The 121896-nt window shown below is 38.7% G+C and overlaps 1 protein-coding gene and 1 pseudogene across 14 annotated transcripts; one reads left to right on the top strand and one right to left on the bottom strand.

Moving 5' to 3' along the window:
- Nucleotides 1-253: 253 nt before the first annotated feature.
- ATOSA (atos homolog A) lies at nt 254-109115 on the bottom strand. Of its 14 annotated transcripts, XM_044764873.2 has the most exons (15): nt 89609-89746; nt 89167-89283; nt 38609-38731; nt 35038-35188; nt 27199-27383; nt 26015-26217; nt 25613-25738; nt 23052-24882; nt 21088-21207; nt 17805-17884; nt 16874-16982; nt 11460-11618; nt 6474-6542; nt 4004-4203; nt 254-1263 (listed from the first exon to the last, which is right to left on the bottom strand). In XM_044764873.2, the coding sequence occupies exons 6-15, from the start codon at nt 26152-26154 to the stop codon at nt 1110-1112; spliced, it is 2988 nt and encodes a 995-aa protein (XP_044620808.2). In that variant the 5' UTR covers nt 26155-26217; nt 27199-27383; nt 35038-35188; nt 38609-38731; nt 89167-89283; nt 89609-89746; the 3' UTR covers nt 254-1109. The 14 variants fall into 14 exon arrangements, 12 of the variants coding, with proteins under 12 accessions (XP_044620808.2, XP_070357519.1, XP_070357500.1 ...); XM_070501418.1 differs by lacking the exons at nt 38609-38731; nt 89609-89746 and adding an exon at nt 90695-90831; XM_070501399.1 differs by lacking the exon at nt 38609-38731 and having other exon boundaries at nt 89609-89880.
- Nucleotides 92919-93020, top strand: LOC123283675 (U2 spliceosomal RNA; annotated as a pseudogene).
- Nucleotides 109116-121896: the final 12781 nt, after the last annotated feature.

The raw sequence follows: 121896 nt of genomic DNA, 5'->3' as shown, positions 1-121896 counted from the left end.
TTCTTCTTTCCAAGGGGGTTGGAGACAAGGCTTTTGAAATGCTCCGTCAAGTTCCCTTGCTCGGTGGTTTTCCCAGTTGCCAAATGCCGTCTATTGTGACCTTGACAAAGAAAGCGATAAACTGGGACAAGTTTCAAGACATCTTCCCCCTCCTCTTGGCAACTGTAAAGCTAGAATAGAAACTGCCTGATGGATACCAGAAATTCACTCAATCACATAAATGTCTCGTCTAAAAATAAAAGCCAAATACACGTTTCTTAGTTTTTTGCATATATTTACAATATAAATACTAATTTGTTTTCAAATTACATATTCTTTTAACAATTTGCAAAAGTTATCTAGCATGGGACAGCAATTTAATGTAGAGCCTCTGTAGAAGTGATTAAGGAAAAATAGAACTGTTTGGGGGATAAGGGATTCTAGAAAGAAAATGAATGGGCATGATGATCTGAACGTGCCAAGGGAATATGAAGCAGCCTGGTCTGCACTGCACTGCCGACACAGCGTGTTAAAGGACAGCTATGTGAGACAGCAACCTAGATGGGGCAGTGTAAAAACTAAACTTGGGAAATATAAAAAGTATACATGCTTGCATAGTGCGTTAATCTTAAAGAAGCTCAACATTTCATTCTTATTTTCAATAACTTAAATGAATAGTACTTAAAACACATCACACAAAATTAAAGACTTGTGCATATATTTCAGAGTTCAACATTAATGTCAAAAATACATAGTATGATTTTACATAGGATTTGTGCTACATTAGAACACTAGAGACAAACATCACTTGAGTATTAAGGAAACATTAAATATTAAATAACTGAGAAATAAAATGTGTAAACACTAATCTAACTTGGGGCAGGGGGCGGTTTGCTATTGCAACATGTCCAATGAAGTGGTTTCAACAGTACAAAAAGGATTAGGACATGAGTGTTTCCAGTCTACTTGGAATATGTGGATCTCATTCCAGGAATCCTTTAATAAAAACTGGTCCAGGATAACAGGAGAGGGTCCACTCTCCTGGTTGTTAATTTGGTACACTCCATTCTATGATAATTTTTACTTTCAAATTTGGGTACTGAGCAAATACTTTAAATTGTCACTCCTTATCAACATCTTGGTGAAAACTGAGGGTTTGTTGGCGATTCAGTGTACGATTTGAGTTCATATGCAGCACCGCTATCAACTTCCATTGACTTTCTAGAGAACAGGAGCCGTACATCTCTGTGGAGGTAGATCTTTCCAGATTTAGAACTCTGGAACCTAAACAAACAAAAAGGTACATCGTTTCAGGGAATGAGTCTTTAAAACAAACAACCTGAGAAAGTAAATTATGAAAGCAGGAAGAATTAATCTTGCTACAATATTAACAGTAACTCATTAACAAGATATTTAAGGTCTTATACTGCCTATTTAAGTGCCTCTGCCTTACTATTCCCTAAACACTCCACACTCCCCTCCCTCTTACAGTGCCAGAGATGCTTCTTCCTGTGAACATGGGTTTCACATGCAATCCTACTTTTCATCCCTGACCCCACAGCATGCGCACCCTTCCTCATCTATACCGTCAAGTTTCAGTTCACATCAGCCAATTATACTACACTTGGGCTTTGCAGCCCTAGCATCTTCTAGCTGCACAGACTGACCCATTTCATGCAACTTGCACTCCCATAATTTTGAGTAGATTAGCATGGATTCCACACTTGAAAAGTGACCACAGAAAATAATTAAGTTTTGAGGACAATCATAGGATGAGAAAGGACTGCTATCATCAGTAGTGGCTAGCTAAATAAAATCATTAAAAATCAAGAGAAAAGTTAGCAGTGAAATGAAAAGTTATCAAAACTGAATATGGAACTGTTTCTGTCCCCTGCTAATATCTACAGCATAATACAGGGGGCTGGGGTCTTCAACTGTACAAACTTATCTGGCATAGAGTCAAACACACCTTGCAGTGCTAATTTCTCTGTTTTCCCCTCGGCATCGCAGAAATACTCTCTGGGTTTGTGGATTTTATTCCTAAATTAGCTGAAAGATCTGATGGTCAGTTGTATAAATGAAAGCAGACCTCTGACTGGCTCACTCTTCTGTTCTTGCTGAAGTTTTTCCCCTTCTCAATCTGAAGGGGAACAAGGTGAGCTTTGGGAAGCATACCGTGACTCCCAAAGAGGTTTCTTTACAGCACCTAAAGTATCTAATCATTATATGGGAATCATAAAAGCAGATTTTTACTTTGGTGAATCTTGGTTACACATGGTTAAGGGTCGTTAAACTTCAAGAAGAATGGTGCCAAACGGATGTTTAGAGGGTTGAATCTTCCTAGGTTGGGCTGGGAGCTATTCTTATAGTCTGCTGTTTCATACCATTTCTCTTTTAAAGTCTTCCAAGTCTGTTTTTGGTAGACTTTTCATTCCCACAATCTGTGTCACATTCCCCACGAGGTCATATCAGGCAGTGTAAAGTTGGGTTTAAATACATTGTGCTGGTTCAACATGTCCTTAGGATGCAGAACACCAGGCAGAAGACCCCAAGGTAACAGCACCCATTAGGCAGTGCTACGGGGGCATCTAATTAACTTAACAGACTTTTTCAATATGGGACTTGAGTGTACAGCTCACTCCTTATTCTCTCCAGACCACCACTGCAAGGCAGATCTATGGAAAGAGAGCTGGCGGTTACCATCAGTAACCAATTAAAGAGGTCCTCTGCCTGGGCCCTGGATGAAAGGTGCTTCCTCCTGATGAACAGGGCTCCTTGGAGTAAGGAGTTAGGCTAAGATGAATTACTATCACTGATGTGACTGAGGACTTGCTGTGAAAGGCACCAGAAAATTATTAGGAACAGAGTTACAGACAAAAGGCTATTGAGCGCTCTCTTACTCAAATGACTTGCTTGTTGATCCTGAGAGCTACAATAGGATTTCAGGGCTGAAACCTTACCCCAGGATGCTGGCAACTTGGACCTCAAGGGCAAACAAATGATTTCTCACAACCTAGAGCTGTGAGCTGGGTAGTAAAAGTTAGAGGAAAAGATAGTTCTGATGGAATCACTACACTACAAGCTCTCTGAGAACAGAGATTTTTTCACTGCTATTTCCCTAGTGCCTGGAAGCATGCCTGACACATAAATATTTGTTGAATGAATGAATGAACTTCCCTGTCCTACACAGCAGCCACTAGCCACACGTGGCTATCGAGAACTTGAAATGTGGCTAGTTCAAGTTCAGTTGTGCTGTTAGTGTAAAATACATACTTGAATTCAAGGATTTAGTACAACAAAACAATGTAAAATATCTCATTGATAATTTTTATATTGATTATATACTCAAATTATAACATTTGGATATATTGGGTTAAATAAAATGTATTGGTTTTTCCTGTTTCTTATTACTTTGTTATGTGTCTGCTAGAAAATATAGAACCACATATATGGCTCATATTACAATTCTATCGGACAGCATTGGTTTAGAAAATGTATTTCACTACCCCAGATATATCAGCATTTGTTTTGATATAAAACATTTTACATTACACAGCTATAAATTCTAGTAACAATGACTGCAGGAAGATGTGCCGTGTGTTTTCTGCCTCTTGGCACATCACCAAGAGTTTCCGAGCTAAGCAAAGTCCAAGGAGCACCGGTCTAGTTAGAGTGACAGTTTTTTAAAATTAGCTAAAACTTTTAGGATTGTTGTTCTTTTTCTTCCCGTAAGATTGGCACCTGAGCTAACATCTGTTGCTATTCTTCTATTTTTTTTTTCTTCTTCTCCCCAAAGCCCCCCGTACACAGTTGTATGTTCTAGTTGTGAGTGCCTCTGGTTGTGCTATGTGGGATGCCGCCTCCGCACAGCCTGATGAGCGGGACCACGTGCACCTGGGATCCGAACCGGTGAAACCCTGGGCCACCGAAGCAGAGTGTGCAAACTTAACCACTTGGCCATAGGGCTGGCCCCTAGAATTGTTCTTCTAAACTAATGTATTTTCACATTCATTCGAAACATTACCTCAGATGTATGAGGTAGCGTAATAACCGTTCTTCTGTATGTCGGATGTTCTCTTTATTAACACTTCTCTTCATTTCTTGTTTAACAGGTACAGAAAAAGTTCTTTGTCGTAGGAATGTCTGATGATTGGCTGGCATATCTCGTAAGTCATATATCACAACAAACATCTTCACCACAGTCTTATTAGGATTAAATAAGGTCTGAAGAAACAATACAGAAATGATTCTTTAAAAACAGTGATTTGTTGATTTGACTCAAAATGATTGTGCCAATATTAAAATAGGTTTTTTAATAATAAGGTAATCCCAGTGGATATGTCAGTTTTGGGACTAAAGTTAATAAAATTTCAGAAGTTTATGGAATAATATCCAATATTTTTAAAAACAGTTCAATTAAATTTTTTATTTCACAATAATCCTGTAACAAATCAAAATCTTTAGTCACAAATTTCATATTAATAATAGCCAATAAACCTTTATTCCTTGTTCAGATTTTAAGAAATAGTTCCACTACATTAAGCAAAATACACTTTCACTGGGTTAAAACATTCAGTTCAATTATTTCAAACATTAACTTCATTAAAGTGTATCAATTGCAAAGTTCTCAAAATAGAATTTTAATTTTCCTCACATTTTAATGATGAATAAAGAGAATTTTTTAAAAATAAAACCTTGGTAAAAGTAGACTTTTGGTATTTTAGGTACATATGGTTGTGTAAAATTAAAAATATTTTCTCAAAAAAGAGATCTTTTCCTACTTGGAATATTTTCCAAGTTTAGAAAATACAGTTCATTATTATTAGTTACAAAGATGGCTAAGTAAAATTTCAAAAACTGCAGTGACACTAGACTTTTTTTAATCATCAATATCATAATAGACCAAACTATGTATCCTTAGTGAAGGCTAAATTAAATTCAATTGATACTTGGCTATGAATAATCCAAGGAATATTATTTTTAAAAGTATTAATTTTTAAACAAAATCCCAAGCTGCTGATCTGACTTTAACCAAATTACCAACACATCAATAGGTAACTTGGTGCCCATGCTTTCAGAAGCTCATCCGTGGCACTGGACATCACTCACTGAATCAAAATGAGAAATATATCAATATTATGATCCACTTTTTGAAATCTAGTGAGTCTTAAAAGATTAAGGCTAATACATTCAACAACCGCAACAACTAGCAAGCCAGGAGTTCAAACCATGTTTACACATAATTAAACTATAGAAGGAATGAAAGACATACCCAAATCTCAGATTTAAAATTAACCATTAAAGTTGGCAGTCCTCAAACAAGAGGTGAATGTGCTGCCTCTGGGTTTACGCCTCATTATTATGACAAGTGACAGTTAGCTTTCCAGTGACCCACACTTACTCATGAGCTACACAGCCAGAGCCAAGAGAATACAAGATCATCACTCTTTTAGTTCAAGAAATCCATTCAACATAAAAATCTTACTTTAATATGTAGTTATTCTTCCTCAATAAAATTTATATAAATGTATATATGGCAACATACACACACATCGATATTGCATAGTACTGTGTTTCATTCCTGTGTGATGTGAAGTAAACAAACGTGCAGACTCCTTGCTGTACTGGACAATGGTGATGAGTCAAAGTGGTCTGGCCAAGCACTGATCACACTGAGGCCGAAGGTCATAAAACGGCTTGTTGAATTAGACTAGATACTGAGTGTATCTAGAACTCGGGTAGACTTTTTTTTTTAATTTCAGCTTTATTGAGGTATAATTGACAAATATCAGCTAAACTCTTTTCAGTCTGCAAGAGCCAACTCTGTAATAGACTTCTGGGCTTGCGGGATTATCCTGGGTCCGACTTGGAGATGAACTCAGTCACAAACTGGCCTTGATATCAAATTATTCTTCTGAGAACTCTAGACCAAGGATGACGAAGGATTGCTCTGGGCTAGAAGAATTCTCCTGAGCCTAAACTAGATCAACACCCAGACCAAAAGGAAAGACGTCTTCTCTACCCTGACACATGTCAGACTACATTTCTGATTTGTATAACTAACTCCTTAGATCAATTTTAGAAATTATTACACTAGGGGCGATATAATTTTGCTTCCCAAGTTTCCTGCCAAAGCAATACTAACATTTGGGGTCTCCTTTTAAATAGGTCAATCTAAACCTAGCTTATTAGATGAAATAGAAGGCACTGGTAATGCTAGGCTCTAATTACATTGAAAATAGCTCTATTTAAGTTATGTAAACTGTCATATACTATTTCTCTAAAGCATTCACCTTGATTAGCTTATTAATGCTTTCCTTTTATGGAGGTCCCCAAATGGTCATTCCTGGGGCAGAGCAGGGAAACTCCAAACAAAGCTGCAGCCCCACTGTTACTTACCAAAGTTGTTGCAGCAGCAGTAGCAGGAGAAAGGGCTAAGTTCTATATGTATGTGAGAGAATGATTATTGCAATTGTAGGCTATAAAACACATACCACTTGTATTGTTCCTGAAGGAGGTACTCGATAACCCCTTTTACCAAGGGACTCTAAAGTAATCACACCCTTGAAATAAAAGAAGACAAATTGAGTACAAACTGACATATATGTATATAAAGACTAAAATAAGAATAATAAATCATGTAATTACTAAGATTTCACAACGTATGAAAAAACATTCATTAATTCTATTGAATTAATAGGGAAACATTCTATGAGTATGAAATAGTGACAGGCCCACCCGTAAGGAAATAATTTGCTGTTCTTCCTGGAGATGCTGCAATAAATAATATAATATAATATAAAATAATATAATATAATAATATATAAGATCAATAGCCATACTGCTTGAAATTTCTACTATGATATAAGATACAGAAGGAAGAAGTTCCTTAACTAAAAAGGAAATAAAGGGAGATGATAGGATTATTCCCTTGTATCATGTGGGAGAAGGGAAATGAAGAGGTAAAACAATTTATTGGTTTTAAGTCAGTGAGTTAAGTTATATAAATGGATTTTGACTAGAGACAGACCAGCATCATCAGCATCACCTGTGAACTTGTTAGAAATGCAGAATTTCTGGTTTCTCCCCAGACCTAGCAAATTGAATCTGCATTTCAACAAGATTCGTACATTAAAGTTTGAGCAGCACTGCTGCACTATAAAAGTAGTTTCTGAGAAGGATGTTCCCATCACTGCAGAAGTCCAAACAATGGGAAACAAGTTTGGAAGGGAAGCTAAGATTGACTATGTGAGAGTTTCTCAATAACCAGGACGACCAAATGACTACAGGTGGTGACTGTAACACTTAATTCTTCAATAGCTTTAAGACACAAAGCCTGGTTCAGTTGTTTTAACTGGGCTAATAGTTTTCTTTTGAGTAGTTAGGTCGTTAAGTAGAGCGCTTGCATGCTCTACATTTTATATCCCATCATTTTATGCTGTACATGCCAAAACATGTCACACTTATGTAAAAGTAAATATAAAACAGGAGCATCCCATTAGGCAACATCTCTGTTGGGTCTGACAGACAGAGCAGGGTTGCAAATAAAAAGTAGTGGACAAAGGTAAAAGGGAGAACCAGACTCCGACATGGGAATACCCCAATTCCAAGTGAACAGCGCTTGACCCGACTATTAAATCAACAAATTAACATTGGGAAATGTTCATGGAAATGGGCCCTGAAAAGACATATGTGGTTCTTAACAAATCTGACTTATCACATGGGCATTTAAAGCATGAAAACAGCATATTAACAAACTGCATCCCTAACCAAAACAACAATGAAGTTTGAACAATTTCTCTCTTACAATCTGCTCTATATGAAGAATGCTATGGTATAGGATGCCCCTCTTCTTCCTAGTTCCAGAAAGAAAAAGTCAACTATATCCAAATAGTAGTTACCTTTATAGTCACATTGCTATAGGCAATACATCACTGTTTTTCCGTGCCACCCTTCCCTAAATATGTATAGGAAAAATGGTGAGGCAAAAACTACTACCAACCGTATACCTATTTCCTTTAATACATAACAGTTCTGATAGTTTTTAGAACATGATAAGAGTAACTAAATCAATTTATAAAGACAGAATATAGATTTTTTTAACTTTAAAGTTCAAGGCAACACTTTACAACAATTCCTAAGCAATGTCAGACCAGTAGCGGCATTGGCAAATGAGGAATTTTAGAAAGGGGTTGAGAATTACTTGGAATTTTATTCATATTATTAAATTTATTATTATTTATTATTGTAATTTCATTATTTTAGTGGGTCAGCATATTAATATTTCTACCTAGAAAAAGTTATTGCATTTAACATAAAGAATAAAAATACATTTTCTTCTCATATTTTAGGATGGAATAGAAAGGTTAAAATAAACTAAATTGGGTCAAAATCATATACAAAATCTCCTCAAAGTATTGTGGAATAGAGAGTATGCAAAGCTTAGTAAAACTAAAAGAAGTTTATCTTAATTTGGTTAATTATAAACAGAAGAAAATAATATATGGTTCTTTAATATGATGATAATGCAAGTCATACCACGAATTTGCCACTGGCACACCTGCTTTAAAACTTTCTGCCTGGTTCCAACCATGCAACAGTTCCTAAACAGTGAAATGTTGTCATATTATATAATGCTTAGAAAACATTTTTACCACTGACTCCCAATTGGAGAGAGAGATTATATGGCTTTGAGTTAATCTTTAAGGAATTATTTAATAAAAAGTCCAACACCACAAAGACACATTTTCTGTGCTAAGATATTCCTTTGTGAGTCATTTGGATAATCTGTGATAAGAAGTCCCAAGGTCATTATTAGAGTAACAAATAGGAGTTCTGGTGTCTCAGCTCTGCTGGTCTGTAATAGGTGTTAGCTTTTTTTTTTGTTTTGGAAGCTTAGCCCTGAGCTAACATCTGCCGCCAATCTTCCTCTTTTTGCTGAGGAAGACTGGCTCTGAGCTAAACATCTGTGCCCATCTTCCTCTACTTTATATGTGGGACACCTTCCACAGCATGGCTTGCCAAGTGGTCCTAGGTCCGCACCTGGGATCTGAACCAGCAAACCCCGAACGCCGAACCGGAATGTGCGAACTTAACCTAAGCTGCACTACTGGTCTGGCCCCAGGAATATGTATTATCTTACCAAAACATAATCAGCCCTTTGAAAACAGACTAAACTACCAAAATATAAGGCTCTCTGAAGAACAAGATTAATTTTATTAATTTACAGTAGGAAAGATTTGTGGTCTAAGGTTTGGACTGGGTCAGCTGCAAAGGAAACCCATTTTATTTAGTAAACCAACTTAGAAAAAAAATTACATAATGGAAAGTTTATTGAAGAATATTATCAGAGAAAAGTCAGAGATTCTTAAAGGATAGGCTAACTCAACTTAGTATCCTGATTTAATCTCTTTCCAACATCTACTTAAAATCTGTAATCAATTTCATGTACTTTCTGGAGACAAAGTGACAAAATCCTTTATCTCTCTTCTTTTTTTTTTGAGGAAGATTAGCCCTGAGCTAACATCTGCTGCCAATCCTCCTTTTGCTGAGGAAGACTGGCCCTGAGCTAACATCCGTGCCCATCTTCCTCTACTTTATATGTGGGATGCCTACCACAGTATGGCTTGACAAGCAGTGCCATGTCCGCAGCCAGGATCTAACCGGTGAACCCCAGGCCACCGAGAAGCAGAACATGCGATCTTAACCTCCATGCCACCGGGCCAGCCCAAAACCCTTTAATCTCTTAATCCTTCATTTTCTTAGATGTCAACCAAAGTCAAAGATTAATGCTGTTTTGCTCTTTTAAAGCACAGTTCAAATTACCTCTTACTCATGAATTTCACTCAAACATATTTATTTGAGCTGATTTTTAGCTAACTCACTGTTGTATCTTGTTTCTAAGCCATCCTAATGGTCCTCAGGGACTCTACACTAATGACAGATTACAGTACTTGAGACCTTATCTTTCCATTCTCGACTTCTATGTGCCAATGGTGTACGTGAAGCTGAGGAGACTTCCTGAGGTCCTGGTGAAGCATAACGGGCATCGTTACAGCTGTATTCCAATGTTGTGAGCATTCCAGTATGATACACATTGATTCTGATACTGAACTTATCTCACTGATACTTCCCATTTTATTAATTATCCAAAATTGGCAGTTATTTTTTCAAAATTATACTGGAAAAGTGGATATATCTTCTATGGTAAATGAAAAACAGGTGATTTATGTGATAACTGGGCAGGTTTGTGAAGGAGTGGGCCTCTGTTTTTGATAACAACCAATGTTGTACATCTTTATGATTATGACCCACAAGTATAAATATTATTGGGAAAAGAAAACTTTAAATAAATGAGCAGACACCCCTAGGCCTTTTTCTATCAAAGAATGAAACATTGATCAGGCTCTTGACTGAAGTTTTCACGCTTACAATGGAGTAAGGCTAAATAACCTTTCGTGAACAAACTGGACTAATAATGAATGGGCTATATTTAGGTCCCTAAAAAAGTATGACTTCCCTACCTCTGTTGTTTCTCAATTACATAGAATTCCCTTTCACAATTTTTACCAATAACAAAAGACACTGTTACTAATGTCCTTGAAAACCTAGAAAGTGGGAGAAAGGGATATTAGGAGAGAAAGCAATTGGGCCAGGTGGTAAGCTAGGAAATTCCAGGGAGACCAAAGCTGTCTATTTCTACACCTATTGCAATTTGTATTCCTCAAAGGAAGACCTAACATGAAAACTCAGATCTGACTCCATATTTGATACCATCACCGTAAAGTATAGACTTGCATTGCTAGCCACTTCCTCCCTCTTTGTCTTCTGGAAAAGGGCAGATACTAATCCTACACCAAAACTTGGTATCATTTTTGCAGTTGAAAGCTTATTTTATCCTCAATCCATTGGAATAAAAAGTGCTCAAAACTGTGCTCTAATTCCCCTTAGCTATCTTGTTCTCCACTGAAACATTAGCATGGAGTCAGAAATAGCCAGTATTCTAAAGAGTCATGGGATTAGGAAAAAAATGGTCCAAAGACAAACCAAACAGGAGAAAGGGGGTAAAAGGGCCTCACAGAAGGCTTAAGTCACCAAACTTTCACCTGTACTCTACTGAGATGAGGATCACATGTGAAGGGAACCCTTGTGGCACAGTGAACACTTGAGAATTTGTGTGAACTTAGCAAGATATGGAATTACAATGTTTTACCATTTTTTTCAAATCACAGAGAAAACACTAAATTTTCAGCACCATCTTCAAATGCAAAAGAAAATATCTATTGTTACAGCAAGCTCAGAAAGAAGGTGTAAGGTAACCTTTCAACTTTCAATTTCAACTTTCCTGCAATTTTCTCTTAGGAAATGCTTTGGATTTTCAAGCATTGTGTCAAAGCAGTCCTAAATCTCTTTAAACTTAAAGATACTTGTTAATAAGTTGGTTGATTTTAGCAGAAAAAGACAATTTAAAAAATACTTGCCATATAAGGAGAGGGAGCATTATCATCTGAAACACTGTAGAACGACACTTCAACTGGAAGAGTCAAATGCGTGGGGCAGAAAACACCACTTGCCCCTACCTCGGCAGTAAAACCATCAACAATGCCGAGAGGATCTAAACGATAGTTCAAGACAGATTCCTGGAAGACAAAATAATTTTTAAGAAATGAATTAAAAAGGTAACACATTCATTATGTTTTCTATTTAAAGAAATACATTACTATGCTTTCTGGCACTAGAGAAGTGGTTGCTACCATCGCCACGCCCTCATTTCGGGTGTCCATCTGACCTGAAATCAACCCCTCCCCCTTCAATCTACCATCCCATAAAGTTTGGCCTTCTCTCACTATTCCAACCCATGCTGAACTCTCCTTGAACTTCAACATTAGTTAGACCTAATTGTGTAATATGTTATTCTTATCTCTGTAAATAAAAATATGCTCTACCAGAGCAGGTATAACAGCAGAGATTTTCTTATCCCTCGCAGTGCTTATTCATGATGCTGGCCACAGAGAAAACAGTCGAAAACTTGCTAACACATCATATACAGAAGTTCCACCAAAAGATAAAGCCATTTCTAACTTGAACTGAGAAATAGTTGCTTCTTAAAAAAATACTGCTGGGGCCAGCCCAGTGACGTAGTGGTTAAGTTTGCTCACTCCGCTTCGGCAGCCTGGGGTTCGTGGGTTAGGATCCTAGGAGCAGACCTACACACTGCTCATCAGGCCATGCTGTGGTGGCCTCCCATGTACAAAATAGAGGAAGACTGGTACAGATGTTAGCTCAAGGCCAGTCTTCCTCAACAATAACAACAAAAATATTTCCAATAAAAATTTTCAAAAAAAAAAAAAAACCTGTTTTATGTGACATGTTTTATTGTTTAGTTTCACTTAAAAAACAGTAAATGTTCATTACAAAAAAAATTAAAAGTACAGAAGCGCAAACAGTAGAGAAGCTCTTTATTCATTTCTCCCAAGGTTCCTTGCTGGGATAACCACTTTAACAATTTAGTATTTACCTTTCCAGGTATAAAAAACATTTTAAACCTTTCGTAAGCTCTCTTTTTTAGACATATAGCAACACATATATGCATATTTCATGAAATGTGAGTAGCATTTCTTTGATTTGGTCATTCTTTGAAAAGAAAACACTGCAAGCCCTCATGAGTCTAGTGGTCTGTGTACTCTAAATTTGAAATAGTGACACAAGCAATTCTAAAGTCCCCTGGTCAAACAGATAAGACCAAGAGACCTATGTTACAACCAACCTTCTTTATTCTCCTCCTGCTCCTCAAGCAATCCAATCCATAGCCTGTTGATTTGACCTCTCAGTCTCATGGCCTTGGCTCTCTCCTCCACCATCACTAACTTAGCTCAGATCCTTACAACCTCTCCTCCGAACAAATGCAACATCTTCTAATAGTCATTCCATCTCTGGTGTATCCTCTGTATTACTGAGAGTTGTTTTTCTTTTCTTTTCTTTTCTTTTTAAAGTCTTATGTCACTCACCAGGTTAAAAACTTGGTTTCCTGCTGTCTATAGGATGAAGTCAAATCTTCACAGCATGGCATCTAAACCCCTTCCTACCTTTCTTGCCTCATCTCTCCCCACTTGCACACGAAGTCTCACGCTCCAGTTCCAATTGATGCTTTCCAACATCACCATGTTCTTTTACTACCTTTGCACATGTAGTTCCCTCTGTCTAGAATCCCTTGCCACTCCCTACACAAATTTACTTGGCAAATGCTACTCATCCTTTGTAACCAAGCTCAAGTGCCAGTTCCTCAGTAAAGCTTTCCCCAATTCCTTTAGCAGAGAGAGTGGATATATGAGGACTGAGGAAACTTCTGCCACAGTACTAATTACTTGCTTTTATAAATTATTTACATCTCCAGTAGATCGTAAATTTCTCTAAGGCAAAAAACGTAATCATTTAGCTTTGTATTCCTAGCATACAACATGACACATAGTAGGTACTCAATAAATGTTTCTTAAATAAGAAAAATATTCTAAAGATGTATAAAATTTACATAGTAAGAACACATACAAAAATGCTTATGGATAAGGCCAACGACCCATATTAGTTTCTCTCTTTATTCAGATTTTTGTGACTTTAATATACTAGGATGCATGCTAGGCCCTACTCAGTTCAAAACAACAAGAAAAGGAAATAAAAAGCATATAGATTACAAAGCAATAAAACTGTCCCTATTTGAAGATGATATGAGCGTCTATGTAAAAAATCCCAAAGAATCTAAAAAAAAAAAATCAATAAAATTAAGTTGAGCAAGGTCATAGGCAATTATATATATGTATATATACACACACATATATACACACATATAAAATCACTTAAATATACAGCAGTGAAGAATTGGGAATTAAAAACTCTTTAAGTATAATTTACAGTATCACCAGAAAATACAAAATAATTAAATATAAATCTACAAAAATATGTCTAAGACCTGTATGCTGGAAACTACGAAACACTGATGAAAGTAACCAAAGAACAGCTAAATAAATGTGGAGATATACTGTGTTCATCTATCAAAACATTTAATATTCTTAAGATGTTAATTTTCCATAAATTGATCTACATCAACCCAATCCAAACAAAATCTTAGCAGCTCTTTTGTAGAAATAGACAAGCTAATTCTAAAATTTATATGAAGAAGGACAGGAACTAGAATAGTTAAAGCAATTTTGAGAAAGAACACCACATTAGAGGACTCACATTACCTGATGTCAAGACTGGAACAATTGGACATTCATATTCATAAAAATGAACCTTGACCATACACTTCATGTCATATATATATAATAACTCAAAACAGGTCATAGATTTAAATATAAGAGCTAAAACAATAAAACTCCTAGTACAAAAGTTTTGTGACCTTGAGGTTAGGTCAATGGTTCTCAACCAGGGGACACATGTCCACGTTCAGGGACCTTTTTGGTTGCTATGACTAAGGGCAGGGTCTTACTAGAATCTAGTGGGTAAAGCCCAAAGATTCTGCTAAACATCCTACTATGTGTAAGATAGATTCCATAACAAAGAATTATCTGGCCCAAATATCAACAGTGCCAAGGTTGAGAGGCCTTGGGTTAGGAAAAGATTTTTTAGATACAACATCAAAATCAAGATCCCTAAAAGAAAATAATAAATTGGACATCAACAAAATTAAAATCTTTTGCTCTTCAAAAGACACTTACAAAAATGTAAGTCTAAGCCTCAGACTTGGGGAAAATATTTGGAAAACATATGTGCTTACTTGGGAAAGCAAAGCTAAATGGTAAAGCACAGAAAAGAGGTTCAACAGTATTAGTCATTAGAGAAATAGAAATTAAAACCACAGTACAATAGCACTATACACCCACTGGAATGGCCCAAATTAAAAAGACTGACCATTGCAAACCTTGGCAAGGATGTGGAGGAACTAGAACTCTCAAACACCGCTGGTAGGAATTAAAAATGGTATAACTACCAGTTATAACCCAGTTTGGCAGATTCTTAAGAAGTTAAACAGACATTTACCATATGCAGACATTCCATCTTTAGGTAGTTACTAAAGAAAAATGAAAGCATATCCACACAAAAACTCATACATGAATATTCATAGCAGCTTTACTTAGCCAAAAACTGGAAATGACCCAAATGTCTAAAATCAGGTGAATAAATAAACTATGGTATGTCCATATAACAACAATAACAAGGAATGAACTCTTGATACATAGCACAACATGGACATTCTCAAAATAATGATGGTGAATGAAAGAAGCCCTTGACCTCAAAAAAGGAGTAAATAGTGAACGACTCTACTTACATAAGATTCTAGAAAATGCAAGCTATTTTATAGTGATAGAAAGCACTGGGATTCCCTCAGGTGGGAAAAATAACCTACTTCTAATGGCTGTCAATATCATGCTAGACTAAAGTGATAGAAGAAGAGAATCACAGGATGGATGAGGACAAGGTTTTTGGAGAAAACATTAAATGGTAGCAAGAAAAAGTTAATAGCTAGCCACAGAAATCAGATGGAGAGCCTTCTACTTAGGTGTTACTCTGGGTCAATGTTTCTAGACTAGAGCCCCACAAATAATGTCAAAGTATCACAATTCTCCTCAACAACATTGCAGGGTAAGGTTTTGCCCTGTTTCAGGAAACAAGACCAATGTGTCAGTTTAGCAATTTAATTCTATTCTCTCCCCCATTTTTTAATTGCCATAGAGAGTCAAATTCACTAAGTAGAATAAATATCATCTATAATAAACTGGAGAGAGCATCAAAATCATTACAAATTAAGGAGGATCCATGGGTTGGACAGTCTCAGAACTTCCCCGTATTTCTCTACTCAAGTCATGTGAAAATGTGTGCATATCTGCACAAACAGAATCCCGTGAAAAGAACAAGGTACTGATATTTTAACGATCTTCTCTTTTCTAAAGTTTTCACATATCAGATGCTCTCTTTTTCCCCTTATAAATTTTCTTGTGATACAAAGGTTACAGAGTACCTGACCCTCACAATGGCCTTATGCAATTTTAAATTGATGACAAAGAATAGAGAGTTCAACATCTCTGAACTGGTACCTTGAAAGTAACATGGAAAAGAGATCAACTTATCATAAAATATCTTTTCTTTTTATTTCCACTAAAATTTTGAAAGATAGCCTCAAAATTAAAATATTGCTTTCAATAAAGCATACTGTTAATATATCAAACCACAACTCCAGTAATGCTATGTAAATTAAAAATACAAATTATAATTTTTGTAAAAAACTCACAAATTAAAATCACTTTTAAAATGTCATTTACAGGTTCACGTTTAAGGTTGTTTTCTAATTAAAGACAACTAAACCCATAATACTTGATCCCAAGTAGAAAAACGGATATTAAATAAAGTAGCACATGTATCAGAGACTCTTTACCGTTTGATTTTTTTAAAATAATCTTATTTTAGAATAGATTAAGTTTCACAGAGAAGTTGCAAATATAGTACAAAGAATCATTTGATTTTGAAACTCAACCTCCTTGATCATGAAGGGGCTGTTATCAGCCCACCATCATCCTTCCTGGGTCCCAGAGCCAATTTTACAGGGTAAGAAGGTATGATCAAGTCAATCCTCTGGCCAGAATAACCAATACCTCGAACCAACCTGATTTCACCTGAGTCCTCTCTCTCCTCTCCCAGCTACCCAATTCTAAGATGTCACTGCCAACCATTCTCCCAGCTTCACGTCTCATGGAAAGGAAAGGAAAGGAAAGAATGGGATTTCAAGGCTCGGGAAAAACATAATCCATTCATTTATTTCCCTTTCACAAACAAATGACGTAAATGACACACTGGATCTAGGTTAAGAAAGGTCAACTCTTAAAATAGTTTCAAAGAACATTACCTCAAAATTTCCCAAGAGACTAAGGCTTGTTATAGGTGGAGCACTAGAACTCAGAAATGGTCTTTCATGAATATTTGGATCATCTGCAATATTTAAACATGGTCGAGGACTAGTAAAAAAAAAAAAAAAAACAACAACAAATCAGCAAGTAGACACATTAGCCACAATATTTTCTAATTTAGCAAGAATCTGATCAATTTTACTTAAACTACCATAATAAAATTTAATCTAATCAAATTTTAAGATATGACATATCTTGTTTAAAATTCCTGATTAGATTTTATAAATTTTCTTATAATATTTGATAAAGAATATATATAACATCCTAGAAGTTTTCAAGGTGGAATTTATAACATATCACAGTGACATCTACTGAAAATACATAATAATGCAGTCTTCTATATCAACCTGCATTTTCAGTTAAAAATGAGAATACAAAGGCAAAATTATGTGACTAAAGACTATAACGAGAATGTTATTTGTTAACATGGAACAAGTTGCCAAAGCTTTTCTGCAAAGGAGTGTAAAGCAAAGGAGGAGGTGAATGACCAGAAATCTGCAAACCCACTCAAACGTTAAAACCAATGTTTTAACATTATTTATTATGACCAATGTATAGTGGCTATTCATTGTCTTACTTGCTCCCTTACCCATCCTTAGTAACTGTGTGTGTGAAATTATATTGAAAATATATATAAATAAATAAATTATATAAAAATATATATATAAAAAATATATATATAAATATATATAAGTAAATAAATATATAAATATAAATAAAATATATTGAAAATATATTGAAAATATAACCAACTGGAAAGGAAGATTCCTGTTAAAATTTTGATTTTTAGAGTCAATATTATTTATTGTGGAAGACCAGAATTTTGTGTAATACTGTTTCATATCCACAAGTGAATTTTATGATAAATACCTTCTAGATGACAAGCTTTTCAAATGCAGTAAAGAAGAATCCAGATCAAAGCAACCTGATTGTGTCTTTCTTTGAGGAACCTAAGGTCAAAATAATCATTTGTGATATTTAAAAAGACTGTAATTTTTTCTTGATAGCACACTTTTCAAAAGAAAGCTAAGCATTATCTTAAATATCATAAAATTCTCCCATAACAGCTTACTTAAAATCATGCTCTTTTATTACATATTATTCTTATGTTCTCATTTTATTAACTAGTATAGAAAAAACAGCTGATTAATAAAAGCACTTTTACTAGGTTTTGATTTTTTAAGAAGCAGTTTTTCTAAAACCAAGTCTTACGTGGAATCCCAATATATAATATAACCAGAATTTTCAACCACCATTGTATATCAGATTACATTTAAGACAAACCACCATCTAGCTCAAAATACAATAAGAATGAAAGACTCAAGTGTAAATTAAAGATAAAGTCATATACAACATGCAAGTTAGCTTTGTTTCTAGAATTAATAGTAAATATATATAAAGCATCTGAGTGATTAGTCTAATTCGGTGACTAAGAAAAAACAGATGATACTGAAAGTCTAAACAACCTCAATTTTTTTTTCTTTGGAGGAAGATTAGCCCTGAGCTAACATCTGCTGCCAATTCTCCTCTTTTTGCTGAGGAAGACTGGCCCTGAGCTAACATCCGTGCCCATCTTCCTCTACTTTATATGTGGGACCCCTACCACAGCATGGCTTGACAAGCCTTGCCATGTCAGCACCCGGGATCCGAACTGGTGAACCCTGGGCCGCTGAAGCAGAATGTGCACACTTAACCACTGTGCCACTAGGCTGGCCCCAAACCTCAATATTTTTGAGAGTTATACAAGTGCACAATTCTATTGTTTTTCAGTCAAACTTAATGTGAAATTTTCCATCTAAACTCTAACATCTTCAATTCTAGAAAGGTCTCTACCTTCATTTCTTCCATTATCTCATTTTCCTTATTCCATCTTCTCCTCCTTTTGGAATTTCTGCTAGACTTATATTGGACATCTCAGGTTATCCTCCATGACTCTTTCAGATTTTAACATCTCTGTTCTTTTCCCACTTCATTCTAGTTGCTTTAATATCTGTCTATCCATTCACTAAATCTCTATTCAACTGATTCTAGTCCACTGTTTAACCCATCTCTATATGTATGCACACTTGTATGTGTGTATATTTCAATTATAATATTTTTCATATTTAGAATTTCTATTTAGCTCTTTTTGAAATCCACATGTTCTTTCATCTCAATCTCCTGTTTTTGCTCTCTTTGACCTCTTGGAACATTTTAAAAACAGAATTATTTTTAAAGATTTTATTTTTCCTTTTTCTCCCCAAAGCCCCCTGGTACATAGTTGTGTATTTTTAGTTGTGGGTCCTTCTAGTTGTGGCATGTGGGATGCCGCTTCACATGGCTTGATGAGCAGAGCCATGCCCGCACCCAGGATTCGAACTGGTGAAACTCTGGGCCACTGAAGCCAAGAGCGCAAACTTAACTACTCGGCCACAGACCAGCCCCTAAAAACAGAATTATTTTTGACTTTCTTTCAGATTGCTCTGATAACACGATTTCTAAATGTGAATTTTCCCACTTCCTCCAGCTTATTTTTTTAAGATGCTTTCTAATTTATTTTCTCTGAGGTCATCTTCAGCAAAAGTTATCTTCCATGAAAATAAATCTTTGGTGCCACGGGTTATAAATGTGGGATAGTTTCATGTTTCCTTGGCTGGGACCCATTGGATTTCACAGATTTCAATTCAGTTTTATGGTTATTTCTTAGCTAGATGTTTCTGAACCTCATAGACAGTACAAATTCAGAACCCCTCGCACGGGTGGCTTAGACTTAGACTCAAATTCTTTTGGGGGCTTCTTTTCCCATCTACTTCACACCTCCCTGTTACACTCGAGTAAATAGGTGAATTTTATTCTCCTCTCTCATTTCTAGAAGGGTAGTCTTCCCCTGTTTTTAGTTTTATGGAGAGTTTGGTTTTAGGCCCCAGCTATGATTGGTACAGATTTGCAGCCTTGACTCCTGTCCCAGCAGGGCCCTTAACCCCTGGCACTATATTAGGTTCAGCTATCCTAGAGGGCCATAATTTATCTCAAATTAGTATTTGGAGATTTACCTCTCTTGCTCTTACACTATATTATGTATTTAGAAGTTCTATTGTATTTTACCCAGGATTTCTGTGTTTGGGAAGCAGGAGGGGTCTTCTTGTATCAACTCAGTCTACCATATTGAACAATAGTCTGTAGTGCTTTTTACATCAGCATGACACTGCCATTTTTTTCTCTGGTCACTTGGGCATTTTGAAAGCACCTTGCAGGTAGGTCAAACATTTGGGGTTATTTTAAATTTCTTGGAATTCAACTCTAAAATAAAAACCTAAATTCAAGTTATAAATTTAAATTATAGATCTCTCATTCACAAATTATTTTTGAAGATGCCAGATATTGTATCTTTTGAGTTTATTTAAAAAACCAGACATAAGACAACAAAATAATCTTATGTCAGTAGCAAAATTTATATGTTTCTAGTTCTGCTATAGTACTGGCCACTTATCTCAGGTTTAACTGAAATGGCAGCTATGGTAACTAACTACTGAATGCTTACTGTGTGTCAGGAATGATACTGAGCATCCTCAAAACACTAAGGTAAACATTATCACACCCTTTTTACAGATGAGGAAACTGAGACTCAAAGAGATTATATGACTCACTGCTCACCTAGTAACACAGCTAGGGTGAGGTCAGGGTGACTCCAAAGTGATGCTCTTAACCATCACACTCAGATCTATAAACCTATTTGTAGATGTAGAGTGGGGAAGTGTACACGTCTCAGAATAACATTATTTAGTGCCTGGGTTCCAAGTCAAAGACAGCCATGAATTTGATTCCCAGATGACCCAACTGGTGCTGTCAACCAGCTTCAGTACTGCGATACAAATCTATTTATAGGAAATCCACTTGACACTATTTTCTTTACATTTAGTAACAATTAAAATGCTAGACAAAAGAATTTCAGAGAAATTTTATAATCCCAATACAATAAATTTCATTTTTATTTATTTTTTCAGCCTTTTCCCATATTAATACCTAGCTGTTAAATGTAGCAAAAAATAAAATGTTTCCCAACTGGAAATTTATCTTAAAGGTATTTAAATCTTTTTCAATTACGGATAACGTGATTTACAAACATTTTAGATGTTTGCAAGTTCCAAACATGAGATAAGAGAAAAACACTTACGGGACTTGAAAGAAGAGGCAATCCAGTTCGAGGATGAAAGGCTCTGGTCGAGATTCCATCTAAGGAATGAAAATTATGTTTCTGCCAGACACTTGAATGTTTCAGTGGTATAGTCCTCTGCTAGGAAAAAAAATTAGATTTTAATCGTAATATTTAAATATTTTCTCATTTTAAACTTAGACTTATTCCTAATATGTACTGAGGTATTACATCCTTGGTGGTGAAGCTAATGATCTGTATAACTTTACCGGTACATACATGCATATATATACACACACACACACACACACACACACACATATATAGACACTTGAATCAGAAAACAGTGTCTAAGAGTTTTTTTCTAACATGCTGAATAGACTCAAATATTCTAAAGAATGTATGTCCAAATACAATTGCCTTATAAACATATGGTCATATTTATAAATACTTACAGTCTAGCATCTAATAAGCTAATATTTGATTCTTTTAATTTGTGGGAAAAACAACTACTCACAGGTAGAAAAAATAGCATAATATTCTAAAATACTAAACTATGTCAATATCAAGAGCCATTCTCACAGGATGTAATGTGGTGGGACATGATACAGAAATATAATAAAAATACATCTAATGCAGTCATAGTACTGTGTTTTTGAAGTGATACAGGAAACAGGCAAATTCTTAGGAATTTAGGCAAGTTTATACCCAAAGATCAGAAATTCACAAAAACACATGGATAAAAATCAGGAAGGACTAATTTGGGTCCTGGCTCTACCATTTACTAGCTTTATGACCTGGGGTAAGTTACTCAGCCTCTTCAGGCCTATGGTCCTCATCTGTAAACCAGAGTTAGTAACAGTGCCCAACCTCATAGTGTAGTGGAAGAATTAGGTAAGCCAACATGTGGGAAATATTCAGGAGAGTGCCTAGGCACATAAGTATGATTACATTTAAAACAAGTACAGGAGAAAAGGAATCTTAGTGGCTTGAAAAATACTATGGCCAAATTAAGCCTCCCCGTTAGGCACCAGAAAGGATCATGAAAAGCTAATATTCTTAAGGCCAGGCTAGGTTTTTGTGACAATTACAGTTTTAGGAAATTGGAAACTACTGTTTGATTAAACCTCCATGTTAGAGAGATGAGCTCTTCTGCTGAAAAATATAAATTGGAAACATGGCACAACTGTAAAACTCTAACGTCTGGCAGAGTAATCTGAGTGATAAAGAAGATGAACCAAGGTCATTCAGATTTGGATCAAAATAGTTAAGAAGTAGTTTTCCATATAATTGAGACATAAATTTGTCATACTACTTGGAGAAATAGAGGAGATTTGAGCCTAAACATTTTCTAAAGTTAAAAAGTGGTTTGGTGGAAAGTCAAATAAAATGGAAGTAACTTAAATATCTTTTATTTATATAGTGCATTAAAGTTTTACAAAATATTTTAAAATCTATTATTTGTCATCACAAAAGAGATTTATCATTTCTTATTTTAAAATTGAGGAGACTGAGGTTTTTAGAAGTTACATGACTTATTCAGTGCCACTCAAGGCCCAAATTGTGAAGTCAGGGCTGGAGCCCAAGTATTTTGACCAACAGCCTAGTGATTTCGCTATAGATACTCCTAAAATCTCCCAACAGTAACCCAACGAGCATACTGCTTATACTAGGCCAGAGCTGCTAACAAACAACATGTTAACCTAACGTGAGTTCCATTTCTGATTCTTATTTATTCTCCAGCAATTGTTCATAGTGTTGAAGTAAAAAAGGGCAACAGGAAGAATTTACCTAGCATTTGCTCTTAAGTGGGTGGGTTCTTTGCAAGAATGTCCATACTAGTTCTGTAGCAGGTTTATTATATCAGACTGTGTGTTCTATAGATAATAGCCACCCTAGGCCTTTAGAACTAGATCACCTACAAACAAAAGTCAAACCATAACAAATGTCTGAGAATTATGTTTGAAACATCAGCTATTACCTACCAACACCTCTGTATTTTTCAGTCGTTCACATGTAGACAAACAGTCTTTTATGCTCTTTCTCTGGGAACAGTTTTGAGATTTTTCATCAGTTGGATCTTGTTTTTTATCCTGTTCATTTTTCAATTGGTCTGGCTTTTTGCATTTGAAACTTTCATTATCTTTATTGAGATAATTTTCAATACTATTGAGTTGAGTATTAGGCCTTTTTGAGTCTTTATTTGAGCACTTGTTTTCATGTTTGTTCAAATATCCTGATATTTTCAACATAGTAACTTTCATTTTCAAGTCATTTTTTTTTGAATTATCAAATTGGTGATTGTTAAAAGATTCTGGATTACAATTTTCATTTATTATTATTTTTTCCTTACATTTATTTGCACAAATCTGTTTGTCAATACCGTTGCAATTTGAATACTGTTTATCAATTCCATTGCTTATTTCTTGCTCCTTAAATTGACACTCGGAAAGTGTATTTTCCAATCTGATTGTCAAATCTAAGTTATTTTCTTTGCAATGAGACATATTTGAGGGAGTCAGTAAACTAGTGGCTTTGCTCTGGGTCTCTTGACATGTACTTTGGATGATTTCACCAGGATTGTCCTGATACAGATGTCTTGTTTGAGGTTTCAAAGAGGACTTGGCTTTACTACTGCATTTAAAAGAACTAAAAGATTTATTAGGTATTAAGTTTTTCCCTTCACTGCTATCTTCTAACAAGGAAAATTTCGCATTAGAAATGGAAACAGAGGCATAATCCTTGTTCTTCTTCAACAAATTTTTGTCTTCATACGAACTCCTAAACACTTTAGAAGGAAGCGAACTGGAGTCATGCATTTTGAATGACTGCCGGGGCATGTGCGATGCCGCCGGATCAATATGCTCCAAGTGTTGAGCAATCCTTGCAATAACGTCTTGCCGCTCCTGGAATAACGAGTCTATCAAAGGATTAGTCTCACCAACAGGCTGACGAGAATAAAGACCATTAGAAATGCAACTCTCACTTCGAGGAGTTTCTGGTTTTACTCGAATTTTCCCTTCATTGGTGTCTTCTGAGGAGGTAAGCTCTGGACTACTAAAAGAAATGGAGAAAGCTTCTTTACATCTTCTCACATTTTCATTTTCTTGTGAAACCCGGAAAAACCTTGAATTAAGTGAACTAGATTCTTGTGCATTAAACGGATGTCCAGAAACATGTGAAGTACTTGGATCACAATGAATCAAATGCTGCGCAATTCTCGCAATAACTTCTTGTCGCTCCTGAATTAAAGAGCCTATTAGAGGATTAGTCTCACTGACTGACTGCCAGGAACTCTGGCGGCTAGAGACACTGGAATCAATCATTGAAAATGATTTTAAAGTTCTCACTGATGTTTCATGTGACTTTTTGTCTCCTACACCACTGAAGCCCAGAATACTGGCTTGAGACGTTCCATAGTCAGATTTACTGCCAGTGCCCGGATACAGTTTGACATTTTTGACAGCTGCAGTAAATTCTGGAGTTGTACCATTCTTTGCATGTAGTACACTTTCAGGTGCCAGGGTCCAAGTTTGTTTGCTACACAGATGCTGTGAACTGTTTGTACCACATTGTTCTGCTTCATTAGAACCACGGTGCTGATGGGTTTTAAGTTCATGGTCTTGAAATCTTTTCTCATAAAGGCCAATATTAGCGTGAATACTACAGGTCAAAACTGGGTAATTAGATTGTCTGGGCAAGGACTGAACGCTGACTTTCAAGGCCACGTTGTGAGAAACGTTGGGAACAGGAAACACATGCTCAATTGGAGTCTGTGAAAAATTCCACTGTAGGTCTACATCAGCAGCACTGATTCTAGAATCACACAGAAAAATACTGAATCAATGGATCATAAAATTTATATCATTACTGCATATTAAAAAATTTTTAAAGTCATATACTTATCTTTGTTTGCATTAATTACTATTGAGGTTTTACTTTTAGCTACTTTACCATGCATGTCATTCTGATAAAACCAATGTAAGTAGTGCAATAGATTATGCATAGAATAGAGATGATCTTCTCTTTAAGAACACTAGATCCCTTAAGCATTAAAGCTAAAGACTATGACTTAAAATTATTTGTCAAAACAGAAAAACAAGGACTTTGTATTTAGTACTAAATAAATGGACCCAGCTAATTCTATTGTGCAAGGTGCTTAAGAGATATTCTCTCTCATGGCCACCTGCCTAAAGAGACAACTAGTTGTTCAGTAGCCTGTTTATAGTTTTCAAGATGCCAAAAATTATGTCCACCATTGTGGAAGTTCAGCAGCCCAGAAAGTTTTTCCACTTTATTTATAATGGCAGCACTAGTCCATCGTTGGTTCTCTAAAGTAAGCTTAAAAGTTTTCTAAAAACTATTCTACACCCAAGAAGTAAAATTCGTACTGATTCACATCTAAATTGTTTTGAGAAAAACTTCAGTAAATTTTATCCACTTACACTTAGAAATAAAGGAAATAAACTACTTAAAAGGTAAAATATCATTCAGCAGCTAACCAATGCAGTTGAATACACACTCGTTTTTTTTGCCCTAGACATACCTGTAAAGAATATTTCGTGGAATAGCACCATGAGAAACACTCAGCCAAGCACTTAATTGAGAGAAAAACACAAATGAGCGGACAGCCAATAGAAGAGTCTTCTCCTCAATAAATCGATCGCCACTCCTAAGGGAAGTAAAAAAGCAACATCTAAACATCAGCAAATACAAAAGACAGAATTTTAGAAAGACAGAAGCTGAAATAAACATATCACTCGAGATGCGTGCTTTCAAAAGGATAGGAGTGCCTATACCGGTGTCAGGTGAAGTCACTTAAGTACTAAATTTCTAAATTTTACTACATAAATAGAAAGATTCAAAGATATATTGTTAAAATAATTTATAGAAAGTAACGGAAAACCAAATTTACCAAGAATAACTAGAACTCAATTCAACAACTTACTGTCGGGGAACTGGCTCCAGTCTCCATCTCTCTAACAGCAATGCATCTTGCTTAATCGCAGGATCATGCAGATCAATTCCTTCCGTGGTGGGCCCATCATCGCTGTAGCAGCAGTCTGGTAGGAGCATCACTTCCACCATGATGGGAAGGTTATTCTTCCACAACAATGTGACCTCAGACCTGGTTCGTCTGGCTTGGCGACACTTAGAGAAAATGAACATAACCAAAATGTCTCAATAACCCACCCAATTTTGTTTAAATTTGAAAATTATAAAGTCCCTACATCTGTATGAGAAATGAGTCATCTATTGGAGGGAGCTTTGCTCAGGCTTGTCTCTTTAGATTCCCTCATTAAACAATAGAGTACCACCCATGAGCTCCAGAGTGTTGGGATTAACTATTGAACAACAGTCATGATGCAAATCTTCTTGGGACGGATACCTTTGCTCTATCTGGTAGAGAAAGAGCTGCCATACACAATGTCTGGTAGGCCTCAAGGTGGCCCAGCCTTGCCTTGTTTGTTAACTGCATCATCACTACAGAGGAAAGGTTCACTCTAAGTGAAGGCCAAAATATTAAAAACTTATTTTAATTAAATGCTCAAAATAGACAAGATTTTAAAAGTTTAAAATTTTGTACTATATTTAAGAAACTAAATGGGAGAAAAATCCTTATAGCAAATTATACACTACCTACAAAATAATTACTTTTAACAGTATTATACAAAAACATTAATATGATAGCAAAAAGTATTCACCCACGGGGGAAGAAAAAAAGGAATATAAGAGGGAAATTGGTTAATGTGGGGAAAAATAACCATCAACATCAATCTAGTAGATAAATAAGAACATAAAGTGGATGAGCCAGGACTGAGACTCTAAAAATAAAGAAAGTTAAATCACAGTAGCAAAGATAACCTTAGATCTGGTGTGTGAGCAGGCAGGTATGAAATTGGCTGCCCACCTGCCTGCTGATCGGCAAAGCTACCTACTGTGCTATCAAAAGCTGCATTTAAGAGCCAAAGTTATTAGCTATCACCCAGGATTAGGCTTCTTTGTTTTATGGTTTTGGCCAATTTTATACTTAAATGTAAACATTATAATTGTGATGTAACAAAGGTAAGGACAGAATTTAAACTAGTTAATATAAGGAGAAATAAAAAGCATTCAACACACAGTTCTCACCTGGGCCAGCTTGTCACTACACTCATGTTTGGTAGTTACTGGGTAACAGGACTGTGCTGGAGGGCAATGGAAACTTTCCGTGCGACCTTTCACAGAACATTCAGGTGTTCGTCCTTCTGTTATTAACAAGGCCAAAGAGACCAAGAACTCTTCTGCATCATATTCAAAATATTCATCAAGAGTATCTGGTATTTAAAAAAAAAGAAAAAAGAACAACCCTTACTTTAACGTACTCTTGATAAGAATTCATCTTTTACACCTAAAATATCTCATGTCACATTCCATATTCAAGTATATTCACTAACAAAAAGTGAAAGAAGAGAATAAAAATGAGGAAATTAAAATACAGTAAATCTTAATTCACAAGAGTCAGGAGATGATGGATAATTCCAAATTCCAGTTAAGACAAAGCTAGTTCAAATTACGGCATAAAATTGTTCTTATGTAAACTTACAGCTAAAATATCTAAGATTCAAGCATACATTTATAATCCTATAGGTAATTATATTTTTGGATGTTAAGTGCGATAGTTTTCAGATGCAAAACTTCACCAATAGTCAAAAGGTTAAAAGGTCTTACGTCATGTATTTTTAGCTAAGATGTTTTATTACTATTATTAAATATTAGAAAAAGGTGCAGATCCAAATGCATGTTTCTCCCTTTCTCTCCCTTCTCCTTGAACTAGTTCCTTGTTCTCACAGCCCTAATTCTGTGATGTGGACATTCATAAGCCACGGGGGCCTTCTCGGACCGTCGTAGTTTCAGAGGAAGGACTGCTGTAACGATCCAGCGGGAGACGCAGGCCTGCACTGCAGTGCATGAAGTGTGATATCTTTTGGTTACTAAGGAGTTCCAAACGATCTAATCTGCAGATGTTTTTACTTAGTTGTAGTAATTTTTAAATTTCTCAAAAGTGCTCTAATTCTTTTAAACAGTTTTCATTTTCAAAATTGTTAACCTGTTGCACAGGTTGAACATGTGTGCACATGTTCACATACACGCACACACAAAATTCAATTTGTTGTGCAATCCAATTAAGCAACACATCTTGTAAGTGCCTGCTACATTATTAGGCGTTGCACTGCACATAGGTCCTAGACTCAAAGGGTTTATGATTCAGAGATGATTTTTAAAACAACTAGTATACTGCAGCATAATAAATTCCAAAGTTGTTCAGATGACAGTGGTAGAATTTTGCAAACGAGGTAGGTGTTGAGCAGAACCATGAGAAAGTGCAACGTGAATGGAGAATTTGTATTGAGAAAGTGTGGAAAAGGCAAGAATGGAGCCAGATTGTGAAAAGCCTTGAAGAGTATGAGGAAGAATGCCTCTTTCTAGCCTCAGGAAGGCTATCAGAAAAAGGAGGAGGCTTGAGAGCCAACTTTATTGAGCTTGCATTTTAAGACCATTCAGAAAAATTTTCCCTAAAATGACCATTTTCAACACATAAACTACCAGCCAACACTTACTAACATTGTCAGGTATTGCCAGTTCTTAGTACTTTCTATACATTAACTCACGAATGAGCAGCTCTAGAAGATGGGAACTATTCCCAGCCTTTTACAGATAACTGTGGCATAGAGGTTAAACAACGTGCCAAAGATCACCAGCTAGGGAGTGGCAACGTTGGAATTTGAACCTACACCGTCTGGGTTCAGAAATTGGGTCATTAACCACCCCGTAGATGCTTCCTTTCATTGTGGCTATACATTTTGCTTTTACATACTTTAATATATGTTTGTGAAAATATAAATGAAAATAATATATATTCAACACATATTGTAATAATACATTTTAGAACATATATGGTATAGAATTGGTTTCCAGGAATAGGATCCTAATTTATAATAATGTTCCAACTGGGAAAAAAAAAAAAAAGACAAGTCTCAACTTTCAACCCTCCTCCAGGAATCAATGAGGTCATGAGTCAAGGGTCTCCTGGGACTCACTGAATTAAATCATGGTGTCCCTTCAGAGGGAAGCAAAAAATGTAAAAAGGAATCCATTCAATCCTCTTCTCTGGTGGTTCTCTGGGTTTTCAAGGCCAGCTCAGGCTTGCCACAGGCTACATGGCATGATTTTGGCTCCAAGGAGATTTCTCTGGGCTCATCCGGTTCCCTCCCCCAGCTTGTGGGATAATCCTGGAGAGTTGAGAATTGTGGCAGAGGAGTGGCTCCTAATCTATGGAATGCTAAGTGATACCAAGATGTCAGCTACTCCATGTGAGTACCAAGGATGGTCCACAGCCTAAGTAATGTCTCATATTTATATGCTACTACTTAAAAAAAATATATCTATAGCGTTTCTGCTGCTGAGAGAAAACTACCAGGTCAGAGTAGGAAAGGGGGAAGGGCACATGAAGCAGGGAGTATGAGAGAGAGTGTTTTTGTTGTCTTTTGGGCTACCAGTACTCCATGACTTGTTATCCTTATACCTGCAAAACTATACAGTCATGTGTCACTTAACAACGGGGATATGTTCTGAGAAATGCATCATTAGGCGATTTCATCATTGTGCAAATGACGTAGTGGACTTACACAAACCTGGATGGCGTAGCCTACTACACACCTAGGCTACACGGTATAGCCTGTTGCTCCTAGGCTACAAACCTGTACGGCACATCACCATACTGAATACTGTAGGCTATTGTAACACAATGGTAAGTATTTGCATATCTAAATATATCTAAACATAGAAAAGGTATAGTAAAAATATGGCAGAAAAGCTAAAAAATGGTACACCTGTATAGGGCACTTACTATGAGTGCAGCTTGCAGGACTGAAGTTGCTCTGGGTGAGTCAGTGAGCGGTGGGTGAATGGGAAGCCTAGGACATCACAGCACACTACTGTAGACTTTATAAACACTGTACACTTAGGCTACACTAAATTTATAAAAAAAGTATCTTTCTTTCTTCAATAATAAATTAACTTTAGCTTATTGTAACATTTTTACTTTATAAACTTTTAAATTTTTTGACTTTTGCAGTAACACTTAGCTTAGAACACAAACACATTGTGCAGCTGTACAAAATACTTTTTATTTGTATCCTTCTTCTAATTGATATCACTATCTTCCTCTTCCACGTCTTGTCCCACTGGAAGGTCTTCAGGGGCAATAACATGCATGGAGCTGTCATCTCCTATGACAATGCCTTGTCCTGGAATACCTCCTGAAGGACCTGTCTGAGGCAGGTCTTTTCAGAAATATGTCCATGGTGGTTTGCTTGGCTTTTTTCTTTTTCTCATCATCCATTTGTTTGTAAGCAGATAATGAACCATGAACATTCCTCTCTATTCATGAAAACCTTTCAGTGTTGGGGTCCATGTTTTCACACTTCTTAAGGAGCTTGTTGAGGTCTGCAAAAGCTTCTGCTAAACCCTTCACTGTGAATTTTCTTGGGGGTTCTTCTTTTTCTTCTCCTGCAGTTTCCTTTTCTCTTGCCTATTCTTCAGCTATGCATTCCTGTTCCAGTTCCAACAACTCATTAGTCAATCCCTCAGGAGCCACCTTTAGGAACTCCTCAATGTCATCCTCATCCACACTCAGGTTAAAGTTGTTTGTCATCTCAACCACATCCTTGTTGATTTTTGCAACCTCCTCATCCTTGAGAAATCCTTTGAAGTCATGGATGAACCTCTTGAGCGTCTTCTTCCAGATGCCATTCAAACACTCCTTGGTGACATCACCCTAAGCCCAAGCAAGGTTCTTGATGCAGTCACAGATGTTGTAATCCTTCCAGAATTGCATCAGTGTCTTCCTCAGTTGTATCAATAGCCTGGGAAAGGTCCTCTGCAGGTAGGAGGCCTTAAAATCTCCTATAACTCCTTGATCACATTAGTTGGATCAAAGTGGTGGTGTTTGGAGGGAGAAACACTGCTTTGATAGTGGGATAAAGATCGCCAATAAAAGGAGGATGTCTGGGAGCATTATCAACATAAGCAAAATCTTGAAAGGTATGTTGTTCTCCAAACAGTACTTCTCCATTTCGCTGGCACAGCCATTCAGGAGGGTATCTTGGAAGAGGAGCTGGGTCATCCACGACTTCTTGTTGCTCCTGTAGTACACTGGCAGTGTGTGCTTACTGATATACTTGAAGGCCCTGGGGTTCTCACTGTGCCAGATCACAAAGGGTTTCAATTTGTAGCCTGAAACATTGCCCCCGAGCAAGACTGTTTATCCTGTCCTTAAAAGCCTTACGGGATCATCGTCAGTCATTGACCAAATTGTCATTATGGGGCTCATGACTGTTTCTCATCTCCAAAGCCCTAGTAGGGCATGGCTTACTCATGCACTAGCAATCATCAAGTTTCAAGTGATAAAAACTAAAGTGTTGTAAAAAAGCAGTTCTGAATAATATAACATTTGACTTAAATTTGGTTGCTTTGGTCATTATCTCCTTAGATAGTAAACTAAAAACTTCTGAAACCATGATCAGAGGCTACAGTTGGATGACTTAAATCACATAGCCAGAGTATTAAATATTTAAATGCAGAAATTTGAAAGAAAATTAGAGATGACAGTTATCTAAAACAATGATATAAATCTACTTTTGACAAGGAAAGATTATCTACAATGTAAGTGAAAACACAATGTTTCAAAAGAAAGAATGTTATGATTATGTGTTTGTGGGCTCACATGTGCATACATGTGTAGAAAGACACACACACAAAAAATATTATCAGTCCTACAAGCAAACACGCTAACACAAACTAAATTTTAAATCAATCACTATTCTCTGACTGGTATTAGATAAATGATAAGGCCCATTAACTGAAAAATAACATGTAAATAAAAGTATTACCTAGTGTCATATGTTTTAATTAATTAGCATTATTGTTTTGTAGAACCCCGACTAAGGAGGTCATGTTTGGTTACTTAATACAAGAATTTGTGAAGACACATAGGTAACAGTGTACTGGTTCTGGTGTTGAAAAGGGGAAACTTTGCAGTTTGAAACTCTCTTTTCTTCTTTGCTTTTTAAAAATAAACTTTAAAAAATTAGATGAGAACCAGAATCTCATATTGATAATATTATGAAAAACATATATGGATGGATCTGAGAATGGGTGTTAAGAATTAGTGGAAGATGTTATACTCAAAGAATTGGACTCTCAGTTGACATAAACAGTCTGTAGGTCTTAAGACTTCATTTATTCAATAAATATTTATTATACACCTAACGCGTGCCAGGTACTTTCTTAGATGCTGCGACTTGGAGCTTATATTCTAGTGGTGGCAGAGAAAAACCAAAACAAATTAATAAGAAAAATATCAGATGGTGCTAAGAGTAAAGATGCCATAATTGTGAAAAGGGTGATGTCAGAGGATTACGTGCACGTTTTATATCATATGTTCAGGAAAGGCTTTTCTGAGCAGATGACATGTAAGCTGAGATCCTGAACAAGGAGCTATCGGTTCAAAAATCAGGGGAAAGAGCATTCTGAGCAGAGGGTCTAAGGTGACAATGCAAGGGTAATGTCCCAGGAACTGACAGAAGGTGAATGAGGCTGGAATGGCGGGGGCAAGGAGGGAAAATGGTATGAGATGAAGTTTAGAATGGTGAGCAGGGACTAGATCATATAGGATTTGGAAGCTAGGGCAAGGAGTTTAGATTTTATCCTAAATGCAATGGGAAGCCATTGAAGGGTTTTAACTAGAGAAATGACATGATCTAACTCACATTTTAAAATGAGCACCATGGCTGCTACGTTGGTAACAGAATAGCAGAAAAAGAACCAAAGTAGGTATACTAGTCAGGAAGGCACTGTAGCTGCAGTTGTAAGGTTGGGGATATAGTTTTGGGGCTCACTGGCATTTGGATAGCACAGGCATACCTCGTTTTATTGCGCTTTGCTGATACTGCATTTTTTACAAGACCCTCCATCAGCAAAAAGACTATGACTTGCTGAAGGCTCAGATGATGGTTAGTACATTGGGTTTTTTTTTTTTATATAACACTATTACACACTTAACAGACTACAGTCTAGTGTAAACATAACTTTTACATACACTGGGAAACAAAAAATTCATGTGACTTGCTTTACTGTGATATTTGATTTATTGTGGTGGTCTGGAACCAAACTCTCAATATCTCGAGGGTATGTATGTATTTAGAGTCAAGAGTTATCTAGAAGAACATGAGGGGAACTCATGTCAGAGCCCTGGGGCACACTAGCAAGTACAGATCTGGTAGAATATGATGAACCAGCAAAAGGAGCTGTCAAGTTTGGTATAATAAAAGCTACACGAAAAAAAAAGTTTCAAGGAGGGCCTGGTTAACGGTCTCAAACATTGGTGAAGTTTAATAAAATACAAAGAAGCGATCACTGGATTTGGCAATAAGGAAGTCACTGGTGACCTTGACAATAGCCATCTCAGTAGATGGTGATAATGGAAGATTAGACAGATGTGATATACATTGTCAATTATTCTAAAGGGTTTAGATGATAAATACAAAAGCCTACTTTCCTAGCCCTCTCTTAACACAATGGCCATTGATGGATCACAACAGCTCTTTCTTATAAAAGATAAGTTAAATATGCAATATCATCACTAATACAAAACTGTCTCTAAATCCCAAAACAAGAATAAAAGAAGTTCCCTTCAAAGTCTATGGGACAGGGGCAGGAGAATCTCCTGCTTTATGGTCCTGAAATCTAGTCACTAAATCTTACTAACTTGTTCTTTTAAATTTCTCTTAGAATTAAACTCTTCCTTTTTAATCCTAAAACAGTTACCTAGTTAGGTTCTTATTACTTTAGATTTTTTTTTACTTTACCTGAATTACTACAACAGTCTCCTAGCTGCGGTGTGGGACTCTAGGCCCATTCTTATTCATCCTGCACCCTAATGCAGATTAATCTTCTTGAAAAGCCATTCCATCACGTTCCTCTCAGCTAAAAGTTTTTTGAGTTTGTTTGTTTTACTGGCTCCCTAACTGCCTACTGAACCCACTGTAAACTCTTAAGCCTGACATTCGGGCCTGGGCCACCATCCAGTGCCAGCTGCTCTGGCTATGCATTGCCAGATTCTGATGTGACTGCTGCCTTTGGAAATTACACATCGAAGTGAGCCTGCTTAAGACCCTACCTTTGCTTCTTCGTCCCATCTTCTACTGCTCCCTTCATGGTCTCTCTGCTTCAACCAAACTGTTCTCTATACCATGCTCCATTCCCACCTTGGGCCACTGCTCATTCTTTTTTTCCCATCAAACACGACTTCCTCCTCTCCTGTCCACCAATCCCGAACTTTTGAAGAGCTTTCCTGACTCTATTTTTTCCATGAAAGAGCCCTTTCCTAACTCATTTCCACACTGACGTTTTACTTACTTTATACTCTTCCCCAGAACTTATGTAAGCCCTCTAGGCTATGCCCGGTTACTTCAGGGTGCCGGCACACAACTGTAAGTCATGAATTTCACTGCCACCTGGGTAAGTTTCACTCTGTTCCATGGACAGACTGTACTGCTAACTTCAGCCAACCTTCTCCCAAACCTGGGGCACTGATCACAAATGTGACCATGAAAAAGGGAAGGACAGATCCGTGCAAATCAGCCATCACTTCACAAAAAACTCAGCACTATCTCAACCACTCCACAGTTACACCAACCCATCTGTTTCTTTAAAATAATATTCTTAATATTTCATGGAGTATTATCTCCTAAGGGGTTACGTTCTACACACATTGAAATATTTTTGGTTTTTCACCTGTATGTCCCAATCTCAAAGGTATGTGTTGTGTGTTTCTGTTTTAAGTCAGAATTGTAAAGGATCTTAGAAATCATGTAGCCTAATCTACGTTACTCCCAGATGAAGAAAAATAAGGTACAAAGACATCACCTTTCTTGTTCAAAGTGGTATACTGATGCAAACTGGATCCAGATTTCTTTATCCCTAGCACAACTCGATTTATATATCAAGAGAAGTCTTCAAGCAGAGAATAAAAGGCAAAGTTGACTTCAGTGACAAGTGCAAAAAATAGTGGCTGTAGCTGTAAACAAAAAGAGCAATCTTACATGTGCACTATTACTTTATAAAAATTAGTTTTACACATAAATATTTTCACTTACAGAATAGTATTTTCAAATACAAAAATATTCTTTATTTTTGTCATTAACCAACAAAACTTAAACTGAAATTTTAAAAATCCTCAGCACTCTATTATGAAAAAGGCAAGTAATCTGTAAACTTATTATGGACTGACTTTTAAAAGCAACTTTCTGGGCTGGCATATAGTTTGTTTAAATTCAACCCAATATTTCTACTCTACATCTGCTTCATATACAATAACCACCAAAGTTCAAAATCATGATTAAAGCACAGCAATATTCTGAGGTGCCATCTGAAAAACTAAGTCATGCGTATGTTTTTATAATAATCTAGCTCTTCGAAAATTGGCTATAAATTTCAATTGTCACATAATCCAAACACTCAATTAAACAAAGATGATCACCATCATCTCGAGTTGTGCAGTGTTTCATCAGGGGCTTCCTCTTTTCAATTCTCTTGATGTAGCATAGAGTACTAGTTAAGAGCATGAACTCTCAGGTCAGGCAACCAGTTCTACTACTTGCTGGTTGTTTGGCCTTGTACAGGTTATACAACCTCTCTTTGCCTCAGGTTGTCGTTTTTTTTTAAAGATTGGCACCTGAGCTAACATCTCTTGCCATCTTCCTTTTTTTCCCCTTTCTTCTCCCCAAATCCCCCCAGTACATAGTTGTATATTCTAGTTGCAGGTCCTTTTGGTTCTGCTATGTGGAACGCCACCTCAGCATGGCCTGATGAGCAGTGCCATGTCCGCACCCAGGATCCGAGCCAGTGAAACCCTGGGCCGCCGAAGCGGAGCGCGCAAACCCAACCACTTGGCCACAGGGCTAGCCCCACCTCAGATTTTTTTTTTTTAATCTATTAAATGGGGATAATAATAGTACCAGCCAAGGTCACACACATTATCGGTAAGTACAGACCCATCTTTAAGAGCCCACTTTCCGCTACCAATAGTTCTTAACATTCTTAATTACAGAAGCTCATACTTATTTTTCATTTCACACAAAAATGACTCAGAGGTTACCCCCCCAACTCAAGGAACAGATTCTAGAAAGCTCCTTAGATAGATATATCTTCAAGGATGCCTGGTATTGAAAGAATTTGGACAGCTACTCCATTCTTTCCTTATGTCTCTCCTTTTAAAGCTCTCTCAATTTAGAAATCATGGAAAAGGCCTAGATCATGTGGTTCCAGAAAGAGCAAGAGCATATCCTACCTAGAAACACTATCCATATAATGCATGGCAAAACTGCCCTATTATATCTGCTTATAAATAAAGTGTTTCAATGTTCTGTTTTGCACATTAAAAAACACTCAGAGTTAATTAAAACCAAGGTTGGTCCCTTTATTATCAAAGAAAAATAAGCAGAATCTTTGGCAAAAAGACAAGGGATAAACTTTTTGTAAAAGGCCAACTCTTGGCCTTTGCATAGAATTCAGGAATTAAAGAACTCGAGGGAACCTTCAAGAGTGTATTTTCATTAATTTATAGATGAAAAAATTGGACTTCAGAGAGGTAAAGTGACTGCTCAGACACACACAGCAACATAACGATAACACGAGGCCCTAATCCAAGGTCTCCTGTGCATGCACAAAGTCAGAAATTTGAGGACTTTTCTTCCAAGTCTCATCCAGTGTGCCTACCTAAACTGTAGCTCCACATTAGTCCAGTTCAATTCTGGCTCAGGGAAGAATCAGGGACAGAGACTCAGCCTTAGGTATGTGTTGGCTTAGTATCAAGGTCATTCTTGTCACTCACTCTGTATGTTATCCAGCCTCTGAATGGTGATTCTGGTCCTTAATGTAAAACATCTTGGTGTCTAATTCCCAATCTCTGTTTTCCTGTGAATTCTTACTGGACTTTCCAGTTTACATGGCTACTGTTCTGCATTCTTGCCAGAATGTTCTGTGTTTCTCTGCCCAGGCAGCCACTCTGGATCCAAATTTTTGCCACTGAGACATAAGGTGCTTACCTACCTCAGATGTGTTTCCTTGATATCTAATATCTTTTTTTTTTAAACACTTGGGGTTTTAATTAAACTATTAACAAACAAGCCTCAGTTTGAAAGTTCATTAATAAGAATGCATCGGGATCCCTAGCGTTGATATAATCAAGCCCAGCTTATCGCTAGGAAGTGGTGGGCCAAGGAAAGCAACAGGGATGCACGGCCTCCCATTTTCCTATTTTAGTTATATTATTTTATTGAAACAAAGGCTGTTCTCCAATGACAGACATTTAGGATATTTGGTGATGCAGTGAATAGAGCATCATCACAGCATTGCTGTACTAATGATACTTGGCATTGAGTTTAATAAAGGTGACTGGATAACAGGTGCTTTCCTGATGAGGCGATGGCTTCCGCAAATCAGGCTAAATGTGCTGAGGCTGGTTTGTGGCCCTTTCCTGGTAGCTTTAGTTTAGAGCTGGCATTACAGCAGCAGTCCTTGATAATTTCAACCTAATTTGAATGTTGCAGTAGGATGTTGCTTCTGTCAAGTTTGTTCTTTTCTTCTTCAAAGTTTATCCCTCCAGATGGTTGTTGATTGTCTTAATTTGGGCTACATCAGAAGAAGACCCTGGTAGGCTCTGGGTGCATCTCGGCGGGAGGTGAGACCCCTCTGGAGACTGAAGCATTGGTGGCGGCCATTATTATGTGATATCTGTTATATCTGATATGCATTCCTATATGCCATGGCCACCCAAACTCTAAACCTGACACTTTGAACTTTGCAAAAGAAGAGATGTAAGTGAGTTAGGAAACACCAGAGAGGGAAGGGAAGCAGGGGTTAAAGGCTTAACTAAAGAGTGCACTGTTACAAACTGCATATTTTCCACCAATGGGGAAATTAAAAACCTGCCAACTTCTTTCTAGTCCCTGATTTCAGTTAAATTTCAAGTCAGGTTGGAAGCAGAGGCAGAGAGAAAGCCTCTTATAAGCTTCATGTGTTCCCACTGTAATTATCACACCACTATAATGGCTCTTTGTCTCCAAGAGACTATAAACTCTGGGCGTGCAGGAGCCATCATTCCATGACCAGCGCCTGGCATATAGGAGGTGCTTGATGAATACAAAGCAAAATGAAAGAGGGCTGAAGCATAGTTATTTAACTAATTAATGGGTTTGGGCACTTGTAGATCAGCTTGAGATCTGTGTTAAAGTATGACCGACTTTGAATAATTCAGATATTATAGGAGAGGTAAGCTCAGATTATTAGCCCTACAAAAAATGGCAGGTTGAAAGTGGTCAGGATGTTAGGCAATGCACAAGTCCTTTTAACTTATATTTTAATGTTTTTTTAAAAACAGAATTTAACTTATTCACACTGATATTTTAATAAAGAGTTAACACACACACACACACACCAGTAAAATGATGACATCTGTGTATGTTTCTGGGCCTCAGTTATCAGTATCTCAAGAGAATTCATTTCCTTAATTCCAACTTGATAGCCAGTTCTGCCGTCTGAAAGTGTCTTCTCCAAAATGCTGAAAGCAGATAATTTTGAGGGGCAGATTTTATCACACTAAATCTCACAGAAGTCAAAGGAAAAGCCTTGGCTAATTCTCTAATCACTAATTCTCTTTTGTTAAAAATAAGCACAACTAGTATAACTAATGGAAAAGAGTGAGAGAAAGACAGGCTTAGTGATTCGAAATGTGGGAATTAGGAATTTCAATTATTTTCAATGCGTTAAAATATTCCTTAAATTTTTCTAACACTGCTGCTCACGTTTGCATTCAACAGCTCTGGAACTAGTGTTTAGTGAATTTTATATATATACAAAAATTTACGATGATTGTGAAGAAAATCAATATAAGATATTCACTTAATCATTCTATGATATTTTAAGGGTAATAATATTTTATCAAGCACTTTGAATTTCTTGAAATAAAGGATCTAAACAAGTTAAAAGCCAAATATTTCTGGTTCTACGACTAAAAAAGGACATGAGAGAATTCTAGAAACATAGAAGGTACCCTTTGATATGAACTACGACAGGCCTGTGTGCTCAGGCCTCACTGAGTTCCTACGCCATTTTAAGTTACTTACAGCCAAGTAATAAAATAAGTACTAACCCTTTTCCCTCCTTCGCAAATATTGTATAATCTAAAACAGCAATTACCCACCAATTTCAATTTGTTTACCATGCCTATTAACTAGAGTAATAGAAAATACAATGCTATATAGTTTTGAAACACACTATTGTAGATTATAGCTAAACTTTCTTTAAAAGGCATATATTTTATGTCATTTAAACTGCTCAGGTGATTATATTATAAAAATTAAAAGTGTGCATGACAAAGAAATATGGCATTTATGATTAGTATTTACATAAGTTCCATTAAAATAATTTTAATTAAAATTGCTACAAAGGCATTAACACAAAAGAAACAACTTTTTATGGTAATAAAACAATTGGTGAATGCGTAAAAAATTTCAATCTAATTTATCCAACAATTTATTGTTGGATATTTCACCCAATTGTTAACAAATATATTTCCTAGGCCACCAATGAGTAGAGCTCATCAGAAGCTGAGAAGGTAATGCTTCTACTGCACACAATTCTGAAAGGCAACCCTCTCCCCAGAAAACTGCAACTGGCTGCCCTAACAGACACCTCTTCTTCCTCTCGAATCTGACTTCCAATTACACAAAACCTCTAATTTCTAAGTGCCATCCACATTCCCCTCCTGGCTCCTTACCAATTCGATCAGAGTCATTTGTATAGAGGTAAGAGTATTTTTTAAGAAAACAACCAGAAAAAGAATAGAAAGGTAAGTAACTAAGAATTGGAATCAAAATAAAGAGAGAAAAGGGGACAGGATGGGTAGGGAGAAATAAAATAAATGAAGAGGAAAGAACAAACATCAGGAAAATAAGAAGGAGGAAAAGATAAAAGAAAAAATAAAGAAAACTGAGTAAGAGTACAGGTGGAGGAAGTTGAACAGATGAGGCAGAAAAAACTTTTTTTTTTGCTAAGGAAGATTCACCCTGAGCTAACATCCATGCTAATCTTCCTCTGATTCTTAGTATGTGGGCTGCCAGCACAGCATGGCCCCCAGCAGAGCAGCACAGGTCCACGAACCAAACCTGGGCTGCTGAAGCAAGTGTGCTGAACTTAACCACTAGGCAACGGGGCTGGCCTGGAAGAAACTTTTAGGGAAAGTCATTACTTTGTTTCCCAATTGTTCCTCAGGCGCTCGTCCTAAACTCCCAAATGTCAAACATCCCAAAGTAGGCCTCCCTTGTCTTCTCACCCACGGTCTTCTAGCACCCCTATAAAAGGAGCCCCGAACTTCTAAAAGGATTGGATCTAAACTTTGTTTTCCAAGTTGGTCGTTGAGCCTTCAGAACAGTTGTCTTTATTAAATGGCAGGCTCTAAGAAGGTTCTGTGAAGTAAAGGATGAAATGCTACACCAAAGGCACCAGAGAGATGGAAAAAAAACAGCCAAAAACAGGGGGAAAAAATTTGTAACCTAAATAACCAAAAACAGAAGAATATCCAGAATATTTCACCTAAGAATCCTGAGAGGCTAACCAACACAAGATGCTGAACTTCTCTAATCATCACAAAATACAAATTAAAGCCACAATGAGGTATCATTTCACAATTACCAGATTTGGGGGAAAAAAAACTAGCCTGACCAAATTAAGTGTTGGAAAATGCGTACAGCAACAGAAATACTCATACACTGCCAGTAAAAGTACCCACTATACAACTACTTTGAAAAATAATGTGGCATTATCTAGCAAAGAAGTGCATACCATGCAATTCAAAAATTACTCCCCTGGGTAAATAACCCAGATAAACTTTTGTGCATGTGCACCAGGAGACCAATATAAGAATGCTCAAAGCATTGTCAGCAACAACATCAAAAATCCTAGAAACAACAACAAATGTCTATCATCTGCAGAATGAGTAAGTTGTGGTATATTCACACAATGGGATACCATACAACAGTGGACAAAAACACAAGAATAAGTGATGGCTACGCAGGTTATAGACGACTATAACTAACATGATTCTGTTTATATAAAAGTTTAAAAAACAAGCAAAACTAAACAACAGACTTGATGGTTCCATACACATGTGGTAAAAGCATAAAGAAGTGCGAGGGAATAATTAGAAAATTCAGAACAGTGGATATTTTGAGAGTGACTGGTGGGGCTGTAATTGAGGTGAGGCACACAGGAGTCAGGGCACAAGGGACTGTCCTTGAGTGACAGCTGTATAAGAGGTTGTTTTATTATTACTCCCTAAACTGTCTTTAACATATATACTGTTTGCATGTACAATGTGATCCATAATTTAAAAAAAAGTAACTTACTACATTGTCTTACATATATGACAAAAATTTCAGGACACACATCGAAAGCTGACATCTGGGAATTCTGCACTAGATCTGTCACCCGGGTCTCATTATCTGTAAGATGCTACTATCTAGTGAAAAATAGGCACTGCGCTAGGATTCATGAGGTTTACATTCTTCCATATTAACCTCCTTTGTTCTAGGTTTCTTTGGCTATTGTCAAACTACAACACCTCTAAAAAAATCCCTGCCAGCTTTAAGATTCTGGGAATTGATCAAAATATTAAGGTGAAGAATTGTAGCATAAAACAAAGGGGAAAAAAGACAATATTCAATTTATAGTGTTAATTTTTTATAGGATACAAAGCTGATAAACTCAAATAAGACAAACATCTATGCATAATTTGCCATATATGTTATTTCTAGAAGGAATTTTACTTTTTTCATGTAAGAATCAAGTTTTCAAGCAAGACTTATTTGGAACTGAACATCAAAATTGAAGCTACTATTAACGAAAAGTTAGAAGATTTCCTTGTCGATTGGACAATTAACTAAAAGGTTCTAAAACACAATGCTGACCCAAGTAATTGCATGGCTCAAAATGTTTTCTTTTGAAATTGAATAGGCAGTCCTTTGCTTTCACATTAGCACAATAGTTGCTTTTGGGCTAAGTAAATGTCACTAAATATTCAACAGACCCAATCTACTATGAAGTTGTACAACTACCACTTGCTTCCCTAGGGTAGTGTTTGCACCTTGTGACAGAGTCTGCTAGGAGTCATGGGCTCTTTTCTGTTTGTGGCAGAACGTAAACCACATCTATTAGCAAACCCATCCTCCTTACAAACTATATGATTTAGTTATCTGTATGGTTACTATCTGTCTGCCTCCCTGTAAACTCCACAAGGGCAAGGATTTTGGTCAGTTCTGTTGACAGACATAGTCTCAATACCCCAGAACTATGGCTGGCACACAATATGCACTCAAAAATATTTGTGGACATAATTATTTAATTCTACTTTGTGAAAAAGCTAATAAATCAGTATTACACCCAGCCAAGAACTATTAGTGTTTCCTAAGTAACTTGCTCTTCATTATAAGAAGTTAGCTGTACATCGATTGATTAAAAACATTTTGAAGTAGAAAAGACCAATTCAACCTGAATTTTAGTTCCTGATAGTGTTCAAAAGGTACTGTGCTTCAATTTAGTGAGCATAAAATATTGACTGGAACTTAGGCAAGTGGCGCTCAATTATTTCTCTGGTATCTAAGAGATGATTTATTGTTTGATAACCATATTGCTTATAATAATTTCTTCTGTTGATTTCAGATAAATGATCTTAAAGGTGAATTTTTCTAAGGGTTAAATAAGATGCCAAAGTTACAATCATTTTAAATCTGAAATATTGAAATTTGATACTCTTCTATAGAACTGTGATGGTTCTATAATTGTGGCTTAACTGGGAGGAAAAAAACAGGCTTTATGATCAAATAGATGTAAATTCAAAATTTGAGTGACTCTAGGCAAGTTGAAATCATCATCCTTACCTCTGAGAAATTTCCGAGAAACAAAGGCACTGCCCTTTGATTTTTGGCATACTCTGCTCTGGTAGGAATGATCCGATTAGATTTTCAGTTATTATTTAACTTCAAATAGCAAACCCAGGGTAGGTGACAAGCATTTAAAAATCCACTATAAATGCACTGCCCCTTACAGTCAGAAGACATTATTAGTTAGGTTTCCATACAAAGAACCAGAATATAAATTAAGAAATTATTGATTTCATGGGGTTATTTCCTTCATATTGTATTTGATTCAAAGAATGCCATGAAGCAGAAAATCTCATCTTCAGAAATGAAATGAGATTATATCCAACATAACTGATGCCCAAAGAAAAGTAAAAATTAAAATTCATGTAAAGATTGGAAAATAAAATGACCTCATAACTATTTTGTAACTGCAGTAAGTAAAACCTTCACTGTAGGATTAAATGCTACTATTTTCACAACCAAGGCAGTAAGATCCCGTGAGTCCAATCCTGGGCAGGTTCAGGCATGTTACTTAATTTCTTCATTTATAAAATGGTAATGATAAGTGTTAGGGGAGAAAGGAATATCTTCTTTTTACTCAGTTTGGGCCTCTGTACACAGGCAGACCAAGATGTTACCACAAGCCTTATCTTCCCACCAGGGGATAAACTGGAGGGAAAATGGCTGATTCCTATATTTGCCCATTTTACGAATTCTTCCACAAGGCAGGTGGGGTGGCTAACCTGACTGGTTTGATTTTGGTAGTCACTGGGTTATTTCTAGTCAAGATGGAATAATGGAGACCTGATTTACCCACATACCCAAAGCCACACAAAACATACAAACAACTATTTTCAGATACCAGACAACAGACAGTGCAGGACAGTGATCCCTCAGAGGGAAATAAACAGGTAAGCCCTACCCCTGCCCATCCTTACTGCTGGAAGTAAGTTTCCAGGTTGAAGCTCAGAGAAGAGCAAGTCAGGCAGAGCCCAGCAGTCTCCCTGAATGAAGGACAAAAGAATTAGGGAAAGGAAAGGTCAAGGTGGCTAGAGTTGCAAGGCAGAGTATCAGACAGGAGAGAGTAGCACACAGAATGAGAGCTTTGGAGAATCAGAGAAGCAGTGAAAAAACAAACAACCTGTCAACTTAGAATCCTTTATAAAAACAAGGCAGATGCTTTTTCAGACATAGAAAAGCTGAAAAAATTCATCACCAACAGACCACCACTACCAAAAATGTTAAAGGAAGTCCTTCTGTCAGTAGGAAAATGACAACATTTGCAAATCTGGATCTACACAAAGAGTGCTGGAAGTCAGAAATATGTAGGTAAATATAAAGTAATTTATTCTTGGTTTTAAATCACTTTTAAATAGAATTGACTATTTAAAGGAAAAATAATAGCAATGTACTGGGTAATTTATAAGTCTAGAAGTAAAATGCAGGCTAAAACAATAGCATAAAGGCCAGGAGAGGCTGAACTATAAGTACATTGCTGTAAGGTTCTTATACTATACACAAACTGGCATAATATTGCTTGCAGGTAAACAGTAGACAAGTTAAGGATGATTATCACATACCCTAAAATAACTAGTTAAAAAATTTTTTAAAAACCAAAACAAAAACCCCCAACAAACTTAATTATAATTAATAGGTTAACAAGGAAGATAAAATGGAATTTTAAAAAATCCAAAAGACGACAGCAAAAGAATGAAAAAGGAACAAAGACCAGATGGGACAAACAGAAAGCAAATTGTACAATGATATATTAAATCCCATCCACATCAACAATAATCTTAAATGCGAATGGTCTAATTAAAAAGCAGAGATTGTCAGACTGGATAAAAAAGCAAGACACAACTATATACTGTCTGTAAGAAACCCACTTTGAATATAAAGACACAAATAGGCTACAAGTTAAAGGTTGGCAAAAAAGATACATCATGCTAACATTAATCCAAAGAAAGCTGAGTGACTATATTAATGTCAGATGAAATAGATTCCAGAGCAAATGATACTGCAATTGATAATGATGGCCATTTCATAATGATAACAAAGCTAATCCATCAAGAGAGCATAATAGCACTAAACATGTATGTAACTAATAAAATAGCTTTAAAATGTATAAAGTAAAAACTGATAGAACTGTAAGGATTAACAGACCATCCACAATTATATTTGAAGATTTCAACATTCTCGTTCCCAATAATCAATAGAACAAGTAGCAGAAAATCAGTAAGAATATTAACAAAATTGAACAGTACCATCAACTTGACCTAACCGGCACTTATACAACACTCCACTTAACAAAAGCAGAAGACACATCTTTACCAGTTATACAAAAAACATTTAGCAAGATAGAACATATTCTCGGCCATAAAACAAGTCTCAATAAATTTAAAAGGTTTTAAATCATGCAAAGTGTGTTCTCCAATCGCAATGGAATTAAATTAGAATAAGAGAACGATATCTGGAAAATTTCTAAATATTTGGAAACAAAATGACTAGTGTAATTTTAATAGTCAATGGACCAGCACTGTACTCTGAAGTGGGTTACCAAGTGCTATGGATTGAACTGTATCCCCCCAAACTCACGCTGAAGCCCTAACCCCCAATGTGACTGTATTTGAGATAGGGCTTTTAGAAGGTGGGGTCCTAATCTGATAGGATTGGTGACTTACAGGAAGAGAAAGAGATCTCTCTCTCTCACCCCCCAGGCACAAGTCCCAAGGAAAGACTGTGTGAGCAAACAGCGAGAAGACATCCATCTGTAAGCCAGGAAGAGAACCCTTACTGAATCAGCTGGTACCTTGATCTTGGACTTCTCAGCTTCCATAACTGTGAGAAAATGAATTTCTGTTGATCAAGCCACCTGGTCTACGGTATTTTGTTATGGCAGCCCAAGCTGACTAACACAGCAAGGCTCAAAGCCAGGAATTTAGCTCCATATTTCATGTCCCTTCCTGAAACTTAGAGGAGGTAATAGTGCACTTAGCTCCAGATTGCTGGATAAGGCATGCTGGAGCCCGTGCCTAGAGCTTAGATGTTCTCATTTAACGAGAGAGGGAGTGAAAATACCAGGCATAAATGGGTTCCCAGAAGCCCTGCACTTGGGGGTTAAAGGGTGTGTGCCCGGTTTAATAAAATGATACTTTATTTCTTATTCTTCTACCAATCACGTGTGTACATCCAGTTGGAACTCAGAGGGATAAATGGTGAGTAGAACCGTGAATCCCTAGCAATTACAAGAACTATCCAACCACCTTACATCATTGATGTGATGATCAGAAGAGAGGTATGTCAAACACTGAATCATTACATTAGTCTTACTCAAAAGAAAAAAGAAAACCTTCTGTTCTATGGCATGGCTACTTAATGAAGACAAGGTGGAGGCAAGGGGCAAGGGGTGAAAATTAAAAAAGAGTGAAGAATAAAGGGAAAAGAAAAACAAAAATGCTGATAAATACATGTAGAATTCACTAAGCCCAACATGATATCCTCCCCTCTCCTACTACCCATGCTCCTCCAACTCCAAATTTGCTCTTCCTCTTGAGTTCCATATATAGGCTAATATTGCCTATGCTCAATTGCTCAAGCCAAAAACTTGGCAATTGAGTCCTATAAACTGTACCTCCTAAATAGCCCTAGCCACTTCTCTTCCTCATTCTATAGCCCCTGCCAATATGACTAAGGCCACCATCTCTTGCATGAATAATTACAACAGCTCTGTGATTGGTCTCCCTGTATCTCATTTCTTACCTTTCCCCCTTGTTAGAATTCTAGCTAAAATATAAACGTGATTATGTTGGCTTAAATCTCCATAATGGCTCTCACTATTTACAATTTAAAGGCCCATCTCTTCAAGAATCAATTTATGGGGCCGGTCCCGTGGCCAAGTGGTTAAGTTCGTGCACTCTGCTTCGGCAGCCCAGTGTTTCGCCAGTTCGAATCCTGGGCGCAGACATGGCACCACTCATCAAGCCATGCTGAGGCAGCATCCCACATGCCACAACTAGAAGGACTCATAACTAAGAATATATAACTATGTACTGGGGGGCTTTGCAGAGAAAAAGGAAAAAATAAAATCTTTAAAAAAAAATCAATTTAAAAGTCACTTAGTAGAGAAGTCAGTAGACATTCCTTATGATATTATTGTATTGAAGACAGAGGCTAGCTCATTCATTCCTGTTTCCCATAGATAAGGATTTTCTACATCAACAATCATGTCACTGCAAATAGTTTTATTTCTTTCTTTCCAGTCTTTATGCTTTTAGTTCTGCTTCTTACCTTATTGCAATGGCTAGGTATACAATGTGGTATAGAAGTGGCTAGAGTGAGTGCCTTCTGTCTGATCTTAGCAAGAAAGTGTTTCATATTTCACCACTAAGTATGATTATTAGGTGTAAATTTTTCATAGATGTTCTTTATCAGGTTGAGAAGGTTTATGAGGTCATTTTGATTCAATAAATAAGCATGTAAAATAAACCCCTCAAGGAAATGCCATCTTTTACTTAATTCAGAATGTCCCATGAATGCTAAAGAAAATTTTTTTAAAAAACCTGTGGAGGGGGCCGGCCCATTGGCGCAGCAGTTAAGTTCACACATTCCGCTTCTCAGCGACCTGGGGTTTGCCAGTTTGGATCCTGGGTGCGGACATGGCACCGCTTGGCAAAAGCCATGCTGTGGTAGGCGTCCCACGTATAAAGTAGAGGAAGATGGGCATGGATATTAGCTTAGGGCCAGTCTTCCTCAGCAAAAAGAGGAGGATTGGGGGTAGTTAGGTCAGGGCTAATCTTCCTCAAAAACAAAAACAAAGAACCTGTGGACAAGAATTGCTGAAAACATACCATTTTTCAATGTATATCACTTATTTTTAGTTAAAAAATAGTCATATGTTAAAAAATATTTACCTCCTATAAAATGCCAGGAAAGAAAATCCTTTCTCATCAGTTGTGAACTCTAATGTAAACTATACACTTTAGTGATGATGTACAGGTTCATCAATTGTAACAATGTTCATCAATTATAACAATGTACCACTGTGGTGTGGGATATTAACAGTAGAAGACATTGTGCATGTATGGGGAATAAGGTGCATATGAGACTCTGTACTTTGTGCTCAGTTTTGCTGTGAATCTAAAACTGCTCTCAAGAAATAAAATGTATTGGGGCTGGCCCTATGGTGTAGTGGTTGAGTTGGGCATGTTCCACTTTGGTGGCCCAGGGTTTGTGGGTTTGGATCCCAGGCATAGGCCTATACCACTCATCAGTCACACTGTGGCGGTGACCCACATATAAATTAGAGGAAGACTGGCACAGATGTTAGCTCAGGGCTAATCTTCCTCAGCAAAAAAATAATAAAATGTATTAATTGAAATAATTTTACTTCCTATAAAATACCAGAAAATATTATGTTTTTTTTTTTTTTACTTTTTGCAGATTTAAAAAATAAAAACCAATAATGAAAATAATCTATTCAGTTATCCTAAAATAGTACTTAAGAAGTTTCTCTTAGGAAGCATGAATTATGAAGAAGAAAAATTATAGGAGAGGGCAACTACACAAGCAAAAAGGAAAAGCATCAAAGTTCAGATGAGTTTTTACTGTCCCAGGACCAAAAAAATGGCCTTCTGTACAAACTTAAATTAAGAGTTTATGTTTTACATGAAGCATTTTAATGCCTGATAGGTATGAATACACTTAGAAGTCTTCAGGGCCTGAAAAAAACAGATTAGTTACTGGGAGAAGGGAGAAATGCTACTTCTATAACATTATTTGCTGTTGGACTTATAAGTAAAAAGTTGTTAAGTGACTGAGGGAAACACAGTCATAATAACTGACATTCTCAAAGTCAACTGACAATAACCTTGTTTTTCATATGTCCTCTGGTGCACAATTTCTTGCACAAAATTCTCCTGGATTAGACTATTGAATACCCATGTTAAATTCTATATTTTGAGAATATGTCAGAATAAGAGTTCCTAATGAGTAGTACAGCACATTGTATAATGGGGGCTTTCAGCATCCTGGGAAATATCAATTTAATGGTAGTCAGATTTGTTTATAAAAGGACTTGTCTAAAGAAAATAGGTGAAAGGCAGTTTGATTTCTTTCATTTACACTGAAGAAAAGACTGCTAGATACTGCTATCTGGTCTGTGGTTGTGGATCCATCATGTAGTTATAACATTAATAGTTAGATGTTACAATAACAGCTGACACTTCCTGAGCTCTTACTGTGTGCCAGATACTGTGATAAATATTTTATCTTATTTAATCTTCACAATACTAATAATACATCACACTGTTTTACCTCCAAAAATAGGTCGATTATATATGGAATGGTCATTCATGTACAATTACTATTGCTAATTCATCAAGTCTAAGGTGTCATCAATTTTAAGATATGACTCTTTTATCTTTCACTAAGAAAAAAAAATCTTCCAATTGAACTGCAATATGCCATCAAGTGTAAGAAACAACCTGATTTCAAAGATTTACAGTGTAGGAATCAATTAAATTAAAACCAATCAAATCAAAGTAAAATCAATCGAATATGGTAACTCTAAAGTGATCAGTTTTATCAGATTCTGATTTAAATGAAACATATCTTAATGGATCTGAAAACATAGTGAGCTAACTAATTGAATGCTTTTCAGATTTTTTTGAAAAGAAATCCAGTCTTGGAGAATGAAGTAATTTATCCAACAAACTTCTTAACTGAGGGGGAAAAAAAGAGATAGCTACAGCTGCAGGTGTCCATATGAACTGCATTCATACTTTATGCTTATATATTCCTACTCAAAGTAAAGGTACTTTCATCAAAGTGTATGTTTAATAGTGGTTAAAGTAAATCCATATTTTAATAATGGGGTGAAATAAGACTGGATTAGAGTTTCCTGGTTAAGAGCAATGATTAACAGACAATTAGAATCTTGGTTTTCTTGCTAGTAACTCTGTAGTCCAAGGAATCCTGCTTAGTCTCTCTAAACGTTGCTTTCCTGAAGAACGAGGTAATACCTATCTCATAGCATCTCTGATTTCATGAGGTAACAGTATGTTGTGTTGAACACAGTGTCCTGCATACAGTAAGCTCCATTATATAATGCATAGTTCTACTGATCCTTACTAAGCCAAAGTGGCTTGGTAGAAATTTTCAATAGTTCTAGAATCTTGTACTTTTGAATCCTAGCTGCACATTGAACAAACTGGAGAGCTTTAAAAACAAAAAACAAAGGGGCCGGCTCTGTGGCCGAGTGGTTAAGTTCGCGCGCTCCGCTGCGGTGGCCCAGGGTTCGGATCCTAGGCGCGGACATGGCACCACTCATCAGGCCACGTTGAGGCGGCGTCCCGTATCCCACAACTAGAAGGACCTGCAACTAAGATATACAACTGTGTACGGGGGGGTTTGGGGAAATAAAGCAGGAAAAAAAAAAAAAAGATTGGCAACAGTTGTTAAAAAAACAAACAAACAAAAAAACAAAAAACAAAAACAGCAACAAAACTCAAGGACCCATCCAAGACTGGGTACCATATTCTTTTAAAAAGCTCCTTAGGTAATTTTAATGTGCAACCAGGATGGAGAACCACTGCTCTAGCTGGAAGCCTAAGACCAAGCAGTGGAAGAAAATGAGGATATTAGGCAAGGGGGCGCCACATAGAGCAAGTAGTGGTGATATTAGCAAAGCAAGAGACCCACTTTAAAAGATGTACGCTGGAGTTGTGTTTTCAGTTAGAGCCTCGAATTTGAATATACCCTCTCATTACATGTAACTGAGGAAGAAGTGGTTTCCAAATTGGGATCTGTGGACATTCTGAGGACCTGACAGCTTTCTCTTCCCAAATTTAATTTGTGATTTATTTTCAACGAAAATCTCAAAAAATAAGCACAAACTTATTCTAGATTATCTGTGTGGCCAGCGATAATCAAAGATTGCCTTACAATTTCAATGCCATATTCATATTTACAATTATGGTCTACATTTACAGTTTTGCAAGTACCTAAACAGCGTGTTTAATAGCTCTGGGCTAATAAGAGATGTGGACTTAAAACACACAGATGATGCTTTTGTGTTGTATGCAAAATGTCATTGTAGCCTGGGCTACCAATAAAAGTTGACTGTGGGTTAAACGACAAGCAAATAGCAAGCCGTAGTATCACAAGCATGCTTAACTCAAAAGGACTTGGCCCATGATACTAAGTACTATATTCACACTTTGACCAGTAACTTTGTAACACACAATAAAAATTTAAAGTTTATTGGTTCTATAGTTTTATTTGCATATAGTTTTTAAAATCATTTTGGTTTTATAGTTGTATGAGGGCTATAAGAATAAGGAAATTATATTGAGTTCATTTCTCCACGTTGTAATAAAAAAATAACTTATATCAGCTGGTCCAAATTTTTTTCCTTAAACAATTGTGGGGAGTCTTGGAAGAAAGACTGAATGGATTTAAATTTCAGTTCCATTATATAATGGGGAGGTTTTCAACTTTATAAAATCTTTAAGATCTCTCTCTCTCTCTCAGATATTATCTTGAAGTTAGCAAAAAGCCATACTTGGCCTTTATAAATACATGACAGAGTTCCTAAAACTGAGCCAACTCCATTATTAAAGTGATTTTTCTTACACCTGCGTCCTACAGTCCATTTCAATGTCAGATGTACTGTATTTTAGGTCTAGTATTTGTAGACTCAATCATTTTAATTGCACTGAAGTAATACAGCACTTTTTATTTATTCTTCCTGGTGAAAGATTAAAGCAGTATCAGAAAGAGTCTAAACAAGTTACATGATCCTCCCAAAAGTACACAGAAAATCTCTATAGTTTATATATCTTGGTCCTGTGTCAGTACTTAGCTCCCTAGTCAACACTGCCTCTACCAAGTCAAATGCAGATCTCACTACCAATTTTCTTTTCTCTTTTTTTTTTTTTTTTAACAACTTTTTGTTTTTAACAACTGAAACAGAGTTGGCCCAGATGAGGTCTCTGTGATGTCTTAAGGATTTAGAAACCAGTTAATCCTAAATGTCATTATTATATTTGATTATAATTTGAAACCATTGAAAATATTTTACTTGGCATTTAAAAATGAGGAAATAGCTACTTTTCCACAGTTTTACTACTTTCTTATCAAAAATTTTAATTGATTGGGGCAGCCTGGTGGTGTGGTGGTTAAGTTCAGCTGCTCCACTTCGGTGGCCCGGGGTTCACTGGTTTGGATCCCAGGCATGGACCAAGACACTGCTCATCAAGCCATGCTGTGGCGGTGTCCCACATAGAAAATAGAGGAAGACTGGCACAGATATTAGCTCAGCAAAAATCTACCTCAAGCCAAAAAAACAGAAAAAAATAGGAAGATTGGCAACAGATGTTAGCTCAGGGCCAATCTTCCACACACATGCACAAATTTTTTTAATTGATTATACTACTAAATGTGGTACTTAAAGTTTTTAATATTACTGATACAAACCAACATGTAAAACTGCTAAGATATATCAAGTGAAAAAAAGTTGTAGAACACTGCATATAAAAATGCATATAACACTTGTACAGTTACACAACTGATATTATTTACAGAAAAAAAATCCAACACATACCAAACTGCTTGTTAGAATTAACTCTGGGGCTGTGGCACAGGGTTATGGGGTGTGATTTAATTTCTATGCTTATGGCTGCCCAATTTAGCAAATAAATATACATGATGCCCAGTTAAATCTGAATTTCAGTATAGGACATACTTGTAATAAAAAATTACTCATTTATCTGAAATTCAAATTTAACTGGACATCCTCTATTTTATTAGAAAAATGGCTGAGCAAGACTATGTTATATATGTCTAATTTCTGAATTTAGACATTTATATGTTGCATATGTTTGCTATGTTATACGTGTCTATATAACAAAAAATAAAAAACTACAACGTAAGTCAGTCATCTGTTCCCTAGAGTAAAAAAGTCAAAATACTAAGTTTCTTCAACGGAGATCTGTGCTAAAGTTGAGGAATGAAGCAGATATCTACACGTCTCTACAGGAGGTGCTCATGAACACTGCCGCGTGAAAAGATCAAGTTATGGACAGTGTACAGAGTATGATCCTAATTTTGCTTAGAGAGAGTTTTAAGATAGATAATACTATGCACACATATTAGGATGGAGAAAGAATGGATATACATGCACAAAACGGCAGCATGCTACTCCTGGGAAGGCAAGCCTGGGAGGAGGAAAAGAGGAAATCAGAAGTTATGCCTATTTGTTTATACACTTTTTTGTTTGTTTGAATTTTGTTTCAAACACCACATACTACCTACCTCTGTAAATTTTTAATCAAATTTTTCAAAACTGGGGTGGAGGGGTAGCAAATGAGACACATTCAAGGTACATGTGCCTTTAAAAGCTTTTTTTTTGAAGAGGAAGATGAGCCCTGAGCTAACATCTGCTGCCAATCCTCCTCTTTTTGCTGAGGAAGACTGGCCCTGAGCTAACATCTGTGCCTATCCTCCTCCATTTTATATGTGGGACGATTGCCACAGCATGGCTTGCCAGGCAGTGCCATGTCTGCACCCGGGATCCAAACCAGTGAACCCCAGGCCACCGAAGCGGAATGTGTGCACTTAACCGCTGCACCACCAGGCCGGCCCCTAACAGCTTTCAAAATCAGATTAAAAATACAAAAAAATTAAAGGAGGATTATCAACTTTTTACTTTGCTAGATATTTTTTGGAAATAGAATAGCGAGCTCCCAAAATGACTAATTCTATAAAAAACTTTAAGGACTCTACCTTATATAAGCTTTTCAAGACAGAACAGAATATTACTTAATAACAGTTTGAGTATATATAGTGACTGAGGGGAAATAATTGAGTATCTACCATACACCAAGTGGTTCTCGAATTTTAATTTGTCTAAGTATTGCGGTAGACAAAATAGTGGTCCCCCAAAGATGTCCATGTCCCAATCTCTGGAACCTGTAAACATGTAACTTCACATTCAAAAGGAATTTTTCGGGTGTGATTAAGTCAAGGATCTTGAGATAGGGGGATTTTCCTGGATTATCCTAGAGGGCTCAACATAATGACACGTCCTAATAAAAGAGGGGCAGGAGGTGAGAGAGGAGAGAAGGTGCTACATTGCTAGCTCTGAAGATGGAGGAAGGGGCCATGAGTCAAGGAACATAGGTGGCCTCTAAATGCTGGAAAGCCAAGGAGACCATCCCCTAGAGCCCACAGAAGGACCATGGCCCTTTGGACCTATTTTAAACTTCTGATCTTCAGAACTGTGAGAACATAAACTTGTGTTGTTTTAAGCCACAAAGTTGTGGTAATTTTTTACAGCAGGATAGGATCCTAACACAAATATCATCTCAGGAGCTTGTAGAAATGTACACCCCCGGGTCCTACTCCCAGAGATCCTGACTCAGGTAGGCCGCATGTTTAAGAAGAAAGCTCTGTGCCTCTGATGCAGGTGATCTCTGACCCACACTTCGAGAAAAAGCACTTTAGATCATACATCAAATTAAATACCTCGCAGATAAACAGTCCCATTGAGAATATGATTTTAATGGGGAAAACTAGTAGAAAATTCAATATGTATTTATTTAACCTATGGAATAATGAGAAATTTCTTGGCTTTGAAATAATAGAAAAATACACACAAAGGCAAATATTGGCAGATTAAAATGTATAAAATCTAAATATTTCTGAAAGATAAAAAATAGAAGGGGAGATATTTCTGTAATACATGGGTGACAAAGTGTTCCTATTTCTATTATATTATTCTATATGCTATTTCAATTAAAGTATTGCTATTTCAAAAGTCAAATGAAAAGAGAAATAAAGATTTAATTCACATAAGGTGAAATAAAAAGAGTAAATACATAGAGAGGAATGTTTAATCTCTCTAAAGAGAATGTTTAATCAAAGTTATAAAACTTAAAACTATATTGTAGATCCATGTTATATCTACTATAATAGGAAAGTTAAAAAAAATTTTAAATTACCAATGGAAAATGGTTTGAGTGATGTTACATCAACATGATGTAGTATCTTATACCATTAAAATAATTGTATTATTTAGAAAAATGCATGATAAAGTCTATTAATTCAAATAGCAACACATATAGTTTTATTTCTTATGATTTTTTTCAATGCATAAACATAGAAAGATGATCTGTATCAGTAACAATATAAAAAATTGAAATAAGCTTGCTAGAGTTTGCTTGCTTGCGAAAGTCTGCTAAAATAAGCTTGCTCAAGCTCCTTGCTAACAAGCTTTACTACTGAAAAAATTTTAATATTTCACTTCTTAAATAAAAGCAAAATTAGGAAAAAAAGAGAAAGTATTACCTATCTATCTTTTACTTCCACCATCATTTCATAAAAGGAACGGCATTTAATAACAAAAAAACTGGAAGGTATGATCACAGAAAAAGGACAGTCCCTCTTGAGAAAGGCTGCCATCTTTGCCATGGACAGATGAACAGCTGATGTTAGAGTGCACGGTCTGAGGACCAGCCTTTGGGAGCCACCATCAGAAGGTACTAAGCTGAAAGCTACTTGACCTCAGGATCTGTGTGAACAGTAACCAAGAGCCCAACTACCATTCTATGGGGTCCTTCCCCCCGCCTCCCCATTGCTCCCACCTCAATCAGTCCAAGAAGCTTATCCATCATTTCAAAGAGCAACGATGAAGATGATAGAGAACATATTCCACAAAAGTAGAAAAATGCCAATGCTAAAAAAGGGGACAATGGACCAGAAGTCTATGAGAATGACAGTTTGCCAAAAGCACGAAGCAAGAATATCCATAGCACCAAGCAAGAATACCCACCGGTTCCTTCAGTGATTCAACCAGTTGAAGCAGGTGGACAATGCCACCCTTGTAACCATTTGTTTGTTCAAGTGGATTCATTCATTAACCTCTGTGTAAATGTGGGGAGATCAATTATTTAGGATGAAAAATTACAGTTGAATTGTAAATGGCTATTGTAAAGATAGCACCTTGTTATAAGGTTGATGAGAACAGAAACAATACTTTTTTCTAATTTTTTTTCCTCAAAGGTGGTTTCATGCTGTTCTATCTCCCCTTTAAAATGGTAACTCTGCCAAAGGCAGCATCCTTCGATAAAGATAATGATCGAGCAGTGGGACTTAATGCTAATGTAATGCTTTTAATTAATGTTTTATTGGATGACTCTGCGGTCATTATCATCAAACGTCAGCCAAGTACAGAGTATTTCCTGGAACCAGATTAAACTGGTTTTAGTTCAGCCAATTCACACATGATTAGAACTATAGTCAATTGAGCATAGCTATTATGATCAAGCAATTACTATTGTCATAGTATTCCAAAATCATCCGTTTAGAAAACAAACTTGCCAGTCTACTTTATTTCCCTAAATTTTGATAGCTAAATTACAGATCTTAATATCAACATTTGTATTTGTAATAGATTTTGAAATACACAGATCTCTTAATAAAACAAAAATCAAATAAAAAAAATGTTACAGCAACTTGCAAATAGTACAAAAATTGCTGTACTAGACACCAGAAGATCTGAGTTCTAATGTCAGCTTTGTAATAAACTAGCCCCAAGACCTTGGGAAAAGTCAGTTAAACTCTGCGACCCTCAGCAAACTCACTTGTAAAATGAAGGTATGTGAAACTAAGATGGCCCCTTCCAATTTAAATAATATCTAGTTCTACTTGCACCAATTTTTGGAGTTATAAAATACTACCGTCCCATTTATTGTTAGTACCACTTTCTCCACAAGCACAGACTGATCCTGGAACATCTAGCCTACCACAAACTGAAAACAATCATGGGGGTGCTGGTCAGAGTACAAAACTTACCCCAACCACAGCTGTTTTTGCTTTTTGTGACTCAAAATCTTAGAATCATGTATGCCTCCTCCCTGTCTCTTGTCCCCAGTTAGCCATCAGTGGTAAAGTCTGACTGGTTCTATTAACAACCTCCCATATCTGATCCCTCACCATTTCCAGTTTGGCCAGAGCACTGGAGGTACAAAGGTGAGTAATGAGAGAGGAGATGAAAAAGGACCTTCTCAACCTTTTTTCCCCTCTTCTCCCATTACTGCCTTTTATGCATCCAGTGCTCTGGCCAAACTGATCTACTCATTCCCTCCTAGAGCCACCTCAAGACACCCCACCCTCTGTACTCCACTGAATCACTCCAGTTCCTCCTGTTCCCAGCCCTCCCCTTCTGGCAGGCCTCATAGCTCCACCTCAGTTATTTTAATCCTTCTCTCTAACTGTGCCAGTATTCTTAAAGCCACGCCATAGAAAAACTTTGTGGTAAGGAGGTAATTCATCCTTTTGTGCAGCAGGAGAGCATTCAATTCCTTAACGCTCTTACTGCTTTTCCATCCTTCAGATACCGCACTAATTTATCAACAATTCCCCCAAATTATAGCTAGTGCCTCAAAAATCACCTCAACTAACTTTTTTATTTTTTTATTTTTATTTTTTGAGGAAGACTAGCCCTGAGCTAACTTCTGCCAATCCTCCTATTTTTGCTGAGGAAGACCGGCCCTGAGCTAACATCCGTGCCCATCTTCTTCTACTTTATATGTGGGACGCCTACCACAGCATGGCATGCCAAGCAGTGCCACATCCGCACCTGGGATCTGAACCGGCGAACCCCGGGCCGCCAAGAAGCAGAATGTGCGAACCTAACCGCTGCACCACTGGGCTGGCCCCTCAACTAACTTTTTAAAAACTGCATTTTAAAGGTTCAAATCTCACCATTTACATAAGCTTTTTAAAACATTCTTTGGTAGAGTTTTAAAACTTTCTTCACAAAGGTCCTGAATATTTCTACAAAGTTCATGCAAAATTAGATTTGTTTGTTGCTCTTGCGTATGGGATTTTTTTCCCACTACATTTTCTAAAATAATTTCTACTCTTATGAAGTTAAAAATTTAACTTTACCACTTGATCAAAGTTCTACAGATTAAAAAAACGGGGCAGGAAATAATGAGATGATCTCTATTTCAGCACAGACACAAAATTCTTCATTAGGTTTTTATCTCATCTCACCTGGTCCCATTACACTCTTCCATGGCTTTTTATTGTTTTCAGGCGAAGAGCTCATTGCACCTTATACTTTTCCTTCCTAAAACTTAGCACAAATAAAATTAAATCATTATTTGCATCTCTCCTTTAACCTGTTAAGCTCCAGGAGAACAAGGGACAGCTCTCTTACTGTTGTCCAGAACGGTACTTGGCACAAACAAGCAATTGAACAGTTGTTGAAACAACGAATGGTTAACGTTCCATCATATTTTCTTCCCTTATTTCAGCTTATTTCTGGTTAAAGTGATAAAAGCTTGCTGTTACTCTTTCCAGAGAATTATTAGTTTACTCTTCTCTTGGATTTGATATTTTAATTGCCAGCTGTTTTGCCAATTTTTCAAGTTTAAAAAGTCAAAGTTGGAAATAAAATTCTAGAAATATATCACCTGAAACATTGCACTGAACCTAATCGCAATCTCCTGACCTATCTTTGCTTTCTAAAGCAGGTCATAGTCAAGAGAGGTCCAGTTCCTGCCCTCTCTCTTTTGCACTGAAATCGTTTTGTGAGTTGTCTTTGCCCTTATCAACATAATTCTCTTAAATGAGACAAGGAAACATTTACTTTGAAAAAAGTAAAATTGCATTAGGTAATCACCAAATCTCTAGCCTAGGGTGAAAACATTTAAATTATCAAAAATAAAAAGGAGAGAGAGCACTTTCTGAGTTCTAATTTCCACAGTGATTATTGGAATTTCCAGGCCTCGACAGGTTTTAAGGGATTATAGACAAAATTCATCACAGCTTGATGAACAGACTGCTTATGTGATGAGTTAGGGGCAACTCAAGCTCCAGAAAGAAAACTAGATTTAAAAGTAATTTTAAAGATTGGATAGAAGGTAAGAGTGGAAAAAGAAAAAGTCACTAAATTTCCAAAAATGCAAGTGAAATTCAGCCCTTCTCCCGAAGGCAGTGGGAGAATAAGCAGTCATGCTGCTTTCACGTAGAGGAAATCTTATGGAGAGGACACAGATAAGGCCAATTCGTGGTGATGTGATAAATGGCAACACGGGTGGATTAGGGTGCTGTGGGAATGTTAGGAGGGAACTCAGTCACGGACGTCAGAGATCGTTCCCAGAGGACTTGATATTTGAAATGTAAGAATTAGAACTAGTCAGCGTCATTGAGGAAACTTACGAGTGTCCCTTCGCTTTGCCTCCTTAAAGCTCAGGCTGCCAGAATTGTGCTTTTAGCTAGGCCATCACAGATGCATGGGCACAAACTTAGAGCTACACATCTTATTCATTTCCCTCTTACTGGTCCTGACTGTACTTTATTTCATTTCTCTGTGCTCTGTGTGAACCAGGAAACCTAATTTACCACTGTTTCAGGGCCTGAAAATCCTCAAGTAGAAAATATTGTCCTTCTACTGTCCTTTGTGGGAATATCCCTGATTATATGGTGTTACGGTTCCACACCCCATGCAGAAAGAACCATGGGACAAAAAGTTAAGAAAATATTGTTGCAGAAGGAAACAAAGTCTTGCTTCTCAAAACCCCAAGTTCTAGATTTAGCTAAACACTCAAAAGATGACTTTGTGCTAAAAAAGCAACAATCCACTGTTCTAGTGCTGTTTGTTTTGTTCCAGTTTTACTAATCCCAGATAACTGGCACATAACTTTCCAAAATTATCCTCCAGCTTAACCTAATTTAGTCTTACATTTTACCTCATGGGAATATGGTTACAACATAGGCTGGTCCCCAAAAATACCCTCTGTCCTTTCAACCTCCCTCCCTCTACCACATGCATGACCCCTACTTCTCTCAATTCATATTTTCCACTGAGTGTGTGTGTGTGTGTGTGTGTGTGTGAAACCTAAAACTCCTCCAGAAACAAAAAGTAGATGGAATAGAGAGTTATTTTTAATCAAGAGCTGAGAAACTTGAGCACACACAGTAAAATGAGTTCTGCTCAGTTCTCTTGAACAAAGATGGAACCAGGTGACAGCCACTGCAGTGGACCTGTCATCTCTAGTACAGAATAATTTCTGGAAGAGATCCCAGGTGGTAGCCTAAGGCCAAAGGAGGTACCTCCTAAGTCTCCTCTAATCTCAGTCTACAACTCAGAGATGGCATGTAGGTCCTGGGGACATGGACACTGCATTCCAGGCCTGGTCTTTTTATGCTAGGTTCTCCATCAGAAGCCCTTCCAGAATATAGGAGTCAGTGCAGGAATATGGGGTACTCCCCAGGGCAGAGCCATCTGCAAGAGTCCTAATGTATGGAGTACATTATGGAACCTTTTACCATCTCTTTAGAAGCTATAAGACAGTGCCCTGTGCTCACTACTTAACACTTTGCTTTCATACATATCCTAAGTCTTTATCCAGTCTATTTTAAGCCTCACTTTAAAAAAATTAATGTTTTTATTTTCAGACTAAAACCAAATTATGTTTGGGGCTGGCTTGGTGGTGTAGTGATTAAGTTCATGTGCTCCACTTCGGGGGCCCAGGGTTCACAGGTTCAGATCCAGGGCATGGACCTACACACTGCTCATCAAGCCATGCTGTGGCGGTGTCCCACACACACAATAGAGGGAGATCGGGTACAGGTGTTAGCCCAGTGACAATCTTCCTCAAGCAAAAAGAGGAAGGTTGGCAACAGATGTTAGCTCAGGGCCAATGTTCCTCACCAAAAAACCCTACAAAAACCAAATTATGTTTAACAAGATTTCTTAACCTAAGAGAATTTATGAACCTCTGGATGTTTTCCACAAGGTTATGTGTGGATATACATAGATGGATTTTTTTTTTCCTAGCAAGGGGTTTGCTGGCTTTCATCAGATTCTCAAAAGAGTTAATACCTCAAAATGAGAAACACTACTATACAGCAATCTCTCTTGTTCTTTTTCTGTGTGGGTATTTTTGAGAAAAGTGATTTAAGGTAAGTATGTGTTACCCAAAACAAAGACATCAATGCAATGCAATCAGGTAAAACCAGGATACTTATTTCTAAAAGGGTTCTCCTACCCTTTTAGTCAATTGCAAGATAGTCTCAGGACCAATGCAGAAGCTACTTGGGCAGTACTGCTGAGCACAGGTGTTAGTGGTGAGAAAACAGAGTACACCTGGCAGAGACGGTCTTGTCTTTACATCTGCTTGTTCTCTAACTCTCAATAAACTAAACTATCTTCAGCAAATTGGAGGACTAAATAATAGAAGTTTATGTAGGAATCACAAAATCTTAGCACTTATGAAAATACGAAAACCAGAATGGGAACCCAGATTAAACCTCCGTCCCAAAATAACATAAAATTACAACTGCTCAAAGCAATGAAAACACTGTGGCCAGTTGCAAAAAACCTGAAATTTTGTGTACTTATTAAAATGACAAATAAAAGCATTTTCTGAACATTTTTAGCTTGGAAGTTTGAATTTTCAAAATTTGGCCCTATACAACTAGAGTTTTTCTTTTCCTAACAACTATTGCCAATCTTTTTTTTTTTTTTCCTTCCCAAAGCCCCCCAGTACAAAGTTGTATATTCTAGTTGTGAGTGCCCCTGGTTGTGCCATGTGGGACGCCGCCTCAGCATGGCCTGATGAACAGTGCCATGTCCGTGCCCAGGATCCGAACCGGTGAAATCCTGGGCCACCAAAGCAGAGTGTGCCAACTTAACCACTTGGCCACGGGGCTGGCCCCACAACCAGATTTTTGTTCTGGACATTTTTTTTTTTGAGAAGATTAGCCCAGAGCTAACACCTGCTGCCAATGCTCTTCTTTTTGCTGAGGAAGACTAGCCCTGAGCTAACATCTGTGCCTATCTTCCTCTACTTTATATGTGGAACACCTAACACAGCATGGCTTGCCAAGCAGTGCCAGGTCTGCACCCGGGATCCGAAATGGGGAACCCCAGGCCGCTGAAGTGGAACGTGCGCACTTAATTGCTGAGCCACTGGGTCGGCCCTGGACATTTTGGTATTTCAAGAAAGTTACATTCATCATGTATGCGATGATATTTAACTTCTGGCTCCTAGGCAGCTGATTTGTCCTTTGTTATTAATATGGGTGGCAAATACAAGGTCACCCTTAGCCCAATCCTAGTTGAGAAATTCAAAAGAAGAGTCAGAAACAAGTTACTTCCCAGTATACAAATCCCCAGTGAATTCAGCAACTCTAGTCAGTCAGCTCAGCATTTGTGGGTACTCTGCGCATGCACACGCGTGCACAGCAAAAATATCACTACATCAAACAGAACAAATTTTTTCCCTGCCTTCTCTTTTTTAATCTTCCCATTTTACTCATGATTTCCGTACAATTATTGACTATTATCTTTTCTCAGAGATTTAGTCATGTACTTCCCTATGAACCCTGCTCTCCTTCTGTCCTAAACCCCTTATTTCCATGACTTACCAGATCATGATGTTATCTCAGAAAACCGAGAAACCTAAAAGTATGTCTGCCTGTGTGCAGCTCGCGGGAAAGTCTAAAAACTATACTTAAAATTCTCAGGACTTTAAAATGCGGAATAATTTTAAAGAAAAGAGAAGTTTATTATAACAAAATCTCAGATTTTACTGAGGGTTAACTCTGTGTCACTCATCTAAGTAGTTCCCATAATTCTTTCACTTAAAGAATTACCCTAAGAGCTCATCATATGGATGATCATATTGCTCAGAGAGGTGAAACCATGCTCAATATCACATCGCTAAATAATAATAAATCATACACGATAAGACAAGCTACCCAAAATGTAAACCTCAAAAAAAAAATCCCTCAAAATATTAAGAAAAGAGAAACCAACTTAAATTTTAATGGCCAATATTTAACAATAAAATGTTAAATAGCAGGGACATATATAAGTGATTGGCAGTTTCCCTTTCATACTTTGGGGGATAAGAAGCTTGCAGCAAATGTGAGCCCCGACTATGTATGAGCCTTAGGGCCCGACTATTTTTCCTACTCTATCTTGACTACTTCCTGTAATTTATCATTTTAATGTCCCTGTGCTTATCACAAAGCTTATAACTAAAATTCTTTGATGCTCAGAAGTCTTTGGATGAGTAAAATTGAGGAGAGCAGTGAAGAAAGAACAAGCAGATATTTCTAGTTTCTCAGTTAATAACCATCATGCCACCACTTTTAACTTGGCCTCATCACAAAGGATTATATAATCAGATTCAAGCAATACTGCAAACAACTATATTTTTAAAACTCAGGTCTTTGATTTTAGATACAGTGACATCTGAAGATAAAAAAAAGATTTACTATACTCTTGCAAAAGTAATACAATTTATGCAATGGCACTGTTACTACATGAAAATGCCTGACAAAAAGTTGTCAAGACTAAACTTCCCTGCCCAGCTGACCATGATAATCAAATCTTTTTTGGATTCAGAATACGAACAAGTAATGGAAGTTCTGCAAGAAAGAGTCAAAGAAACAATGTGTTCCACAGCACTTAAAGCATACATATAGGAATCAAACATTTCCACACTTGAAGTAGGAGTCATTAAAAAAGATTTCACAGAAGACCTAGAGAAAAAGAAAAACTCAGGTTGCTACCCCTTCCCAACCTGAGGTTTTAAATTATAGAATTTTTTTGGAGAACTGTAAATGAGATACTATTTACAGATTGTTGGCGGATGATTTAAAAATAAACAAAACCAATTTATTTTACTTAAAATAAAATCAGTTACAGCAATCACTGCATCTGATAAATACTAACACTTCTATTTGCTATTCTTTACCAGGCAGCCAAGATAAAAAAGAAATCATTATTGTTTGAGAACTGAAGTATTTTTCTACTTATAAGTACAAAACAGTACAGCCAATTTAAAGATTTGATATAGAATAAGACAATAAAAATTCTGTTGTCAAATAATAGATAAATTCAAAGAGTTGAAATATACTAGCAATGTTACTATATTTGACCAGGTTATAAACATCAGTTATTACCCTGAGGTCTTGATACTGAACAGGAGCTTTCAGATGTTTCAATATAAAAAAACATCTTTAAGTACTAAGCCCAGGAATAAAACCTGGGATTCTGCCAAGACTATTCCTCCTGCAACACAATGGCAAAGCTTTTGTGTGACACAGCAGCAGACCCAACTTTCTTGCCAATATCGTATTCCTTTATCTTTTGTGGAATTGAATAAAACCAGCCTACTCTTGGAAAGTCTACTAATTTTTAAGAAATAAACCAAAGGGAAAAGAGTGGCAAACCAATTCAAGTAAAACTTTGTTTTTTTGTGGTTCTATAATTCAAAAATAAAATTAGTAATTGATGAGAGTGATCGCTGAAATGGAAATGACTAAATTGACCTCCATGTGGTTAGAGTTATATTTAATGAACTTGGTCCTCTCAACATACCTCTGCCTTCCATCCCCGCCCCCGTCAATGCTCCTCTTCTGCAAATGAGAGCTTTCTATTGTGGAGGCCACCAAGTCTAAAGAATATAATAGCTTTCTTGATTTTGCTATAATTTTTATAACTCCTATCAAGTTCAAGATTTGGGCTACACTTAAATTGGAAAAACTAAGAAATGCCAGTCTTTTAAAGTTCACCAACGTCTAGGTTCATGTGAAACACTTTTTTAATGTTTAAGGACAATTCATTCTGTAAATTTGCATCTACTGTTCGAAGTCTTTAACTTAATACAAACATTATACATGTATTGTTAAGAAAGATCAGTAATGGGCACAAAAGCATGAAACATATTTCGCGTTCTTTTCAAAGAAAAGAAATCTCCCTTCTCACCTATCAAATAATGCTAACATTGATTCCTTAGCCTTCCTAATTGCAGGTACTTCTTGAAAAGAACAAGAACATCAAAAACAATCTTATTCCAAAATATATCATTTGTAGAGATAAGAAATAAAGCTCGAATATTAATTTTGAATTTATATTACACTAATTTTATTCATCAGACATAAATCACTGAATGAATTAAATGGAGCCACTTACACAATCAGGTGAAACTGAATAAGCAAAAGAAAATTGTTCATAAATGGGCAATATGCTAATTAGTCTTCTGTTCTGCTTTAATCAATTTAAAAGAATCATTAGCTAAATCAACCATGTAAACTCTATAATTTCACAGTGTTTGAGATACGTAAAAAACTTCTGTTTATCTAAGATATTTTAAGTTTCCTATAATCAGTTGGATAAACCGGTTTTTCCAGATCCCACAAAAACAAACTGTAACCCATTTTCTGTTCAATTATTGCAAACATTGAATTAGTGAGGTTTAACTTAATAAGATTTTACTATATTTGCAGTATTAACTAAGTTGGATATGGAATTATTACCTAAGAGGCTGACTTTAATTTTAAAATGCTATCTTAACCATTTGTGGTATGTTATCTTCAAAATCCTTTATATTTCAATTTTCTATATGGATATTTAATAGAACACAACACTGACTTTGCAGTTGGATTATATGACTATCCTTTATCCAAACTGTACAGAACTAGTCATCGGGTCAAATAATGAAGAGATTGTATAATATGAGGTAGCATCTTCAGAAATCCTTTATAGAGGACAGCACATCAATTCCTTAAACTATGTCAAAATTCTCACTAAGCTGAATTCTGACAATCTGTCAAATTTAGAAACAATGAATTTCAGTTAAAAATACTTATTTTAAATACATTCCCCTTAAGAGCTTTTATTTAAAAAAAAAAAAAAACCTCCTGCCCACAAATACAGTTAATGCTTCTCACTAACCCCCATCCCCTTCCCAGTATTCTCATTTTTATCATATTTTCCCCCCATTGAAGTGAGCACATTGTATTTTGGTTTCTTTTCTTCCTATTCATTGTTCAGACCAGCATTTTAATAATCTTTTAAGCAATGCTGTTCAAAGAAAACAGCCTCTAGAAAGCTAAAGAAAATCCCCTAAGTTCAATGTTTTTCAAAGTGAGATCATTCTTCTAGACCTATTTGTTAAAAATCCATGCAGAGCAAACACCACAACTGGTAAACAGCTACGGAAAATTGGAAGCTTCCAAATAAAGCCGTTAAAAGCACTTCATTACACACCTTCTCTGAGAAGCCCTTTGTTTCCACTGAAAACCATACTGGAATCCTTGTGTAAAAGAAGTTGCCTTCTGGCTGTCAATAGCTATATAGCCAGTAAGTGAGGGATCCAGATGCCTGCAGTGGTTAAAACAAACGTTCAGCGGTGGGAGCTGATTCCTCTTCCCTCTGTGTGAGGCTTTCACAAAGGCAGCAGAGTAAGAGCGCACATAGCAACAGCACTCACAGCTGATTGGACGGAGGGTGAGCCCGGCCGCCCCTGCTCGCTAGGTCCACTACAGCTTCCTGTCTACTTGGCAGCACTATCATGTTGTCTTTGCTCCTCTTACCAAGTCAGCTGTGTTTAGTCCACTTGAAAGGAAAGACCAGTCGAACGATAATGACAAAGTATTCTAGCGTGAGCTCCTAAAATGTTGTCTGTGGGGCTTTTACAGAAAGAGAGAAATTCCTAAGGCAGACATTTATTTCAGTCAGCGTTTCACAGAAAACTGAGGACAAAGAGCGGTGGTGGAGGGAATCAATTTATTACTTCGCGTTTCAAGTAAATCAGGTTCTACCAAGTGAAACACTCTGAAAACAAAGAAATACAAAAATTTACAACAATTCGAACAAAGAAAGCATCAACCTCCATCTACCTCGAACTACAAAGAACTTCACAACAAACTTCACAAATTCCTAGAAAAGCACAACCAGTTCGATAGTTAAAATGGGATCGGGCCTAAAACAGTGCGCCCTCAAATTTAAGCAGCGTCTTTTAAGAGGGCAAGAAAAACAGGTTAACGGATTGATCAGAAAAAGATTTAAATGGGAAAAATCAGTTACTTAGTAAACTCTAACAACAAGAAAAGATTTAACTAGGTATTTGCATTAAAATGTCTCTTCTTACATGAAACAACAAAGACATTAAGCCTGAATTCATTTATTTTCTTTCTCATAAAATTATCTGGAGATACGAAGGCAAAGGAGGTGTTTTTTTCAGGTTTCGAAAACTGGGCTTCAATGTACCAGTCTCCACCATCTCCACCAGCTTTAAGAACCATGACGAAAATCCCTCCCCAACTTACAAAGACGTTTGGGGGAGTCAATGCAGGTAGTAGGAACAGATATGAAGAATCAGATATGACAGAAAAATTCCTCATTTAGGCAATACTTCCCTCAAACATCCTATAAACTAGGATAGCATTTTGCCAACTTTTAAAGCCATGGAAACTTTTTATTTGCATTCTTCCAATAAAATGTAGGATTAGCGGTGGCTTTGGGATTTCGATACAGGAGAGGTTTGTGGGAGTAGGCAGAGGCTACAGCAGAAGCATGCTGTTTATTAGTCTGATCTTTATCTGGAGTGTCTTGAGGGTAGGGAGAAAAGGCTGATGGAAATGTTGGTACTATTAAAGCAGAGGTCACAAACAACACTGCAGTTTCACAGCAGCTCCAGAATCCACAAGAGCCCTACTGCTGAAAAAGAGCTTCTAGGATCCCTGGAGTCCTACAGTATACGAGTAGGAGTACACAATGCACAACCTGTAGGAGTTCAATCTCACTATTACCTGAGTGTAAAGAAACAACCTGATCACTGGCTCCACAATCAGCCAGAGGGAGAGCTGCCAAGCCCTCTGGGAAATATTAAGAGGGAAGGTGAGTTTGGGAGCACAGTCAGTGCTCAGAGAAGGAATGGCATTGGAGAGGGAACAAGGATTTTGGAGTCAGGCTGACCAACCTGGGTTCAAAATATGAGTCGGCCAGTGACGAACACTAAGACCCTATACAAAATCACTCTGCTCTGTAAAACGAAGTTAACCCACAGGGCTATCGTGAAGGCACAGGGTGCTCTCTGCCAGCCAGACTGGGCTTTTGGCTGCTAACGACCCTTAAGTTCTTCAAGATTTGGGGTCTTTGCACAAGGCTTTCAGTTGCTAAGTCTCAGCTTAAATTTCTCTTCCCCAGGACAGCTTTCCCTGATCCAAGCCTGCTCTTAGAGTCCCTGTACTTTTTTCTTAGTACTTAGTTCACAGACTATTAAATAATTATTTGTAAAATGACTGGTTTAATGATATTCTCCTCACCACACTGTAAGTACTTTAAAGGAAGGGACTGTTTCTGTCTACATTATTGCTCACCTAGCATCATGTCTGGTTTATACCCCACACATTATTTGATTTGATTTCATAACCATGGGAGGTAAATAGAACAAGTAGCATTATCTACATTGTTCAAATAAGAAAATCAACTCCAAAAGTTTATTTACTCAAGTCATACAATGAGAAGTCAAAGGAAATACATTTTTAAAAACTTTTAAATAATTTTATAATTCAAAAATAATCTCTTTCCTATATCTTTCAAAAAAGGACTGATATATAATCCCTAGATTGTTTCAGAATATTTCCTTTCAGTTATAATTCTTAAACTTTTTAATTTTTTTTTTGAGGAAGATTAGCCCTGAGCTAACTGCTGCCAATCCTCTTCTTTTTGCTTAGGAAGACTGGCCCTGAACTAACATCCATGCCCGTCTTCCTTTACTTTATACGTGGGATGCTTACCACAGCATGGCATGCCAAGCCATGCCATGTCCACACCTGGGATCCAAACTGGTGAACCCCAGGCCGCCGAAGTGGAACGTGTGCACTTAACCCCTGCACCACCGGGCTGGCCCCAAATTCTTGAACTTTTTAATTAAAGGCTAATGACAGCCTATATCTATAATCTAAAACTATTGATTAACATCATATACAAAGAGAAGTTATGGAAAAAAATACTAAATTTAGTCAGAAACATGTAGTTACAAATTAATAAAACACTCCAACAAACATGCCACCTTAAAAAGTAAAGTCCAACTAACAGATTTATTTAGTGAAATGCTTTTTCTGTACTGCCAGTTTTCCAATAAATTTCAAAAGGGCACTTTATATAATTTTGAAGAATGCTTGCTTTTCCCTGGTTTGGTCATGTTGGTACACAAAGCTACAAATGGGTGTGCTATAATATAACGGCATATTATCTACTTTGTAAGATCTTAAACGTCTACAAGTTAAGAATCTGAATAATAGGAAATTCTATAAGTGCTAGTCCTAGGTTCTTAATTCTCAACCCCCAGCCATGAACAATCCCCTTTTTTTCCGTACTCTACCTAGCATGGTCATAATCGTACTCTCCAAATGGACCTGTTCAAGAAATATAAATTACTTATATTATCCTAATGTAAGGAAATAAATAAGAAAGCAGATATTCCATAAGAGGTTTTTAAAAACTACATATTCCAAATATAAAATGGAAAAATTTCAAGTGTCAACTGTTTCAGCTCATCTATGCCCTGTTTTAGCAGGAATAGTGGGGAACCATTTACTGAGAGCAAGATACTTTAGAGACGATCATGCTACCTTGGACACTTTCTAAACAAAAAGAAATATTACTAGTAGAAAAACAAGAACTCGTCAAAGGTAATGATGAAATAGCTACTATATATGTAGGCCCATGGGCCTGACACGGTGCTTAATCTCTTTACATGACATCTCCTCTGACTCTGAGGTAGTTACTATCCCCACGGATGAGGAAACTGGCTTGTTACCAGCCCAAGTAATCAGAACTGAGTGGGGCAAAGCCAGGATTCAAATTTAGGTCTTCCTCAATCTACCATGCATACTCTTAACTACCACTATCCTTCCCTTAACAATTTCTTTCTTATATACATTTCCATAAGGCAAATAGGGCATTAAACAAAAATAAAGTTTAAATACAGAAATCTCAAGTTAACATTTTTCCCTCTATTACTCATTCGATAACCACCACTACAGCCCCCTTACACCTCAAAACTGTCATTGATACACTACTTATAACACAGGAAAACAGGATTTTACTGCTAAAGAGGGAGCCAGGCTGTAGCTGTAGTGTGATCACTACATGAGGGCACAATGGAAGAGTCAATCTTCACTACTTCATGATCACAGATCACACACATAATCCCGAGAAAGTAAAGGAAGTAGAAAAGAACAGTGAACCAGGAACCATGGTTCTGGGTTCTACTCTGAACTCTACCTCTAATCAGCTTTGTGATCTTAGGCACTTCTCTGAAACTGCTCATTTCTAACTCAGGAATCATTCTTTTTTTTTTTTTTTTCTTTTTGCCTGCAATGTTGGTGTATTGTAAGGAACAAATAGGATAGGATAAAATTGTTTTGAAAACAGCAACATGCTGCACAAATAGGATATCACCATTCCTGGTGGTCTTCTAGCGGGTAGCAGGGTCAACATGTTTGCACAAAATCCAACCTCATTACTGGAAAGATCCCTTAAAGCAGCAGGACATGATGGAAAAGAGACAGGTAGAGGTTCAAGTTCTTTCCACTTAACGAGCTGTGCTATCAAATTATTTAACGTCTGAGTCTGTTTCTTCATCTGTAGAGTGGGAATAACAATTGCTCTAAGAGTTATAAATCACCTAGCCCAGTACTTGGCTCTCAAGGAATTTGTTTCCTCTTTTCCTTTACAAACTTTGGGTCTACAGGATGTTAATAAAGCATGTGCACGCGCCCACACACACACACCCAACAATAAAAGGCAATACATTGGGAGTATCCCATATCAATAACAATGGGGATGAAATTTAAATCTTGACTACTAAAGATTTTTATGACTGATATTTTTAAAGTTTCTTAAATAATGTCACATTTAATAACACATTTTACAGCTCAATAACTTATTTGTAAGAAAGACTAAACAACAACTAAAATTTAACATTGTTAAGAATTTTGGAAAACAGGGAAATTTATGGCTTTTCTCATTAAATCAGAGCTTTTATTCAAAAACAAAATATTATGATGTTAGGTCAGCACTGGGACAAATTAGGCCATAGTAAATTACATTAATTTCCACTTGCACGGAGATTCCTAGCAATCATTATTGCTGAAATGATTACCCAGTGATTTGTATTCATTATAACATGGTACAAATCAGCCAAGCAGCCAAACAGCAATCCAAAACCCATGTGTTTTCAAGAGCTAAAACACTTCTTAAAACTAAAATATTAAAAAGTACCTAAGAGACCTAATGGAGGTTGTCATCTTTCCAAAGATTTTTAGGTTATGATGACCTAGATTGGTTCCAGGAGCACAGCCTTGTTTACCAAATCTCAGATCTTAGAGAGAAGAAAATGTTCTAGCCTGTTTTTTGGCATCATTCATACTACATTGTTTAAAATGAGCTAGAACAGGGGTTATTTATAATCTAAGCTACCGAACAAACACGTTATCTAATAATATCTTGTACTCGCACTACTCAGATTTAATAAGTATCAAGATCAGGCATAAGAAAAAAAGAATTCATTTTTAATATCCTACAATATGTAGTCTTTATAAATTAATAGCACCATCATTACATAAAACGTGCCAAGATGCCCATGGATTCCCCTTCACCTATACCCATACTTCTTTAAAGACATGTTCTGGGATGTTGATCTGTTAATTTCCTTTACATTATAAAGAATGCTATGTTCAATTCAGTCTTAAAATTCTAGAACCAACCATGAATTTTTTATTCTGATAAAATGATGTTTTACTCAATGTATTTCCATGGAGATAATGTATTTACATTTACTTGTCCCTTTGACAGTCGCAACTTTTGTGAAATGAGTACTTTGTACATGAAGAAACTGAATCATAGAGATTAAGGCAGCTGGTGGGTTACCTAGTTGAATCACGTAAGCCAGGCTTAATTCCAAGTCCTGTTTTCTTCCCCTTACAACAACCTATCACTGGTAGATATCATGACCTCTACTAATTATGCCAATAGTCATACAAATGACAGATTCTGTATTTTAAATTTTGGAGAATGTTAGCAGAAATCTGGTAAAGAGAAACAACTGTACAGAATTAAGTAAACCTCATGCAGCTTTCAGAAAGACTCACTCACTATGTCCTCAAAGCTTTAATACTCTGCTTGCATTTTAAAAACGTTTGCTAATTTCACACTGTTTCATATAGTCGTTTCCAAACGATATGACTAACCTCTTCTGGATACCTATATCACTTCAAACTCTAGTGTATCTAAAGCTGAATTAATTTTCCTCTGAATAAGATTTACCATTATTATCACTGGCATCCTCCCAATTCCCTACGCTAACAAACTTTGGAGAGAATAAAAATAGGTATTGATTATGTGTTTATTAAATGCCTTGCACAACCCCTTTACTCAGATTATGTCACTATAACAAACCTATAAAATGAATGCCACGATTATTATTGCAATTTTAACCAATGAGGAAACTGAAGCTCAGAGAAATTAGGTAATTTGAGCAAGTTTATGTAGAGCAGGTGACAAAACCAGAATTTGAACCCAGGTCCTTCTAGTTCTTTGAAATGCTAAAACAATCTATAGGACTAAATGTGCTGCAAAATTAATTTAAGGGGTTGGAACTATCATTTTCTTTTTAAATAAAATAGGAAAAACACTATCAGCTGCCCTTGCGTGAGCAAGATTGAGTAATGACTTTTGCTTGGGGGGGGAATGTTATGGGGTAGCAATATCAATTGTGTAATTGTGGGCCATCAAAAAAATGTTAACGCCACTGGTCCATGTGATACTGTCTCTCAATTACCACCACCCCCCTGCACTGTCCCCAGTAGGTATTTGGTTCTACCATATCACATTCAACCAAGAGGTACTTTGGAAGCACGTATAAAGGGCTGATACCACATTTTATTTTACTAAATAGAGTTTGAGAAAGAAGTAGTGGCTAGAGACTTACAGCCAAAATTCACATATCTCACAGACTGCCACAACTCAGTTCTACAAACCCTTCTTTACTAGAGATGACACTACATCACTAGGGACAGAGATATTTAGTGACCCCTAAGGATTCAGAATATAAAAATACTGGAACTACTGAACATACCTTTCTGCATAGAGAGAGCCAGGAGTTTTCTTTTTCCTCACACAAACGCTACAGTCATCCTATTAGAGATCAAAGCTCTCCATTTCCAACACAATTTCAGTTTATACAATTACAATCATGCGCCACCTAACGACGTTTCAGTCAACGACGGACCACATATATGAAAGTCGTCCCTTATATAAGATTAGTACCACAAGGCCTAGGTGTGTGGTAGGCTATACCATCCAGGTTTGTGTAAGTACACTCTTTGATGTTCACACAAGGACAAAATTGCCTAACAACACATTTCTCAGAAGTATCCCATCATTATGCAACACATGACTGTTTTTCACCCAGCAAACCAGTGCAAAGTACTTATTATTTGAATACCTCAAGAGTTTCTAACCTTTTAAGACCAGGAAGGTTTTAGCTGCACGGCCTAGAAGGGGAAATCAGTAAGGCCTCATAAACTGAGCACCTCAACTGGAACCTGCACTTACTAAGAATAAATTTCCATTCCTCATTCTCAAAAACAAAACAGGACATCTAACACACACACACCTCCTAGGTTCAAACCAAAAATATCTGAGACCACTACAAATAGATAAGGATAGTGGAATGCGGGGGCTCTCCAGGTCTGTGCAGCCCACCTGATACTCCTTCCTCTGGGCCAGGCGCCCTACTCCCCACCCACGCCTCTTCCAAAACACAAAGTAACCTCCAGTCCTGACCTGTCTGCTGACTCAGGACTACAGGTCAGGAAAGACTACTTTGACTACAAGTTCCCGAGGCCAGAGGCCGTGTTAGTTTTCGCTCATCACGGCACTTCCAGCACACGTGCACCAGGCACATAGCAAGTGCTCCATATATTTGTTTCAAAGAGAGGGAAAGAGATCCAAATGTCTAAAATTTTACTCCATTTAACAGTAAATTCTAAAAATGATGTCATTTTACCAATACACTATGCAATCACTAATTTCATATTTATCGCAGAAGGCACTGTTTATAAGAATTCAAATGACTTTGAATAAAAAGAACATTTTGTCAAAATATGTGTGTTTTGGTAGAAACATTTTAGAGATCAAGCATTTCTGAAACAAAGTCCAAGTGTTTTGTACAAAATCAAGGCAAGCATTCCATGCTGTCAATTCCTTGATTTAGTACAAGAGCCCACATAAATTATAAAATATTAGATGCAATTTCCTACAGAACACAGCTGGGGCAAATTGTCTATCTCAAGCCATATTCACGCTATTTAAATACAGAAGGAAATACAAGTTAATAGAAGACATGATTTGAGTACACTAGCAGGACAGCAAAATGGCTAATAATTAGGGTGACCATAAAATTCCTTGCCCAAACAGTGATACACTTAGAGTGAAAGGAGACAATTATGAAATAGGATTGGACACAGGAACAACAGGTATCATAAACCAGGACCATCCCACGCATCATTCAATCCATCCCATCCCCCAAGAAAAGCTAAACTTCACGGTCCAGTCAAATGAAGAGACAAAATGGTTAACTCAAACTAATTTTTAAAATGTGGGAAGATGGTCACGGATGTTAGCTCAGGACCAGTCTTCCTCAGCAAAAAGAGGAGGATTGGCAGCAGTTAGCTCAGGGCTAATCTTCCTCAAAAAAAAAAAAGTAAACTGTGATTTTTTTTTTCATTCCATGAAATTCATTGATATGGGTCAAAACATAAAATTTACAATATTTTGTGATATTTGAAATACTTTACAACGGTGTGTCAGGTTTTTCAAATGTTCTTTCTTAAAAAAAAAAAAAAAATTCAGGGCTGGCCCCGTGGCCGAGTGGTTAAGTTCACGCTCCGCTGCAGGCGGCCCAGTGTTTCGTTGGTTCGAATCCTGGGCACGGACATGGCACTGCTCATCAAACCACGCTGAGGTGGCGTCCCACATGCCACAACTAGAAGGACCCACAACGAAGAATATCCAACTATGTACTGGGGGGCTTTGGGGAGAAAAAGGAAAAAAATGCAATCTTTAAAAAAAAAAATTTAACCATATGTGACTCACTGCATGCTAGCTTCCTCTTGTCTGAAGGAAGAGGTAAGAAAGAGCATGTCCTCACCCACAAGGCACTGGCAATGATTAAGCACACAATAGTCACTTAAATGTTTTTCCAAGTGTCAAATAAATGCCAACTCTACCAAAGACCATGACAAGTGCGAGGGATACAGCAGGGAAGAAGTCAGATGTTGTCCCTGTCCTTGGAGAACAAATATTCTAGTGAAGGAGACAGTCTGAAACGAGTGAATGAAGGAAGTACAAGTTGTGGTTCGTGTCCTGGTCTTCTTTCAGTTCCCAGAGCACCCCAGGCTCTTTCTAAATCAGGACCTTTGCACGTACTACTCCTTTGGCCTGGAATGTTCCTCCCTTCACTCCTTCCACAGTTGGCTCCTTGTCCTCATCTCACTTTCTCAGAGAGGCCTTACTGATCATCCTAACCAAGGAAGGCTTCTCCCGGTCCTCAGTCACTCTCTGAGCCTTTGTATGTTTCCTTCATACACTCAGAATGCGTACTCATCTCCCTTGTTGAACAACGTTAACATATTATCAATAGAGAACATTTGTTGAATATTTCTTCAGAATCAGATACTATTCCAAGCACTTTACACGGATCACCTCATTTATTCACTGTGACAACCCTTTAAGAAGGTACTATAACTAGCACTGCTCTTCACATGACAAAACTGAAGACATTTCCTCTCTATTTCTAAATAAACTTACACTATTTTTTGATTTTTAAAATTTTAGACATTATCTCTAACTTCTTTATGTTCCTCTCTCTTTTTAGCACCCTAGTTTCAAGGATGAAACATGTCTTTCACTTTGAGTCTATTTATTACCATTTGACTTTCTTCCAAAATTATGTATATATTATTTGGAGAACAATGTTAAAACATAATTACCCAGCCCCTTTGTTTCCTTCAAGTTCCTTGAGGAAGTCTGGATGATCACTATGTCATTTCTGGCTCCAGAACCTAGAGGCAATTGTGCTCTTGCTAGACGTAGTGTAGTACAGAAAATACTCAACTGGCTAAGGGGAAATTTGAGTTTTACTTTTGTAGTTGGACAGGTTAACTTCTTTTTCTCGGGGCCTTGAAATGAAATGAAAAAAATGAACGTGACTAACACTCTCTAAGGACCTTTCCAACTCTGATTTCTAGCAATAGCATGATTTTGAGAGTAATTTCAGAATAACGAAAGCATTTTCATGTCCTGAGCTCTTCATAATGGAATTTAATCCACTATGTAACCACTATGCACCTGTACCGCTATGTAACCTGAGGATTTCTTTTTTTCATTGTTGGCCATTCCGAGTCCCCTGGCAGACAGGTGAACTCTGCAACACAAGCTACAAGAAAAAGTACAGGCCAGGGTTGTTATACGCTGGACTATAGAAATATGCCTCCAGGACCAGCATTCAATCAACACACTAATTACCAAGATTTGAATATACTTCCTCAAAGGCACAGTATGCTTCCTTATCTCAATTTCTAAATCACAAGTATACCAACTTAAGAAGAACACGCATGCCCAGAGAAACAATTTTTACTCTCACGCTCATAGTCTCCTTACTCTTACAGCCAACGTGAAGTTGGGAGGTGCAAGGGTCTCTAATCTCACAGAGTTTAAGTTTTTGCCAGCAATTGTCTGGAATGAGAGAAGGAATCTCCAATTTCACCCTGTTTTTCTCCTCTCTATTTGTTTTAACACACAGCTACTTTAAAATAAATAGTGCAGTTGACTACTCAGATGAGAGTATCAAAAACAATAGCTATGATGTTGTCAGTATTATGTGCCATGTTAATATTCCCAAGAATTTTCATAAAAGGGAACACTAATCCCTCATATAACACAAATGTGGTGGCAAAGAGAAAATAAATGGAGAAGAAAAAAGATGAGCCAACAGTAGAGATGAGTGTCAGGTAATTTTTATAATACCAGGTCATAATGTAATTTTGAGAGCTAAAAAACTGATTTTAGGGTTGTCAGATATTCAATAATATCTCTGTGCTGGTTTGTAATGAAATTAAATAGAAATATACTGCCAAATTGTCCTTCCAACAAGTTCTCTTTAATCATACCAAACTACTTAATAGTGCCCCATTATCAAATGAATGAATCCCAAACACCTTAGCTTAACATTCAAAACTCTAATCTCCCCCATTCCCAGGTAACCCCTCCAATTCCTAGTCTACCTGCTATCCCTTGACCATCTTAACTGCTCAGAACGTCCTCTCCTCCCGTCCTCCCATCTCAATCTCTGTAAATTTCCATCTATCCAAATCATACCTGTCTTTTAAGGCTCAGTGCAGCCACTGTCTCTGCCAAAAGACAGCCTCTGCCCTGAAATTAATCATCCCAGCTGAAATTAATTATTCCCTATGAACTCTGATAGCAGACATTATTTCTACCATTCATTCAGTTATCAAATGTCTTAGGTTTCTTTGTGTAGTTATTTCATTTGATCCCCCAATAACCTTGAGAAGTGGGCATAAATATCCCCATTTGACACTGGAGAATTAATTCTTAGGGTTACAAAAGGAGAAAAATTACAGAAAAAGAATGCATAAAATTTTCCAGTAATAAGTTTTATGCTACATCACAAAAATACTAAAATGCATACAGCATTCATTCAACAATAAATATTTATTGAGCAGCTACTAAATGCCAGGCACAGTCCACACATGGGGAAACAGCAGTGAACAAACACCACTAAGTCCCTGCCTTCATGAAGCTTACGTTCCTATTGGAGAGAAAGACAAAAAAGCAAATAAATAAATATAGAAAATCAGGGCAAGCAGTGATAAGGACTATGAAGAGGAGTAACGCAGCGTGAAGACGGAATAAAAGAGCTAGAGTGGTTTTGATGGGGGGGGTCAGGGAAGGCTTCTCTGAGAAGGTGACAGCTGAGCACAAAGTCAAATGAAGTAAAGGACAGAGTCACAAGACGTGCATTCCAAAAGGGGACAACAAATGTAAAGTCCCCACGATGTCAATGTGCTTGTGGCGACTGAAGAACAGCAAGACCAATGTTCCTAGTACAGGGAACCGTAGAATGAGGTCAGAAAGGCAGCCTGAGGCTCTAGGATGAAAAATATAATTCTTTCCAATGCAAATAGAATTCAAAATATTAATTCTTCTTCAATTGAAAAAAAATCTTGGAATTTCATCAGTACTCATTCTTCTCTTAAACCCACTCTGTCCAAGTAATATTTTTTTTAAAGCTAAATAAGATAAAGAAAAATCTGGTAAAATCTTAATTAACTGTCCTATTTACATGACCTATTTTTTTTCCCCAAAAGCCAATAATTTTACTCACTTCTACCTTTACATATTCTTATGGGGTACTCTAAAACCTTTATAAATGTTGTCCAACATCAGGGTCTAACTCCCTTTCTGTAACAAGAAGCAACATATTTCCTTAAAACGGAATGTGACTAAAGATGATACCAGGATGACTATGGAGACATGAATACAAACTGTATATTAGATATTAATATTGGGCCAGTGTTAGATTTCTTGAGTGTGTAACTGTATTGCAGGTATGTAGGAGAATGTTCTTATTTTTAGGAGATACACAGAGTGGTATGGTGGTAAATGTTTAACAACTGGTTCTGCAGAGAAAAAAGCTCTGGTTTGTTGCACTGCCAATTTCCATGCTGTAAATACTGCCACCATTGCTGAGTTCAGGCAATCAACTTGATGCAGAGCTGGGGGAAATGCAGACAATCAGCTTTCACCAGCCAGCTCCATGTTGAAGTATGCAGGGTTGAAGTGTCATGATGTCTGCAACTTACTCTTAAATTCTAACAAAAAACAAAAAAACCCCAAAATCCCCTGCTGTCTGTCTAATCTACTTACCTACCCACCTATCAAGAGAGAAAACAAAAGTGGTAAATGTTCACAATTAATCTATGAAAAGCTATTTGGATGTTAACTGTATGATTCCAACTCTTCCGTGGGTTTAAAATTTTAAAAAATTTAGATGTAAATTACAGAGTAAGCATGTAAGGAAGTTTGAAGAAATCCTATGGCTAATTCTTTTTTAAAATGAATAAATGAAAATTTTTTGTATATGAGCTTCCTTTTGTCAAGTACACCAAATATGATATAGAACTTTAACCTAAAGTTATTTTTAAGACCAAAACCTCAAAAACAAAAAGCAATTGGCCAATATTAAGTGCTAAAGTTACACATTCTCTTACTATTAAAATTTAAGTAGAAATAACCTGCTAGATAATATGAGAAACCACGATATCTCTTCACAAAAGAAAACTAATGATTTGGTTAAAAAATGTAAAGGAATTTTCTAGATGTCAGGAAAAAGTTTTATAAATGGTCTGATTTCAGATATTGATACCAAATTTTAATTCCATTCATGAATATGAGTTTGGTAAGTAGGAAAATAAAAAAATGGAAACTTCATATTAATTTAAAATGTTAATCCCCAACTACAAATGGTTATGCTCTCCAAAAGGGATAGGTTTTTAAGTCCAAATAATGGTCATAATTGGAATAAATATTATTATTTATAAATGAGAGTTATGACTGGATTCCCAGGCTAGTCTATTAAAGGTTTCCAAACCTATAATGGCCATTACTTGTAGCATCATGGAACAAGTCTAAATTCTGGGTCACAGAAGCAAAGGGCCGCGTTCCAGGCACTGAATCAATCCTAGGTAATATTCAGAAATAAATAAAAAAGAAATTTGGTGCACCATCTCACCACTCCAGTACTTTCCATCAGCCTCCTTCTCATGTTCACCCTCGCCCCAATCTCCTTGCCCTGACTCTGCCCTAAGTGCTCATTACGGTGTATTATCACCCAGAAATAGTCGGCTTGCTCCAATTACCTACTTTCGTTCTCCCACTGCATGTGCATTACAGATGTGTAGTTCAAGGCTGGTTTTGAGTTCTAGTTGTATACTGCAGAATACAAGGTTCAAAGTGATACAATAAGGCTTTGTTGATCTCTCAGGCGTGTTATGACAAATCTTCGCAACAGAGCACTGATACACTCATTTCCCCAGTGCAGCTGATCCAAGTTGTGTATCCTTGGAAGTAAAACACCAATCCCCACCCTGTGCCAGGCATATGCTAGGTGCTGACCCACAGGTTCTCAGTTCATCTTTCCCACAATCCTTAAGGTTGATGGTGTTAGAAGAAAAAAGCACTGAAGTTTAAACAAGCAATATAATTTGCTCAAGGTCATTTGGCTGGTAAATGCTGAAGTTAGAATTTCCATCTAAGCCTCAGGGTCTCAAGTCTTCCTGCATTACAGCATGCTGCTTAGAAGGACCCCTTTGGGCTAATTTTATACCAAAATATGGCCATGATGTCAATATTCCTCAAATATGTATAATTAAATATATATTTATTAATCTAAATGAATTCCTAGTTGGTATAATTTCAGTCGGGATAACAAGAGAAAACTTCAAAAATAATAAAAATCAGGCACTGTGTGAATGGATGTTTATAGACAGAGTGGCCCCAACTAAGATGCAGCTAGCTATGCTCGGGAGTGCCTGGCCTTTGCTCATCTACGTAAAACGTTCCCGCCCACAGGGCAAACTAGTCAACATACATATAGCACTTCATAGCTTACAAAGTTCTCTGACACAAGAGCTGACCTGAAGCTCAGAAGCAACGCTTTGGGCCTGATATATTTTACAGATGAGAAAGTAAGTTTGGGACTTGACCCAAGTCATAGAACCTCTAAGTGACAGAATGGGTCCCAAATCTAAACTCTAAATCCTTTGAGTCTTTTTCCTACTAATCTATCTAACCTTCTTGTAAACCTAAAGTTCTTCAACCAATTGACTCTCTCTCTCTTTCTCAGAGAAACAGCAACAGGAACAAATTCAGCATGGTGGATGGAGGACAGAGAGCTTCCAGCAAATGTTTGTATGGATCCCTTGTTAATCAGATGTATAAAAACTGGGGACCACCTATACCAAACTGCTTTTGCCTACTCCTATTTTACAGTGCTTTCTTCCAATTCAGTGAGATTTAATCAATTTAAAAATATAACTTTCCTTTAAAGTAAGTTATGGGCAAATGTATTTTAAATCTATTTTTAAAAAATTGGGTATAAAGTTGTGGTAATAGCCTAATAGTCAATAATTCGCACAACTCCCTAAACTGGCAGAATTTTAGCTGGTGTCAGTAAAACAAGCAATGATTGCTAACCATCTGCTTGTACTCTTATTTGCTCCACAAACATTGAAACATACTAGTCATTCATTCTTTCAACAAATATATATTAAGCACCTCCTATGCACCTACCACGTCTAAGGCTGCCTGCTAGGTGATGGGAATACAGCTGTGAACAAGAGACAAGGCACCTGGCCTCCTGGAATCTAAAATCTAGTTGTGGAGCAAGATAATAAACAAACAAAATGCTATGAAGGAAACAGACTGCTGAGACACAGAACAACAAAGGACATCTAATTTAATGAACAATAGCAACAGCTAACATTAATTGAGCACTTCACATAGGGCAGTCAGAGAAAGCCTCTCTGAAATGTGACATTTAAACCAAGATCAGAAAGATGACAAGGAGCTACTCATGTGATGACCGGGGAGAAAGGCTTTTTAGGCCAAATAGTACATATAAGGGCCTGAGTGGTAATCAAAAACCTAACAGGTGGTCAGTGGGGCTTGGCATGGTGAACAAGGGGAAGAGATGCAAAAGACCTTATTATAATTTCATTGGATGAGTATCTTTTATATGGATAGCAAAATATGAGAAAACTCAACTCAGATTATTGCTAGGTGTCTGTGGTATTACACATGGATTATTACCTAATATTTTTACTAGCTCCTGGCATTTTTATCCATTGATCCAGTTTCAGTTAATAAGAAAGTCTGACTTAATCAAGAAACTATTCTGATTTTTCACCCATTTGAGCAAAGACAGAATTAGCTATTGACAAACTGACTTTGATTTACCTTCTGAGAAAGAAGTATTGTTTCCAGGTATTACCATTCTGCTTTTTCATTACCAAAAAAAAAGTATTAAGTTATTCTAAGTTTAACATTCCCTCAGTTTTTAAAATCCCCAGCCTCAAATGGGGGAAAAAACATTACCATAATTAGATACAAAATTGAGAAGGGCAAAGGAATAAATAAATATAAATGTTCTTCATTTAACCACCAATGTTTTTTCTATACTTGTTCATGATGCTGAATCCTCAGACCCCACGGGTTTCTTCATCTTTTGAGAAGGAAATCAACTTTTAAGTCTCTCTCCCTATATACACATTAGCCTCTCAATTCTGCCTTCCAATTATCTTTTTTCTCATCCTTCAAAGAAATGACAGTGTTCCATCCACTGAATCATTTCCTTCTTACTGGATGACAGGCAAAAAACATAGACAGGGAAACTCTCTGTCAATCCCTTTAGTATCTGAGTCTCAGAAGTTGTTTCAAACTAGCAATTATTTGACAGCTACTGATGCATCAAGACTCATCAATGTAAACGGATGACAGATCAACAGCAGCCAGTCGTTGACTTGAGATTACGGTGAGCACACGAAAACATGTGCAGCTGAATCAGCCCCTTTCTTTTGTCCTCCCCAGAGCTCCCTAAATGATTGACTTCTTCTTAATTTAGAATGTGTCCAATAATAACAACAGCAGTTCACATTCGAATGTTTACTATGTGCCAGCCACTGTTCCAAGCACATTACATAAATCAATTTATTTAATCCTCAAAATCATTCTAAGGCAAGGTAGTATTATTCCCCTCATTGTACAGATGAAGAAGCTGAGGTATGGAGAAGGTAAGCAGCTTTCCAAGGTCATAATACTGACCAAATCTGTTTTGAGTTTTGCACAAGCCCATTTTTAAACCAATTTGGTCCCAATATCTTACGATATTTTAACATAACTTACTGTTACCAGTTAAGAGCATGTACTTGAGCTTACTTCAAGTCCAGGCTAGCTATCTTATTAGCTGTGCAACCTTGGGTAAGTTACCAAACCTCTCTCCGTGACTCAGTTTCATTTATCTATAAAATGGAGATGACAACAGCACCTACTTCCTTGAGCAACTGTTAGGATTAAATGAGTTATATATGAAACTATTTGCAACAGTGCCTAGCACATAGCATGGACAAGCGTTGGCTATTGTTACTAATACTACCACTGCCACCTCCACCTGGAAATTCAGCAAAAGGCTGCTCTATTTAATCTACTCAATATTGCTTTTCTTTTCCACCAGCTGTCATTTCTCTTGTTTGATTTACGTTGGCTAACAATGAACTATTCTTAGCAAGCAAGCAACGCAACTAATTCCTTTGTTATTTTTTTTTCTAGTCCTTACCACTCTTTCCTCCTATCTCAATTGCCCGGGAAGGAACTGTTTGAGGTTAACAGGGTTGCATTATACTATAGGTAAGTTCATAAGCTGCCGCAATACCAAGGCTAAAGCCTAAATTAGTAATAATCAAAAAGGGAGTGTCTTAATCCGTTTGGGCTGTTATAACAATACCATAAACCAGGTGGCTTATAAACAACAGAAACTTATTTCTCACAGTCCTAGAGGCTGGGAAGTCCAAGATCAAGGCACCAACCGATTTGGTGTCTGGTGAGAGCAGGCTTCCTCATAGATGGCTGACTTTTCACTGTAACCTCAGATGGTGGAAGGGATGAGGGTGCTCTCCAGGCCCTCTTTCATAAGGGCACTAATACCATTCATGAGGGCTCCACCCTCAGCCCGTAATCACCTCCCAAAGGCCCCACCTCCTCATACCATCACCTTGGTGGTTAAGGTTTCCACATATGAATTTGGTGGGGTGGGGGGGTGGACAGAAACATTCAATCTAGAGCAGGGGAAAAAAACAAAGACAGCACTCCTCTCGGTTTTAACCTCAAAAAAATCAAATTGTTTGGTATTTTGTTTGTGGAACAGGTTTCGAACTAACAGTTTTTACTTAAGAATCATAAACAGCCTACAATATGTGTTCAACTATGAATTGAAACACAGTATGTTTATCAATTTATTGATGATTTACTAGGAAAAGTTTTTTTTTTTAACCAAAGCACAAAGCATAGCAAACTGACATTTATCTTTTAAATGAAAAAGATTTTGATTCTACTCAGATTGTTGTACAATACCACAAATTTAAGACATCTGAAACTTTGGGGACTTTTGAAATCAAAACATAAGCTTATATTCTATTATTTTGAAATATGTCCTTATAGGGGAAAAAAACAAGCACTCATTCAAAAATAAACAAAATTAGAAATACCACACATTTACAACACAATGTTTTAATTACTTCTACACAAAGATCACACTTTAGACTTCTCTTGAACACTGGATATTCAATACCTATCTAAGACCAGGTCCATATTTTACATCCTTAAGTACAAGGTGGAGTAACATTGTTTAACCTCCCCAGCTACCCAGCTCTAGTCAGCAGGTAAGAGCATTTAAAAATCTATTCCTAGAAGCTTAGTCCACTCATCTCACCCCTACAAGTTAAGCCATAATTGTAATAACAAATGACAGTATAAAGAAATAAATTACACATATATGTCAAGCATCCTTTTGTAGCTTTTATATTTTCTCAGATAACTATACATTAAAAGCTTATTAAATCTGCTTGAGCCTTAGCAGGTCGAACACTATGAATATAAAACAAAATAGTATTAGTTACTGCACATTGGATTATTTCCTTACCTCTGTTGAACATATTTCGTAAGTGACCAACCCGTAAGCATCTGTAATGTTTTAACATGATAAAAGTTATCATATTTAATATCTACTATGTGCCAACCACTGTCATATGTCATTCCAACTATGAGAAGAAGGAATTAGCCCTATTTTACAGACAAAAACCTGAGACTGTCAGGGATTAAGTAATTTGATGAAGATTATCCAGCTAACAAGTAATAGAACAAGGATATAAATACAGGTCTGATTCCAAAGCCTGTGCTAATGATAACATCAAAGACTCATCTTTGGCAGCACTGCCTAACTAATGTTATATAACTGCTTAAAAATTAAAAAAAAAAAAAAAAAAGATTTACCTCAGACTATGGTAAAATACTTTTTCTTTTTTTTTTTTAGGAAGATTAGCCCTGAGCTAACTACTGCCAGTCCTCCTCTTTTTGCTGAGGAAGCCTGGCCCTGAGTTAACATCCGTGCCCATCCTCCTCTGCTTTATATGTGGGACGCCTACCACAGCATGGTGTGCCAAGCAGTGCCATGTCCGCACCTGGGATCTGAACTGGCGAACCCCGGGCCACTGAGAAGTGGAACATGCGCGCTTAACCACTGCGCCACCCCCTGTAAAATACTATTGACCACTGTGAAATGCATCTGTCACACTATACAGTAACATCTTAATTATCTGAAGGTACAGTAGAAGCTCTCCTAACTGACTTTCACTTAACCAACTAGCAAGATTGACCAATGTTTTCCATACCCTCCATAAAAGCAAACTGACAGACACCAGCAGCTAATAGAGTACTTTCTAGTTGACTGCACACTTTTGTGTCTATTAGTTGCACTGTATGCTTAAGCAGTTTCTGGTGTTTGTTCCCAAATCTGTTCATGCCACTCTTTAATAACTAATTTATTTAAATGTTACATAAACCAATAATTTTGATGAACATTATAGTCCCCCTTCCCCCCAAAAAAATTCTTGTTGACTACGTGTATGCAAGACACCTATAAAATTGTGTGAAACATTAAAAAATATATTTTTTTTTCTTTGGTGAGGAAGATTGGCCCTGAGCTAACATCTGTTGCCAATCTTTCTCTTTTTGCTTGAGGAAGATTGTCTGTGAGCTAATATCCATGCCAATCTTCCTATACTTTATACGTGGGACACTGACACAGCATGGCTTGATGAGCAGTGTGTAGGTCCCCACCCAGGATCTTAATCCTCAAACCCCAGGCTGCTGAAGTAGAGCACGCAAACTTAACCACTATGCCACTGGGACAGCACCTTAATTTTTCTTTTTTTTGGAAGACTAGCCCTGAGCTAACATCTGTGCCCATCTTCCTCTACTTTATATGTGGGACACCTGCCACAGCATGGCTTGACAAGGAGTGCGTAGGTCCACACCTGGGATCCGAACTGGTAAACCCTGGGCCACCGAAGCAGAACGTGTGAACTTAACTGATGCATCACTGGGCCAGCCCGACATTTTTTTTTTAAATATAAAAGATTCCACCCACAGATTGCTCTGCCGAGTCTTATTCTACCTTAGAGAAATCAAAACCAGAAATCTTAGGTGTAGTACACTACTGGTGTGGTTTACACAAGAAAGATCAGGGCCTGGCCTAGTAGCATAGTGGTTAAGTTCACACACTCTGCTTCGGCAGCCCTGAGTTCACAGGTTCAGATCCTGGCTGCAGGCCTACACACAGCTCATCAAGCCATGCTGTGGTGGTGTCCCGTATGCAAAATAGAGGAAGACTGCCACAGCTGTTAGCTCACAGACAATCTTCCTCAAGCAAAAAGAGGAGGACTGGCAACAGATGTTAGCCTAGGGCCAATCTCCCTCATTAAAAAAAAAAAAAAAAAAGATCATATTTAGCTCTGAAAAACAGACCCATTTCACCCCCCAAAAAGGGCCTTGAGCCTACATCAAAAGACAGGTGAAATAATTAAGGCTATTCCCTTTTATGATTCCTCACTGAAGCTGACTTTGTTGACTAGCCAACCAACTACCACCCCCAATCATGCAGAATAAGGGGCTGCTACTGTGCCTCTTTAGAAACGCTCTGGAGCACAGCTGGGGCCCATAAAAGCAAATGTCTCAGAGCCTCTACACCTGAACCCTACACTCTACACTCAGCTTCTGAAGGAACAGCTGAAAGGTTCTCCTATTGACTCCCATTTCAGAGAGAACTCAGTGTCATGCATGGTTATCTAGTTCTCTAGCCCAGAAACTAAAAGCAGTAAAATTAACAAGAGGCAAGAATAAGCATGTTAATAAAGACTGTTGACAGCATGGAAATTTAAAAATCAGATCTAAAAAAAAAAAAAGGCTGAAGTGATTCAAGCTAGAGGCCAAAAACCAATCTCATAAATTTAAATACTTCTTTAGGGCATATCTGGATTACGACAGGGTACAAAGTTGAAATTCATAACAACGCCCCTTTATCATCAAGTAAAGGTTAAACTACATTGACTCTGTGTATTCATCTATTTTTTTAAAGGGCAAGGAAGCATTACTATTTTAGAGGTCTATCCACATATGATTACAACTCAAATTATTTTTGGCATTTAAAGAATGACATTTCAATTATCCAGAAAAATGACTCATACAGAATAGTTTCTTAGACACCAAAGTAGAAAAAAAATGAAGTATTACTGTTGTCTATCTAAGTGTAGCCCATAACTGCCTTTCCAACTGCAGGTCAAGAAATCAATTCAATGGGTCGTAACAGCAATTTTTAAAAATAGAAAAAGAACAGAAAATACAAGACCACACTGCACACAGTAACAGTAAGTGTGTTTTGTAAAATGTTTATTTCAATATTTCTATTCTACTTTGCAAGTAAAAGATACTACTTACTCTGGGTCCTGGTTAAAAGAAAGCCAGCCTCGGGCCTAAAGATTCATATTATTATTATGAAATTTAATCACAATACTGAACTTGCAATCTTATTGTTTTTATATCATAACGCTAAAGAAAGGTACAATTTTAAAGGAAGAAGGGTCACTTCTTTAGGAGTCTTGATGAATAAATTAATTTTTTCCTCTAGTAATCTACATCAGTAGACAACTAACATTTTATCGTGTTTAGTACTAGTTTTGGCTAAAATAGAGATTGTGGGCAAATACTGTTTTTCAAACTGCTTACAACTTTAAAGCAACTTTTAACAACAATGAAACCCAAAACAAATAGTGACTTTGATTTTATTTGCTTGTTTATTCTGAGATGCAATTACTGACCTTGGTGACATTTTCCCAAAGTCACTGATGTAATCTAAAAGTCTAAATATGGCATTCTACACAAGTAATTTGTTTAGTAGCAATACACTTGCTAATACTTCATGTATACATAGCTGATTTTATGAAACAAACACTTAAAACTAAATCAAACCACTAAATTAAGTATGGCTTTCTCCACCTTCTTCCCAGTGCATTTTAAAAGACACGATTACCAAAGACATATTTTAACTCAAAAAGGAAACTTGTCTTTCTAACCCACTTTGAAATGAATATGTGAAAAAAATAACCAGTTTAATCCCTATCTTTTTAAAAATGAGCATCAAATTCATATGAGGATAAATTAACATTTCCGATCCTACAGTCTCAGATTTGGAAGGAACTCTGTTATCTAGACCAACTCCCCACCAACTACAACAATCCTCTTCCTCCCAGGTTCCTCCCAATCCAATCCCCATCTGGTTGAAAAGCCTTCGCTCCTGACTACTACTATATTAAATCTTCCAAACTTGGTCCTTGCCACTAATCCAATAAGTTTTCAATTCCTTTGAAGTCCTTGAAAAATACAGTGGATACATTAATTCTCATAAACCCTGAAAATACAGGTATAGAAAGGAAATGACATTTGCTTATCACTAAGGAGGTTAGTGGCCCTAAGTGTCCATATATTATCTACTAAGATCCCAGAGAACTTAGCAAACATTTAGGGTGTGCCTGAAGCACAAAACTCAGCTAAGTGAAAGCAGTAATTGTAATAACATCGTATTTGTCAATTCAATCTTAAATTTTCTCAATTTATCAAGTTCAGATTCTCAAGTTGAAAAATCTTGTAAACTTCTTTAAAATTGAAGTTAGATTGACTTTATCTAAAAATGAGTCATGTAACTCTAAAATGACACCAAGTACTGTGGCAACAGATACAAATGCTATTCTTGACAATTTCATTTTGAGTTACACTAGAGGCTCTCTTGAAACTACTACTTTGCAAACTCTTTTGAAGAATTATCCTCCCACCTACATCCTAACTCTCTTTTCCATGTCCCTCCTCTACCTCACCAGCTGGAATCTGTAATAGAAACAAGTAATCATATGTAATACAGAAAGAGTTGATCCTGCCGCATAATTAGGTTAACGCTTCTAAAATGGGGCACAGGAAAAAAAAAAAAAAACCCTACTTAAATAATTCATTTACCTCGGTCTGGCTTCATTTTCACATCCAATTTCCACCCAGGGTGCTGTGAAATACACGCGTGGGTTCTTTCAACAGGCTCGCCGCTGATTCCGTGGCTGCTGTTCCGTTTTCAAAATGCTAAAAAGAGATCAAAATAAAATTAATCTGATCCTGCTCTAACACCCGGACCTTGGAAGAAAACTACTGTTTAAGTTAGGCCTCTTCCTGGCACTCACTGCGGTGACAGCACCATCGCAGGTCTGAAAAAAGCAAAACTCGCTCTGCACCGCCTCCCCCACCTCCTCCGGACCGAACACCCCTCTTCCCCGCCCCCCTGCTCTCCAGGCCAAAGTGTCCTTCTTTGACACAGCGTCTCTGAAGCAAAAGGAAGATCTATTTATAACCCGGAGGTACAGGCAAGGGAAAAAAAAAAAAAGGAGTCAAGCAACACAAACTAACTAACCCCTTTGTAAAAAACGCCGCTGGGAACAGTGGGCCCTCGCAGTGGCTGGTCTAGAAATTCTCCGACCTGGTGCCCGGGCGCAGGAAACTCTTCCAGACCCCCAGCTCCCGGCCAAAAGCTGCGCCCGCCCCGCGGGCCTCACCTGTGCGATCACCCCCGGGCTGGCCTTCCTGCGGCCGCCGCGGCCAAGTTCACACAGTCAGGGGGTCAGAAGGAAACGCGAGGCATCTCCTCGAGCCCAGCCCCCAGCCCCAAAAGAACTCCACCCGGCCGACCCGGGCCGCTCCCCCCACCCCCGCGCTGGGACCACCCGCAGCCCCGTGCGGGCCGGGCCTGTCGGGGGTCGGCCCCGGGTAGGCTTCCAGCCGGGCGCCCGCCCCTGCCCCGCGGGCCCCTTCCGTCCCGCCGCGGCCCCGGATTTCCTTCAGCCCCGCCGCCCAGAGCGCCGCGCCGGCCCCGCTCCCCGCCGGAGAGTTGTTTTCATGGCTCCCTCGGCCGACCTCTGCTGACTAACTCGCGCTCCTCTCCAGCCCCGATCCCTCCTCCTCTTGGCACTTCTCTCCGCCGCTCGCCCAGCGGCTCACATCACACGCCCGCCCCAGACCCGAGACTACGAGCGGAGCAGGGCCGGCGAGAGCGGAGCGCGGCGCACAGCGGCCCCCGGGGCTGCGCTAGGGGACCATGGGGGCCCGAGACTGCAAGCCCGACGCGGCGCCCCGGCGCGCCCGCGGCCATCCACCCCCGCCGCAGCCGCCGCCTCCTCGCTCTGCTCCCGGCGCTCGGCCCCTCGCCCTGCCGGACTCGCACCCGAGCCCCGCGGCCCCCGGGCTTCGCCCGCCCCGGCAGGCCCGCTTGCCCCGCGCCTCTGCCAGCTCCTCGCCCGCCCGCTGTCGCTAGCTCGGGAGCCCCAGCTCCCGGTCCCCCTCGCTCGCCCAGCTCTTTCTCTGCTGTTTGCCCTGTCAAAACACTGCCCGGGTCACGTGTCCCAACAACAGCCAACCCACCGCTCGTCACTTCCTCCCTGGCGGCCCCCGCAGCGGGCTCCCGGTTGTTATGGCAACGCCCCCCCGCGCCCCGGGCGCTCACTCGGGGGCCTGGGTGGCGGTGCAGGTGCCGGGCGACTGCGAGGGGCCGGCGGTGCCAAGGGGGCCCGAGAGGCGCGGCGCGCTGCGGCCGCGCGGCTCCTGCCTGCGCTGGGAGCCGGCTGCGGCGCGTCTGCGACCAAGAGTCGGAGCTGCGCTATTAGAGCACAGGGTAACTGGGGAGATGTCAGCCCAGGGCCTGCCCCAGACGTGGAGGATAATTATAGTCTCCTCCTCCTCCTCCTGCACACGGGATGCTGGCGCAGAGTTGTGACCGAGCCCCGAGTGGATTGCAGCGCACGGTGGAACCCGGGGCTAAGGTGGCCAGGACAGGAGAGTGGGCAGCCATGCGCGACAGGGATTGGGACGTTGAAGAACGAGAAGCCCCCCTCACCCTAAATTTTCCCAAATCACTAGGGATTTTAGTAAGATTCGGAACCCAAACTCCTGAGGAGCTCGCGGTGCTAAAAATAACTTTTATAGCATCTAAAACACTGACTAATGGCAGGAGGACACTTTTGACACCGTGTTATTGTTGGGGAGCTGTAATTTTGTTGTTGTGCTTTAACAATGTGACATGATGACGTTTCGTGTTGTGATGTTGTATCATCACTTGGACACAAACAGATGAGAAGGATCCGCTGTAATTAAAAAAAAGCAGCCTAACAAGGGCTGAAGCTATTAGCGACTCAGTTTATAGGCAAGTACACATGGGGTTGTGAGCTCAAAACAGAGACAAGAGAAGTACAAAATTTGCAATGCTCTTTAGTTTCATTAGAGAAAGCTTTTTTTTTAGAAATAATTTTGCATACAAAAATCACAACAGGAAAGTACAAGGATAAGGTCTAAAGGTGATTTAGTCTTTGTATCCTTCTGAGGTTTCCAAAGTTTTATAGTGAGTATGTATTACTTTTACAACAGAAAAGTTTTTGTAAAGTACAAGATTGGGAGTTGCCCTTTTTCTGGCTTCAGATCAAATACATGAAATTTCTATTATGAAAAAGTTGTAATATTTTCTAGATATTTTCACATGTACAGTAAAATTACATGTGCAACTGCAATTAACAGCCTTAACTCTTAAGATTGTATCTCCTCAAAACAGGGCAGAACATTCAGGAGGGTAACATTTCATTTTCATGGAAATGTTCCGGCATCATGAAGATGAAACTTCTGACAAATGCCAACAGTTCCTTAATCTATGTAATGGCTACAAATGTTAACTCCCAGTGGATTGCACTTTGATATTATTGAATACTGTTATCACGTAGTTTCTTTTATGAGCTGGTTTTACTTGTTCTACAATCACTTCTCAATTAACCTTGGTAATGGGAGACAGAAAGAACAGTTACAGATAATCCAAAATCCTAAATTTAGCACAACAGCTGGGACCAGAGAGCTATTGTAAAAGCCTTACTGGGTGAACAAGCAGCAAAATCTGTGATGTGGCTCCTCGTCCCCTGCCTAATTTGCAAGCGGTATAAAGACCAGAAAAATGTTGCGAGCAGAAGCTGAGGCTATTAGATGATCTGGAACACAAACTAAAGAATTCTCTTTTAAATAATTAAGTTTAACAGCACATGGACAAATGATGATGTCTGAACATATGTTAGACTACCCTGAAGCTTTTTATGGAGAATCTTAAATCTGTTAAAAAATAGGAGGTCATTATGGCAGTGGAAAAAGTATATTAAAAGAGGTGTATTTTTGTTTCATTCATTATTGAAATTATTTCATTCACTCAGCACACATTTACTGAGCACTTACTATCTGCTAGGCACATGCTACTCTCTGAGATTGCAGAGGTCACAGAAAACAGGGTCCTTACTCTCATGGAGCTTACAGTGCTGCCCACTATAGTGGCATGGCCTTGGTCAAGTCACTTTCTACAGTCTTCTTTCACCTATAAAAATTGGTTGTTTGACATCTGACTTTAAATAATCTCTTTCATTTCTAATTCTAAAACAATCTTATAACCGTATAGAACATGTCCAGAGTGGTTGGAAATAAGGATCTACCTACAATAGCAACCCTAAGTGTCAGTGATAAGTGTGTTTGCACCTTGGGTCACCCAAGCAAAACAAACATCTCTGGTTTCTACTTGGTGAGGGGTGAGGCCGGGTGAAGCAAGCAAGTCAAAACAAGTGGCAGAAAACATCCTTTTTTCTATCTGACTTACTTTCCAGTTTTCTTTCCCCTAGTGTTCCAAAGGCTTATTAGCAACAAACTTCATCGCTTCTCAGACTTTTGGCTAAGATCAAGCGTAGTATCTGTTCTTATCAGTAATTAACTTCAGAAAGGTTAACTCATCTTCAGCAAGGCAGTAATCCCCTCAACTTTGACAGGTTTTATTGAAATAGGCCATGTATAACAAAACTATGTATTTAATGAAGGTCTCTATAAGTTCTTTTACTGGCTAAGGTGATGAGGCTAACTGGTTTGCTCACTTTATTAATACAAGGCTGTTACTATTACCAAGGTGCCAAGCAAAAGACCTGGCAGGGTAGCAGCTCAATACATGTCAACCTTTGTACTGCCCAGTAAAATTTTCTTGTACTTGCCCACAAACTGATAAAGGGTGGCACAAACTTCATCTGTGAAGGATACATTTTCATTAGACTTTTGGTGTTATCTCATAATAATAGGAACCTGTTGTGGGTTGAATTGTCGTCCCCGTCCCCTGCCCCCCCCCCCCCGGCCAAAATGAATGATATGTTGAAGTGCTAATGTGTGCACCTGTGAATGTGACCTTATTTGGAAACAGGGTCTTTCCAGATATAGTCAAGTTAAGAGGAAGTCATGCTGGATTGGGGTGCGCCCTAAATCCAACTACTACAGTGATGCAACACATAGGATAATGATGGACCACATATATGATGGTGGCCTCATAAGATTAGTACCATTTGGTCTGGGTATGTAGTAGGCTATACCATCCAGGTTTGTGTAAGTACTGTAGGGGAGGAAGAAATTTTCCTCTACTCTTCTAGGTCCTTCTGGCTGGTCTAAGAGTTAAATTGATATGAGACAGATTAACAGGAGAAAAACAAACAAAAGTTTAATAACGTGTATACGTGGGAGAAACCCAGGAAAACTGAGTAACTCACCAAAATGGCTGAAGCCCTCACCTTAAATACCATTCTCAGCTAAAGACAAAAGAGAATGCTGGTGGTGGGGAGTGAGGGACTTTAAAGGGAAGGAAGGCAATTCACAGGTAGGTGAAAAGGAGCAAAAGTTTGGAAGACAAGTGTTTGGCCACACAGAAACAGAAGAACACACACAGGAGCCCAGTACACAGGCTTTTCTAGGCTCCTCTCTGTCTACCACCTAGTCCATCTCATGCTAAGGTGGATAGCTCCCTTCCTGAGACAGGTTTTTTTTTTTTTTTTTTCCTGAGGAAGATTTGCCCTGAGCTAACATCTGTTGCCAGTCTTCCTCTTTTTGCTTGAGGAAGATTGTCCCTGAGCCAACAACTGTGCCAGTCTTCCTCTATTTTGTATGTGGGTCACTGCCACAGCATGACCGCCAACAAGTGGTGTAGTTCCGTGCCTGGGAACCAAACCTGGGCTGCCAAAGCGGAGCATGCCAAACTTAACCACTAGGCCACAGGGCCAGCCCAAGACAGGTTTGTTTTTATCTGAAATATTTTGGGCAGTTAAGGGAGAGGTGACAAGAAAAACTTTCAGAGTCTTTTGTTTCTTAAAAATAATCAGCCTAAAATAATCCTCATGTTAAAGAGACACATTTGGAGGTGGCAGATTTTGTTCCCCTCAGTACATTCTGCAATGTTTGCACAATGATGAAATCACCGAATGACCTGTTTCTCAGAACGTATCCCCAACATTAAGCGACGTGTGACTCTACTAGTGTCTTTATAAGTGAGCGAGATTTGAAGACAGAGGAGAGCCAGGGAAAACGGCCATGTGACAAGGCAACAGAGATTGGAATGATGCAGCTGTAAGCCAAAGAATGCAAAAGATTGCCGGGAGCCACCAGAATCTAGCCAGAGGTAAGGAAGGATTCTTCCCCAGAGACTTCAATGGGTGGATGGGCCTGCTGATACCTTGATTTCATCCATTTAGGCTTCAGAACTGTGAGAGAATAAATTTCTGTTATTTTAAGCCACTCACGTTTGTGTTATTTTGTTACTGTGACCCTAGGAAACTAACATAGAACTCTAGCAAAAAATATTGCCATGATTTTTTCTTGGACTTTAAGTTGCGTTGCTGAGATTGCAAGTTTTCTAAAAGTTCCAGGTTCCAAATGGTCACCAAAACATAGCGATCTTTAATTCTGTAAAAGTACAGTAAATTGGTTGCAAATGTGAAGAAAATCTCTCAAGTGTCACAAAAGAACTTTATGACCCATAGCTAAAAATGATCATGAATAAGTGCTTGAGGATCATCAAATGAAATACACTATTTTAGGGGCCGGCCTTGTGGCACAGAGGTTAAGTTCGCATGTTCTGCTTTGGCAGCCCAGGGTTTGCTGGTTTGGATCCCGGCTGTGGACCTATGCACAACTTGTCAAGCTGTGCTGTAGCGGGCGTCCCACATATAAAGCGGAGGAAGATGGGCACGGATGTTAGCTCAGGGCCAGTCTTCCTCAGCAAAAAAAAAAAAAAAAAAAAAAGAGGTGGATTGGCAGCAGATGTTAGCTCAGGGCTAATCTTCCTCAAATAATAAATAAATAAAAACAAATAAAAAGCATATACTAAAAAAAGAAAATACACTATTTTAAATATGGTAATTGGTAGATCTGTTTCATCATAAAGTATTGTGGAAATAAAGAACAGTAGAATTAAAATATATAGACAAATCTAGTCCTGCATAGTAAGTAAAAAGTATCAAGCTGTGTACTTTTAGTTCTTGAAGCAACAAGATGAAAGGCAATCTTTCCCATAGCTAAATCATTTCTGATTATTCACTTAATTCATTGCGGTTCATTTCTTTCTAAGGGAGAAAGATCATGGAGTCGTTGCTAAGGTATTGTTTCATGTACACAACCCTCCACCTTCCCTTCAAGTGGTTGGCTGGTTTGTCCTTTTTTGAGGCTCCTGTTTGTCTACCTTCTGTAACCACAGGTATAAGGAAGTGAAAAATGATTCTTTCTGGTTCCTGCCTGCAGAAGTGACTGTAGTATGTACTTAGAAATAAAAAGCCTCTAAACTTCAAGCCATGGAAACCTTTAATCTGAAGGTTTGCTGAGCTGGGGGAGGTCTCTGAGCCATCAAGACTTAAGATCTCTTCAAAAGTTAATAATAAATGCTGATTTTTATGACAGTGTGCTCAGCACTTCAGACCTATTATACATTTGATCCTAATATCACCCTCTTATCTTGTGGAATAGGAAACTGAGTCTCAGAGACGTGAGTAACTTTTCCAAGACTACAGTTAATAAACGGAAGGAGGCTGCTTTGTAAATGGGATTAATTTCCATCACATTATGAAGTAGATTAAATTATTCCCCAAATTTCAAATCGGGAAACTGAGGCTCAGAAAGAAACGTTGAGAATGGTGGTACATTTAGAATGTAAATTTGTTTATATAAATTTAGAGTCAATGCTTGGAGATCCCAGTTCTAAACAGAACAGCTCTGGTTTGTTATATGTAAACTCCAAAGGGCAAACAGGCACAGTTAATAACAGCAGCTAACATTGCTTAAGCACTTCAGCAGTAAGCACTGTTCTGAGTGCTCTATGGGTATTAGTTATTTAATCCTCACAACATCCCTATGAAGTATTATCATCCTATTTTATAACCAAACAAACAGGAAAAGGGAAGTTAAATTACAAGCCCAAAGTCAAGCAATTAGGAAGTTGCAGAGCCAGGATTCACACCCAAGGAGCATGACTTTGGAGCATAAGTTCCTAACCACTCCCTGGTATTCGCCCCATTTAGTTTGGTTTTCCATTCAAGCCCTGCACCTTCCTCCCACTGTGCTTTTGCCATTCCCCCCACATAGCATCCCTCCCCACTTTCCATCTAAGCCCTTCTGGACTCTCAAGGCTGAAAGTCTTACCTCACAACGCCTTCCAGCATCCAGACTCTCATACACGCTCATCTGTCTTTTCTCTGAATGTATATTTTATTTATGATCTTAAAACCACATATTCATTTTATCTTTTAAGGGCAGAGATGAACTGTGACCTCACGTTCCTCTGTATTTCTTGTGTTCAGTGGCACCGGCCTGGGTACAAAGATTCCCGGAGACCTGAGGCCATCACTATTCTCTAGAACTGCTCCAGCCGATGCAGCAGCCACGAGTCACAGGTGGCGGCCAAGCACTTGAAATGTGACCAGTGAAACTGAGAAACTCAATTTCTAATTTTAATTTAAATATAAATTTAATGACTGGTTCTTGATTCCATTATTAGAAAACTTAAGTATGTTTAGAACAACTTGGATATGCAAATCTACTTCTTCCAAGTGCAACTTTTAGAAAATCTAAATACAGATCAGTTATTTCTAATGAGAATTTAGTGTCCAACTTGAAATGTGCTGTGTGTAAAATATACATCAGATTTCAATGAAAAAAGAATGTAAAATCTCTCAATACTTTTAAAATATTGATTTCATGTTGAAATGGTCCTATTGTAAATATATTGGGTTTCTTTTTAAAAGTTTTTAACATGGCTACTGGGAAATGTACAGTTACATATGTAGCTCACATCATATTTCTATTAGACAAGACTGCTCTAGGACTTAGTGGCTTAGCAGCAGCAACACAAAAACATTTAAGGGGCTGGCCTGGTGGCACAGTGGTTAAGTGCGCACGTTCCGCTAAGGCGGCCCAGGGTTCACTGGTTCGGATCCTGGGTGCAGACACAGCACCGCTTGGCAAGTCATGCTGTGGCAGGTGTCCCCCATATAAAGTAGAGGAAGACGGGCACAGATGTTAGCTCAGGGCCAGTCTTCCACAGCAAAAAGCAGAGGATTGGCAGCAGATGTTAGCTCAGGGCTAATCTTCCTCAAAAAAAAAAAAAAAAGACATTTGAAAATCAGCTCTGCTCCTCAACCAAGTGATACCTTCTAGCAGTGCAAATTTTGGGCTAAGGGAACTTGCTGCTTGCCCTAATCCTATCAAGAGCTCCATGCATTCTAACGAAAATTGAAGGCATCACAAGGTGATGAGAGCACACCTTAGAAATAGGCACAGTGGTGAATGATCCTTCAAAACACACACATTAAATGCAGTAGGGTTTTCCTAGAAGTTATTTTTCTCTTCATGCCTGTTAGAGGATCACACAGAGAATTAACTACCTTACCCCAAACAGTGTGAGCTATTTTCAGAAGCAGAGATGGGTGGACTTCACTAAACAGTTCAACTCTTCCTGATTTAGTAAAGACATTAAGTCGAAGGCAAGTTACTGATCCTTTAAGTCTTTTCATCAGAACATATCAGTTTATTGCATCCTAATGAGAATTCTACAGTAGTGCTTTCCAGGGTTAAAAAAGGAAATCCATAAAATTTGACTTGAAAAGTAGATATAAACAATGGCAGTGATCTCGATTTCAAAATGTACATGATAAATTAAATAATCAGATATTTTCAGAAAAAAATTTTAAGTAGAGTCTTATCCTTCAAAAACATTTGAAAGACTCTTTTCTTAGGTTATCATGTTGTTATCTTAGCTTTTTACGAAAGAAAAAAAGGTTTGTACAAAACTACACAAAAATAATGCAGAAAATTCCCAAGTCGTTTTCACAAATGGGAAAACTCATAATTGAAAACAAATTCTTCACATGTACTAGATAGAACATGATAGAGTAATCTGTAATATATTTTTAATCAAATTTCTGCTGCTTCTATCAGAATCCAAAAGCTCAATACAGCATAAAGAGAATTCTAGAAGTGATTCCTTTATTGGCCTCTGTGTATATCTCAATCATTTCATACCGCCATGCTTCAGAGAGAATGGAACATTAGCTGCTGTCTTATTCCAAATTGCACAGGCAAAATTCTGTACTTGCAACTCAATGTAATTGGTCTTCATTTCCAAAATGTCATTTCTGTCTAACATAAGTTTAATTCAATTCAGCATTCATTGAACTTTGTATGCCAAATACTTTGCTGGGCCCCAGAGAGACAAAGACCAGAAAAGCAAGTACTTACCCTCAAAAAATTTATTAATCTAAAAGAAGATTGCCATGTAAATAAATAACTGCCATTTAGTTTGACAACAACAAAAAAATTCATGCATAAGGAAAACAGGTGGCACAAAGAAGGAAAAGTTACTTCCCTCTAGGCAAAGGGGTTGCTAAAGAAGGAAAAGAGAACATATTGGCTACGTTTTAAAGAATGAAGAGGAAGTCATCAGATAGGGAAAACTGGGTGGGTTGGAGATGAGGGAAGTTGTTCCTAACAGATGAAACAGCACATCGCTGAGGCATGATAGAACATATTCTGTTCACGATGCCTTATTAGGTCAGATTTAAGGAAGTTAAATACAAATGCTAGGTACAACGTTAGACAGAGTTGTGGGGTTTTTTGTTTGGTTGGTTGTTTGTTTGTCTGCCAATGGCCCCAGTTCTTCATCCCTCCCCAAATCCATGCCTTTCCCATGTAACTTGCAGTCTTTACCAGTAATAGGTCAGAATACATTTCTCAGCTCCTGGTTTAGCCACGTGACTTGCTTTAATGAACAGAATGATGCTGAAGTGACAGGTTTGAGCTAGACCTTAAGAGGTCTAGGCTGTTTGCTCTATAACGCCTCTGCCATTACCATGTAAAAAAGATGGCTGGGCTAACCTGCTGGTCCCTGGAAGATGAGAGAAGCCGAATGAACCTTAGCTGCCTCAGCTGACTCACAATTCAACCCAGCTTTGATTAGCAGAACCACAGCCAACGCATACAGCCATGAGTAGAAATTGTAGTTTTAAGCCACTAAGTTTTAGAGTGTTTGTTAGGCAGCATTATTGCAGCCACAGCAAACCAATACAGTCATAGTAGTGAATTTGGATTTTATCTTGCAGATGACAGAAAACTATAAAGGATTTTAATAAATAGATTATTTCAGAAAGATGGCTTTACCAACAAAGCAGAAGATGGAGATGGCAAGAGGATAGTGGAGGTGGTGGTGGCACAGAAGCTATTTCAGTGGTCCAACCCCAAGGGTATGCAGACCTGAGCTAAGGAAACGGCAGTAGGAATGGAAAAAGACTGGAGAGAGAGTTAGGAGGTAGAATTTGCATGGTGACTGGCTGGAGGCAAAGAGAGAGGGCAACTTGTCTGCCTCAACCCTCCCCTCCACCCTGGCTCAGAATAGTTGGTGGAACACCATGTACTTTTAGATAGGAAATACAAGAGAAAGATCAAATGGGCCACTGAGGGCTGGGGTAGGGGTGGGGAACAGGGAATCAGTTTTAGACACATTAAATTTGAAAACCATATAAGCATCTAGACAGACATTCTGAAGAGAGAGAAAGATTCTGCTCTGGAGCTTGGGGATGAGGTCTCATCTGGATATATGTTACTCAGAACCATCAGCATACAACTGGTGGCTACTCCAGGGGTGTCAATGAAGGTATCATGGATACAAGAAGGAGAGGTGCTCAGCAATGTCAGCTGTTGCAGAGAAGTCAAATAAGCTAAGGACTAAGAAATACTCTTTTCGTTGGCAATCATGTCAGCCATAAGAGAAGGAATAATTTTGAAACTCTTTTTTACAAATGGACAGCGGTAGCCTGGGCCCAACTGAACTCCCTTTATATCCAGAAAATAACCCACAATTGGGAAATTCCCAGTGCCATTGCTTTGAATCAGGTCACTACTTCACACCAGGTCGGTGTGGCATAATTCTGAGAAGAGTTGATAGATTTACCCCGAGCACATATTTTGGGAATTCAGCCTCCTTTGTACTATATCCCAGAATGACCATTATCCATGATCTCATGAAGTGTACCAGCAAAATCCAACATGCAGAGATTTTGCAGAAATTGTTTCTCTGAGAGTAATGTACTTCAGAAATGTTTTCTGATTGATAGGACCGTCACATAAGAAAAATTAAAAGAGAAAAACCTCCTCAGCTCTTATTCATAAGCGCCTATGTATTGAATTTCTCTCAGTGTGCTATATACATGACATTTCTCTCTCAATAAATCATGGCTCATTTCTGTCTCTTCATCAGGATACACCATGATTCTAGGAAACATGACTGGGTATTGACAGCTTGTCTGGCAAATGAAATCCACGCAGATGATGTGGCAACATGAATAGAAAATAAAACCAGTGAGCTGTTTGGATTGTTAGATATTGATACAGGACAGAACCTGATGATTGCTTTTAACTGTAAGGTAGTACTAGGCCATGCAAGGAGCCTCGGGGTATCTGTCTCATTCGTAGACCCCTTTTTGCCATGTGATCCTACTCCCTGGGCCACGAGAGATGGAACTAGTGATCATTCTGACCTGAAGGCAAGCCTCTATAGGCTGGCAAGTGGCCTGTGAAGTGGCTCAGTGCTAGAGAACTGAGCCCAGCAGGAGTACATTCTATTGGTTAGTGACTGGCTAATCATATTCTTTATGATGGCGGTGGGGGGAGAGTAGTGATGTGCTTCAGATACACAGAGTTAGGAGCAGCTGGAGCAGACACAGGGGCCTCCGTAACGGTGAGCAATGGACAAAGGAACAACAGACACCCAATTCTGAAAGAGCATTAAGCGCTCTTAAGCCAAGAGCTGCGATTAGGCTGCTGCAGGGCTGCCAGTCCAAATGATGGGGACGGTGGTCCATTTTTCTGTGCAGCCTAGCTGTACACCTGTTGAGATTTTTCTGTCTTCCTTTTATGGCTCCATGAATCCTTCCCAAAAACCCCTGTAACAAAGCCAACCTGAACATCTCTGATACTTGAAACTTGAAAGCAACACAATTTTATACCGCTTTCAAATCATGAGTGGAAATGTTAAGATAGATACACTAATGAATTAGATTCCCTACATATGTCAATTAATTATTTAATCAACAATATGTACTGATTACTTACCATGTGCCAGACGTGTACTAGCCTTAGGACTTTAGTAGGGAACAAGACTGACATGACTCTGGCCTGTAGGGTGCTGTGGTCTAGCCTGGAATACTTAGACCACTTGGGTCTCAATATGTACTATATGGACAAACCTAAGCTTAATACAGCTCAGAAGCTTGTGATCTACACTTTTTTCTTTTGTTTTAAATATTCACGGTTTTCTGGGGCTGGCCCCATGGCCGAGTGGTTGTTCGCGCGCTCCGCTGCAGGCGGCCCAGTATTTCATTGGTTCGAATCCTGGGTGCGGACATGGCACCGCTCATCAAACCACGCTGAGGCAGCGTCCCACATGCCACAACTAGAAGGACCCACAACGAAGAATACACAACTATGTACTGGGGGGCTTTGGGGAAAACAAATTTAAAAAATCTTTAAAAAAAAATAAATATTCATGGTTTTCCAAATATATTACATTGACAAGAGTATAGGATTAAAACCCATGTGTTAACACTTTAATTAAGGATATCTATTTTTTTGTCAGAATAAAGTTTCGTTCAGCACTTTCTAAGATTTACCACATCTGAAACAAAGCAAACAAAAGAAAACAGGGTTAGCCAAACTATAAACTATTAACCAGAGCAAGGCCCCTGAGTAGAGCCAGAAGCAGAGGAACAAGATGAGGCTTGCAGAAATCAACAGGAGAAGAGAATAAATTGATGACATTTATATGCCAGCATTTTGCAACAATGGTAATCTGCTACCTATAAGTGAAAGTGAGTCCTGGAGTAAAAAGGCTGCACATTTTTCTTAGTCCCAAGTAAAAGATAAACTGAAAATTAATGACATGGATTGCCCAAGATAACAAGGCTGAAAATAAAGATATAGGTGATTCATTAAACTAGATTGAAGAAAAATGGAGAAGATAGAATCTGGTGTTTGGTGAAATTGAAATGTCAAGGAATTGACATTGATGTATCCTGCTGGTAACTCAAGAGTCAAGCAAAAAATTTTAATGCTATATTTCTTAGACCAACTAAAAGTAAGAGTGAGTGTCTTTCGCAGTGGAGATAAGATGGTCCAGGGAGAGTAGAGAGGTGGGGAAACACTGTAAAGCTCTTCAGAGCTTCTCAGACTCTCTAGCTATTATTTTACTTGGAGCATCAAGGGACTGAAATGCTCTTACTTGTATTCTACCAATCAGATTTTTTCGGGCCTTCCTTCCAAGATACCCAAATCCCTGAACTTCTAATTGCTGTATGAGACTCAGTCTGGTTGCTGTAGTATCACTATGGAAATTCTCTTTTTGTCTTCAATTCAGTAGGTTGCTGTTTAAATGTCTGCAGCTCTCTAAGCAGAGGACAGACAACATTAAAAATTAGAGAGACGATGTAACTACAGCTACAGAAGAAAATTCAGCTACCACAAAATTTTATTTATATTCATTTTATACAAACAAATTTGAAAATTAATATGAAGTGGATAATCTTACGGCAAACACAAACCATAAGGTGGAGTCAAGAATAAGTAGAGAATCCAACTAGACCAATCATCATCTAAGAAATAGAAAAGTTAGTCAAAGATCTACTCCTAAAAAAAGATACCACAGTGACCAAAACAAAGATCCCTGTCCTCATGGGGCTTACATTCTAGTGAGAGGTGATAGACGACAAATTGAATAAGTGATACGGTATATAAAAGGGAGAAAAAAAATGGAGCAGAGTAGGTAGGACTTGTTGACAGACTAGGCCTTATTGTTGTGCTTCGAAGGAGGTTAAGGGAGCAAAAACTCGAAGAGTTTTGAACACTTGAAGGAGTTAAGGGAGTTAGCACATGCCTATCTACAGGAAGACTGCTCCAGATTGAGGGAAGAGTCAGTGCAAAGACCCAAGGCAGGAACATTTCCTTGTATGTTTGAGAAGAACAACCGTGGCTGGAACACAGGGAAGAGAGGGTGAGGGTGGTGGTGGGGGAGGGGACGGAGACAGTAGGAGATAAGGTGAGAGAAAGGATGGAGGTCCAGATCACACGGGTCTTAAGGACTATTGTAAGGACTTTGGCCATTGCAGGGCTCTGAGCAGAGACATTATGTAATTTTACTTAGTTTTAAAAAGCCCACTCTGACTGCTCTGTTGAAATTGCCCTACAGTGTGGCAAGGACAGACACTGCTAGTTGGTTAGTAAGCTATTACTGTGACCCAGGTAAGAGCCAGTGGGGCTTGGATGGCCATCATCCCTCTTACCTAACTCAGAACCTCAGTGAACTCTCCTACTCATTCCTCTCTCCCACTTCCCCAACCATTTCCCCACCTACTCCCAACACACACACAATTCTATTTCCAAACACCAGACACTGCCCTCCACCCTACTTCCACAGCCTCCATTCAGGCTTATCTGAACCATTGAAATGGCCTCCCTGCCTCCAGCTTATCCCCTCTTCTAGTTTATTCTATCAGCCAGGGTATCTTTCTAATCACAGGGAACCTTAATCTGGGATACACAATAGAATTCACTGGGTCTGTGACCTTGGTGAGAAACGTACATTTTTATCTTCACTAACATCTCCATGAAATTTAGTATTTCCTTTGATTATGAATGTAAATAACAAATCATTGTTTTAGCAGAACCCATGACCATCATCAACAGAAACTACAGATATTTTCATATCACATAACAGTTGAAACACATCTCAAGACATCATTTATACTCATTATTACTTTGAAATTATAATTATTAGACCGACCACTAGATTTTTCCAATGTGCTAATAACAGAGCACGTATCATAATTAATATTTTGTATTTTCATCATTACTGGATTCCTTTTAATTACCATGTATTTTAATTTATACATTTAAAATTATTATTAAGAATTTATAGGCTTTTTTAGGATTCAGACTTCCAAAGGGGTTAAAGTCCGGAAAAGATGAAAACTCCTGTTCTAATCTATCTAATCTATTCGGACCTGATCTTATTCCATGCTTTCCAAATCCTTAGGTGGCTTGCCAGCATACAGGATAAAATGCTCAATTCTGAGAGTTACTGACAAGCTTCTCCACATCTTTGCTTGGCTAACTTGGTCTGCTTTATGGCTAGTCATTCCTCCTCTCCCCCACTCTACATTCTGACCACCCTGACCCCTGCTGCTCCTTGGTCCTTGGCCCCTTCCTTCCTCTGGACATTTGCTCCTTATGTTCTCTTTCCTTTCCTTGCAAAGCCCACCCAACCATGGAAAACTCCTGCTCCATCTTCAAGACTCACCCTTTTCCAGTACTGCCTCCTCTCAGGTCAAATTCATTTCTCCTTCATGCAAACTCCTAGCGCACATTATTCATGCCTTTTCACATCCTGGGGCCATCTTGGTTGACTTGCTTGCCTTTCCTGCTCAACAGTAACACCTCATGGGAAGAGACTATTTTAGACACCTTGGGATCCCTAGAGGGTATTAACAGATGCTCCACAAATGGCTAGTTGAATTGAACTAAGTTAATACCTTTTTAGAAAATTGATCTGAGAATATGACTCACTTCTTTTGTTCATAAAAACATGATGAAATATGCTTCAGATTTTTTTCCTTAGTCTTCTTTTAATCTTTAAGAACATGAAATTCCATTTGCTTATAAATACATTTGTTTGCAGGTTACAGACTTGAAGAAGATATTTGTAATACATACATCTGATAAAGGATTCAGAACCACCATTAAAAAAAAAAGACTCTTACAAATCAATAAGAAAAAAGACAACCAATCCAATAAAAAAATTGTGCAAAAGACTTGAGCAGGCACTCGGAAAAAGAAGACATCAAAATGGGCAATAAACATGTGAAATAAAGCTCAGCAGGACTTTAGATGACTCATGGGGAAATGCAAATTAAAAGAACAATGAGAGAACACTATTTCCACCCTAAAAGGCTAAGATTTAAAAGACTGACAATATCAAGTGCTTTCAAGGATGCTTCAGGGAGTCTGCCCTCTCCTCCCATATAAAAAATGCTGTGAGCTTAGGTATTTTGGGAGAAAGGGAATCCATAGCTTTCAGACTCTAAAAGGGATCCAAGATCCTTTTAAAAAGGGCTTAGAGTGATTAGGCTTATTATTTATTTATTATTTATACCTAGAAGCAACTACCCCTCAGATTTACCCAGAGCATAATCAAAGAAGTGATATCTAGCAAACTGGAACTCTGCAGACCAACTTGCTTACAATTCCTGAACACAACGAAAGATAATTGAGCAGTGTATTACTATGGTTTTAAAATCACTGCATTATTTTATTGGAAAAAAACCAAGATAGACTTCCTGGGTTTTTGTGTTTTTTTTTCTTGCTTGATGAAGATTAGCCTTGAGCTGACATCTGTGCCAATCTTCCTTCATTTTATTTGTGGGTTGCTGCTACAGCATGGCTGATGAGTGGTGTGGAGAATTTAACCACTACACCATGGCGCCAGCCCCAACTTGTTTTTTAATGTCTCTCATGGAAGTAATCTCTGGTTCAATTTTTTAATATACTTACCTCAAACATATCTTTGTTTAACAAAAGGAAAGATATCCCTTGCTTGTGGTTAGAACATCTAATCGTCATCAAAATATCAGTTCTAAGTTAACTTATAAATTTAACATGATCCCAATAAAATTACTAACAAGCTTTTTTTTTTTCCTGGAGCTAGACAGGTTGATACTAGAGTTCATGTACAAAAGTAAACACACAACAATAGCTGGGAGGAAAAGGACTAGTCCCACCAGACAATTAAAACACAAAAAAGCCTCTATTCTTAAAACAATGTGGTGCTGGCACCTGAATTAGAGTGACCACTGGACTAGAATGGAAGATCCAGAATAGTCCCAAGTACATGTGGAAATATAGTATATGATGAAGGTGATTTTTCAAATCACTGGGGCAAAAAACGGACTTTTGATATCTCAATACAGCTGGATAGTCATTTAGAAAAAGATGAATTAGATCCTTTCTTCATGCCACACACAAGAAGAAACTTTAAGGGAATCAGGAATCTAAATGTAAAAAATGAAACCATAGTAATACTAGAAGAAAACACAGGTGAATTCCTCTATAATGTGGATATAGGGAAAGAATTTCTTTCCTTTTTTTTTTTTTTTTTTTTTTTTTTTTTTTTTTTAGGAGGATTAGCCCTGAGCTAACATCTGCCACCAATCCTCCTCTTTTCGCTGAGGAAGGCTGGCCCTGAGCTAACATCCATGCCCATCTTCTTCTACTTTATATGTGGGACACCTGACACAGCGTGGCTTGACAAGCAGCATGTAGGTCCGCACCCAGGATCCGAACCAGCAAACCCCAGGCTGCCCAAATGGAATATTCGAACTTAACTGCTGCGCCACCAGGCTGGCCCCAAGAATTTCTAACTATGATTCAAAATCCAGGTGCAATTAAAGAAAAGACAAATGCATTTGACTACATAAAAATTTAAACTTTTGCATAAAAACATCCTAAGAAAAGGGAGGGAAGAAAGGAGGGGCACATTCTTTCAGGTTCCAAAAGGTGAATCAAGTACTTTCGGATCTAGCCTTGGTAAAGGCGCTTCCTGATTCCCACTCCCCACCCAAAATAAACTCACCTGAGTCTTAATCCTTTAAACTGAGAGCAAATCCTTTTATTTGCAATAAAGTCTTCAAATGCAAATAAATGGACCAGAGTAACACAAACATGAAAATGCATTCCTGCTCAAGTGTCAACAGCAAACGAATCTAACCAGTCACTCCACAATTGTAAAGAACTAAGAAAAAACTAGCAATAGATTTTCTTGTTTTGGAACAGAGAGCCATTGAGAAAAAGGAAAAAAAGAAATTTCTGGGATGTAAAGAGAGGGAGGAAGAAAGAGGAAAAGAGAGGTCCTTATTACCTTTATAATTTGCTGATAGTTAATTCTAGGATTCCTAGTGAACTAAAACCCTTGATGGGATCATTGTTACTAAAATGGAGGGCACAAGCTTTCCTGCTTGCAGGATTTATAAAGTGTGTCTATCAGACTGCTTTATAATAGAGTGCCGCTTTGGGAGAATTTTTGAATCAAGGTACAGGGGTTAAATCAAGGCACTCGGTCTCTGTTTCTCAATCTGTAAAGTGGGAATAGCTATATTTGTAAAAATCTACCTCACAAAATTGTTGGAACTAAAGAGAGAGTTTCTGTTAAACTCCTTTAGGAAAGAATTAATATAGGACCAATTTAAAATTGCATATATATTTTTTTCTATTCCAGTTGGGCTGACCAAATTCTCCTCAAGCCTTTTGCTTTAACCCTTAGGTTACTCACCCCAGTATTATCCAATTGTTCACAGATGGCTAACTGCTTCATTAACATATTATGGGGGGCCGGCCCCATGGCCAAGTGGTTAAGTTCACGAGCTCCGCTTCGGCGGCCCAGGGTTTCAGTGGTTCGGATTCTGGGCACGGACATGGCACCGCACATCAGGCCATATTGAGGCGGCGTCCCATATGCCACAACTAGGAGGATCCACAGCTAAAAATATGCAACTATGTACTGGGGGGATTTGGGGAGAAAAAAACAAAACACCAAAACATATTATGGGAGTCTTCTCCCTTCCTCCCTGGTATAATAGGGTTTCTTAGTTGATCAGAGGTCACAAGCTCAAATGCCTCCAGGACCCAACCAGGTAACAGGATTCTGTGAAGCTGGCTGAGGTGAGGTGAGCCTTAGGGAGTGGTGGGGACTGGGCCAATGGGGATAGCATGCCCTGCCCGAAAGCCCTCACGTTAAAAAAAAAAAAAAAAAAAGATGGACACTGTGCAGACCAAACAAAACACATCTCAGCAAGTGGGCCAGCTCTGCCTCCTCTAGATCAGAGGATGTCTGGATTCCCTTTTAGCTCCCAAATCCCAGGATGGATTATTTTGAAATTTCACATTTGGCATGCTAACTGGTGTGAAACCCCTTTCCCAGTATTTATTAACCTGTGTGGCTCTTGCTGGTCACCTATCACTGCAAAATCACTGGCCTTTAAGCAGAGTGGTTACTATTGAATGAGAAGTTCACATAAAATGTTTCCCATATTTGCAGAACTTTGACCCAAATCTCGAATTCTGCTGCCTTTTTTAAAGGACCAAGCTACCGATTACAAAACAACAAGGCATGGATTATTTTTCACATTGACCTTTTAACATAAAATGCATACAAGTCCCTTTCACCCCTCGCCAGATCGCACCCAATTTCTGTTCTAAACCCCTCGAATCCTCCAGGTCCGCTTACAAAGCTATCTGAACCCTTCATCTTGCCTAGTCTCCTCTACCCCTTCACCCCTACCCAGTACCCCCATGCACCCCTTCCTATCTTTTCTCTCTTCCCACTCCCCCCTTTCTCCAGACACATACCTACTAAGCATTGTCCACAGGGGCCAGAAGTCTCCCCCACCACACAAGATAAGATGAGGATCTGGGAGTCTGGAGAGAGTAGTTGCTACCCAGGTGGCTGCTTTAAATAGGAGGAGGGCAGAGTCTGTGGGAGGGGCAGCCCGAGGGCAGTTCTCCAGGGAGAGGCGGAGGCGGCCTGGAGCTCTGGCTTGCTGGAGGAGGCCGTTGGACTGTCACAGCCCGGCTAACCCCAAACAGTTTTGTTGTAAGGCCTGGTTCCAGATCCTGCAGAATGATTCCTCCGACCTGCAGGGAAGCAGCTCAGGATGTTTCTTATTGTTAGAATGATAATGATAATGATGTTAAACCCGGTTGACCTCTGTCCCACAAGAACGCAGAACTCCAAATTTCTAGAGCTAATGAGTTGCTGCCCAGTCCCTGGGGTGCTGTATTGCTGGCAGGTGATCCCAAAGAAAGGCAGCAGTGAGGCCAGGTGTCCCAGAGTTCAGAGGCCTGGCGTGAGAGTTGGCACCTGGAAGACGGCAGCTGTAACTAGTGAACTTTCTGTTCCTGTTGTATGTGTATTTATACGTTATTTGAGGTCCTTGGGGGAGAGGCCTGGGCCTACCAGCTCCTTGTCTCTTGTTGCAGATTGCTCTTTGCACGCCCTAGAATCAGTCTCTATCATGGACAACAAGGTCCTCCCTGCTCTGACCCTGCCAGCATCTCAACTTTATCACCTACCATGTGACCGTCTTTCCCTATGCTCCAGCTACAGTGTGTTCTCAATGTACCATATACCTTAAATAAGCTAAACAAGTTCTGCCTCAGGACCTTTGCACTGGCTATTTCTGCTACTGGAACATTTATCCCACTGGTACTGCTCTCTCTCCTTTGACATAAATATCTGGCTCCTCATCATACATTAGCTCATTGAGTAACAGTCTTTCTAAGGTTTTCTCCTGACTCTCCCTTCAGGTATAGGACACTTTTGTTTTCTTCACAGCTGTTAGCACTACCTGAAACTACTGAGTTTGTTTAGTTGGGTATTTCTCCATTCCCCTCCCCTCACTAGATTCTAAGTGCCATGAGGGCAGAGTTGGGCCTATATTGCTCACGACATGATCCCCACTTCCAAGATCAATGCCTGACACATAGTAGGTGTTTAAGAGATGTGCGTTGACTAAATGAATGGGACACCATTCATTTATTGACTAAGCATTATTGGGTACTTGGCATTGCGCTGAGTGCTGGAGATATAACCGCAAACAAGACTGGCCAAGGCTCCTTCAAGGAGACTTCCAGTTTAGAAGAGAAGACAATCATTAAAATAATAATCAATTAATTGAAATTGTGTCTTGAAAAACACTAAACAAATAAGAAATTACTTGTTTGGTCCCAGATTGCTATGAATATACGTACCAGAAGCGTTGGTCGGGGAGGCGAGCTGTCAGCCACAGAGCCTGGAATTCTCAAGAATCTGTGCCACATTTATGAATTGATAGAAGGATTTTATTCCTGGAAACTTGATGGGATCCCATGGAGCAAATGACCTATTTCTAGTTCTCAGACTAATTTTCTGCTGGGATTCTAATCAAGAGTGCACTGTGGCATCAGCATAGTTTTCAGGTTCAGTGGGTTTAATTTGAGATTAACCTTTGAATCCATGTTTCAACATTCAAACAATTCAGATTCTGGGGATGTCCCAGGGCTCCGAGTGTCCTTTAGAGCTTGTAAAAGAGATCTGGCATGAGGCAAGGATTGCAATACGCCAACAGGGCTTCCATTAAAGTTCCAGAAAGGGCAAGTTGGCACCAGGTCACTTTCCTCTACGAGAAGCCACACACCAATAATTTTGTTGGAACCTTCTAGTTTCCGTCAGGCCCCCAAGTCTCTACTTGACTCATTTCTTTTACCTGTCAGGCCCCTGAAGGCATTTGATTTTGTGGGCCCTGCTTCTAGCCATTGGGCTGGACATGTTGAGAGTTTTAGGATTCTGAAATGGCTGGAAATTTTCCGTTAAACTATGATTTGGGGACATTCAAATGCTAAAATGGTAGCAATTTGGGTACCAAGTCCAAAAATCTTCAATACAAAGAGGCCCAAGAAGCTAGGATTATAAATCTTAAATCATAACGATGCATAAAATAAAACGTTTTTGCACATTCTTTTTTATTTTTTTTAAAGATTTTATTTTTTCCTTTTTCTCCCCAAAGCCCCCTGGTACATAGTTGTATATTCTTAGTTGTGGGTCCTTCTAGTTGTGGCATTTGGGACACCGCCTCAGCATGGCTTGCTGAGCAGTGCCATGTCCGTGCCCAGGATTCGAACCGAAGAAACACTGGGCCGCCTGCAGCAGAGCGCGCGAACTTAACCACTCGGCCACGGGGCTGGCCCCTGCCACATTCTTTTGAACTTCCTCAGCAGGAACAAATTTTCTCCTTTGGTGGTTATTTAGTTACTATTACTGCCTAACAAACCACCCTGAAACTTAGGGACATAAAATAATTATTTTATTATGCTTGTGGATTCTGTGGGCTAGGAATTCTGATGGAGCAGAGAGGGGACAGCTTGTGTCTGCTCTGTGATTCTCGGTCCTCAGCTGGGAAGAAGGCTGGGGTGATCCAAGGGCTGAAGGATGGAATCAGACGGAGACACTGTCATCCATGTCTGGCAGTTGACGCAGGCCAATGGCTAGGCACACCCCTCACAAGGTCGCTCGTTGTGGTCTTTCCACACAGGCTTGTCTGGATTTCCTCACAGCACGGTAAGAAAAATGAGTGTCCCAAGAGAGCAAGAGAGATGTGCATGATACTTTTATGACCTGGCTCAAGATCTCTTGTAAGAAGAGCATGTGGGATGGGATTATTGTGGGCATCTTTGGAAAATAAAATCTGCCACAGTGACTTTCAAAAATAGCTGAAAGTCATTAGGAGTTAAGTTTGATGAAAAATGTAGATGAGTGAAACTGTTCTTGGATTCAAAAAATGAGAAGTCTGGGGCCGGCCCAGTGACACAGCAGTTAAGTTTGCATGTTCTGCTTTGGTGGCCCAGGGTTTGCCGGTTTGGGTCCTGGGTACGGACCTACGCACCACTTGGCAAGCCATGCTATGGCAGGCGTCCCATATATAAAGTCGAGGAAGATGGGCATGGATGTTAGCTAGGGGCCAGTCTTCCTCAGCAAAAAGAGGAGGACTGGCAGCAGATGTTAGCTCAGGGCTAATCTTCCTCCAAAAAAAAAAAAGAGAGAGAAGTCTGATCATTAAATAATAAGAATATTTCCTTCTGTGGATCACTTCTAGTCAGAATTCAATTTCAAAGGATCACTTTTGGAACTTTTAAAACCACCAGCATCATCCCATCAATTACCATGGCAGATTTGACTGGGCATTGCATTAAGTTTCTCATCTCCTAGGGGAGTATTTGGAGAACTGCCAATGTAGACAGGTAAATTCTTGCATTTGTGTTTATTAGAAAGCAAACAAATAGCTTGATCATCTTATATCACATTTAGTACAGACAGCCGTCACCAAAAGCTACACTTTGCTTTGGGGATAAATTCTGAGGTGCTGGTAACACTTCATAGATTCCGAACGCTTTTGAATGGAGTTTTCCAAAACTATGATCTGAGCACCAGTTCCTGGAGATGAGGAATCTTCCTCCTGGAGCTTAATAATTGATAACCCGTATAAGTATTAAAGGATCTCCACAAGAGAAACCTGTTTGACGTTGTTTCACCCAGTGACCACAAAGCTCCCTTTTGAAGGAGATCCTGTTAATATCCCTTGGAACTGGTACACTGTGGAAAACACTGCCCTGTGGTCTTGTCTCTAAAACTGTTGGGAAATAGCAACAAAAAAGCACTGTTGGTTTGCCATTTTGTCCCCAGCGTTCATTTTTAACTTCTGATTAAACTGGTGCCAGATGATCTGATGAACCTGTGGGGATGGAGGACACCTGGGCCATTTGATAAAGACTCATTAACATAACACAACCGTGTTTCCTGGGTTTCAGGGTCGCTTTCACGAATGTGAAAAGCAATCTGGGGGTGTAGACGGTACAAGAACCACAGAGCTGGAAGAAACCTTCGAGATGATCAATTTCAACTCCTTTACCTCAATGATGGAAACTGAGGCCTACCTCTGTTGGATGACTTCCCCAAGAAACACTGGTCAGTGCCAAACCAGAACCGGAAGCGAAATGCACTTTCCTAGGGTAGTTTTTCCAAACACAAAAAGTCCATGTGTATGTCTTGGAGTAAGTCTGGATCCCATATCCCTTAGAGGCAGGAATTTGGAATCAGGCCTTAGCAGACTCTGCCATTTATTAGCTCTATCATTTTAGGCAATTTACTAACTCCTTCACCTTCTCCAAGCCTGTTTTCTCATCTACAAACGGGAATGATATTGTACCTAGATGCCCTATGGAGTAAGTTGTCAGGGTCAAATGAGGTAATGAGCTACATGGAGGCTTATGCAAATATAGGCGGTTGATGGATTTGCTTGCTCTGTGCTAGTATGTAGCGCTCTCTGCTCGCAGAAATGGGACTCTGGACTCCTTAGTAACTTGATTGGCTGGAGACGCTGATGGACTCACCTGTGCAGTTAGTTGTTTCAACGAGCTGCTTTCTTTTCTACCTCTTTGAAAATGACACAAAATGCATAATTGAGGGCAAAACCTTAAAGCACATCTCCAAAGATTCTTAGAGATAAAACCTAAGATACCACTGATGTCTCCCCATGAGCGTAGGAGTGGCAGGATCTGTTGCTCACCTTGAAAACTTCCGGGTGTAGGGAGACCAAGTAGCAGGCCTTTCGCTAATGCTATTGGGCGCAGGCAAGAGTATAGACAGAGGCCCGTACACTGTATGTCTAAGTATTTAAAAGTTGTAAATAGGGGCCGGCTCTGTGGCCGATGGTTAAGTTCACGCGCTCCGCTGCGGCGGCCCAGGGTTTGAATCCTGGGCGCAGACATGGCACTGCTCGTAAGGCCACATTGAGATGGCGTCCCACATCCCACAACTATAAGGACATGCAACTAAGATATACAACTGTGTACAGTGGGGGTTTGGGGAGATAAAGCAGAAAAAAAAAGTTGTAAATAAAGCTGACCAATTGTTAAATAAAATATGTTTTATCCTCCTACCTTCACCAATACACCTTCATAACAATCTGGAGAGCGAGGTTTGAATTTTAAGTTCTCGGAAACTCATATCAAAATGTGGCATCACAGAGAGAGCTGACCCTGGCTCCCAGCCCTGCCCCAGAGCCCACCCTTTCTCTTCCCCTGACACCATCCAGCTCTGTGAAGTCCTCTCTCATATGTAAGTAGACACCCTACCTCCCACGTCCGAACTGCACATCCACACCCACTTCAAACAGCCAGCCCTAGACCACCCTTTAGGCCCAGAGGTGCGCATAATGGTTGTAACATTCACTGCTGGGAAGATGGACCCCAGGAAAAAGCCTGCACAGGTTCTGGAAGTAGGCTCAGGACTATTTGGACAAGAAATCCCAGGATCCGAACAACAGTGTTCCAATAGCGGTCTAGAAGTGGGGACTTGGATTCCAAGTGGCATGTCCCTGAGCTCTGTCCACAGTATCCTGGCTTTGTGCAGAAGGACACAGCCAGAGAGGGCCAGGGCGGCGGCCCCTCTCGCCTGGGTGTGAGAACTGCACTGCGGTTACAAGGCTCTTGCAAAAGTCCCAGTGAAGGGTGACCAGGCTGTGACCGAATGAAAAGTAGACAAGAATTGGGAAGGTCACACAGGAAGATTTCCTAGTAATTAGAAACTACCAAGATGTAGGAGAACGAAAAAGAAAGGAGGCAACAGAAGATGCTAAATTTTGAATCCTGGGTTATTGGTGGGGTCCAGAGGAACCCCTCTGACATAGGAAATCTCAGATTTTTGTTAGCACGTATGGTTTTTTGTGATTGAGCAACACCCTTTCTCAAATATTTTCAAACAGAATGGTCACTCAACCATATGTGTTCAGAGTAGTGCAGATATTGAAACATTTGCCCCAAGCATGAGATATAAGAACAATTTTGCTTAAAAATATTTAACAGCAATATCTTATAGCAACATACTTTAGAAAGATAAGTGATTTCTATTTAAATATTATGTTACCTCAAGGCATGCAAATGAACTTCATTCTGTAGCCTTTATGGCTAAGAATTTGATCAGCTGCAAAACAGGGCTATTGAAATTGCTTTATCACTATTTTTTTTTTTTTTAAGATTGGCCCTGGGGCCAGCTGGTGGCGCAGCGGTTAAGTTCACATGTTCTGCTCCGGCTGCCCAGGGTTCACCATTTCAGATCCCTGGTGCGGACATGGCACCCCACTTGGCAAGCCATGCTGTGGTAGGCGTCCCACATATAAAGTGGAGGAAGAGGGGCACGGATGTTAGCTCAGGGCCAGTCTTCCTCAGCAAAAAGAGGAGGATTGACTGATCTTCCTAAAAAAAAAAAAAAGGTTGGCCCTGAGCTAACATCTGTTGCCAATCTTCTTTTTTCTTCTTCTTCTCCCCAAAGCCCCCCAGTACATAGTTATATATTCTAGTTGTAGGTCCTTTTAGTTCTGCTATGTAGGGCGCTGCCTCAGCATGGCCTGATGAGTGGTTCTAGGTCCATGCCTAGGATCCAAACTGGCGAAACCCTGGGCCACCGAAGCAGAGCGTGCCAACTCAACCACTCCACCAAAGGGCTGGCCCCTGCTTTCTCACTAATTTTTAAAGCCTATTTCTAGAGTGGAACAGGGTGAGATTTTACTAAGCCTGAGTTCTCAAAAGTCTGAGACATGACTTTTCCCATTACAGGTCAATCCAGCTGAATTGTAAGTGGAAAATATGTAAACGAAATATAATTATTCTAATTGGAATATTGCCATGACAGCCAGCCAGCCAACATTCTAATCATAAAAACAATGGTTATTTTTTCATTTCATTGCTTTTTAAGAGACCTTGCAATAATAGTTTGTGCCAGATAACTCTGACAATGTAATTGAATTCTAGAGTTATTGTTCTAAACCCACTTGTAATATGAGAAACAAAAATGTGTCTTTCTTTAAAAGTAATCCATCAAATGTTTGCTTGAAAGATAAAAATATTTAGTCTTATGAAAGATCCCATTGATAAATAATAAATAACAGTATTCCCACAGTTGATCTTCCTAAAGGATAATAAGGATTTAAAAAATGGTTCAGGGCCAGCCCGGTGGCGCAGCGGTTAGTTAGGTTCACATGCTCTGCTTCAGTGGCCTGGGGTTCGCCTGTTTGGATCCCGGGTGCAGACATGGCACCGCTTGGCAAGCCATGCTGTGGTAGGCATCCCACATATAAAGTAGAGGAAGATGGGCGTGGATGTCAGCTGAGGGCCAGTCTTCCTCAGCAAAAAAGAGGAGGATTGGCTGCAGATGTTAGTTCAGGGCTGATCTTCCTCAAAAAAAAAAAAGATCCACTCTTTCTCTCAATATCGATAACTATGCAGGGAAACCACATAGATTTAAGTGTATCTTGGGTTGAGGGCCCTTAGAGCATTCCACATACACTGGTAATCCACAGTGTGCCCCAAATCAGAGCCTGAGGGACACTGAAAGGGAGGGGAACAGGATATAACTTGTAGGTGACTAGGTCCTCATCTCCAACGTTAGGTGTTCTCCATCCTGTGGAATATATTTGACAATCCCTAAGTCTCAAATGGGGGAGGTGAAAGGTGAAGGCTAGAGATGGAGGTAAGGGTCGGGGGCAAGATCTCTAAGAAAATAGAACAGATTCTTGTTCTTCAGAGGGCACTGAGAAGCAAGGGAGTAGACGTCATTGCTAAGCAATTCTTCTCAAGTCATCGTTGACATCTAAGGGATGCTGGTCAGTCACATGCTTCCTCCCTTCTGGTTTTGAATCAGTTGAGAAATAGGTGCACGAGTCTAGTGGGTGTAAAACCACTTCTTTATTAATGATAAAGCTGGACTTGAGAACACAGCTTGCACCTGTGGCCTTGGTAGGGCCTTCGGTTCTGCCTGGGGTGCGGAGAGCACACTTGACCTGCCTCTGCAGGAAAGGGCCTTTCTGCCCTCACTCCCTCTCAGACTCAGAGAGGAGGCCCAGGAAGACCTCAGCCTCCAGAAGGGAGCCCCTAAGCCTCCACCCAGCTCTGCTTTCCTTGTGAGAACAAAAATCAGAGAGGAGAATGTGCAGGCAGGTCTCAGCCAGAGAGAGTGAGATAGCAGGACAACCTTTACACCATCTGCCGGGTCCCAGCGGTCACTCCTCCCCCAAGGGCAGAGCTGGGAACAGCTTTCTGGCTTCCCTGAGGGGACAAAGTGTGGATAGAAGTTACTATTTGAGGGGTCAAGGATGAAACATGAGAATAAGGAGAGAAGTGTTCCCTCCTGTGACTCAGTCTTATCCTCTCAGAAGAACATTCCAGAACAGGTGGGTCCTGGAAGTTATATTTTTAAACGATCCCAGGTTTTAATCAGGGCAGAGCTGGGTAACGTTCTCTCCTTGTTGCTCGTGGGGGCGGAGAGTGGGGGGAAGCAGATGTCATTTGCAGTTTGAGCGTTTGCAACTGAAACTCCGAGATCAATCCTGAAAAGGAGCCAAGGATTCCCTCGTGAGAACCCCACAGGACGTGTTTGGAGGGAAGAAAGTAATTTATACTTATTTTCATCTGAAGCTGCCCTGAGGAATGAAAGGTGTCTCCCTTCTGAGTCAGTGGGGGTGTGGGGGAGAGAAAAGCCTGGGTTTGGGCCGTGGGGGAGGGAAGGGAGGCTGGGTGAGGGGATCCTAGACATGTGTGCGTGAGCGAGGTGGAGTTTTGGCAAAACTTTGAAAATCAGGTTCATCTCTGGTCTCCTCAATCTGCTCTTCATTTGACCAAAGCCCTCCCGCGTGATTCCCTCATCTTCCAGATGACCTTTCCTTCCATCTAAACTTGTCAAAACAAGCATTCCTTCATTCCTTCAAGCGCAGCTCATAGGTAGATGGGTAGGAGAGAAAGAGATTAATTAAAATAATTAAGAATGAAATGTGAGAGTTAGCCCTCTCTAGCCACCTTGGATGCAGTTGTATTTTAAAAGAAAACACTGGTTTACAGACATAAACGTCTCAGTGGTTTAAATTTCAGGCAGAATTCTGAAGTTGCTTGCCTGGGAATTGGGGATGGAATTGTTCCCGGCACCGAGGAGACAATACAGCCTTCTGTGAAAATGCGGAATGAGTAAGGACGAGGCACAGATTCCGCAGAGGTCACCAAGGATGAAGGCAAAGAAATGACCATGACTGGTATAGACTGAGGTCACTGGTAACTCAGAGGAATTGGGGAGCAGCAGCAGCAGTGATGGTGGAAGATAATACAGGCGGTACGGATTGAATTCAGCCAGTAGTTTCGGGTACTTATCTGCTAAGCCCTGGGCCATGGGGAAAGAATATCCTCACTAGGAAGAACAGGACAGTGCGTGGGAAGGGAAGTAGAATAAAACATTTTAATTCTCTAGACCTCTGAACTGGTAAGTATATTTTGCTTTCTCTATGCAAACCCCTAGTCTTGAAGAAAGGCAATGCCAGCTTCTCCCTTTCTAGCTGCAGGACTCATGCACACACTCCACCTTGATGGGGACGTCTGTGCTGGGTCAGCCTCCTCATCCATCCAGGTATGTGTTCTGCCCCTCCCCATGGCAATCCCTCTGCTCAGCCACAAGGCCCCCGATTGATGCCTCGTGTCCTTCACTCTCCTCTCCTGGCTCTGCTCATAGTGCTCTCTCCCAACCACCATCCATCTTCTAAATCTGGCACATCCTTTGAAGCTGGCTCAGGTTTTCAGATACTTCCTTCTCTGGGCAGTCATCCCGGAGTACCAGGACCCCTCCCCTCTCTGAACTCCAAGTATTGTATTAATAATCACAATGACAATGATCACAGATTTAGTAATAATGCCTTACATTTCAATAGTATTAAGAATTTTTCAGCTGGCCCTGTGGTGTAGCGGTTAAGTTCTCACGTTCTACTTTGGTGGCCTGGGGTTCACTGATTAGGATCCCGGGTACAGACATGGCAACACTTGTCAAGGCATGCTGTGGTAGGCGTCCCACATATAAAGTAGAGGAAGACAGGCACGGATATTAACTCAGGGCCAGTCTTCCTCAGCAAAATAGAGGAGGATTGGCAGCTGATGTTAGCCCACGGCTAATCTTCCTCAAAAAAAAAAAAAAAAAAACTTTAAGGGGCCATCCCGGTGGCAGGGCGGTTAAGTTTGCGCATTCCGCTTCTCGGTGGCCTGGGGTTCACTGGTTCGGATCCTGGGTGTGGACATGGCACCGCTTGGCAAAAGCCATGCTGTGGCAGGCATCCCATGTATAAAGTAGAGGAAGAGGGGCATGGATGTTAGCTCAGGGCCAGTTTTCCTCAGCAGAAAGAGGAGGATTGGCAGTAGTTAGCTCAGGGCTAATCTTCCTCAAAAAAAAAAAAAGAATTTTTCAAAATGCTGACATATTCTGTCACGTTTGTACATCACAGGATCCTTCGAGAGACAGTAAAGGATTAATATTATTCCTCCCTAAAAACAAAACAAAAATCAACACAAAAAGTCAGCTCCAGAAAGAACAAATGCTTCTCCCAAGGCCAGATACCCCAGGGTGGATGGTATCTGCCATTTTATTCTCTCTGATTTAAGTTATGATTTCTGATTAGATGTTATTTTGTATTGTTTTCAAATTATATCCTGTGGCTAGTCTTGGCTCTCTAATAAGATTATACTTTTCTTCAGGACATGAAAAATCTCTTACGCATTTTGGTATTTCCTCAGCACCCAGAACTGAGTACACAGTTTGGGCTTAGCAAGTGCCGCATTGATGACAGGGAGGGTCGCAAGTTTATATTCCCGCACCTTGTGTGAGTATGGACATTTGAGTTTGCTGGAAGGCACCAAGTCCCTGTGATTCCATTTGACCCTATGTCGGGTGTTGGAGATCCTGGGGCACATACAGCCTGAGGAGTAGCTCTTGGAAATGGTGGTTACCATTACTAATCTAAAAGGAATTCAGTATTGTATAAAGATGGGAAGGAATGAAATCTCTCTGTTTAATATATCACCTCCGTAACCCTACAGCATTGACTTTAACGTGGAAACATGCGCCCTGCCCCTTTGAACCATCTGATTTGAAAATCCTCACCTCCCTCTCTCCCATCAATAGTGGCATCTGACCTGTACCAGGTTCAGTGGGGAAGAGGGAAAGCCCAGACTAACTGATGCGGTAATAATCCACAAAGAGAATGTGCTAGGAGGGTTAGCGATCATGCTGGTGGCTTCCACCATCTGAGAGGGAAACTGGAGGCAGGAGCTGGCTTTCTCTCCAGGGCTTTGGGGAAGCAGGATGGTCTGTGAGTTACTGCTCTGGCTCAGTGGTTGACCCCAAGGGGCAGGAAAGAGAGGAGACCCACACAGGCTCTAAACCAGACTCCTCGGAGGTGAAGCCAGTGAAGACTGTTGCAGTGACAGGATAAGGTTTGGGGTTGAGTTTGGGGTTCAGTTCAGGATGGGCCGACCCCATGTCCCAGGAGTGATGAGTCCACTGGTTCATGTATCTACTGGCTTGTTGCCATGTAGATTTATGTCCCACAGTTACGGTGTGCAATCTAAGAATATAATGACATCATGAAGGTTTGTTTAAATTTACATTGCAGTTTCAATACTTGGAGCAAATCTTAGCAACTATTGATCATTGTATAAAAGATTAATTTGAACCAGCATTCAAATTCAAGTATGTAAACATGCCAGCAAGACTACTGAGGCAGGGGCCAGCCCGGTGGCGTAGTGGTTGGGTTCACACACTCCGCTTCGGTGGCCTGGGGTTTGCGGGTTCAAGTCCTGGGCACAGAGCTACACACCACTCATCAAACCATGTTGTGGCCCCGTCACACATACAAAATAAAGGAAGATTGGCACAGATGTTAGCTCAGGGACAATCTTTCTCAAGCTATAAGAGGAAGATTGGCAACAGACATTAGCTCAGGGTCAATCTTCCTCACCAAAAAAAAAAAAAAAAAAAGACTACTGAGGCAAAAAATATCAATGTATACCTCCTGGTTTCTGAATCACTCTTGTGGATCACTTTTAATAAATATGTAACACCTACTTCATCTCTAAATAAAGACATCAAACATTCCAGGGAACTTGACCTTCTCCGGAGGGAAATCAATCAAACCATGACAATATAACAAACACCCTGAAACAAACATAAGAGCAAGGGAAATAAAAATATTTAGTATGATACGAGTTATTTCCTTTCTAGAATTTGACCCTCTGACTTAGACTCAGAAGTCCTACAATTGGCTGTGAAATGAACACAAAGAGTAGTTTTAAAATTCTGAGTAAGAAAATATTTATTTTATACATATTAAAGTATAAAATATTATTAGAGAGCCAAGACTAGCAACAGGAAATAATTCGAAAACAGTGCAAAATAACATTTAGTCAGAGACTGAACTTAAATCAGAGAGACTAAAATGGCAGATACAATGCATGGATGCTGGGACACAGGTGGAGTTCAACTCATGATTGACAGTAAAAGAGCAAATACACATGTAATGCTAATTATATGCCAGGCACTGTTCTAAGTGACTTAAATATATTAACTGATTTAATTCTCATAACAACCCAATGAGGTAGGTCTTATTATACTCTCTTGACAGATGAGAAAACTGCAGCACAGATCAGTTAAGTAATTTGCCCAAGGTCGTACAGCCAGAGAGAGAGTGCAGGGGATATGACCCCAGGCAGGCTAGTTCCAAAGTCTGTGATCTTAACCACATGGCATCTCGTACTTCTGCTACTAGCACTGTGGTCCTCCCTTACCTGTAGCTTTTCTTTCCACGGCTTCAGCTACCTGTGGTTAATCACCATCTGAAAATAACA

Source organism: Equus asinus, chromosome 2 (assembly GCF_041296235.1).
Source record: "Equus asinus isolate D_3611 breed Donkey chromosome 2, EquAss-T2T_v2, whole genome shotgun sequence".
Classification (NCBI taxonomy): Eukaryota; Metazoa; Chordata; class Mammalia; order Perissodactyla; family Equidae; genus Equus; species Equus asinus.
The sequence above is the reverse complement of the archived record's forward strand: the minus strand, read 5'-3'. Positions and strand labels throughout refer to the sequence as shown.

Coding starts and splice junctions, on each gene's coding strand:
- ATOSA (XM_070501367.1), bottom strand. CDS start 66,199: ATGGTTTTCAGTGGAAACAAAGGGCTTCTCAGAGAAG. Junction 25,739..26,014: donor CTGGAGCCAGTTCCCCGACA/GTAAGTTGTTGA, acceptor TACTTCCCTTAG/GAGTGGCGATCGATTTATTG. Junction 1,264..4,003: donor CGCTACCTCATACATCTGAG/GTAATGTTTCGA, acceptor TTGTTTGTTTAG/GTTCCAGAGTTCTAAATCTG.